Source organism: Oncorhynchus mykiss, chromosome 3 (genome assembly GCF_057628025.1).
Source record: "Oncorhynchus mykiss isolate SJ-2025 chromosome 3, ASM5762802v1, whole genome shotgun sequence".
NCBI classification, from domain to species: Eukaryota; Metazoa; Chordata; class Actinopteri; order Salmoniformes; family Salmonidae; genus Oncorhynchus; species Oncorhynchus mykiss.
Window position 1 is genome coordinate 63943258 of NC_143024.1, and position 144179 is coordinate 64087436.

At 41.2% G+C, this 144179-nt stretch overlaps 2 long non-coding RNA genes across 3 annotated transcripts in view; both read left to right on the forward strand.

Annotated features, from left to right (window-relative positions):
• Window positions 1-8680: 8680 nt before the first annotated feature.
• LOC149984642 (uncharacterized) lies at window positions 8681-99360 on the forward strand. Of its 2 annotated transcripts, XR_016494969.1 has the most exons (4): window positions 8681-9008; window positions 36211-36336; window positions 74575-74688; window positions 98662-99360. It is a non-coding gene; the product is annotated as an uncharacterized LOC149984642 (long non-coding RNA). The 2 variants fall into 2 exon arrangements; XR_016494970.1 differs by lacking the exon at window positions 98662-99360 and having other exon boundaries at window positions 74575-76235.
• A 38987-nt stretch (window positions 99361-138347) lies between these two features.
• The window catches only part of LOC149984643 (uncharacterized), a 14099-nt gene continuing 8267 nt past the window's right edge, over window positions 138348-144179 (forward strand). Inside the window, exons 1-2 of the long non-coding RNA XR_016494762.1 lie at window positions 138348-138777; window positions 139146-139207. This is a non-coding gene — a long non-coding RNA (uncharacterized LOC149984643). The remainder of the gene's footprint in view (window positions 138778-139145; window positions 139208-144179) is intronic.

Consider the following 144179-nt stretch of genomic DNA (forward strand, 5'->3'; position numbering starts at 1 on the left):
TGAAATGGTTGGTGAATTCACCCCTTTCACCAGTGTGCAATACTCCCTAATAAATTCCCCATTTGCATTCTAGTTGTGCTCCTTGTGCGTGTTTGGTTATTGAACTTGGTGACGTGGAAACCCCACACCCTTGAACCTGCTACACCGCATTAAAGAGAAGAGGCAGTGTTTTTCCACTGAGACCCTATCTGGGGAGGCTGGGAGGAAAACCAATTAGACCATAGGCTCTATCCTTAAGGCCCTGTTGGAAAGGCACAATGATCAAAGAAGGAGGCAACACATCAGAAGTCGCATCGACATGTCTGTGAAGTAATGTTTTCGGTTGTAGGGTCACGGGGGCAGAGGCAGAATTGTAGAGTAGATTGTGCAGGGCGTCTGCTCATTGCAGTGCTTCTGCTGAACCAGGGATCATTACTTTTTTTTCACTCTGAGAACTTCTGCTGTGAGCCCTTTGACGTATCTCTCCTCTGCAGTCAATTTCTGCCACTAGCCCTAAAAGACAGACTGTTCACATATGAGAACCCTTTTGGTTCCAGGTAAAACCCTATTTAGTTCCAGGTAGAACCATTTTGGGTTTCATGTAGAACCCTCTGTGGAAAGGGTTCTATATGGGCCCCAAAACCGTTCTACCCTGCAAACAATGAGTCATTAGGACGTCATCTGGATGTCACGAAATGGTCGCTTAAAGTCGTCAGGATGTTGTGTCATGGTCCACTGGAGGTTTTGTCTAGTTCCCGGTTGGTCCCGGGGAAGTCCCCGAGGACGTTTTTAGGATATTCTTGGGACATTGTGTCATGGTCCCCTGAAGGTCCCCTGAACATTCTTGAGACGTTGAGTCATGGTCCCCTGGAGGTTTCGAAATAAATGTGATTCATCACTTAAGTTACAGTAGCTACATTGACTAACCTAAAAATGCTATTCAAGTGGTCGTTCTCTCCAAAGAATGTGAGCATGTTCTCTAATAGTTTCCGTGTTAATGAATGAGTCAGAAGTTCGATTAAATAAACAGAACAGAACAGCAAGACGGACTTAGATTGAGCTGCACAGATCTAGGTAACTCTGGGGAACCAGGAGAGAAAACGCCCATACATCATCATTATCTGACTGAAACAGAGAAGCTCAGCAACAAGGGCATGACAAATAATATCAGTTCACAATTGACAGGACAACCTGACGGTACAAGCAGGCAATAACTTGAAACTTTAAGATGGTATACCTCAGTGTACCTAATCTAGGATCTGGTAAAGTCAGACTACCTCTAAAAGAGTAATGTGCCTGTCCATCTGACTTACATTATCTGGAAACACAATTATCTAGATGGAATGGTTGGCCTGCTCTTAAAATGGCAATGTTTTATCCTTTAATTGTCAAGATATATAAAAACACATGAGTAAAAATATGACTTAATCACTGCTATCGTTGTGTCTTCTAAAAAATATGGATTTTATTTTCTTTAGCTCAGGTCATATATCCCATGTATCACACCAAGGCTAAAATATGAAAGTGAGAAATATTTTATTTTCTAGTTCAACCTTGTTCAGTCAAACAGATCTGATATCATTGTTGCTGTAATTAGATAGTATGGCTGATGAATCCTGTGTCTATACAGATGGTATATTTCATACCTGAAAATTTCACCGCCTGGTGAAACAGGGTAAATATGGACAGGACCATAGAGATATTATAATGTAATTCTATGGACAGCCTATGGACAGGACAGATAAACAACAACTCAGGCTATTGAATGTCTCTAGGCTAACCTGTAAGCCAATGGACACAGCTGAAAAATTGACATTGGAGTAGAGCTAGCTATGTGCCGAGGCGTTGATGTCATTTTGCCGAGCCACTTTCATGTCAGGGATTCTGCTCTGGTTTTTAGTAGAAACCAGGGCCCGGATACTTTAGGTGCTTCTATTATATGCTGTCTGAATTATGCCTGCATGACTACCTTCATCACTTTCTAGTTATAGGTGTAATTCTGCATTGAGAGTATCTCATGCATCTGTTGATGTAAGATGTACTGATATTCTGAACACCAATAAACAAAACAACAAATGCAGTGTTTGAACGATGCTATTCCATAAAAACAAGGCAAAAAAAAGACCAAGGCAAAAAAAAGTAGGAATTATCTAATTTGAACAACTTAGGATCTCATTTAAACAATTTAGTATCTTGTTAAAATAACTTAGTATCTCAATCATTCAAACAAGATACTAAGTCATTTGAACAACTTATATGGTTTGAATTACTTAATTTTTATTTTATGTAATGTATTTAATGTAATTTTGTGTAATGGTAGATTTAGCAATTTATTAACTATACAGGGCATTCTGAAAATGTTCAGTCCTCTTGACTTTTTCCACATTTTGTTACATTACAGCTTTCTTCTAAAATGTATTTAAAAATGTTTTATCATCAATCTACATGTCCATAATGCCGAATCGAAAACAGTTGTATTTTTTTTTCTTTTGCAAATGTATTACAAATAAAAAAACAGAAATACCTTATTTACATAAGTTTTCAGACCCTTTACTATGAGATTCGAAATTGAGCTCAGGTGCATCCTGTTTCCATTGATCATCCTTGAGATGTTTCTACAACTTGATTGGAGTCCACCTGTGGTAAATTCAATTGATTGGACATGATTTGGAAAGGCACACATCGGTCTATATAAGATCCCACAGTTGACAATACATGTAAGAGCAAAAATTGCCTGTTGAGCTCTGAGACATGATTGTGTCGAGGCACAGATGGGAAGTGTCCCAAAAAATGTCTTTAACATTGAAGGTCCCCAAGAACACATTGTCCTTCATCATTCTTAAATGGAAGATGTTTGGAACTACCAAGACCAAATTATAAACTGGCACCATCCCTACGGTGAAGCACGGTGGTGTCAACATCCTGCTGTGGGGATGTTTTTCAGCGGCAGTGACTGAGAGACGAGTCAGGATTGAGGAAAATATGAACGGAGCAATGTACAGATAGATCCTTTGTGAAAACTTACTCTAGAGCGCTTAGGACCTCAGACAGGGGCGAAGGTTCACCTTCCAACTGGACAACGACCCTAAGCACACAGCCAAAACAACGAAGGAGTAGTTTCGGGACAAGTCTCTGAATGTCCTTGAGTAGCCCAGCCTGAGCCCAGACTTGAACCCGATCGAACATCTCTGGAAAGACCTGAAGATAGTTGTACAGCGACGCTCCCCATCCAACCTGACAGAGATTGAGAGGATTTGCAGAGAAGAATGGGATAAACTCCCCAAATACAGGTGTGCCAATCTTGTAGCATCTTACCCAAGAAGACTCGAGGCTATAATCGCTGCCAAATATGCTTCAAGAAAGTACTGATTAAAGGGTCTGAATACTTATGTGATATTTACGTTTTTTTATTTTTTTTTATACATTTGCAAACATTTTTGCTTTGTCATCATGGGGTATTGTGTGTTGACTGATGAGGGAAAAAACTAACAATTTAAACCAATTTAGAATACGGCTGTAATGTAACAAAATGTGGAAGAAAGTCAATGGATCTGAATACTTTCTATATTCACTGTACATTGATATGATTACTCATTGACAGTTCTTTGATAGCCTAAAGCAGGGCTGCTTTTGAATGCTAGAGCACGTAATTGGGCAAGTGTGGAGCGGGGTGCAGAGTGTTATTCGAGCAGGTTTAAACAAATGTTGGCCTTCTCTCCCGCTCCAATTTCACTCTGGTACTGCTCAACCACAGGCTCTGGGCATGCTCTGCCTAGCATTGTTTGTTTCCTACTATTATTTTAATTAGGCGGTTGTAATTATTTAGCATACCCCACCCACAGTAGCCTATGTCTAGTTTATATTATACTATATATAATATTAGGATATGTAGTTTATATTTTGAAGAACTTCAAATGTTTTAGGTTGGCAATACATAGGCTACTGTCAAATGTATTTTACATTTTTCCATGGAATAGAAACATCATAATATAAATCAATCTAATTGAGTTAAAATATCTGAAATAAATTGTAAATAATAAAGACCAGTGTTAGCTTCTTTTCCTGAATTAAAGGGAATTAATCATCTCAAAGAGCATCAGTCAAATGTTTCTGCTCGAAGAAGCAAGCACCAACAAGCTTCACATGTGTATTGAGCGTGGGAAATGTACTCTACCAATGAAATATTATTATTACTTTAACGACTGATATATACACATGTAAAAGCATACATTTGCATAAATTAATATTAGTGGGAATATAGCCGTCTTTATAAACAAGAGTTGGGAGAATACAATATATTTTAGATTTGATTGGAGAAAGAAAATAAGTAGACCCTCAGGTCATGACTCAACACTGCCATCAGGAAGATAATGAGAGTCCATCATACCATAGTATTCTATTTAAATTAAACAGGGACTGGTACAGAGTCCAGTAGGACAGTGTCACAAGGCTATATAGTCATAGGCCTACACTTCACACTGCTGGAGGGAATACACAGCTGTCCTTGATTGTGAGCTAGAATTAAATGTTGAATGAAATGCTCGTACATTCAAAGCAGCCCTGCTTATTGCTATCAAAGAACTCGCAATTAAAAATCACATCAATGGATGGAATCATTGAAAGAATGGCTTCAGCAACCATTATACTGTCTTTCAAATTGCATAACAAATTAGGCCTAATTAGACAAAATAACAATTAAGTTATTCAAATGAGATGTCATTAAAACGACTTAGTATCTTGTTTGAATCAATCAATCAATCAATCAATCAAATGTATTTATAAAGCCCTTCTTACATCAGCTGATGTCACAAAGTGCTGTACAGAAACCCAGCCTAAAACCCCAAACAGCAAGCAATGCAGGTGTAGAAGCATGACTTTTGACTTATGACTAATGACTTAGTATCTTGTTTGAATGACTTGAAGATATATATATATTTTAAAAGTTGTTCAAACGAGATACCAAGTCGTTTAAATTAGATTATTATAAATTATAAATATTTTTTGCCTTGTGCTTCAGGGCTTCCATATAATTCAACTTTTTGGTCCAACCCAAAAAATTACCTGACTGGGCCTCATTCTTGCATTCTCATTTTGTGTATCTGAAAGCATGATTGCAGGTTAATTAATTATTAAACTTCCGAATTCCAACTCTCAATATCTTTGTCAGCCTCTAAAACAGACAGAAAGGCAATGTAAACAAATGTTTTCATGAGGCTTTTGTGCATAATTTAATTTAATAGATCAAGGGAAAGTAAAAATAAAACTGAACGAATCTGCATTGATGTCACTATTCATTTGGAGTTTGCAGCTAATCGCACTTCTCAACCTTTTCAGTTCTAAGTTTCAATTCGCAGTGTTATACTGTACAATGTCTCACACTGTAGTTAAAACATGAGGCAATGTGAGTCTGTTTTTATGACCTGGATCTGTAGTTAGCTTGTCGGGAGAGTGTGGTGCAGGGACCTTGGGTGGGATAATGACAGATGTACATGAATAATGCTAGCACCTGGTCCTCTGAACAATGTCAAAGATGCCACTTCAAATACATGTGCCTTTAATATCCTCTTTAGTAGAGTCAGTGTACACCTCCAGCATTCATTTTCGCCCACAAATTCAGGTCATTCTTTTTAAAATCAGAATCTGCGAGGACTCCACAAGGGATAAAGGAGGGTGAATTGTAGGCTTTTCAACACTCATAAACAACATTGAATATGTCTATTGGTGTTTTGCTTTCAGGTATTCTATGAGAACGGCCCTAATGTATAAATTAGTAAGGAGAGCTCTATTATAATCTATGTAGCTAAACCTATGTAAATCTGTCTTGCTAATGAGAAGATCTCATTAGTATACTATGCATTGCTTGTCCGCCGAGTCAGACTATTTCCATTCCGATCAACTATGCCAGTCATTATTCCGTGAGTATATCAATATGACATTGACGAGGCAGCATGATTGGGAGTTGCTGGACAGTGCATCCACACAATTGTCTTACAAAATGGAAGGGCAAGGTCATTTCCTTCCGACTGTCACTGTTCATTTGTCTGGCCTTGCATCGAGACATCACGAAACCCAGGCCTCCCATATGGATGAATATATAAATAGCTCTATCACATACTATCAACAGTTCAATTACATACTGTGTCCTTTAAGAAAAAAGTATTACATAACATTATTTTTCCAAGCCCTAGATTCAATTGAATGTGCCTCAATTTTTTTTGTGTCATGGTTGTTAGGTTCCAAGAATCCCACACAGATTAAGTAGATAGAGCTCTTAACAGTTCTAGAGTAGCATTCTGTCTGCGACTAACCCCGGTGTTTCGATGCAAATCCATAACCTTCACCACACAGCAAGGGATAGAGCCAGGGAATGTATTCAGAGAGGCCTGCAAGCGGCATCCATCTCCCTGGTCCTTGAATGCCAGATGTTGCCTCAGGACAGGCAGAGGTGTGATTGAGCATTGGTTATGGCTTTACTGGGAGGTGTTGCAGGGTGAGAGACAGGCTGTGACAAGAGTGGCTTTCCAAGTAAACAAAGCATCAACCCCTTTCAAATTGTAAGGTGACGGTAGAATAACTTACTGGAATGAGGTTGGAGCCATATCACGATTATGGCCCTACCATTATTCTGATAAATGATTTGCAAAACATGATTGGACGTAATTGGAATTTGTCTCTGCATGGATATGCACGGCATGTCCCCCAATGAACCACCAAGCAGCAGAATTTAACATCAACATCTAGAAGATGGATGCATGAATAACAATCCAAGGCTCCAACCTTTCAGTCCCTGAGGCCATGTTTTATAATGGGTTATAGCTTACAAATGACACAGGGACAATCCTTTGGAAATTTGTTCAGATTACTATATAACCGTCTTTTCCTTCTTCTTCCTTTTGGGAATAAGGGTTGCCATTGTTGGTCTCCAGCTGATAAGAAAAAAAAAATGTTTTAAAGAAGGGCCTCTATCGCGGGCATCTCCTGGTCGTTTATTTGAAGGTCACATATCAGGTTAAATTGATAAAAGAGAAAAGTGAATGGTTACTTTTTTACTTCCACACCCACACCAACTAATTTGACATGTGCTTCCCTTGAAGTTCAATCACTGTGCTGTTAAAATTCTTAAAAGTCTAAGCCTTAAAAGTCTAAGCCTACCTTCATACTTCCATTCATTATTTTAGTCCCGTGACGACCATCGTGTTCGTGAGAGTCTCATAAGTTTTGTAGGTCAAACCTTATCGACACTACAGACGTTTTCTTGAGAAGACCGATTTTTGTAATGTGTCATGCTCTGACAAATACCACTCTAGCTTTGCCACCTTTCACCGCAGATGCAGAAGTGCGACATCGGCGGATGCGGTGGATGGAGACCCAGATACTGTATCTCTAGCTTAAACTGACGCATTTTGATGGGGATTTTTTTAATGATGTTACTTAGATTGACACACCGGTGGATCAATCAACTCCAGGAGGATTTATTAACTTGCTGTGCTGCTTTATTCTCCCCAGTTGTCAGGCAAAGGGATCCTCCAGCCCAGCTTGCCTCTGTACCCAGGTTGGCAGGACGTGATGAATGTGAACAATAACATCTGACCATCAATTGGGCCACTCCCACGGCAACAGCACAAAGAACATGATTACCAGAGGGGCTAGGTGAAAGATTGTTTATGATGTTTTTATATATTTACAATCCCCCATGCTCCATCCCCCATCATCCATATATATGGGTCATTCCACAGAAGTGGGTCAAATTCGGTTTCGAAAATAAATACACATTTGTATCCTAATGTCCCCCAACTTTCAACACACGTCTTCCATATGTCAGGTAATAGATATACAGTATATACTACTGACACACTTTGTTTGCATTGCATATTTGAAATAGTTAGAATTATTTACCACCCCACAAAATCTGTCACTATCGAAAAATATAGTGAAAAAGTTGCAGTAAAGGGAGAACCATGCACAGTAGTGATCATTTTGATTCACTTTCTGTTAAAGAGTAATATCAGAACAAGTATTTGCATACCAAATTAACAAAATATTAAAAACATGATTTTCAAAACCTTTCAATTCAATTTAGAGAAATATCTCTATTGTTCTCTGTAAAATATTGAATGTTGATTGGATGAATCTGAAACCTGTTGATTGATTAAATGACTTATACATCTAATTAATTACATTGTAAGATGTTTAAATCATCACTTTACCTACAGGCGTTTCAGTGTTAAGTGTCAATCAAATAGATAAATGTAGGACTCTCGATGCATATAACTCATTTTAGTATAGACATTGCCATTGAGGGCTTCTACCATTTTAAAGTAGTCAACTGGGTGAGGATTCCTATGGGTTGGGAGTAATCAGCCAATGATCAGAGATCATTGTCTTTTTCAAACTGGGTTGCCTATGTTTTGTAAACCAAAGACTATGAAAACTGTTAAAGGTCCAGTCCAGCCAAAAAACGTGATTTCCTGTTTTAAAAATATATGTATTTCCACACTATGAGGTCGAAATAACACTCTGAAATTGTGAAAATTATGATAACTCTTTTTGTTTAAAAAAACACCTGGAATTTCAGCCTGTTCAAGTGTGTTGGTGTTTTGGCCCGCCGCATAACATCACCCAGTGGTCTGATTGTAATAGACCAATGATAGTTCACCCTTGATTTGTACATATCCTGCTACACTGCTGCTGGCCCTGCCAAGTCATATTGACATTCCATTGCTCATTGATAGCAGCGTGCTTTTAGGTAATAGCTTGCAAAGTAATATTTCTGAAGTTTGGCCTACTTTCTACTTTAAAGCAAAGAGCAAAAGCAAGAGAAACTGTGCAGTAGCGATCAATAATTTTGTTGGATTTGGATTCCATTTATTTGTAATAATCCAGTACCATAGAACATTTGCATACACAGCACACTTCGCATCGGACTGCATTGCAAATCAGGCTAGGTTCACACATGGATTTCACAGCAGCTCCATCAAGGTTGTGTCTCGTGGATCTTGAAACCGGCAGCAGCAGAAACCATTCATGAAGTAAGTTTCTAGATAGCCCTTTTTCTATTATCAAAAGTAAAGGACATGCTAGATTTCACACTTCGCACAATATTGTTTTGAACGTTCTCTTGAGGACCGATGTCCGAATTAACATTCTAGTACAATGCAACGATTTCGTCTAAAGTGCATTTTGCTTCGTCCACACCTGTCTGTAAACAATGGCTCATTGAGGGACGAAATAAAAGTACATTATGTAACACAATTACATTTCTAAAGGAGGCAAGTCATTAGTAGGAAAGCCTTTTGTCATCATTATGACGTCGCCAGATTGACTTTAGATTCAGTAAAACTTTAGCTAGCTAAGACTGAGGGGACAGGAGGACTGTATTTTGGCATTTGTGGGTTCGATCAAAGGCTCAAAAAGGCCAGAAACAAAAAATTAATTGAAGGCTATTCCATGTGAGAAATTGCCAAGAAACTGAAGATCTCGTACAAAGCTATGTACTGCTCCCTTCACAGAACAGAGGAAACTGTCTAACAGAGGAAACTGTCTAACTAACCAGAACTAACCAGAATAGAAAGAGGAGTGGGAGGCCCCGGTGCACAACTGAGCATGAGGACAAATACATCAGCGTGTCTAGTTTGAGAAACAGAAGCCTCTCAAGTCCTCAAACGGTAGCTTCATTAAATAGTACCCGCAAAACACCAGTCCCAACATCAACAGTAAAGAGGCGACTCCGGGACGCTGGCCTTCTAGTTCCTCTGTCTAGTGTTTGTATTATTTTGTCCATCTTAATCTTTTCCTTTTATTGGCCAGTCTGAGATATGGCTTTTTTTTGCAACTCTGCCTAGATAGCCAGCATCGCGGAGTTGCCTGTTCCTTATTTTGTAAGGATCCGTATAGAAATACCCTTTACTGAGTTGTACCTCTCATATCTTGAGCTGTAAAACAACAACTTGAAAATATCCTTCCATGCCATGATTTGGACTTTCATTATGACCTTGTTTACGTTCTGTTTATATGTTATGTAGATAACTAACCATTTATGAAGAATGGCAACAAGCTTTCATTGCAGTCTGCTTTCTTTATGTACTTTCAACAATGAAAAACAAAGAGGCTCAGGGAAATAAATTATATATATTTTTTATTTTTGCAGTATATGAAAACAATAAACACACACAGTGATTTATTAGATAAAGTGATTTTTTTTTTACATTAAAAAGTACTGAATAGGCTCCCTGGACTGATGAGGAATTCAAAAACTGTATAGTAGAGAGAAATTAATCAAAAGGAGTGACAATTAAGTCTATCTGCACGTCTGATTGGCAGACATATTGTAAATTGATAAATTATATGACTAAAGTGAACAAAAAGAAGAAGAAATTGTAATATGAAACTAAGATAAATTATATAAAGTATGAGGGAATTTTTTGGGGGGGTACTTTAAATGAAGTTAAGGGCAGAAGGACTAATTTAACTCCATCTTTCATTGAATCAGATGGATTATTTATCACAAAACCTGTTTACATTGCCAATTATTTTATTGGCAAAGTGGGCCAACTTAGGCAGGAAATGCGAGCCATCATATTAATGCATAAAATACTTAATAATGACAGAAAATCATTGTAACTTTTAGTTAAGTTAAGTGTGGGAGAAGTGGGAAAAGTATTGTAGTCCATCAATAATTAGAAACCACCTGGTATTGACAACCTAGATGGAAAGCTACTGAGGATGGGAGCAGGCCACTCCTCTGATCATGTAGAAAAATGTTTGTCCATAGACCTGGAGGGAAGCTAAAGTTATTCTGCCTCCCAAAAATTGTAAATCTCCCTTTGCTGGCTCTAGCAGCTGATCAATCAGCTTGCTGCCAGTTTTCAGCAAACTGATTGAAAAAGATTGTTTGACCAGATACAATGCTATCTCTATTAACAACGCACTTTTATAGGGGCGGACACTCAACATTTATTGCAGAAATGACTGTTGGTTGGCTGAAAGAAAATTGTAATAAGAAGATTGTGGAAGCTGTGTTGTAAAATTTCAGTGCAGCCCTGGAAAGAATGTATGTGTTGTGGCTTCACATCATCTGCCATATCATGGATAGAGAGCTATCTATCTAATACAGTGATAACCAAACGGTTGATTGCGATCGGCTGGTCGATCTTCAAGTCATACCTAGTCCATCACCAAAAATGTCTATAGAAAAGCCAACAATAAAGGCTTGCTCTTCTATTTTTGTTATGTTTTTGCCTTGCGCTGTTGGTGATAGGTTTACATGATTCAGAAGCCCTGCACACCGGGTAGGATAAGTGTTCCCATTTTAAACCAGTTAATTTGTCTGAAGGGACAAACTCCACCTACCCGGCGGACCAGGAAGATCTGGCTAAATCAAATGTGCCACATGCGCTTGCCAATCAGAGAGCTCAAATCAGCTTCCACAACCCCACAGCGAAGTTTGATACTAGCCTACATGAGATTTCATAACTTTTAAGACCATGACCAGAGAGAGACTGTCAAATAATTCAGCAAGGAGCTACCGTTTTTACGAGTGAGTTCATGTTTAAGTTTTTATTCAGCATTTTCCCAAATATAAAATGTGCTTCTCCCTACTTCCACTCGTGCTGCAGCTGTGTTAACATTATTATCAGTTCCTCGTGTCTATTTTAATATTAAGGAATATTTCACTTTCCTAGGTCATAGGAACACCGTTAACTTGTGCTTGAGGTGGATTTAGTGCGACTCAAATTTCATATTCAGGTCCCCTCTCTCTTGTCAGTCTCACCAGAGGAAAGGAGAGAGCAGGGACCGTGAGTGGTGGACCCTCTGCTGCTCTCTCCCTCCCTCTGCTGAGACTGACCATCAGATGCAGGTACCATCAGGACAAGCATACTGTATAGCCAATATGCAGTGTTAATGTATTAGGCCTACTACACAAACCTCATTCCTACATAACTATTTTTATTAGGTTAATGTTCTATAGGCTTACATTTTTTAAAACATGTTTAAAAATAAATATGAGTGGTAGATCTTGTCTTGCTTTTTGACTGTGAAGGTGATCTTGACTCAGAAAAGGTTTGTGACCACTGATCTAACAGAACAAATAAAGTGTGGTATTCCACAAGGGAGATGTCTTGGCCCTTTACTGTTCTCTATTTTTACTAATAGTCTAACGCTAACATTAAACACAGCCTGTGTGTCTAGGTACATAGATGATTCAACACTATACATGTCAGCACCCACAGCTAGTGAAATCACTGCAACCACTTACAAAGAGTTGCATTCAGATTTGGAAGGGGTGGCTAGGAATAAACTAGTACTGAACATACACTATCTAAAACCAACAGTAAAGGCCCAAGACATCTCCCTTGTGGAATTCCACAAATTACATGTTCTATATACCCCAACCAGAAGCCACGGATGACAGGCAATGTCCACACTGAGCTAAAGGGTAGAGCTGCCGCTTTCAAGGAGCGGGACTCTAACCAGGATGCTTATAAGAAATCCGCTATGCCCTCCGATGAACCATCAAAGCGTCAGTACATGACGAAGATTGAATCGTATAACACCGGCTCTGACGCTCGTCAGATGTGGTAGAGCTTGCAAACTATTGCGGACTACAAACGGAAGTAAAGCTGCGAGCTGCCCAGTGACACGAGCCTACCAGACGAGCTAAATAACTTCTATACTCGCTTCGAGGCAAGCAACACTGAAGCATGCATGAGAGCATCAACTGTTCCGGACGACTCTGTGAACATGCTCTCCGTAGTCAATGTGAGTAAGACCTTTACCAGGACGTGTACTCTGAGCATGCGCTGACCAACCTGCAAGTATCTTCACTGACATTTTCAACCTGTCCCTGACTGAGTCTGTAATACCAACATGTTTCAAGCAGATCACCATAGTCCCTGTGCCCAAGAACACCAAGGTAACCTGCCTAAAGGACTACACACCCGTAGCACTCATGTCTGTAGCCCTGAAGTGCTTTGAAAGGCTGGTCATGGCTCACATCAACACCATTATCCCAGAAACCCTAGACCCACTCCAATTTGCATACCGCCGCAACAGATTCACAGATGTTGCAATCTCCATTGCACTCCACACTGCCCTTTCCCACATGGACAAAAGGAACACACACATGAGAATGCTATTCATTGACTACAGCTCATCGTTCAACACCATAGTTCCCTCAAAGCTCATCACTAAGATAAGGACCCTGGGACTCAACACCTCCTTCTGCAACTGAATCCTGGACTTCCCAACGGGCCACTCCCATGTGGTACGGGCAGGTAACAACACATCTGCCACGCTGATCCTCAAGCTGGGGGCCCCTCAGGGGTGCATGCTCAGTCCACTCCTGTTCTCCCTGTTCACCCATGACTGCATGTCCAAGCAAGACTCCAACACCATCATTAAGTTTACCGACGACACAACAGTGGTAGGCCTGATCATCGGCTATGATGAGACAGCCTATAGGGAGGAGGTCAGAGACCTGGCCATGTGGTGCCAGGATAACAACCTCTCCCTCAACATGATCAAGACAAAAGAGATGATTGTGGGCTACAGGAAAAGGAGGACTGAATACGCCCCCATTCTCATCGACGTCGCTGTAGTGGAGCAGGTTAAGAGCTTCAAGTTTCTTCGTGTCCACATCACCAACAAACTAACATGGTCCAAACATGCCAAGACAGTCGTGAAGAGAGCAAGACAACACCGACTCCCCATCAGGAAACTGAAAAGATTTTGCATGGGTCCTCACATCCACAAAAGGTCTACAGCTGCACCATCGAGATGGTGCTGGTTGCATCACCATCTGGTATGGGAACTGCTCAGCCTCCGAACGCAAGGCACTACAGAGGGTAGTGCGTACGGCCCAGTACATCACTGGGGCCAAGCTTCCTGCCATCTAGGACCTCTATACCAGGTGGTGTCAGAGGAAGGCCCTGAAAATTCCCAAAGACTCCAGCCACCATTTTCGTAGACTGTTCTCTCTGCTATCACACGGCAAGCGGTACCGGAGAGCGAAGTCTAGGTCCAAATGGCTTCTAAACAGCTTCTACCCCCCGCACATTGACTCTGTATCGGTACCCCCTGTATATAGCCTCGCAACTGTTATTTTATTGTTGCTCCTAAATTATTTGTTATTTTTTTATTCTTCTTTTTTTATTCTTTTTTATTCTTTTTTTTACTTAAGTTTATTTTTGTAAATACTTTAACACTTGTTTTTTCTTAAAGCTAGATTGTTGGTTAAAGGCTTCTAAGTAAGCATTTCACTAATTTCTACACCCGTTGTATTCAGCGCATGTGACAAATACAACTTAATCTGATTAGATTTTTATTTGGTACAAATCACTCCCTAAGTACTGTACCTCAGCTGAATCTGGTAATGAACACTGTAACTGTTGAAGTAGTAGAAGAGACTAAAATTATTGGCGTTGTATTCGATTGTAAACTGTCATGGTCAAAGGATATAGATTATATTGTTGTGGGAGGAGGAATGGGTATGTCTGTGATAAAGAGACACCATAGTCGACCAAACAAGTCCTACAAGCTCTGGTTTTGTCGCATCTTGACTATTGTCCAGTTGTATTTGTCAGGTGTGGCAAAAAAGAACTAGAAAAGCTGCAGCTGGCCTAGAACAGAGCAGCACCTCTGGCCCTCAAATGTACATGGAGGGCCAGTGTCAGTAACATGCATGTCAGTTTCTCCTGATTCATTTGAGGAGACATTAATGCATCACTGCTGGTCTTTGTAAGATATGTTGACATGCTTAAAGTACCAAATTGTCTGTTCAGCCAGTTAACACACAGCTCAAAAACCCATACATACCCCACAAATCAAGCAATCAAGGGGTGTCTTCACAGTCCCAAGTCCATAGCAGAGGCTGTGAGACACATAGTACTGTGCAATGACTACATGGAATTCTGTTCCACCTCAGGTAACTCAGGCAAGCAATACATTTAAATACATATCTGTTTTAAAAACAGATAAAACAACACCGCAAGGAACAACACAGACACTGGACACCCACACGCACACACATGATTGTTCAGTTGTATATTTTGTTGCAACAGCCTAAAAGTGTCTACATGACAAAGCACTTGAATGTTTGAGATTAGTAATAATAATGTATTCATTTTTCTTAAATATTTCTTTCTTAATGTTTTTTTTAAATCACAGAGTTTTGTGTCACTTCTCTGGAAACCTGCCTCAATGGGAATGTTTACTATAAAACCTAAGATACTTTAGTCGTATTGTTCTTTAGTCGTAGTGTTCTTAGTTTAAATGTGTGTTGCTGTTCTTGTCTATTAGTTTTGTGTATTTTGTCATGTTCATTGTTTTGAGTGGGCCCCAGGAAGAATTGCTGCTGCTTTTTCAACAGCTATAATCCGAATAAAATCATAAATCGTACTCACCATGTGGCCATGCTTGAAAGCGCAGCAATCCCATCACCTGGTGATATTTGTAGGAGTGTGGCTTAAGGCGCATTCATTCTACAGTCTTTTAATATGTCTGTTTCAGTAGTGACATCAAAAGGTGGTACAGCATTTTTTGGGGAGAAATATGTAAAAAATATAAACAAAACTAACAATTAGATCTTTCAATGTAATAATAGGACAACTCAAGATTTTATTTTGAAAGAAAATGCTTATTTTCAAACAAAGTTTATGAGTTAGGGTTTGGGACAGTCACCTCAATAGAAATAGGTACTGTATATAAACCATGACCTTGAACAATATGCTTTTTATTGCCTTGGAACTGCATTTGGCACCACTTCTGTAGAATCACCCATATAATTAAAGCTTTTACATGGTCACAAAGTGTTTTTGGGGTTAGTGGGATGATATTTTTTAATGGTATTTATTTATTTCACCTTTATTTCACCTTTATTTAACCAGGTAGGCTAGTTGAGAACAAGTTCTCATTTGCAACTGCGACCTGGCCAAGATAAAGCATAGCAATTCAACACATACAACAGCACAGAGTTACACATGGAATAAACAAAACATAGTCAATAACACAGTAGAACAAAATAAAACAATAAGTCCATAAACAGTGAGTGAAAATGAGGTAAGATAAGGGAGGTAAGGCAATAAATAGGCCATGGTGGCGAAGTAATTACATTATAGCAATTAAACACTGGAATAGTAGATGTGCAGAAGATGAATGTGCAAGTAGAGATACTGGGGTGCAAAGGAGCAAGATAAATAAATAAATGAATAAATACTTTATGGGGATGAGGTAGGTAGATAGATGGGCTGTTTACAGATGGGCTATGTACAGGTGCAGTGATCTGTGAGCTGCTCTGACAGCTGGTGCTTAAAGCTAGTGAGGGAGATATGAGTCTCCAGCTTCAGAGATTTTTACAGTTCGTTCCAGTCATTGGCAGCAGATAACTGGAAGGAAAGACGAACAAAGGAGGAATTGGCTTTGGGGGTGACCAGTGAGATATACCTGCTGGAGCGCATGCTACATGTGGGTGCTGCTATGGTGACCAGTGGGCTGAGATAAGGCGGGGCTTTACCTAGCAGAGACTTGTAGATAACCTGTAGCCAGTGGGTTTGCGATGAGTATGAAGCGAGGGCCAACCAATGAGAGCGTACAGGTCGCAATGGTGGGTAGTGTATGGGGCTTTGGTGACAAAACGGATGGCACTGTGATAGACTGCATCCAATTTGCTGAGTAGAGTGTTAGAGGTTATTTTATAGATGACATCACCGAAGTCGAGGATCGGTAGGATGGTCAGTTTTACGACAGTATGTTTGGCAGCATGAGTGAAGGAAGCTTTGTTGTGAAATAGGAAGCCAATTCTAGATTTAATTTTGGATTGGGGATGCTTAATCTGAATCTGGAGGGAGAGTTTACAGTCTAACCAGACACCTATGTATTTGTAGTTGTCCACGCATTCTAAGTCAGAGCCGTCCAGAGTAGTGATGCTGGACGGGCGAGCAGGTGCGGGCAGTGATCGGTTGAATAGCATGCATTTAGTTTTTCTTGCGTTTAAGAGCAGTTGGAGGCCACGGAAGGAGAGTTGTATGGCATTGAAGCTCGTCTGGAGGTTAGTTAACACAGTATCCAAAGAGGGGTATACAGAAAAAGTATACAGAATGGTGTCGTCTGCATAGAGGTGTACCAGAGAATTACCAGCAGCAAGAGCAACAACATTGATGTATACAGAGAAGAGAGTCGGCCCGAGGATTGAACCCTGTGTCACCCCCATAGAGACTGCCAGAGGTCCAGACAACAGGCCCTCCGATTTGATACACTGAACTCTATCAGAGAAGTAGTTGGTAAACCAGGCGAGGCAATCATTTGAGAAACCAAGGCTATCGAGTCTGCCAATAAGAATATGGTGATTGACAGAGTGTCATACTTAGCGTGTGAGAACGATATTACGTTCCTGGCGTAACCTTATTGTGAACTCTGTAAATTTCCAAGCAATTAAGAGTGATGCTAAACCAGTGCAAAACACTTAGCTGGATCTGTGTTCATGACTACGTCTTGTGGTATATTAATGTGATATTAAAATGTTTCTTACTTTTTAACATTTCTGAAAAAATAACAGGCCCAGTGAGCTTAAAAAAGTGTATCCCTGAGCAATACATGTCCAAAAATGCTACTACTTCTCTCTCTAACCACATTCTTACCTCTCATACTGTACAGATTCACAAGTATTTCTTAACATACATTTCTCAAGTATTGGATTACTCAAGATCAGGCCTTGAGTTATATTCATGGTGGGGTTCAGTTGGAGGTTAATCAGAAAGCATTGCATTGTTAAGAAAATAATCTCTCAGTGTGTTAGTTTGACATAAATATCAATAAAATCCTCCTTTGATTATGATTGTTTTTCCCCATGACCATAATATTGAACTGTAAGGGGTATTTACAAATACAGATTTATAAGTATTTGGCTTTTCAGTTGTCAATAATATACATGCAATGGAACCACTTATTAAGGCTACATGAGAATTGTTCAATTGTGACTGTGTGAATCCTTGAATACATTAAAGTTGTAGTCCTTATAGCGGCATAATAACAGTATGCTCTGAATTGCATTTTTTCAGTAGAGAGATACAGGTCTCCCTGGAACATTTAACCATCAGGAGTCTACCATAATTGATGTGTGGGCACTCTCTCTCCATCTGGTTTAATGAGGAACAATGCACATGACTAGATATTGCACCACCGCATGTATGCACAGCTTGCTCAACAATCTACGGATTGGCACTGTCACGTTTCCTCTCCAGCTGTTTTGGAATCTCTAGTTTCTCTCAGAAGACCCACCTCAGTGAAATAAATTGCAATTCAGCTGGTGCATCATTGTCTATGCATGCTATTGTAGTACATATTGGTTCTAATTAGGGCTGTCAGAGTTACATAAATACATAATCTATACAGCTAAAATCTACAACGCAAAGTAAAAACAAGTTGACATTAAGGTTGAGGAAAGTGTGCTTTCTCAATTTACCTAATTTTGCTAACAGTTACTTTAGACAAAATCAAGACGTCAATAAAACATATTCTGATTGGCTGGACCTGGCTCCCAACCATGGCTAAACCCCTGACCAGTCATGTGAAATCCATAGATTAGGGCCTAATGAATTTATTTAAATTGACTGATTCCTTTGAAATTGTTGCATGTTGCATTTGTATTTTTGTTCAGTATAGATTTTCAAAACATGAAGATAAGTTATCCAATAAATTGCTGAAAACAATAATGTTTTCCCAGAATGTTATTTAAAACAACGAAACCCTCAAAAAGATTTTTACAGTCTTGAAGCTATACCCTTAAAGATTTAATTTTCCCCCCCACTGTATAACAGTCCATTTGAGGCATACTGTACATAGATTAATAATGAGCTCACATTGCTTTGTAGCTTCTTATTAGATTTTACTTCAGGTAATTTTTTTTATCCAAAATTAAGCTTAGATTCCTTTTGGCCTTTATGATTTATGAGCTCATCGGTAGTTCATTTTGAAAAGATCACTGCAGATTGTTGAAGTTTCTACATCCAAAACTTTGAAGAATTGTAAAAAATTAGTATGGATCTTTAGTTTCTTTGTAGGAGGGAGGCCTAAATGCTATTAGTTGAAGACAAACCAGCACCACAGCATTCATTTTTTATTATAAGACAATGATTAAAACCTGGCGACAAGTGCAGATAGCATTAGCAAGCAACCAATATGATAAATAACCTTTCCATACCTTCATTTTCAAAATGTATTCAGTAAAAAGACTGTCTGATGACGTGATCCTAAGGATGCCTCTTTTCCAACAAGGGAATCCACAAAATGATGAAATGGGAGAGATTCAAGTGATTCAATGAAAAGAAGGCTATACATATCAATTTTATGTCAGAGTCTACCATCTGATTTTGAAAAACTTCTCCCCTAATACAGTTGAAGTCGGAAGTTTGCATACAGCTAAGCCACATACATTTAAACTCAGTTTTTCCCAATTCCTGACATTCCCCGTCTTAGGTCAGTTAGGATCATCGCTTTATTTTAAGAATGTGAAATGTCAGAATAATAGTAGAGAGAATGATTTATTTCAGCTTTTATTTATTTCATCACATTCCCAGTGGGTCAGAAGTTTGCATACAATCAATTAGTGTTTGGTAGCATTGCCTTTAATTTGTTCAACTTGGGTCAAACGTTTTGGGCAGCCTTCCACAAGCTTCCCACAATAAGTTGGGTGGATTTTGGCCCATTCGGACAGAGCTGGTGTAACTGAGTCAGGTTTGTAGGCCTCGTTGCTCGCACATGCTTTTTCAATTCTATAGAATTGAGGTCAGAGCTTTGTGATTGCCACTCCAATACCTTTTGATGTCCTTCAGCCATTTTGCCACAACTTTCGAATTATGCTTGGGGTCATTGTCCATTTGGAAGACCCATTTGTGACAAAACTTTTACTTCCTGACTGATGTCTTGAGATGTTGCTTTAATATATCCACATCATTTTCCTCCTAATGATGCCATCTATTTTGTGTAGTGCACCAGTCCCTCCTGCAGAAAAGCTCCCCACAACATGATGCTGCCACCCCGGTGCTTCACGGTTGGGATGCTGTTCTTTGGCTTGCAAACCTCCCTTTTTTCCTCCAAACATAACAATGTCATTATGGCCAAACAGTTCTAATTTTGTTTCATCAGACCAGAGGACCTTTCTCCAAAAATTACGATCATTGTTCCCATGTGCAGTTACAAACCGTAGTCTGGCAATTTTATTGCGGTATTGGAGCAGTGGCTTATTCCTTGCTGAGCGGCCTTTCAGGTTATGTCGATATAGATCTCGTTTTTCTGTGGATATAGATACTTTTGTATCTTTTTCCTCCAGTATCTTCACACGGTCCTTTGTTGTTCTTGATTGATTTGCATTTTTCGCACCAAAGTACGTTCATCTCTAGGAGACAGAACACGTGTCCTTCATGAGCGGTATGGCGGCTGAGTGGTCCCATGGTGTTTATACTTGGGTACTATTGTTTGTACAGATGAATGTGGTACCTTCAGGCATTTGGAAATTGCTCCCAAGGGTGAACCAGACTCGTGGAGGTCTACAACTGTTTTTCTGAAGTCTTGGCTGATTTCTTTTGATATTCCCACGATGTTAAGCAAAGAGGCACTGAGTTTGAAGGTATGCTTTGAAATACATCCACAGGTACACCTCCAATTGACTCAAATTATGGCAATTAGACACAATCAGATGCTTCTAAAGTCATGACATCATTTTCTGGAATTTTCCAAGCTGTTTAAATGCACAGTCAACTTAGTGTATGTAAACTTCTGAACCACTGGAATTGTGATACAGTGAATTTTAAGTGAAATAATCTGTCTGTAAACAATTGTTGGAAAAATTACTTGTGTCATGCACAAAGTAGATATAATAACTGACTTGCCAAAACTATAGTTTGTTAACATGACATTTGTGGAGTGGTTGAAAAACTAGTTTTAATGACTCCAACCGTAGTGTTTGTAAACTTCTGACTTCAACTGTATATCTTTGGGGAGAACATGCAGTGGGAAGAACAAGTATTTGATACACTGCCGATTTTGCAGGTTTTCCTACTTACAAAGCATGTAGAGGTCTGTAATTTCTATCATAGGTACACTTCAACTGTGAGAGACGGAATCCAGAAAATCACATTGTATGTATTGTATGACATAAGTATTTGATACATCAGAAAAGCAGAACTTAATATTTGGTACATAAACCTTTGTTTGCAATTACAGAGATCATACATGTCCTGTAGTTCTTGACCAGGTTTGCACACACTGCAGCAGGGATTTTGGCCCACTCCTCCATACAGACATTTTCCAGATCCTTCAGGTTTCGGGGCTGTCGCTGGGCAATACAGACTTTCAGCTCCCTCCAAAGATTTTCTATTGGGTTCAGGTCTGGAGACTGGCTAGGCCACTCCAGGACCTTGAGATGCTTCTTACGGAGCCACTCCTTAGTTGCCCTGGCTGTGTGTTTCGGGTCGTTGTCATGCAGGAAGACCCAGCCACGACCCATATTCCTTGCTCTTACTGAGGGAAGGAGGTTGTTGGCCAAGATCTCGCGATACATGGCCCCATCCATCCTCCCCTCAATACGGTGCAGTCATCCTGTCCCCTTTGCAGAAAAGCATCCCCAAATAATTATATTTCCACCTCCATGCTTCACGGTTGGGATGGTGTTCTTGGGGTTGTACTCATCCTTCTTCTTCCTCCAAACACGGTGAGTGGAGTTTAGACCAAAAAGCTTTATTTTTGTCTCATCAGACCACACGACCTTCTCCCATTCCTCCTCTGGATCATCCAGATGGTCATTGGCAAACTTCAGACGGGCCTGGACATGTGCTGGCTTGAGCAGGGGGACCTTGCGTGCACTGCAGGATTTTAATCCATGATGGCGTAGTGTGTTACTAATGGTTTTCTTTGAGACTGTGGTCCCAGCTCTCTTCAGGTAATTGACCAGGTCCTGCCGTGTAGTTCTGGGCTGATCCCTCACCTTCCTCATGATCATTGATGCCCCACGAGGGGAGGTCTTGCATGGAGCCCCAGACCGAGGGTGATTGACCGTCATCTTGAACTTCTTCCATTTTCTAATAATTGCGCCAACAGTTGTTGCCTTCTCACCAAGCTGCTTGCCTATTGTCCTGTAGCCCATCCCAGCCTTGTGCAGGTCTACAATTTTATCACTGATGTCCTTACACAGCTCTCTGGTCTTGGCCATTGTGGAGAGGTTGGAGTCTGTTTGATTGAGTGTCTGGACAGGTGTCCTTTATACAGGTAACGAGTTCAAACAGGTGCAGTTAATACAGGTAATGAGTGGAGAACAGGAGGGCTTCTTTAGGAAAACTAACAGGTCTGTGATAGCCTGAATTCTTACTGGTTGATAGGTGATCGAAAAACTTATGTCATGCAGTAAAATGCAAATTAATTACTTAAAAATCATACAATGTGATTTTCTGGATTTTTGTTTTAGATTCTGTCTCTCACAGTTGAAGTGTACCTATGATAAAAAAAAATTACAGACCTCTACATGCTTTGTAAGTAGGAAAACCTGCAAAATCGGGCAGTGTATCAAATACTTGTTCTCCCCACTGTATACAGTATATTTGGGGAGGTGGAATAAAATGGTCCTAAAAAGGCAATTGGTTCTCTTATAACTCAAGGCATTCTGATGTTTGGATATATATGAGCAGCCATTTCACAAATAAATTCATATCAATTGAACTTTGTTTTTTCTCATTCCACTGTGCATTGTTAACATGAACCAGATTTGTATGCATTAATAGGACAAAATTGTATCTATCTTTCACGAATATGGCATCTCTGGGCCAAAAACCACTTAGGAAACCCATGATGATGCAGTGATATAGCCTTTCATTCAGGAACGGTAGTTTAAGCATTTTTTCCCCTCAAAGTCATCTCAAACAGAATATGTCAAGCAGTGTTACAGTCCAGTAAGCAAAGCAGCATTTGATTAAAAACACAACTCTATGGATAATTATTTTTAACATTTGGATACATTAAGGACAGCAAGGGTTGGGCTGTAATTTATTAAATGTAGGCCTAATCAGTAAATGTAGGCCTAATCAGTAAATGTAGGCCTAATCAGTTTTTCTATAGGATTGACTGTTATCTGATTACAAAATAACCTGTAACTGTTATCAGTTACATTACCAGCAAAAATATTGTAATCCAATATACTTTTTAAACACTAGATTTTTACTTACTTGATTTGTTAGGTTCTGAGCAAACAGTGTAAAAACTCTCAGACAACTAGAAAAAGATAAAACCAAGTCTATTCAAGCACTGGGTCACAGCTGCAATGACAAAGACATGTTTACTCTTTGCACATATAGACAGCCAATACATCTCTGTTGCTAAGTCAGGAACTTAACTGGTTCCTCTCACTGGTGTAGTCATGGCCCTGCCTGATGCTAGAACCTTTGTGGAAGTGTATGTGTGTGTAATAGGCCTGTTCCATCTCACTTTATCCGACCTGACCTCGGGCCAAATTCCTCACTCCTCCCTAATCCACGACTGTCCAACCTTATCAGTGACTGAAACCAGACTGTTGAAATTGGCCTCCCTCCATAGGAGCCATGAGATTGAACAATAACATGTTTGACATAATGTATATTTTCTGCACTCCCCCTTGTCTCATTCAGTAACTTTTATACACCTAGTTCTTATCCACCCACCATTGACCCCAACATATACATTCATTGTGAATGTAAAGTAATCAATGTTCTAGTATGGTAACATGAATAAGTATACTTCAATCTCGATCCCAACAGTGCCTCCTTTTTGAATAGTAACTCCATACTGTTCAACATTATATAAACTTTGAAATGACTCATAAATGAACAGAAAGGAAAACATGATTACCATTCTCAGTTGATTTGTATGTTTACACCTCCGAGACTTTATGGCCTCTGAATTATAATCACGCTATGCACACTCTTATTCCCCCTCCTTTGACACAACTGATAATGACATTTCAGCTGGAGTTGATGACTTTCTCTTCCTCCTTCGGGTTTCTAAGAGAGTGATGGCAAAAGACTTGAAAAGCAAAAGAAAACACAAAATACTAGTAATGCGTTAAGCTATGCATAAACATTTATGGCAAAAAACAAAGTTTGATAACAAGACGGTTCCCACTCTCCCTTATCCTGGCTCTATACCGTTGGGGTACTGTTTTGCTTGGGTCCACAAAAATGAAGGCTCTGAACTCCTCATGCTTATACCCAGACTTCCTCCTCAGGCTGCAGATTTACACCACGCCATATCATACTCAGTCCACCACCCGTCTCCTCCTTCTCCCTCCAAGGCCATCCGACATACACGTATGATGGCCTTAACCAACTGTACCTCATCTTGAGGTAAATCAGCACTGCATACACGTTTCAACACCTTCAGAAGGTGATATCCCAGCAATGCTAACAAGGTAACCCCTGCTACCACTAACACTGCACATGATGCATACTTGAAAATACCCCTCATTGGCTCCGTTGTCCAGTTCCATGCTGTTACTATAGCATCCTTCACCACTACTCCCGCTCCCTCAGTTGCTGTCCCTATGACTGCCATGAGAATAGCTATTGCATTGAATCTGTCTCCTACTCCCGATCTCCCATTTCCCTTGTGGTTCATCGATATTTCAGATACTCCAGACCGGTCTTCTAATCAGTTGGGAGAATACATTCTTGCACCTTGCCTCAGTCTGTTGTTAATTATCCGGACTCATACACAAAGAGCTATTTAAGAATAAGCGATCAATTCATACTCAAGTGAATATCATGATGAAAAACATAGAGCAAATATAATGATATAAAACAGTGAAGCTACAAGACAGTGTTATAGGGTAATAGTTCACAATCTATAGTAACAGCTCTAGCATACCAAATCAAATCAAATCAAATCAATTTATATAGCCCTTCGTACATCAGCTGATATCTCAAAGTGCTGTACAGAAACCCAGCCTAAAACCCCAAACCGCAAGCAATGCAGGTGTAGAAGCACGGTGGCTAGGAAAAACTACCTAGAAAGGCCAAAACCTAGGAAGAAACCTAGAGAGGAACCAGGCTATGTGGGGTGGCCAGTCCTCTTCTGGCTGTGCCGGGTGGAGATTATAACAGAACATGGCCAAGATGTTCAAATGTTAAGAAATGACTAGCATGGTCAAATAATAATAATCACAGGAAGAACAGTTGAAACTGGAGCAGCAGCACGGCCAGGTGGACTGGGGACAGCAAGGAGTAATCATGTCAGGTAGTCCTGAGGCATGGTCCTAGGGCTCAGGTCCTCCGAGAGAAAGAAAGAAAGAGAAAGAGAGAATTAGAGAGAGCATACTTAAATTCACACAGGACACCGGATAGGACAGGAGAAGTACTCCAGATATAACAAACTGACCCTATCCCCCCGACACATAAACTACTGCAGCATAAATACAGGAGGCTGAGACAGGAGGGGTGAGGAGATACTGTGGCCCCATCTGAGGACACCCCCGGACAGGGCCAAACAGGAAGGATATAACCCCACCCACTTTGCCAAAGCACTACCCCCACACCACTAGAGGGATATCTTCAACCACCAACTTACCATCCTGAGACAAGGCCGAATATAGCCCATAAAGATCTCTGCCACGGCACAACCCAAGGGTGGGCGCCAAACTAATTGCATAACTACACAATATTTTGTATCATGTCTGCCAGGAGTTTGCCCAAATGTGCCTAATTGGTCAATTGACACATTTTCAAGTAGATAACTATTAAGAACATACAAAAATGCTATGGTAATAAAACATTTAAGTTTACACACTCTCAGTAAAGTCACACATGATGGATAATTAGCTTCCCTACAGAAAACACATTAACCTTCACGCATCTAAATGGCCGGGCCAGAGACAGCAAGGGTTCAAACTAATCCTACATTTGATTATAAATATAGATTTTACTTAAAAAAACGATGCTACATTTTCTCTCTGGACCCTCAGGATGACAAATTATAGCAAGACTACTGAATGTAAAGCACATTATTTACCTTCAGAGGTGAATGTATCAAACCAGTTGCCGTGATAAAAGTGTTTTGTTGTTGTGCACTATCCTCAAACAATAGCATGATATTTTTCACTGTAATAACTACTGTAAATTGGACAACACAGTTAGATTAAGAAAAATTTAAGCTTTCTGCCCATATAAGACATGTCTATGTCCCGGAAAGTTGGCCATTGTTTACAAAGTCATTCTAGTCACATTAGCACACGTTAGCAACAGCCGTCCCGGTTTAGGTACACCGATCCTGTAGAGGTCAACCTCTTTGGGATAGGGAGACAGCATTTTCACTTTTGGATAAATAGCGTGCCAAATTTCTACTTTATGCTACTCATGCCAAGAATATAAGATATGCATATTATTAGTAGATTTGGATAGAAACCACTCTGAAGTTTCTAAAACTGTTTGAATCATGTCTGAGTATAACAGAACTTATGTAGCAGGCAAAACCCAGAGGACTAACGATTCAGTTTTATTTTTGAGGTCACTGTCAATTCAATGAGTTTTCATTTGGGGAACTAGATCTCTAAGGCATTTGCAGTTCCTACCGCTTCCACTGGATGTCACCAGTCTTTGGAAATAGGTTGAGGTTCTTCCTTTGTGAAATGAAGAAGTACGGCCATCTTGGATCAGGGTAACGTTAGAGTTAGTTTGTGTTCCTCCTGTATTGAAAACAGATAGACCCGTCTTCAATTTGATAGATTATTAACGTTTCAAAAGACCTAAAGTTGTATTACAAAAGTAGTTTGAAATGTTTTGGCAAAGTTTACAGGTAATATTTTAGATATTTTGTAGTGACGTTGCGCAAATTGGAAGCTGTTTTTTTCAGGATCAAACGTGCCAAATAAATGGACATTTTGGATATATATCAATGGAATTGATCGAACAAAAGGACCATTTGTGATGTTTATGGGACATATTGGAGTGCCAAAAAAAGAAGCTCGTTTTGCGTTTTGTGTATCTGAAAATATCTTAGAAATATCTTAGAAAGTATCTGTGTATGTGAAAATATCTTATCTCCTGGGGATGAGTAGCAGAGTTGAATTTGGGCATGCTTTTCACCCAAAATTCCAAATGCTGCCCCCTATCCTAGAGAAGATAACTGCTGAGCTGTACTCAATGAATAGCATTCTTACATAGGCATTCCTCTTGTCCAGATGCGTCAGGGTAGTGTGCATTGTGATTGCGTCATCTGTGCACCTATTGGGGCAGTAAGCAAATTGGAGTGGGTCTAGGATATCAGGTAGGGTGGAGGTGATATGATCTTTGAATAGTATCTCAAAGCACTTCATGATGACAGAAGTGAGTGCTACGGGGCGATAGTCATTTAGCTCAGTTTCCTTTGCTTTCTTGGGGACAGGAACAATGGTGGCCCTAGGGCCGTGTCAGTGGCACTGTATTGTCCTCAAAGCAAGCAAAGAAGTTGTTTAATTTGTCTGGGAATAAGAAGTCCCTGCCACATACGTCTCGTGTTTGAGCCGTTGAATTGCGGCTCTACATTGTCTCTATACTGACGCTTAGGGAGTTAGAGGGCTAACCCTTAGGGAGAAATCCCGACCATACATCAGACCAAATCTGGTGAGATTTGTATTGAAGCAAAGACAAAAACTAAGACAAAAAAACAACAACAGCAAAACACTTCGCCTTTCTAGCGAGGTTGATCAAGCCTCACCAGAAAGTCAGAACAGAGGTCATTCAACACCATTAAGCAAATATGTTATTTGCCTTTTCTTTCCCTGTACTTCAGACTACTTATTTACAAATTTCAAAAATTCTGTATAGCAGGCCTTATTTAATTAGTTCCCTTTACGGTCAAATTCGGGTACCTTTATACTTAACTTCTTAAGGTATAGGGGGCAGCGTTTTCACTTTTGGATAAATACCGTGCACAATTTCAACTTCCTGCTACTCATGCCAAGATTAAGATATGCATATTATTAGTAGATTTGGATAGAAAACACTGAAGTTTGTAAAACTGTTTGAATCATGTCTGTGAGTATAACAGAACTTATGTAGCAGGCAAAACCCAGAGGACTAACCGTTCAGATTTTTTTTTTAGGTCTCTGTCTGTTCACTGAGTTCTCATTGGCAAACAATATTTCTTAGGAACTTGTTTTCAGTTCCTAACGCTTCCACTGGATGTCACCAGTCTTTGGAATTTGGTTGAGGTTATTCATTTGTGCAATGAAGAAGTAGGGCCAACTAGGAACTGCGTAACACTGTTGAGAGTTGTGCAAGACTTGAAAAGTAGCTTGGTTTGTTGTCTTCCTGTATTGAACACAGATAGACCCGTCTTCAATTTGATCGATTATTAACGTTAAAAAATACCTAAAGTTGTATTACAAAAGTAGTTTGAAATATTTTGTCAAAGTTTATAGGCAACTTTTGAAATATTTTGTAGTGATGTTGCGCATTTTGGAAATTTATATTTTAGACATATATGGATGGAATTAATCGAACAAAAGGACCAATTGTGATGTTTATGGGACATATTGGAGTGCCAACAAAAGAAGCTCGTCAAAGGTAATGCATGTTTTATATTTTATTTCTGCGTTTTGTTTAGCGCCTGCAGGGTTGAAATATGCTACCCTCTTTGTTTACAGTTGTGTTATCATCAGATAATTTCACCGAAAAGCCGTTTTAAAATCTGACACGTTGGCTGGATTCACAACAAGTGTAGCTTTAATTAAGTACCTTACATGTGTGATTTAATGAAAGTTTGATTTTTAGATCAATTTATTTGAATTTGCCACGCTGCATTTCCCCTGTTTTTTGGCCAAGTTGGACGCAAGCGTCCCCTATACCGTAAAAAGTTAATAGAACTGCAGAATTTGACTAACTGCTCTCCTAAGGCAATGGCCTCGTGAAACATTTCAGAGGGTGAGAGGAACACCCCATTCTCTCCTGTAAGATTACATTTATATTTTTTTCGTTTTTACTATAAAGGTTAAATAAAAGGTTATATAAAAAAATCCAAAATAAATGCTAAATCTTAATCAGTAACAAAAAGGTTTTATTTACAGATAAAACAAAACATGATAACTTCTGTTCACAGGGAGTCCACTGTCCTCCCTCCACTCGTTAATCGTTTGTGTTTAAATCCCTCCCAACGTTTACTGTATATACTATTACCAATCTCCATTGTACATTCCCTATTTGCTTCACACTCATTAATGTCTACAATTTTCATATTTCGAGACAGATATTTTTGGGGGGCCTGTTGTAGTAAAAGCAGTGTTATGCAAAACCATTTCTGTGGCCTGTATTGCCCTCAGACACGGCGGTATTCCTCTCACCACCGAGAATAATGATTTATTCCAGTACATGACTGGTCCGTCTTTTCCCATGATTTTGCATAACTACCACACTACAATGCCCTTCCTACTCATTAACAGCATTTTAAAAGGGTATTTTAGGATTGGTAACCCCAATGCTGGCTCTTGACAGTATTGATTTTTTAGACTCTAGAATTATAATTGTAAAAAAACAATTACTCACAATTTTAACTCCACTCTAATTTCTTGTGAGGACCTCTCCTCCCTTTCATCAATTCTATAAAGCTATTTCAGAATATCATGGAATAAAGTTTCTCACAAGATAAAAAACAACAACAAAGTTTTCTAAGCTTGCAAGTGTGGTTGAGTGTTTGGCAGTGTCAATTTTAACTTGTTACCTTTAAGAATCCATTCCCTTGGCATTTTGCATAGATTATCCAACCCCAAAATTGGTTCCAACCCCGTCGCCATATAAAATGATCCGGGTATTGTTACTGGTCATATGGTCAGAGACATGGGTAGTCGTTTTTTATTGCTTTTGATTCTGCCCGTTACACTGCTAAATGTAATCTTTTTTCCTGTCGCCAATTTCTCATCATAGGAATCAGTAATATTTCAGCACCCGTATCTATTAAGAAGTTGTGTGAGAAGTGGCCTTCTACATCTCCTTCCACATCCTCTCGCCAAATCACAATCGCCCGCACAGAGGCTAGCAACCCCTATGTCGAGCTCCCCTGCACCGCTGCGCTCAAGAGGGTCTGTTGCTGTTTTTTTTTGTTAATGCGGCAAACACCTGCACAGCAGTATTCCCCCAGAAAGTGTTCACACCCCTTGACTTGTGTTACAGCCAAAATTAAAAATTGATTACATTTAGATGTTTTTGTATTTGTATTTGTTGTGGAATTACGTTTTTAGACAATTTTACTGATTAATGAAAAATGAAAAGTCTTAAGTCAAAAAGTATTCAAACCCTTCAAACCCTATGGCAATCCTAAATAAGTTAAGGTGTAAAAATGTGATTAACAAGTCACATAATAAGTTGCATGGACACACTCTGTGTGTAATAATAGTGTTTAAAATTATTTTTGAATGACTACCTCATCTCTGTATCCCACACAATTATCTATAAGGTCCCTCAGTTGAGTTGAGCAGTGAATTTCAAACACAGGTTCAACCACAAAGACAAGGAGGTTTACCAATGCCTCGCAACGATGGGCATCTATTAGTAGATAGGAAAAAAATAACAGACATTGAATATCCCTTTGAGCATGGTGAAGTTATTAGACTTTAGATTGTGGTGTATCAATACACCCTGTCACTACAAAGATACATACATCCTTCCTAACTCCACCAATGCAAAAGGCCACTGGTGACTTTAAAATAGTTACAGACTTTAATGGCTGTGATTGGAGAAAACTGAGTATGTATCAACAGCATTGTAGTTACTCCACAATACTAACCTATTTGACAGAGTGAAAATAAGGAGGCTTGCACAGATTACAAATATTCCAAAACATGCATCCTGTTTGCAACAATGCACTAAGTAAATACTTTAAAAATGTGGCAAAGCAATTAACTTTTTCCTGAATACAAAGTGTTATGTTTTGGGCAAATCCAATACATCACAATACTGAGTACCACTCAACATATTTTCAAGCATAGTGGTGGCTGCATTATGTTATGGGCATGCTAGTAATCGTTAAGGATTGGGGAGTTTTTCAGAATAAAAAAATAAATGGAATGGAGCTAAGCACAGGTAAAATCCTAGAGGAAAATCTGGTACAGTCTGCATTCCACCAGACACTGGGAGATTAATTCACCTTTCAGCAAGACATTAACCTAAAATACAAGGCCAAATCTATACTGGAGTTGCTTACAAAAAGACAGTGAATGTTCTTGAGTGGCCAAGTTACAGTTTTGATTTAAATCTTCTTGAAAGTCTTAAGGCAGGACTTGAAAATGGATGTCTCACAATGATCAACAACCAATATGACAGAGCTTGAAGAATTTTGAAAGTAATAATGGGCAATTGTTGCACAATCCAGGTGTGGAAAGCACTCAGAGACTTACTCAGAAATACCCACAGCTGTAATCGCTACGAAAGTTGATTCTAACATGTCTATTGACTTGTGTGAAGTTTATATTTCTGTACTTAATTTTCAAAACATTTGCAAACATCTCAAAGAATATGTTTTCACTTTGTAATTCCAGATTATTGTGTGTAGATGGGTGAGAGACATTTTATTTATTTAAAACATTTTAAATTCAGGAAATGTGGAGTAAATCAAGGCCTAAGAATACTTTCTGTATTTCTTCTTGTATCCAAATGCTGACATTTCCTTTGCGATATTTGACAAGTGAGAATACATCTCAGAATTGTATGTGTTGATAAAAGCTGCCCAGATCACAAAGAAAACCAGAGATCAATCGTAATTTAAAATCGATTGTCAACATCATGTGAAATACAATACCAGCCCAGCAATACAGCAATTTGAAGAGAACCACAGCAATAGTTTGTCTAAACTGCTGGTTGACAGCATTTCTTGCTCTCTTGTAAGTATTTATGTTCCTTAATTACTGTTGCCTTCATTTAGGTTCCTTGATGCAGTGCCGTCTGCTGTGTTAGTCTTGTTTACGGGCAGGGTAAAGGCCATGTTTCTAATTAACACACAGGAGTCTCCATTAACACAACGAGTAGGGAAGAAGGTCTGAGATGAGTTGGCGACACCCATGACCCCTCTCTAGTTTATGTAATATGCATAGTTCAACTTTGAGAGAAACGTTAATTAGAATACAAAGACCATTCATTTTATGAAGACTATTATGGAAACCTTTTTTAACCATTACGCTTTGCACGAGAGAGAGAGAGAGAGAGAGATGAAGTGTTTCCGGTTATTAGGACTTAGAGTCAGGGTTGGTTCCAATAGCTCTCCTGTCTAATGCTGCGGGGAGTCAGACATCGCCAGACAGCACACTCTCAGCGATGTTAGACACAAGCCATAATGAGAGACTTAGGGAAAGAGAAGCAGAAAATATAGTCCCTACTCAGGAAACCAGCGCTTAGGCCAATACTGTTGGCATGGTGACAAATGGTTAGTTGGCAGAGCAGGCAGTAATATTGGTTAAAATATTATTACGTTTGCCTTACGTCATAAACCCATGAATAAAGTTGATATATTTATTTACATTTATCACAATGTTAGGATTTTTATAAACTGTAGATATTTAATCAATGTCATAGATCTTTTTAAAGAGGTTTGACGATAGTCATTGAGGCAATGCACTTCTAGAGAAGTGAGAATATTCTTTATAAACTGGAGTGGAGAAAGGTAGAATAGAGGAAGTTGGGGCATGTTTAACCATCTCACCACGGACTCAGATAGAATAATGGTGAAAAGGACATCGCAGTAAATTAACTTGTATGATAATGACATTGTAGGTGAAAATGCAAGAGGCTATGGATATTATTAATAGATACAGTATAGAAATGCTTAGATTACTGTTTTCAGTCTCCCATGCATTAAGAATGAATGTATGACTCAATGAAATACAACAACACAATGAACGCAATTTGACTTGGCTGTATTATCTAGTTATGAAAAATGATCCGTTACACAATAAAATCAATTATAGTGTATAGAAATAAAAGTACAACAACCCTGGGTGGGTTGAAGGTACAGAACGGCAGGCAGGGTCAGGATCAGGGCAGGCAGAAAGGTCAAAACCGGGAAAGCTAGAAAACAGAAACTAAAGAAAGATAGGAACACGGCAAAACGCTGGTAGATTTGACAAAACAAAATTAACTGGCAAAAGACAAACAGAGAACACAGGTATGCTGGGGATACTGGGAAGATGGGCAACACCTGGAGGGGGGTAGAGACAAGCAGAAATACAGGTGAAACCGATCATGGTGTGACACTGCCAATGTGATAAGAATGCAACCAGGGCCGACGCAGATAGTGGTTACTCATGTGCAGGACATAAAATCTTCTTTTGAACTGTTTATCCCAGACACCATCCAGAAAATCATTCTGGACTACTCTAATTTGGAGGGAAGGGGCGTTTTTGGAGAGAGATGGACCAAACTCATTTAAATGCATAGTTTGGTGTTCTTATATTTGCTAGTGTTTTCAGATGCAATGGGGAATCCACAGAGTCCCTGTAGGATGCAGAAACTATCAGAAAACCTTTCTCTGCAACAATGTCTCTGGAAAACTTCCACATTAATTCCACGATTATCGCTTCGATAACTGAGAAACCAGACCAGCTCGGCAGCAGAGAGACAACTTAGCTGCAATCAGGTCAGTGTGGGACAGGTGGGTGAACAGCCTAACCCTTGTTAACCAACCCTGGGCCCAATGTTTTGTGGTGAGCAGCTTATGCCATTTAGGGGCCGCTGCCCCTTCAGACAGTAAATATTGTCTAAACACACAAAATATGGAATAAATATCTGGGCTGCTTGTGATGCTGCTTCATCATATGCGTGGAACTTGCAAGTGCATTTGGGGAAGCCAGATGGAGGAGCCAATGAGAAGAACCAAGAGATGAGGGTTATCCTGGACGTGACACAGGGACTCCATGGCCATAACATCACATGCAATAATTGTTTTACTTCACACAAGCTGGGACAGGAGTTCCTCAAGAGGAAGCTGACGATGGTAACAACAGTATGAAAAAACAAGCCAGAACTCCCACCTCAGCTGTTGAATACATGGACAGGCCTATCAATTCCTCTAAGTTTGTGTTCATGGCTGACAAGTCCATAGTGTCCTATGTGCCAAAGAAAGGCAAAAATGTGGTACTCATGAGTACCCTGCATAGTGATGGGAGAATCTGTGGCCAGGAACATCAATAAACAGAAATCATAAAGGATTATAATGCCACAAAAGGAGGGGTGGCCAATTTCGACGAGCTGTTGAATGGCTACAGCTGTAAAAGAAGAACCCTACGCTGGGCACTTGTGATATTCTTCGACATCTTGGGCATCTCGGTGTACAACATGTTTGTCATCTGGATGTCATTGAACCCAGAATGGAACAGAGGGAAACTCCAGAGTAGATGACTCTTTGAGGAGCTGGGCAAGGCATTGGTAAGACCTCAAATACAGAGGAGGCAACATATTGCAAGAACCCCAGCTTATGCAAACATCGTGAGGAGGATTCAGGAGGATGCTGCTTGTGCCCCATCTGCCTAACCCACAGAACCAACAACTCCAATACCGGAAGTAAGTGTGAAGGATGTTGTTGCATGTGTGTGTTTCTGACTCTCCTACCTCGGCCTGATGTAACTATATATGTGAGTGAGTGAGATGTTAGTAAATACCTGAACTAAGTGTTTATCATTCTAGATTGCAGCCGGGAGCAACAAGAAGAAGCGCTGCGATGTGTGTGGACCCAAGAAGGACAGGAAGGCACAGTACACATGCATCAAGTGCACAAAATACATTTGCAACACACACACAGTAAAACTCTCTCCCTCAAGTGGACCGGCCTTCATTTTTGTTCAATGGGGCTCATTTGTCATTTCCCAAAAATACTGTAAAATTTTTCCTTAATAGTGATGAAAACCTTGCTTCATTCATATTTGTTGAAGATTAACATGATTTATTCCACCCATGTCTTGATAATAGATTTAGTTTACAAAACACATTTTATTAAAAAAAAGAATAGCACAAATATAAACCATGTATGCTCTATGCTGCTTGTAATTGATATAAGTCAACATCTAATTATTTTTACCTAAATTGTTACGGCTGTATTGTTTAAAAAAAACAATCATTTTGGCGATCCATCAGACCTGCGAACATTGGGTGAATAACAAAAACATGAAAACCACACAAGGGTTGAACGGGTGTCCTGACTCTCCATGGTCACTAAAGATCCCATGGCGCTTCTCGTAAGAGTAGGGGTGTTAACTCCGGTGTCCTGGCCAATTTCCCAATCTGACCATCATGCCCACCTAATCATCCCCAGTTTCCAATTGGCTAATTCATCCCCCCTCCTATCCCCTGTTGTAATGAACACAAGGGAAGACAGAGAGCTGGTTTCAAGAGCAGGGGACCACAGGAGGAGGCAGGTAGCTCAGTCCAGGGGCAGGCAGAAGGTCATACACAGGGGGTCCAAAAGGGCAACAGTACAGGCAGGGAAAAGGCTAGTAACGTAGTCCGGGATATCAGGCAATAGGTAGACAACAGGAAATCCAATAGGCTAAAGTACAGGCAGGGAATAGGCAAACGCTGTCGTTAGTGAGGCAAGCAAAAACTATCATACACGGGAGGAGTAAATCACAGGAAACCCAGCACTCTGAAAGGCATGTGTCACAAAACAAACAATACCTCAGTGATGGGGTGCAAATAACTGAACTAAATAGTGTGTGGTAATGACGAACGGGTGATTAGAATTCAGGAGATTGGGATCTGGAGAGTGAGCTGCGTTCAGGGGATCGAGCTGTTTGAGTGTGAGCTGGAAAGTAAATGAAAATATGTTCTCAGTCATCTTACCTGGTAAAATAAGAATAAAAAAAATTATATTACAAAAACCTAATGAACTAACACAGGAAATATGTCAACTCTTGTGTTCTGTTTCTTAGAGTAATTCAAAGGGAAACATGAATATACTGAGTGGTACCCAATCCACTGTTGCTTCTTAAGTGTATTTTCTTCTTCTCCTGATCTAAGCTCAGGTTCTCCAGTCATTCCATTCCATGCAATGTCCAAGTACAAAATTAAAGGTTTTTACATTTCTTCAACTTCTATGTCTTGACAGTTTGTGTCAATTAGATCATATCACACTGCAATGTCTTCATCTTCCTAATGGATATCTTCAAGATCTTCAGATTTCTCTGGATTGTCCTCAGGCTCCTCTTCTTCACTTGAAGTAAGCTTTCTGGCTTTGTCAACTACACTTAATATTTATTCTTCTTTCCAGGGTTCTCCGACACTGTTGACTCATCCCCATGTTCTAGGCAGACTTTCTGTCCTAGAGGTAACAGGTGATTCCGATGAAGGATTGTAATGGGTCCATCTCCGTTCTCGGGCTTCAACCGAAACACAGGTATGTTTGGCATTTGACTTCCACAACATAAGGTGTAGAGTCCCAGCAATCTGCCACGTCCGTTGTTGGAAGAATCGGACCAAAATGCAGCGTGGTTTGTGGTCATCATTTTTATTTAACGTGATCCGGCAAAAACAATAAAGAAGAAAAAACAAACGTGAAGCTAACTATACACAAGCAAGATCCCACAACAAACCAGTGGGAAAAAGCTGCCTAAATATCAAATCAAATGTATTTATATAGCCCTTCGTACATCAGCTGATATCTCAAAGTGCTGTACAGAAACCCAGCCTAAAACCCCAAACAGCAAGCAATGCAGGTGTAGAAGCACGGTGGCTAGGACAAACTCCCTAGAAAGGCCAAAACCTAGGAAGAAACCTAGAGAGGTGGCTAGTCCTCTTCTGGCTGTGCCGGGTGGAGATTATAACAGAACATGGCCAAGATGTTCAAATGTTCATAATTGACCAGCATGGTAGTTGTTGAGGGTGCAGCAAGTCAGCACCTCAGGAGTAAATGTCAGTTGGTTTTTCATAGCCGATCAATAAGAGGGTCTCTATCACTCCTGCTGTCTCCAGAGAGTTGAAAACAGCAGGTCTGGGACAGGTAGCACGTCCGGTGAACAGGTCAGGATTCCATAGCCGCTGGCAGAACAGTTGAAACTGGAGCAGCAGCAAGGCCAGGTGGACTGGGGACAGCAAGGAGTCATCATGCCAGGTAGTCCTGAGGCATGGTCCTAGGGCTCAGGTCCTTAGAGAGAGAGAAAGAAAGAGAGAAAGGGAGAATTAGAGAGCATACTTAAATTCACACAGGACACTGGATAAGAGAGAAGAAATACTCCAGATATAACAAACTGACCCTAGCCCCCCGATACAAACAACTGCAGCATAAATACTGGAGGCTGAGATAGGAGGGGTCAGGAGACACTCTGGCCCCATCCGATGATACCCCCGGACAGGGCCAAACAGGAAGGATATAACCCCACCCACTTTGCCAAAGCACAGCTCCCACACCACTAGAGGGATATCTTCAACCACCAACTTACTGAGACAAGGCCGAGGGTCTGCCACGCATGCCCGAGGCAAGAAGACCTCTTGGTACAGTACTCCACCTAACCCTTCACTGCTTGCATTAACATGTAGTACATATGGCTGTTGAGGGTTTGCAAAAGCCAGCACCGGAGCTTTCATCTGACTTTCCTTCAGTTTTTCAAAAGCCATTTCACACTTCTCATCCCATCTAGATCTGAAGGTCTCGTTGGTCTTCAAGTACACATTGTATTTTTATTCCTTGGGCTTTCTTCCTTTCATGGCTGGTTTTTGTTGTTTGTTTTTGGTCAAAAAAGACTGTAAAATCACCAGCAATTTAGCAACAAACTAGTTTATTTTAGGAAATCTGTTCCTAGGTATTCCCATGAATAAAAAGAGACATGATTGTTTCTCAATGTAATTCAAGTATGAAATTATTGTTATTTTCAAATACAATCTCTTTTTGGGCTTAGCTGTGGTCAATTTGCAGTGTACAAATTATTATAATTATGATCCAGCCCCACGACCAATCATTGCAAAAAAAAACAGCCCTTGACTGAATTTAGTTGCCTACCCCTATCCGTATGTGTAGAGCAACCATGTAGTGTGACAGTTCACCTCTCTCAACCTGTTCAGTGCAATTAATCTTAGACAGTTAAATTCCTTCTTCGCAAAGAAAACTCTGTACGGCCATTTGTTCAGACTCGGCAGAGAAGCAGATAGATTCTCCCCCTCATTCTGGAACATGTGTCTGAACCTTCCCATCAGGTCAGTTTTGAATACATTTTCAAGAGCTTTCATGTAATCAGTAGCAGTTGCTGTGGGATTTCCAATCTTCAAAAACCTCTTAAGACCCTTAAGACTTTCAAATACTCACATTTACAGTACATTGCCATTCATCCAGCAATTGAGTGGTCTGCTCAGCCCAAGCATCATACTCCTCTTCTCCCCTGGGAGTAGGCTTCACACTAGAGAACCTTGCATCTCAGTAGGCACACTGACATTTCTTCTCCAAATGAGCTAATGGCGCCAACCCACTCAGTGTTTAGATCAACAGCAGGTGAGGAACTTATCAGGACTTTTAACATCGCCAACATTCTTCAGTTCATTCTTCACAAATGACAGGGAGCTTAGACTGAAAATCATCCTCAGCAAGAGATGCAGGTGATACAACAACGACATACACAGGCCAGAGACCAACTTCTCCAGGTATCCCTACAACATCTGGTACTGTTATCTCAGTTAGGTCATGTGATATCTCAACCAAGACATTTTTTACCAGGTGCATATGAACATCGATTGCGTACCAAACCCTTCCCAAAAGCTTTGACATGGCTCAGGGCTTCATTCAGTTCGTCATCTGTCATTTCAACAGACACATTACTCAGTACAACAGTATTGTGTGTAGCTACTATTTGCTCAGTGCACCAAGCTACAATCTCAAGGCTAGGGATATTACTAATAAAGGCTTAGATTACTGTTTCCAAAATATTCTCCCGTGACTCAATCAAATGCAACCGCACACTGAATGCAATTCCACTTGGATGTATTATTTAGTTGTGAAAAATGTTCAAAGTACAATTAATAACACCGTAAATAAAATAGAAATCCCCTGGGTATTAGTGCAATCTTATAACATTTAAAGCTCAACAAACAAGTGTCGGGTCTCTGTTCTCCTCACGTCTCGAGCAGAATCTTCCTATTCGACTCAAAAGTCCCTTTCCACAGCAAACCTTAACAAGGCTTCTCATTGACTAAACCAAATCAGGCCATTCTAGTTTGCATGAAACTTAGTCAAAATAATTAAGTGGACGGACACATTAAAGAACCCAACCCAATAGTCCTTCTTAAATTATTGACTGGTCGTTTCTTAAAAACTTGCATATGAAAGTAACATTTGTTTGATGCAATGCAATTAAGACATAGGCTCAACAACATAGCTGTAGTAAAGGTAGTGTTTCTAATACATGGTTTTAACAGGGTATTTGTAACATATACGCCTGGAGTTAGGAAGGAGGTGAGTTTAATAATGAAGCGATGGCACTTACAAGACTCTCAACCGGCATGGGAACCACAGGGTACGAGAAAGCATCATGGTCTCCAAGCGTGAGGTGATGTTCAGGGCGAAGGGACACCAGAGTCCACTAGAGCTGTAGAGCCAATACATGAGGAACAGCAATCAGTGAAATTCAAACCAGAAAGGGTTTGGTGGAGAGAGATAATGGAATACTCACACCAACCCTGAGAGACGGGTGATCACAGGGCTGTCCCTCTGTCCTCGTGGACACCTGGTTAAGACGCACCGGACACCGTTGAAGCTGGTGCCCCTCCAATAGGCCCAGTTGTGTCCGGCGGCGTAACTCTACCTCCGTGGATTCAGGCTCTCTCTCAGGACAACCAAAGGAGGATGGCAAGAGGCGATGAAGGTGGCAACATTACCGAAGAAGGTTATCCAGACTTATGGCCATCGCGATGAGTGCATCCAAGGAGAACGTCGTCTCAACACGCCAGCACCCTCTGGACCTCTTCGTGGTGTCACGAACCGGCTCAAAGCCCATAACAAAAGGGAGACAACGTGGAGATAAGGCGTAACAAAATATATATTTATTAACTAAAGCAACTAAGGAAAATATACAATGGTGTGAGTAATCAGTAGTGTAAGTAAGTGTTTTGCATGCATGAAGGTGATAATGCAGGGTGTTGAAAAGATGCTAAAGCAAACAACTCAAAAACCACCAAGAAACACAACAAAATCCATAAAGGTGTCTGCATGGAGAGAGTCTCCTCCATGAATGGGGAAGTGGTGTATTTATCCTGGGAGACACCGGGCCCAGGTGTTTCCCATGTAGCTGACGACCTCTCCCAACTCCGCCCACCGGCATCCTAATAAGGAAACAACAAAGGGAGAATACGGCAGACAGAGTGGGAGGGTCGTCACAGTGGGGTCTTCTTCTGAATAGCGTGGGGAGCTGGAGGCTTCCACGGTCTGGAAGGTGAGTGCGTACACCGCAGCGGTCTGGGCACCCTGCCAAAGTTAGAACAGTTGCTCACCTCCCTCTCTGCCCTCCAGTGGATGGTCAAAGACTGTCCTGAGCAGAGCCATGAACCCCTCATAGGAACCTACAGTTGAAGTCAGAAGTTTACATACACCTTAGCAAACTACTTTTAAACTCAGTTTTTCACAATTCATGACATGTAATCCTAGTAAAAATTCCCTGTCTTAGGTCAGTTAGGATTACGACTTTATTTTAAGAATGTGAAATGTCAGAATAGTAGAGAGAATGATATATTTGAGCTTTTGTTTCTTTCATCACAATCCCAGTGGGTCAGAAGTTTATGTACACTCAATTAGTATTTGATAGCATTGGCTTATAAATTGTTTAACTTGGGTCAAACTGTAACGGCTGTCGTGGGTTGAATAACGTGAAGACGACCAAAGTGCATGTAACGGTCTGAGTGAAGTGGGTGAGGAGTCAGGCGCAAGAAGCAGAGAGTTCAGGGGAGTGCTATTTTAATGCACTGAATAAACGCTGAACATAAGCCAACCCTCACAAAAACACAGGGCGTACTGAACAAACAAATGCCCCAAACAGGGGGACTTAAACTGTCCAGGGAAAAACCCACAAAATGGGAAACCACAAAACCCAATAGACGTGCACACAAGTACACCAAACAGACGATCACAATAATTAATCCCGCACAAGGAACCCTGCGGGCCGGCTGACTAATAAAGCCTACTACCTAACTCAAAACAGGTGCACACAATCAACACATAAGGAGGGGGAGGAAATAATCAGTAGCAGCTAGTAGGCCGGCGACGACGACCGCCGAGCGCCACCCGAACGGGAAGGGGAGTGTCCTTCGGTCGGAGTCGTGACAGTACCCCCCCCTTGACGCGTGGCTCCCGCAGCGCGCCGACACCGGCCTCGAGGTCGACCCGGAGGACGAGGCGCAGGGCGATCCGGATGGAGGCGATGGAAATCCCTCAACATTGACGGATCCAAAATGTCCCTGGTGGGTACCCAGCACCTCTCCTCCGGACCGTACCCCTCCCAGTCCACGAGGTACTGCAGGCCCCTCACCCGGCGTCTCGAGTCCAGAATGGCCCGTATCGTATACGCCGGGGACCCCTCGATGTCCAGAGGGGGAGGAGGGACCTCCAGCACCTCACCGTCCTGTAGGGGACCAGCTACCACCGGCCTGAGGAGAGACACATGAAACGAGGGGTTAATACGATAATAGGAAGGGAGTTGTAATCGATAACACACCTCGTTTATTCTCCTCAGGACTTTGAACGGCCCTACACAATGCGGCCCAAGCTTCCGGCAGGGCACGCGGAGGGGTAGGTTTCGGGTCGAGAGCCAGACCCTGTCCCCTGGTACAAACACGGGGGCCTCACTGCGGTGGCGGTCAGCACTCCTTTTCTGCCGTCCACTAGCCTGTTGAAGGGATTCCTGGACGCCCCTCCAGGTTTCTTTGGAGCGCTGCACCCATTCCTCCACCGCAGGAGCCTCGGTCTGGCTCGGATGCCACGGTGCCAGGACCGGCTATCTAGGGAGTGCACGGGAAAGGGAGAATCTATCGGCATAAGCGGAACACCTAATTTAATAGCTAGTCCGCGATCCATAAAGTTCCCAGCTGCGCCTGAATTGACTAGCGCCCTATGCTGGGAAGAGGGGAAAAATTTAAGGAAAAAAATCAAGACAAACATGTGACCAACAGGGGGTTCTGGGTGAGTTTGGTGCTGACTCACCTGGGGTGATCGAGAAATGTTCCGCCTACCATCTCGACTCCCAGACGGACCCCCCCCAGCACCGATCGGCCGTGTGTCCTCTCCGACCACAGTTGGTGCAGAGGGAGCCTCCTCCTCCGGTACCCCTCGGCAAAGCCCCTCCCAACTCCATCGTAACAGGAGTGGAGGTGCTGGGTGGTGGAACACACAGGACCCTCTCCGAACGCCCGCGGGCAGCCAGCAGATTGTCCAGTCGGATGGACATGTCAATTAGCTCATCCAAGGAAAGAGCGGTGTCCCGACACGCTAGCTCCCTGCGGACGTCCTCCCGGAGACTACACCTGTAGTGGTCGATAAGGGCCCTGTCGTTCCACCCGGATCCTGCTGCCAAGGTACGGAACTCCAACGCGTAATCCTGGGCGCTCCTTTTCTCCTGCCGGAGATGGAATAGTCGTTCTCCCGCCGCTCGGCCATCTGGAGGATGGTCAAACACGGCGCGGAAACGGCGAGAAAACTCGGGGTAGTGCTCCTTCGCTGAGTCTGGGCCGTTCCAAACTGCATTTGCCCACTCCAGAGCACGACCCGTGAGGCAGGAGATGAGGACATTCACCCTCTCCGCTCCCGAGGGAGTAGGTCTGACGGTGGCCAGGTACAGTTCTAGCTGGAGTAAGAACCCCTGGCACCCTGCTGCCGCTCCATCATAGACCCTTGGAAGCGTAAGACGGAGGGTGCTGGTGTCGGGAGATGGGGAGTCCTGAGGAGGGGGGGCCGAAGGTGGAGAGAGGGGGGCCGAAGGTGGAGAGAGGAGACCGCTTCTCTCCCATCGGTCCATTCTCTCCATCACCAGATCCATCGCCGTTCCGATCCGATGGAGAACGGTGGTGTGATGTAGAACCCTCTCTTCCATCGATGGGAGGGGAGTGGCTGTTGCTCCTGCTGACTCCATTCCAGGCGGTGCGGGATTCTGTAACGGTCTGAGTGAAGTGGGTGAGGAGTCAGGCGCAGGAAGCAGAGAGTTCAGGGGAGTGCTATTTTAATGCACTGAATAAACGCTGAACATAAGCCAACCCTCACAAAAACACAGGGCGTACTGAACAAACAAATGCCCCAAACAGGGGGACTTAAACTGTCCAGGGAAAAACCCACAAAATGGGAAACCACAAAACCCAATAGACGTGCACACAAGTACACCAAACAGACGATCACAATAATTAATCCCGCACAAGGAACCCTGCGGGCCGGCTGACTAATAAAGCCTACTACCTAACTCAAAACAGGTGCACACAATCAACACATAAGGAGGGGGAGGAAATAATCAGTAGCAGCTAGTAGGCCGGCGACGACGACCGCCGAGCGCCACCCGAACGGGAAGGGGAGTGTCCTTCGGTCGGAGTCGTGACAGTGCAGCGTGGTACGTAATTATGATGTATATTTATTTGAACTCAGAACACTACGACCAAAATAACAAAAATAGCCCAAACGAAACAGTTCTGTCTGGTGCAGAGACAGAAAACAACTACCCACAACCCATAGTGGGAAAACAGGTTGCCTAAGTATGGTTCGCAATCAGAGACAATGATTGTCAGCTGCCTCTGATTGGGAATCATACCAGGCCAAACACATAGAAATAGAAAACATAGAACACAAAACATAGAATGCACACCCCAACTCACGCCCTGACCAAACTAAAATAGAGACATAAAAAAGGAACTAAGGTCTGGACGTGACACAAACGTCACGGGTAGGGTTGAGGTCAGAGCTTTGTGATGGCCACTCCAATACCTAGACTTTGTTGTCCTTAAGTCATTTCGCCGCAACTTTGGAAGTATGCTTGGGGTCATTGTCCATTTGGAAGACCCATTTGCGACCAAGCTTTATCTTCCTGACTGATGTCTTGAGATGTTGCTTCAACATATACACATCATTTTCCTTCATCAGGATGCCCTCTATTTTGTAAAGTGAACCAGTCCCTCCTGCAGCAAAGCACCCCCACAACATGATACTCCCACCGCTGTGCTCACGGTTGGGATGGTGTTTTTCGGCTTGCAAGCCGCCCCCTTTTTCCTCCAAACATAAAGATGGTCATTATGGCCAAACAGTTCTATTTTTGTTTCATCAGACTAGAGGACATTTCTCCAAAAAGTACAATCTTTGTCCCCATGTGCAGTTGTGAACCGTAGTCTGGGTTTTTTATGGCGGTTTTGGAGCAGTGGCTTCTTCCTTGCTGAGCGGCCTTTCAGGTTATGTCGATATAGGACTTGTTTTACTATAGATACTTTTGTTCCTGTTTTCTCCAGTATCTTCACAAGGTCCATTGCTGTTCTTCTGGGATTGATTTGCACTTTTTGCACCAAAGTACGTTCATATCTAGGATCACATTCAAGTAAATGCTGCAAATAAGAAACCGCGGACCAGATTGAATCTTAAATGAAAACTCCAGATATTTGAAGGATAACAAAATAAATGGTCCAATTTCTATGACTTATTCCTCTCTAAGTGCAGCTGACAAGCTGTCAATCAGATACCTGCATGTGGTGCAGTTTCATCAGATGCTGTAAATCTGTGGCGAGGAAAAGCCTGTCAGTCATGCTACACTAGATATATTGTAGGAGGCTTCCATTGTGTTTGGACACAAGAAGGGCTATATTAACCAGTAGATTAAGGTGAACCGGACTGCTGAATGAATGAAACATGCCTGCTAATCAACCAGAGATGCAATCTCTCCCTCCCTTAATTAAAAAAGGGGCTGATGGTGGCAAAGTGGAGGCTGAAAATGGAAGCAATTCAATTTAAAATAGTTGTAATGAATTGCTACAAGGGCTTTGCCAAGATGGATGTCAGAATACGTTAGCATGTACTATAGAAATGTGCTACAAATTAGAGCATTAACATTTAGCATCAAACAAAGTACTGCATTATGTAGCCCATAGCCCAACCTTTGTTAAGTTGCTCATGAATACCACAATCCCAAGACCTGAGTGCCTTTACAGGTGAAAGCTTCCACCCTGGTAACTATAGGCGACTGTATCAAGTAGTAGTACTATTTTTTATTCTGAACATAAAACTTCCAAGACTCTCATTTATACTTAGGAATCAGAGGGATTAATGGTGATTGATAAAAGTAAATATTGTTATAATAACTAATTGTGGTCGGGAAGATTGTTTCACTGATTGATTGATGGATTCAGTATTCTGTATCTTAGATTTGAGATTCATTCAATGTCACAGTGCCCTGCACAACTATCAATGTTTTCTTTCTTCAGAATTTGAAATGACATGATTCACTGTCATTATGTGAGTTATTTAAAAACATCCAGAGGCACATTCATTGTACAGTGTATTCAGAAAGTATTCAGATCCCTTGACTTTTTCCACATTTTGTTATGTTACAGTCTTATCCCTCAGCAATCTACACACAATCCCCCATAATGACAAAGCAAAAATAGTTTTTTATACATCTAATGCTATGAGACTTGAAATGGAGCTCAGGTGCATCCTGTTCCCATTGATAAACCTTTAGATGTTTCTAAAACATGATTGGAGTCCACCTGTGGTAAATTAAATGGATTGCCCATGGTTTGGAAAGGCACACACCCAGTCTTTATAAGGTCCCACAGTTAACAGTGTATGTCAGAGCATAAACCAAGCCATGAGGTCGAAGGAATTGTCTGTAGAGCTCAGAGACAGGATTGTGATGAGGCACAGATCTGGGGAAGGGTACCAAACCATTTCTGCAGCACTGAAGATCCCCAAGAACACAGTGACCTCCCTCATTCTTAAACGGAAGAAGTTTGGAATCACCAAGGCTCTTCCTAGAGCTGGCCGCCTGGCCAAACTGAGCAATCAGGGGAGAAGGGCCTTGGACAGGGAGGTGACCAAGAACCAAATGGTCACTGTGACAGAGCTCCAGAGTTCCTCTGTGGAAAAGGGAGAATCTTCCAGAAGGATAACCATCTCTGCAGTTCTCCACCAATCAGGCCTTCATGGTAGAGTGGCCAGATAGAAGCCACTCTTAAGTAAAAAGGCACATTTGCAAAAAGGCACAAAGACTCTCAGACCATGAGAAACAAAATGATCTGGTCTGATGAAACCAAGATTTAACTCTTTGGTCTGAATACCAATCGTCACCTCTCGAGGAAACCTGGCACCATCCCTACGGGGAAATATGTTGGTAGCAACATCATGCTGTGGTGATGTTTTTCAGTGACAGGGACTGGGAGATGAGTCAGGATTGAGGCAAAAATGAACGAAGCAAATTACAGAGAGATCCTTGATGAAAACCTTCTAAAGAGTGCTCACGACCTCAGACGGGGCGAATATTCGCCTTCCAACAGGACGACGACCCTAACCACACATCCAAGACAACGCAGGACTGGCTTCGGGACAAGTCTCTGAATGTCCTTGAGTGGCACAGCCAGATTTCTGGAGAAACTTGAAAAAAGCTGTGCAACAACGCTCCCCATCCAACCTGACAGAGCTTGAGAGGATCTGCAGAGAAGAATGGGAGAAATGTAATATATCAATATTTTCAACAGTTTTTAAAAAATACATCTGCAAACCTTTCTAAAAACCTGTGTTTGCTTTGTCATTATGGGATATTGTGTGTAGATTGATGAGGGAAAAAACGATTTAATCAATTTTTGAATAAGGCTGTAATGTAACTAAATGTGGCAAATGTCAAGGGGTCTGAATACTTTCCAAATGCATTGTAGGTACCTGCATAGTAACTCAGACATCTAACTGGCAAAGCACAACAACCAGGCATGGATAAGAAGTTCCACGAGGGTCTGCACACTATTGGCTTTTTCTCTATTTCGATATTGCAGCCTAATATAGTTGTTTGCAACCTATTCATGCCACAATATATAACATTACTTTGTTATGAATACAGTTTCAAACTTTTCATAACATAATATAGCTCAGCAATGTGTTATTAACGTGTAACTCTTTGGTCTACTTTACCAGTTCTCAAAGTCACGTCAGAGGATACTAAAAGTGAAATTGTCTGAGGTTTGCGAGGTGCACATGGATACCTCTCTTCTCCCTTTCATCAGCTGTGAGAACAGCTGTAGTCCCCTAGATGTTGTGAGTGGTCCAGATGTTCTCGCGGCACATCCAGATGATGGCCCACTGACTCCTGTGACTGTCAGACACACTCTCTCTGCTACCCCTCAGGCTCTTCTCACATAACTTCTCAGAGATGTTCATATCTATCTGCTTGAGATTAGTCAATTGTTAGTGTTGGGTGGTCTTTAAATATTAAGCCTTTACCTGAGGGCTAAGCATTTTGACTTATGATGCAGAGAACCATCATTCATTTTCGTACTTATTCATCTTGAGGGAGTCATTGCCGTAGTGCTGCAGAGAGCTAACTACTTTTCCAATGGCATGGTTAAGTAATATCCCTATTAATTCTCTCACAGGCCCCAATGGCATAACATTATCTATCATCTCATGACCCAGACAGTGGGAATAGCTGTAACAACAGTCTGTACTGATGTATCTGGGGATTAATTCAACTGCTTACAATTCATCCTAAGGTATTGAGAAATTGTTGTGTTATTGCATTTGCTCAGCCTCTTTTTCACACTTTATATATTTTCAATGAAGGCATCACTGTAATACACTATTTATTTGTCATGGTCTACTGTATCAGCTTTACTTTGCACCATTTGCAAAATATGTGTAATTTGCAGCAGGAGGGAGGCAATGCCCTGGTAAGCCCGGACATCCCTCCGACCAACAGTCTTGTGTGCCTACTGTACACTCAGAGATGCTCACCTCAGCACTCATCAGGAACAAATTTAACATTAGGCTAATGAAAGCAAGCAGACAAAGCACATGTTCAGCTACCACCCTCCGAACAACACACAGGGAGCCAATTACTGAAGAATAACCTCCACCATGCAAAGTCAACTCTTCACTTACAGGCACTAAAGATGAGAGATGTCTTAACTGGCTGTTAGTTTGGATTTAGGCAGTGTGAAGTAAATGAAAACCTAACATTATCCTCATGGTTTGTGAGAGGTTCTTCACATTTTACAGTATACACTGTAGGTATTCATAGTACAAGTGCACATAACACAGGTACAGTCCATTTCAACAGTAACTGACCTTGCATTCTGCTTTTGCTTTGAAACCATGAGCCAATGCCACTCTCTCATTTGTATAATCACAGTAATTATATTCTGCTGATTATATTCAGTTGGTATTTCCTCAATCAAGGCCTGTCAGCTCTCTCTGTTACCCATGGGGTTACCCAGGAGGTGAGGGGGCAGCACATGGTTCCTGCTGCTCCAGAGACACAGTATTAGCCATAGGGAGCTGACAGACTGACCCTGCTGGCAGATATGAAACTGTAGATACACAGGGACTAGAGACATTACAGACTCAGTGGCCGAAGCCATCATTTCAGAGGCTGGAGTGCAGGCCAGTGAATAGCAATATCATTGCTATCTCAGTCTCTCCACTCTCTGTCAACATGCCAGTACTGCTCCATCTCCAAACAACTTGGTTTTCTAGGACTTTGCTGGAGTTGAAAGTGACTGACCTCGTAAGGCCTCAATGGAGCAGCTTGCTATACTAAGAACCACACAGCTTCCTATAAACCACAGTGGTCTTGCCACCTTTGTGAGCCTTGGAGAAGGGACCAATAGATCTTCTCATCATCTCTTGACTTTATGCATTTTAATAATAATAAACTGCATAAGAAGCATTTAGAAGGGTGCCCTTCCTTTTTATTTTGAGCTTAAAATTCATAAACTTGAGCAGCAGATCTGGAAAGAAAGGATGCTCCTCTTGTGAGACATAAGTCCCACATCTTACTTCTTGGAAGGAGTCCAGAAGAAAATGAGACGTATACAGTACAATGTAGATCCAAGCACAATAAGTTGTGCAAAGCGCATTGGTGAAATCAATTGTACAAACAACCTGACATGTGTATAACACTGGCAAATAAACAAAATGTATTGAGCGGAATTATAAAAATGAATCGTGGTCTGAGGGAAATTTGGATTTTTCTGTAAGTAAATCTGTGACATGCCTTTTAGTATGTTATTTTACGTTAGGTTACATTATGAATTAAATAATGGTCGCACAATGTGATACGAATTAGAGGATGTACGGTGTCATACGTCTTACCTGGTCGTACAATAGCATTTTAATTGGATGATGTAACTTATTATATGTCTTGGCTGACGTAGAGTATCGCATGTCTTTACCTGAGACCAGGTTGCTTGTTGCGCTGTAACAACGAAGGACAATTACAGGAACAATTTAAGTTGTCGGTTAGGAGAACAAACAACAAAGGTTCGGTGAATAAACATAGCAAGTTAGGTAAATTGGGTTAAGTTTAGAATAAGGGTTATGGGAAGGGTTAGCTAAAATGCTCCAGTTGTCCTTGAGGCTACTCTAACATGCAACATTTGATTGCTAGACTATTGCAGATTACGCCCACCCATCCTCCCGACCTCCCTACTTTAGTTTCTGTCTCAAGTAACTAGACTATTAGTATGTATCATACGTCTTGGAGGTGCTCAGAAATAGATCAAGTACATTTCATATGGCTCTGAGGCCAGGCTGCAAAATGTGAACGGAGTTTTACATTCATCAATAGGAAGTAAATGCAGAGGATTATCTGTTTGCACCACATGTCAATAAAGTCAATAGATCCTGATTCTAAAACACCAGTGAAAGAGAAATCGATTAGCTGTAATATACACTAAACTGAGCACATAACAACACCTAACGAAGCTGATGTTACTCTGACAAGTCGTGTTGTTATGGATGGGCAAATTCTTTTATGGACCGTAGAAAGAGCAGATTAGTTCATTGATTTGCAGTATTAAATTATACTCTGTTTGTCTAGATAGAAGAAATGCTTTGCTGAAGAGGGAGATATTTTAATGGATGTTCATAATGAACAGACCATTCCTGCATATCTGGAGACTTATACTGTGCTGGAAAGTGTCATCTACTGAGCGTTAGTAATTCAATGTACAGCAAGATTGTCTAAGGTTTGTAAATATTTCACAAATGGTCCAAAAAAGTATTGAAATGGCCTTGATTTAATTTGTGGAAAGCTGCTGGCCACTTTTCAGCCAATACCGGTAAGATGACGAACTGTATGGTGACGCTGAAAATCTACAGCAATAGCCTATACCTGTAGTTTTCATAAAATGCTAGAAATAGTCTTGGATGAGATATACTGCATGTGCTCAGCTTAGTGTGCTGGCAAGCAAGATGTCATGCATAATTAATTGTGTGTAATATAGTCTGTTCATTAATGGAGATGACATTTGCATTTAGTTGTTCTCTGTCATAGAGGGCCATAAAGATTGACATTTTAGCTGTCTCAATGCACGGCAGTGATGGAATGCTGCCATTCCCCTCTAGCTGTGTGTACAGTGTACAGCATGTACGGCCTCTCTATGCTCATTCCCTGTCACACCTCATATATCTGTTTCATAAACATGTCTTCTACATGTACCTAGGTGTCTGGTTAGACTGTAAACTCTCCTTCCAGACTCACATTAAGCATCTCCAATCCAAAATTAAACTTAGAATTGGCTTCCTATATCGCAACAAAGCTTCCTTCACTCATGTTGCCAAACATACCCTCGTAAAACTGACCATCCTACCGATCCTCGACTTTGGTGATGTCATCTATAAAATAGCCTCCAACACTCTACTCAACAAACTGGATGCAGTCTATCACAGTGCCCTCCGTTTTGTCACCAAAGCCCCATACACTACCCACCATTGCGACCTGTATGCTCTCGTTGGTTGGCCCTCGCTTCATACGCGTCGCCAAACCCACTGGCTACAGGTTATCTACAAGTCTCTGCTGGGTAAAGCCCCGCCTTATCTCAGCTCACTGGTCACCATAGCAGCACCCACTCATAGTACGCGCTCCAGCAGGTATATCTCACTGGGGACCCCAAAAGCATATTCCTCCTCTGGTCGTCTTTCCTTCCAGTTCCCTGCTGCCAATGACTGGAACGAACTGCAAAAATCGTTGAAGCTGGAGACTCATATCTCCCTCACTAGCTTTAAGCATCAGCTGTCAGAGCAGCTCACAGATCACTGCACCTGTACATAGCCCAAATATTTTCTTACCTCATCCCCATACAGTATTTCTTTATTTATCTTGCTCCTTTGCACCCTAGTATCTCTACTTGCACCCCAGTATCTCTACACATTCATCTTCTGCACATCTACCATTCCAGTGTTTAATTGCTATATTGTAATTCCTTTGCCACCATTACCTATTTATTGCCTTATCTTACCTCATTTGCACTCACTGTATATAGACTTTGTTTTCTTTTGTTCTACTGTATCATTGACTATGTTTTGTTTATTCCATGTGTAACTCTGTGCTGTTGTATGTGTCGAATTGCTATGCTTTATCTTGGCCAGGTCGCAGTTGCAAATGAGAACTTGTTCTCAACTGGCCTACCTGATTAAAATAAAGGTGAAAAAAATAAATAATAATGTGTACGGTGTCACATGACGTCGTCATCTATTACTCATCAGACAGCTTCATAGCACAACTGCTGTGGATTTTATGGAACTTATTCAACTATTTTGGCTACTTAAAGAATGCGTTCCAATATGTGAGGCCAGATATGCATACCAGGGTGTGCACATTGTAGATTGTTCTGATTTTCCAAAACTCTTTCATGTGGAGTTGGGTTCTCAAGTCTAGGAATTCATACCCATTTAAACTGTGCCCTCATCAAAGGCATGACTTTTCACACCCGCCTCCACAAAATTGTTTAGAAAAGTTTAGTTCTAACCTCCCGGGCATCAGATGAAGGTCTTTCTGTTAAAGTAATCTATTCCCTTCTACTTATTCTGTCTTCAAAAAGGGGGATCTCAATAAGCCGAGCCCAAAACCCTTGGTAGGCAGGAAACTGTGTGCCAAAACTGTCTGCCCTGCATCAATGACTCTTCTGCCCGAATGTCAGTGAACCAAAGAGACAGATCTTGTTTACTCGAAAGCTTCATGACACGGCAGAAATCTGAAGCCTCTCTCCATCTTTGCATCAGTGCACTGACATAGATCGAGGCGTTCACGGTCAAGTTTATGGGCCTGCCATGAATATCCTATGGTGACACCAGGGAAGCAGTGTGATATATAGTCTAATCACCACTATATCAGGCTCATTACAAACCCACCCTGCCGTATTTATACAGTAGATTTTCCCTCTAGTTGAATAAAACCATTGTATCAACAAAATAGTTAGAAATTGATGTCAGTGTCTTTGAATCCAGACATGTTGAATCCAATGGGATTGTTCCAGCAATTAGGTGAAACCATTGAATAACTAACTAGTGGTGCCTTTAAAACACTTTAGTTTGGAGATATTGATTTGTATCACTCCATTTTGCAATACTGTGTCATTTAAGCTTTGAGACAGAGAAAGACACGTTTTTTTCAATGGGAGACAGAAAAAATAGGATTTGTCACTGGCAGGAATGTATATATCGCAGGAGGCTGCTGAGGGGAGGACGGCTCATAATAATAGCTCGAATGGAGCAAATGGAATGGCATCAAACACATGGAAATCATCTGTTTGAGGTATTTGATAACATTCCACCTATTCCGCTCTAGCCATTACCATGAGCCCGTCATCCCCAATTAAGGTGCGACCAACCTCCTGTGGGACATATACAGTACATAGCAAACTTGTGTTATGAAACATTTAAAATCTCCTTTGCAATAATGGTGTGCTGCACAAAACATCAGAGTGTACTAAGTGGAGCACTTTAAGTCACAGTGCTGCTCAAGATGCATTATTTGTTTTTCCATTTCTCCTTATTAAGTGTCTGAACATGTGATTTGTCAAACAACTTAACAATTCTCATAGGAGTACTGTAACAAGATAGCATCTATGCTTGGGAAATTAGTTATAAACCTCTTGGTCCGTGTTTTCTATAGGTATTTTTTGTGTGTCCCTGATGTATGTACATATACTATGACTTCTACTACTAGGTGTGGGCATTATATTGCACATGTAAGTGCTTTCATCCATAAGGTTGCTGGTTCCAGATTTTGCCTGTCAACCCTCATTTGCTAGCTGCGCTTTAGACGTAATATCTCATTTAGAAATGCAATTACTGAGATACTAATTCACTCCCTGATCATCTAAAAACAGATCATGCGTGGATATTATGCCCATATTGCACATATACAGTAACCTGTATTATAAACGCATATTAGATACTATATTCCCCATGATCGGAATCATCTAAATGTCAAACTCATTCCAGAGGGAGGTCCATGTATTTATAATTCAAATATTCCATTTACTCAATGTTAATAATTTAGGTATGTTTCTTTGGCCCTGCTGTGCAAATGCAGGTATACTGTAATATAATTATAAATGATTCATAATTAAAACACTGTAATTTCTCTGTATCTGCATCAGCCACTGTTATTTTCACTCCCATTGTCTCAGAGATCCCTCTAGGTGGAGAGGCCTATGTATTACAGTTTTTTTCTGATTGCTTAGGCACTATCTTTGAAACTATAGGCTATTTTTGCAAAACTCTACACACTAACCACAAAACCTTTACACCAAACCAGCAAAACATGATACATCTCTTGCAAAAGCAAACAATCGTGCAAAACTATCATTTGAATAAGCACACGAAGCACCAACTACGCAGTGATAGTATAAATGACACTTTTTCTGTGTGCAGGGCATAGCAGTTTGCAATAAAGATGTCATACATGTAGCAAACACACATACACACGGGTATCCAAATGTGTGAAGTATGGATGTCTATTCCGAATATAACACACTATAAATACACGTTTATTTTTTTGTCATTTTTTGAATGTTCTAACACTCCTCAAACAACAAAAGAAAACAAGAAAACAAAAACATTTGTGCTAGAAAAAAAAGAACAGATCAAAATGTGGCTACATCTCGCCGCCTTTGTGGGTCTGGCCATAAAGCTTCATCCACATCACATTGGCTTGACACGTTGGCTTGAGCTAGTCAGCGTGGAAAGTATCCCCTGATCGATGTCTCCTCAAGCCTCCTCCATTGCCTGTAGAAGGGATATGCGTTGTTGGGGCTGGCAATCATACACCTTCCAACGCCATGCAGAGAAGAATGTTTCAAAAGGATTCATGAACGGAGAGTATGGGGGAGATTGAGTGTGATGAAAAGTGGGTGATCTGTGAAACAACTGCGGACCACAGCAGCCCAGTGGAAACTAACATTGTCCCAGATGATAACGTATCTGGGCAGTTCTGGCCCCTGGACATCAGGGATTAGACTGTTGTGGAGGTTGTCCAGAAATGTGATCATGTGTGCAGTATTGAATGGGCCTAGGATTGCATGATGGTGAAGGACGCCGTTTTGACTAATAGCCACACACATCGTCCCAATTCTATTGCGTTTCAGTAGACGAGACAGTGCAGAGAGACTCACTCTGTTGACGTTTTGGAATATTGTGGTATCTGCCATTTTTTGGTCCTGCAGTTCTCTGAGTCTGATGCAGTTATTTGCAATGACCATATTTACAATGTGGGTCTCCTGCTCTGGGATGAACAGTCGACATCTTCCACCAGATACTAGTTGTAAAAACATTTGAATGGTTTTAGTGATAGATCCTTCTCATTAGGAAAGTACAATATATATTACTGTACCAGTACGATTACAGCACTTGCAGTTACTTACCGGTTCTCATTTTGAAACATCCGGATGATACCTGCAACGGTACAGCGGCTCAGATTTGGTTGAACCCGTTGCCCTCCCTCATGCTCATCCCTTGGTTGACAACATGGTCAACCACAGTCACTCTGATTTCATCAGTTATTGTGTTCCTGACTCCCCTTCCTCTCCCTCCTCCCCGTCCTCTCATTCTCCCCCATCCTACTTCACCTCTTCCTTCTCCTCCTCCTCCTCTTACTTCTTCACCTTCTCGTCCTCCTCTTCATCCTCCTCTAGTTCTGACCCCTCTTACTCGCTGTCCAACATTGGCCTCCATTGTTGTCCAAACTAAATGTTTACCTGTGGCCTATTTATAGGGCTCAAGCTCTGATTTGTAAGTGAACTCATTATCTAAAAGTGTTTTCACATGTGTCAATGCGGAAAGGAAATTGTCGAAATAATGTAGTAATGTAGAGACCAATGTTTACAGTTTTGCTAGAAGTGTGTTATTAAATTGCAACATGTGTGTAAAGCAGTGAGTTGTGTTTACAGTTTTGCAAAAAGTGTGTTATAAAATTACAAACTGAGTCTAAAGCAAAGAATGTGCATTCAGTTTGGCACACTTGGTAAATGCATTGGCTTCAAGAGTTAATGGTTCCAGAGATAGTGCTTCAAGAATCACTGTTTGTGTTTAAGCATTCAGATAAAACTGTAAGACCTATGTAGATCAGCATGGGAATTTTGACACAAAACCTCTTGGCCTATGAAAATGTACAGCATCTGCAATGTCTGCCTGAATCCAAACGTACACGTTTCTGTGAATAATATAATTGACTTAAGTTTTATTTATCCTTGGCCTAACAAAACCAGAGCAGAACCCGCCGGATCATGGCATTTGTATGATAAGAAGTCATTTTGAACAGAGTAAATTGCTTTCCTTGCTTCTTAGTTTTTTCAATTAGTCACCCTACTCAGATCACTGATGAGTATCTTAAAATATGCTTTAATGTGTTGTATTGAGCAAACACAATAGGGAAACTGAAACTAATAATGTAGTATTTACTGGGGTCTAGGGCTAGATTCGAAAGCCAGGGCCATCATGTTCTATTAGCTCACTAGACAGAAGTGGAAGTCTAGCCAGGGTTTACCTTACCCATCCTTGCTTATTGATGTTCTCTTTGCTGTGAATAAGCCAACCTTATTTAGCTGAATTTAAGGTTAGTGAGCCAACATAGCTTACCTTGCAGGCAGTTCTGGTGCCAACCCCCTCCCCTTTGAAACACCCACGCACAGATATGCCTGCACACTCTATTCACATATACATAATCTCCGCCCCTGACACATACTGGTTGAAATGTTGATTTAGTGTGAAGGCCTTCACACAGTGAGAGGCGGACTTTATAAAGACATTTAGCTGTGAACGGCTCAAGTGGCAGAATGAAACATCCATAGAACATAAACATATTATGGCATGCCTTACTCTTGAATGACAGGCACATGCTAAGGCCACCTTCCTCCGCATGTGAGATGTCACACCAGGAGGGAGAGAGCATCCTCATTAATGTGTAATTACCAGAGGAAGCCATGTTTGAACTATTTTATTACTGTAATTTCCTTTGTGAATTGCATTTTACAAACCAGCCACATACTGTAATGTCCAAAACACTCAAGATATATGTCTAAAACTGCTTCTGCATTAGAAAAAGTGCATAAACAAATTACGGCTCTCAGTGGGCTGCACTAAGTGTTAAGTCCACTTAAAACAGTATGAATTATTAACACCACAACCAGCATCAAGAGCAAACAAACATACCGCTTATTCACACAAATAGGCTATGCATTCTTAGCAATTGCGGACATTATATAGCATTCTGACCCTCCTTTAATTGTTTACTCCTTGTTCTGCTGTAATTCCTGAGAGCCTCTCCCAGGCCTTCGTGAAAAGCATCCTATTTCTAAATCAATTGACAAACAATGCACTGAGCCTGAACTTCAACTTGATGAATACGGTAACCACATGATTTTTCCCCGGCCTCCGCTAAGGTTTTGGGATGTTCCACGAAATTAGTACCTTTTGCATCACTTTGATCTTTTAAGTGGAAATTATCCACCAATATTTAACGAAGTGCCCTTTAATATAGACCACGTGTACAATTCTATAAATCATATTTGTAATATTATTAAAGACTTTCTAAAGTGTACAAATTCTGCATCTTGACATGTCTCTCTGTGCACTCATCACATTCACCATCATTGTAAAGCCTTGGGTATGTTGTTGCTATGACAAAGTCATTTCTGAAGATTATTATTTATTTAATGATATTAGTCATTCATTTTAAGGTAAACCCTGTTACGTGAACTGAACTCTCATTTTAATATGGTGAAACTTAATTTAAAACATTTTTTTCAAGAGAAACATTGAACATCTAATAGTCAATTCATACTGTAAAAAAAATGAGTGTGTTGAGCACAACATGTCAAACCTGTTACTCGTAGATAAACAAATGTTTTAGCAATTTACATTTGTTTGCGAAGTTCGCATTTTCACTGAGCCACAAACATTTGTGTTTTGTTTTAACCTTTCATTTATGCAATTTCTTGCACTATGATTTTTGTGGCATTATGATGTTTAATTTGCATTCAAGCCCAAGTTCTGGATTTATTCATTTGCTTTCTTCATTCCTTGTCTTATCTCTTCCAGTAACTTAGTTAGCTAACATAGAAAAGTAGTTACAGTGGCTTGCGAAAGTATTCACCCCCGTTGCCATTTTTCCTATTTTGTGGCCTCACAACCTGGAATTAATATTTATTTCTGGGGGGTTTGTATCATTTGATCTACCCAACATGTCTACTACTTTGAAGATGCAACATGTTTTTTATTGTGAAACAAACAAGAATTAAGACAAAAAAATCTGAAAATGTGAGCGTGCATAACTATCCACCACCCAAAGTCAATACTTTGTAGAGACACCTTTTGCAGCAATTATAGCTGCACATCTCTTGGGGTATGTCTCTATAAGCTTGGCACATCTAGCTACTAGGATTTTTGACAATTCTTCAAGGCAAAACAGCTCCAGCACCTTCAAGTTGGATGTTTCCACTGCTGTACAGCAATCTTGATGTTATACCATAGGTTCTCAATTGGATTGAGGTCTGAGCTTTGACTAGGCCATTCCAAAACATGTAAATGTTTCCCCTTAAACCACTCAAGTGTTGCTTTAGCAGTCTACTTAGGGTCATTGTCCTGCTGGAAGGTGAACCTCCGTCCCAGTCTCAAATCTCTGGAAGACTGAAATAGGTTTCCCTCAAGAATTTCACTGTACTTAGCGCCATCCATCAGTCCTTCAATTCTGACCAGTTTCCCAGTCCCTGCCGATGAAAATCATCCCCACAGTGTGATGCTGCCACCAACATTGTGGGGATGGTGTTCTCGAGGTGATGAGAGGTGTTGGGTTTGCACACCACTTTTCCATTTTTAATTTTTGAAAGATGTAATGTTTTTCATTTCACTTCATTTTGACTATTTTGTGTGTGTCCGTTACATGAAATCCAAATAAAAATCCATTTAAATTACAGGTTGTAAAAAAACAAAATAGGAAAAACACCAAGAGGGATGAATACTTTTGCAAAACACTGTATTTTAACTGGCTAGCTAGTTAGCATTAGCAATGTTTGGTGGTCAATAAGGCTGAGAGCTAGCTAGCTAAATAGCTGAGTTAGCAAACAATGTAACAAAATTATAATTTCAGATTTAAAAAAATATTTAACAGGCTCTGCATTTTTGGAATCACAGTAGCAAGAACCCTGGCGCACTGTTAAATTATTTAGCCATTGAAAACTCACAATTCTAGTAATGCCCTCAATGGCTTTCATGTGTTTAAAAAATCGGCTTGTCCGAGGTGTTGGACTCGATAACAATTCCTATCCATTGGAGCGCTAGGAATGGTTTCCCCAAATTATGTGGCAGGCCTTAACAAAGGGCCAATGACACTCCTTGTTGCACACACACTTCCATTCCCCCTGTCACAAGGGGATTGGCTGATTTAAGATGAAATCTGGGATTTATGGCTGATTTAAGATTAAATCGTCAACCCTATTGCTTTATTGGGAAATTCCTGTAGTGATTATTATATTTGACCTCTTGAAAGGGATTTTCGTTTTTTTATAAGTTGAACATATTTGTTCAAATTTGTTGAAATACTACCGAAAAGGGACTCAATTCATGGAACGACCCTTTTACTCTGCCTAGAAAATGAAAATGGCCCAGGTGTGAAAACAATTAAGTCCAGAGTAGCTCCTTAAATGAAGAGCATACATTATTGAACGTTACCCTCAATTATAGAGACTTGGCAGTATGTATCAAACTGACCGATCTATGCAACTGTAAGCTATTAGTTTGTGATGTATCCAAGAGGAGTGGGTAAGTACAAAAGCATTATGTTTAACTGAGGTCTGTTTGTGATGAATAGAGTTGAGTTAAGTGTTTGTTTTTATTAACGCTTCTCACGACTTATGAGTGTTGCCTTGCTTCGTTGTCTCCACCCTATGGCTGCGTATCTATTGACTGACTGGGACGAGACTTATGGTGGGCGATCCATAAACACAGCGCCTTTTTAATTGCCACAATTTTCCTTTCGAGAAATGGAACAACTCCAGATTTGACAAGCCCGCAGATGGTATGCAGACTGTGGAACAGGGACATAGTCCAATTTTTTTCAGAAACAGATGTTGGGAAATTGTCACAATTACAATAATTTCTCAGAAAAACACATGGTCTCTTTGTCCATTATGGGCATATTAGAAATGGAGGCAGGTATGACAAATGTACTCTGTAATACTGTATATATATTTATGACTTCAAGATGTCCTAAAAAGGCTATTTGTGAATTAAAGTAGTTGGTACACTGTCATAGAGAAAAACGTGTGCTGCATACACATTCCCCCATGATTCACTAGTAACTTATTTTTTCAGGGAATAAAATATTGAAGAACATTTGGAATACTTGATGGTCTTTATCTGTGTTGAACGTATTAGTATTTATTCAAAACTGGAGCTCTAAAGGGGCATCCTTTTGAAATATTTGTTTCTACAATTTTGCCAGATTTTGTACACATTGATAGGTTGGTTTGTTTTTGTGAAACACAGAATTCCCACCTTTCTGTTAGATGGGATGTGTAGATGGGTTGTTAATTGTAATTACTGAACACAGTGTTACATCTGATTGGCTATCTCAGAGGACTTCACACACGAGCACACACATCTGAACGTACGCATACACACACACAGTCTGAAGCTAATGACAACTGGAGATCTATGGGTGCTTTGTTTGGCTCTATGGGTGGGCAGGTATGTGTGTTTACATGTTTGCATGTATATGTAGGTACTGTACCTGTGCCAATGTATTCAATTCAATGTCTCTGTACGCCAGTGCTAGAGCGTCTGAGCAGCTGCCATTCTGATACTAACATACCTTGTGGGTCTAGCCAATTGCATTTCATGGATGAAAGACACTCAACCGAGATTCATTGAAACACAAACACATTGCAATGAAACCTACAACAGTCAAGAGGTCCATGCTCAAGGGGAAATCAGTTACTGTGTTTACTTTCTCTCACTGAGCTAAAATGTACGTTGCCCTTGTGGAGAGGGTAGACACTCCGTGGACCCAGGTCCCCACTAAACTACACGGAATGATATAATTTAAATGGAAATTACTCTTTTCTGTTCCTCAGTCAACAGAGATTTGACTGAGTTCAGAGGAGCTATGAGGAGCGGATTTAACTACTGAAATGTGAAGGACAAAAATTGCCTCAGCACGATCTTCACATGTACTATAGCCAATGTAATTATCCATTTGGAACAAATACTTGTTTTTTTAGAGACATTTCCGAGCGGTAGATTATACTCTGCTTTAGATTGTTTTACACACCAGAGTGATCACAACAGCCATTAATATTATAGCTGCTCTCATTGAAGAGGGGGAAAGAGAGCATTTGACTGACGGAGGGAGGACAGAGGTGGCGGCTGCCGGCGAGAGTGAAACCTTTCATTAGTGATGCATGCCATCCAGGGAGCTGTTTAACTTGCAGGTGACACATTGACCTCAGCGCTCAATTACTGGCTCACAAATCTCCTGGTGCAGCCCAAACTCAGCTTTTATCTCACAGGACTGTCACTCGGAAAAGCAGTGTTTTGGCAACAGTTGCAAACCCTCTCAGGTCCCTGTGCATGCATATGGGTAAGGGTACATTTTGTGACTACAGTTGCAACCGGCTCTCATCAAAATAACTCTATCGTAATTTGTAAAGTCACTCCTTCGCAGTACAATTACCACAAAAAGTGCAATAATCTCTCACTTCAAATATGCTTCTAAATGTAGTTGCCCATTCCAATAGCCCATGGACTAATAAGGGAACGGTGAGGGTATTTGGGCTCATTAATAGTAATACCCACACTTGAGAGAGGCTTATTAGAATAATGAAAACAATGGAGGTGTATTTTACACCAGGCTATAGCCCGGCAGCCTTGCCTCTCATGGTAAGTAACGCTTAAACAAACAAGCTCTGGGCATGTCTATTGTGGCGGCACAGATTCCTACTGCACCCTCTAAGATGAAAGAGAATATATTCCCAATTGGCCAACTTTTTCTTTGATTAATGAGGGAATGAAATGGTGTTCCTTTATCTTCTGTAATCTGCTAAATAACTTGTTCTGAGCATTAATAAAACATTTGAATTAGACAGATCAAAAGGAAAGTAACACTGGAAATGTTGAAATACATTCAGAAAATCGAATCCAATTGTATTTACCGTGAAATGCTTACTTACAAGCCCTTAACCAACAATGTCATTTTTAAGAAAATGTTGAGTTAAGAAAATATTTACCTAATATACCAAAGTAAAACTAAATGTACACAATAAAATAACAATAACGAGGCTATATACAGGGGGTACCTGTACCGAGTCAATGGGCAAGCAGCAGCGTAAAAAAGGAGGCTGTCAATACAAATAGTCCGGGTAGCCATTTTATTAACTGTTCAGCAGTCTTATGGCTTGGGGGTAGAAGCTGTTAAGGAACCATTTGGACCTAGACTTGGCGCTCTGGTATCACTTGCCATGTGGTAGCAGAGAGAACAGTCTATGACTAGGGTGACTGGAGTCTTTGACAATTTTTAGGGCTTTCTTCTGACACCGCCTGGTATAGAGGTCCTGGATGGCAGGAAGCTTGGATGTACTGGGTGATGTACTGGGCCGTACGCACTACCCTCTGTAGCACCTTGCGGTCGGATGCCAAACACTTTCCATAACAAGCAGTGATGCAACCAGGATGCTCTCGATAGTGCAGCTGTGGAACATTTTGAGGATCTGAAGGACCCATGCCAAATCTTTTCAGTCTCCTGAGGGGGAATAGGCGTTGTCGTGCCCTCTTCACGACTGTCTTGGTGTGTTTGGACCATGATAGTTTATTGTGATGTCGACCTTCTCCACTACAGCCTCGTCGATGTGAATGGGGGTGTGCTGGGCCATCCTTTTCCTGTAGTTCAGGATCATCTCCTTTGTCTTGCTCACATTGAGGTGAGAGGTTGTTGTCCTGGCACCACACTGTCATGTCTCTGACCTCCTACCTATAGGCTGTCTCATCATTGTCGGTGATCAGGACTAACACCGTTGTGTCATAGGCAAACCTAATGATGGTGTTGGAGTCGTGCTTGGCCACACAGTCGTGGGTGAACAGGGAGTACAGGAGAGGACTAACCACGCACCCCTGAGGGGCCCTTGTGTTGAGGATCAGCGTGGTAGATGTGTTGTTATCAACCCTTACAACCTGGGGGCGGAAAGTCAGGAAGTCTAGGATCCAGTTGCAGAGGGAAGTGTTTAGTCCCAGGGTCCTTAGCTTAGTGATGAGCTTTGAGGGCTATGGTCTTGAACGCTGAGCTGTAGTCAATGAGCAACATTCTCACATAGGTGTTCCTTTTGTCCAGGTGGGAAAGGGGAGTGTAGAGTGCAGTAGAGATTGCGTAATCTGTGGATCTGCTGGGGCGGTATGGAAATTGGAGTGGGTCTAGGGTTTCTGGGATGATGGTGTCGATGCCATGACCACCCTTTCAAAGCACTTCATGGATACAGATGTGAGTGTTATGGGTCGGTAGTCATTTAGGCAGGTTACCTTGATGTTCTTGGGCACAGGGAATATGTTGGTTTGCTTGAAACATGTAGGTATTACAGACTCGGTCAGAGACAGATAAAAAAAAATGTCAGTGAAGACACCAGTCACCACCAACACTGACGCCAGTTGGTCAGCGCATGCTCTGAGTACACGTCCTGGTAATCCATCTGGCCCTGCGGCCTTGTGAATATTGACCTGTTTAAAGATCTTACTCACATTGGCTACAGAGACCGTGATCACACAGTCATCCGGAACAGCTGATTACATTTTATTGTCTATTATCCCTTGAGCAGATCTCAAAAGAAAATAAGGTAACATATGGACATTGATCCTATCTATTGCATACGGCAGGGACACCGTATCCGAGATGCAACATAGATTGAATATTTACTTTGAAGTAATACACATTGTTTTGTCATGGATGAAGTTGGTAATTTACCACCTACAGGATATGTCTAGTTGAAGTTTGAAATGGACTTTTAATTTTTTTTTTTATATGTGGGCAGATATGAGTCTAATTTGGTGCCTTTTGAGAAGTGTATCTTGCTCCTAACAAATTTGTTCAATAAATCAGTCTGAAGTACCTACCAGGATTAATGTAGAAAGTGTGATACTGTACGTGTTACACAAAAGGATGAGTAAAATAAGTCTTGCTCCTCTGGAAGAGGACACAATGCCAATCCATGTCTGTGTGGGGCACGAAGTCAGGCAGTTCCTCATTGTCTCCTGCTTGGCCTAATTAAAACCTTAACAGGTCATGGTGTTCTTGGCAACAATGCCCCAGATTCTCACAATTACTACCTCTCCCTTACTTATCAGCTGAGAACAGGTGGCTATTTGTTACGTTGTCAACTACTACTTGGTCCCCAATTTTGGATTCTACTGGCGAAGACCCTGTCACTCTTGTATTTTTGTGACAAACGGGGACATCCTCCAAAACACCATCTGTGCTGTATTAGGGGGCAGTAGAGGTTGTCATGGTTGATAAAGCTTGTAACGGTGACACCCATTTCAAACTCCTGACTGGCTCTGGGTCTTGAAAGATTAAAAGAGTGATAGACTGTCACTCAGGCTCTTCACCATATGTTCTCACTGGGGGCCAGATTTAGAGGAAAGGAGAGGGAACAAATAGACTCTGGCTCAGAGGAGGGTGACAATATGCCACATTCTTGGTAATGACTCCACACCTGAGACAGAGAAACTGCCTGATATCTATAATGAATGTCTTCTGCTAGGGTAGATCCTCTGGGCAAGCTGATAATTCCTGCTCCAGGTGCCTTGATAAGTAATTTGCTTCCTTCTATAAGCTTGTAAGAAGCTGGTTTGCTAGAAGGTATGTACACTTTTGAGTTTAAAACTTGTCAATTGGAAAGAGGTTAAGAAAATACTGGAATTACTCTGTTCAGAAATGGTGGTGAGTACACCAAGGTTTCTTATGAGAGGCTACTTTAATAATTCTCAAGAGGCAGTGAGTACAACCATTTCGGTAGTTGGCTATCATGCTTTTTTCTTCCTCCCTACACAGTGTTAAATCTCGTTGGAGTGGTTGTGACCAGACTCTTATAGAACAGTGTTCTGTCCACGACAGGAGGTCCTCCTATGTTCCATGTGCATTTGTTTTCTGTTCATTCAGTTGATACTTGCCTATGGTCTCCAAATCAGTGAAGTTACCAACCACATCCTAAGACTTTGATGTTGATGGTCTTTTTCTGAGTACCAAGGTCAAATAGGTCCTCTGTCCTGGAAACTTTCTGTAGAAAGTTACAGACACTGTTATCCAATATAAACCAGCTCTTTTATCTGCAGATTAGTGTTAAGCTGGATGAATCCTATGCTTACTTTTTTATTCAGGGTCAAAATCTTTTTTTACCACTGTCGAAGGAGACAAACTTTAGATACACAAAGAGATGCATACTTGAAGTTGTCTGGGAAAGAGAATGGATCAAAAGGCTGCATTCTGAGTGTCTGGTGAACACTTGTCACTGAAATGACACACTCGAGGGCATAGCTTGCTTCTACACCGTGTACAGTTATATTGTATACATATGGTATGTGTTTACACTTCGATTGCATATCCATTTTGCTTAGTTTTATTATCATCAAAAGACATAATTGATTTTCTCCTGGGAAGCAAAATAAGTTCTTTCCTCATAACATGTTCAACCACAGTTTACGATCAGTTCCATTCCTTGTGGTAATATCTCAATTTTAATAGCACCCTTGAGAGAAACATATTCTCCCATCTCAACATTTATGTTAACAAACAATGTTGTACTTCCTCCCTAAAGTGAATGTTGTGTTCAATAGTAAAGGTCACAACTAGTTGGTCTAACTGGGACTGAGCCTGAGGGTACCGGAGCTACCAGCTGGCATGTCTAGGATAGGACCATAGCCGCAGGAAGTAGGGGTTTTAATAGAAATGACAAAAAATCTAAAATAATTACAACAACAACAAAAAAGTATATATAATAATAATAATCTGACAAATCGGGTGAACTAGGCCTTTATTACTCCTGTATTAGAGGAGAGAAATACTCCTCAGCGCCCCCTGTTTTGATCTCAATGCCCTGAGACGTGACTATCACTCCAAAGCCAGACAACATATTGGCTTGCCAGCAAACAGTCACAGACAGGTATACTGTGAATTGGAAAACAAACAGGAAATTATATAGTGTGGGAAAACACATTGTTAGTATGACAACTAAGTGATGCAATGTTATTCCCTCCAGTGTTACACTCCACTGTGCTGCCCCAGCAAATAATACATTTGTTTTTATATAATTAGCTTGTTTCCATGCAAATAACAATAGCCCTGTGCAAAAGATGTTCCTGTTTGAAATCAATAACCCCTCTAACACAGTGAGCTGGCTCTGGGTATACAGAGTGACAGCACTTGCCAAGATACCACTTCTGAAGAGATAAAGGACACATTCTCTGTAACATACTCTAGAAGAGCCAGTTTAGAGAGGAAGACAACATTTACCATGAATAAGCAGATAAGTCATTTTCTGTTTACAACATTCAGCAGTAAACAGTTCTAAATGACGTGTATATCCATGGTCTAAAGAGTGGGTTGTTATTGAGGTACAATTCTGTATTCATCCTGATATGAATAATTGCAAACATTATACTTACATCCCAGTGGCTCACAGGGATACATCCTCACACCATGTTGGAACTAATACCTGAGATACCCTCTGTATGACATTTATATGAGGAACCCCGTGTATCCTGCGAGGTGTTAGGGCCCCGTGAGGAGAGTGATGTACAACCCTCCACACACATGCGCACACACACCTTCACCTTAACATGCTCCTGCCTACTTCCCACTGTACCGGTAACTGTAGAACCCCAAGGTGTCCTGTTTATTGGAAGACTGCAGCCCTGGAACGATTAATCATTGTTGGGAGACATTGGTTCACCAGTTAAAACAACAGCAGTCTCCCACCTCCTTCACCCCAACCAAGGTTAATTAGCATCTGTGTTTCTACCTCAAATAATTAAATTACTGCTTTCTGAAGAGGAGATGAGATACATTATAATGATCAGTGACCAAGGTAAGACCTTTTTATGAAGCCATTGATGGGGACAGAGTAAAAACATTCATATACAGAATATGTCATTTTTTACTCTATTAATTCTCATAGCCAATTTACTTAGAAAGTGCTGTTCGCAAAAGTAGAGGAGATTTAATTAGACTGCATGATTCTTTCAGCTTCTTTCAGTTGAATATCATTTAGTTCAAATATCATTAAGGCCTGAAATCTCTATCTTTCCTCATGAACGACACCAGCTTGAATCTGAATAATTACCTAAGAAAATGCACTTTGCACTCTGTAGCCAAGAGGATGGTTAGATCGCGAAATATCCCTGAAATATATATGCAATCTGAGACGTCTTCTAACCACACAGGATTTCAGCCATCAAACTGACAGCTTCATTCTCATAAGAGAAGAGGGGAGAGAGCAGAATCATGTCACCTAGTAGAGAAATCTTAGTTAAATGTGTCTCTTGGCAGCTGCCTGGTCTAAAAATAAGCTCTGCTTGTTCCCGGACTGTGAATATAAGATTGCCATATCGCTACCTCCTTCCATAACAATTAATCAAGCCGAGCTATGCTCAAACGAAGTTTCCCTATCCCCAGGTATCAAAATGGCTGAACCAATTGTTCGAAAATTGCCTGTTGAGAGATGGGCATATCTCACCACAGCAATTAAATGTGCTTTGAGAGCATGGTGTAAATAATTTTGGGATCTGAAACGAAACTGTGGCTGTAAACTCGGGATAGCACCTGATGCCTTTTACCAGGGGAAGCCGGGCCTCCACCCATTTAGGGTAGGCAGTGTTATTTACTGCTGAGAGATACCCATGTGTGCCACCAGCTGTGGTCCCTTGGAAGTTATCCTCCAAATGAGTAGTTTCAGTTCTCATGCTACTTATTAGCCCAACATGACAAAATAAAGAAAGAGATTAATGTGTTTGCAAATTAATGGCTTGGTCTGCAAGCTTTTTCATTTGTAATTATGTGCTTGAGAAAAATATCAGAAAATTAGGCCTATTGTAGCAATTACTGGCAAAGCAAATGCTAAGACTGTACAGTACCTTGTTCATTCCGTGTTGCACAGTATAATGTATGACTGACCTGTGTATGACTGCCCTGTGTATGACTGCCCTGTGTACGACTGCCCAGCGCACGACTACCCTGTGTACGACTGACACGCATGACAGGATGTGTGTTCCATCACCATACCATTTATGATCCTGACATTAGCAAATACCCTTTCCCTCCAGCGATAATGTATGGATTGCATCATCAATATCTCTTTCAAGGGCTATCAATTAACATTTTTATGGATGGGTACTTCAGCTTGCTGAGGCAGTTACATTTTAGTGGCCTGTTTGTCACCCACAGAGCCTGGGACAACCGAGAGATTTCTCCTCTTCCCTAGGTCTGTGCTCTATAGCACCTGTTTGAAATACAATCTATCAGCATTTTTTACACACACCATCCTGTTCACATATGTACAGTGGCTTACGAAAGTATTTACCCCCTTGGTATTTTTCATGTTGTAACATTTGATTTACAAAACATGCCTACCACTTTGAAGATGCAACATATGTTTTATCGTGAAACAAACAAGAATTAAGACAAAAAAAACAGAAAACTTCAGCGTGAATAATTATTGACCCCCCAAAAGTCAATACCTTGTAGAGCCACCTTTTGCAGCAATTATAGCTGCAAGTCTCTTGGGGTATGTCTCTATAAGCACAGATTCTCAATTGGATTGAGGGCTGAGCTTTGACTAGGCCATTCCAAGACATTTAAATGTTTCCCCTTAAACCACTCGAGTGTTGCTTTAGCAGTCTGCTTAGGGTCATCGTCCTGCTGGAAGGTGAACCTCCGTCCCAGTCTCAAATCTCTGAAAGACTGAAACAGGTTTCCCTCAAGAATTTCCCTGTATTTAGCGCCATCCATCATTCCTTCAATTCTGACCAGTTTCCCAGTCCCTGCTGATGAAAAACATCCACACAGCATGATGCTACAACCACCATGCTTCACTGTGGGGATGGTGTTCTCAGGGTGATGAGGGGTGTTGGGTTTGTGCCAGACGTAGAATTTTCCTTGATGGCTAAAAAGCTACATTTAGTCTCATCTGACCAGAGTACCCTCTTCCATACGTTTGAGGAGTCTCCCACATGCCTTTTGGCGAGCACCAAACATGTTTGCTTATTTTTGTCTGGCCACTATTCCATAAAGCCCAGCTCTATGGAGTGTATGGCTTAAAGTGGTCTTTTTGTTTTTGTTGTATATTTTGGTTTTCAGAGTTTTTGAGCACTTATTAAACTGCTCTGTTTATACCAAGTTCGATCTCCTGCACCTGACTTCCCTGCCACCAGCACACACACTTACATTGGTTACACCAGACCTTATTTAGGGGCTTAATAGCAAAGTGAACACATATGCACACACCACTTTTCCATTTTTTTATGTAATTTTCTTCATTTCACTTCACCAATTTGGACTATTTTGTGTATGACTATTACAGGAAATAAAACTAAAATTGAATTTAAATTACAGGTAGTAATGCAACAAAATAGGAAAAACGCAAAGAGGGGTGAATACTTTTGCAAGGCACTGTATGATAGTCAATGGAAGCCACTAATTTCAAACTCAATAGGGAATGTATTTGTGTTAGTAATCCACACAAAAGCCACAGTTTAATAATTCAAAACCTGTGTGTTACTTATAAATTGTGAGTCAGTAGCGGGTGTTGTTGTTGTTGTTTATATTACAGTGGGCAGATATCCACAGGCCTTCAGCATTATAGATGGAGAGAGTCCCCATTTCAAACCGGGCATATCCATTAAAGCACCTACAGAGAGGTTTTATTCCTACTCAAAGCACTCGGCAGGAGAGTGTTCTAGTCTTTTTAATGCTTTGACATTTGTTTTGATGCATTTTAGAGAGAAAACATCACAGTTGTCTTATAGAAAATCTTAATGCTTTGACTTTCCACCAGTTGAATAATACATTTCCCAAGAAAAAAAGAAATGAATCATTTAGAGCAGAGCCATTTTTAAATTTGAATCTGTTTGAAAAAAAAAAGAGTAGATTCGGCATCAATGATTTTGAAGACCTTGGATTTCATCAAAAACACATACAATATAAATGTGGAAATGGAAAACAAGAAAAGTCACAAATACTACCTTTAAAATGTAATATGTCAACCTTTTTACCATTCTAAGCACTGCGGCACATAACACAAAATAGGCCTCAAATGTGAACTATGTTTTCCAAATGGAAAGACCCAAACACGACATTAGTGCTTTATTTCTCTAGAATATAGACAAATGTGTTCCTCCTTTCCTATACATTTGTCCTATACAATCGCCTTATTGCCACTCTCATTTCTCTTGCAGAGGAACAATATCTCCCTCCTATGCAACTGGCTGAACTTTCTCGTTCATTTCACTCAATATCAGTATATTGAGATCACCTCAGGTCACCCACCAAAGCAAGTAGGGGCATGTTCAAAGTATATGCTCAAACAAATGTATACAAAGTATATTTCATTACAAATGTTTGCACTGTATTTTCCATTTCAACAGGTGTAAAAACAGATACTTTGCAGGCTTTAAAAAGCCCCCAAAACTCTTCTTGCTAACATTTCCAGAACTTTAACTTACCAAAATACCTTGTGGAACTGAACACCTATTTTCAAAGGTTAATGAATGTATTGAAGCCAGTGGCGTTCTATTCAGGGGGATGCATGGATTTCTGCAGGTGTCTGAACCTGCCCCACTCACAGCTTTAATTCAGCCTGACAGCTAGGCTAATGGGCTGCTGTAGATCACCTGTGCTCCACAGTGGTCTGCCTTAACAGAAGCAAAAGAACAGAGGGCATGTGTCTTCGCCCACCTCACTCACTGACAGCTTATCACAGTCCAACATTTAACAGAAATTTGGCATTTAAAACAACTCCAACTGTGACACCTCAAAAAAAAGAGGAATCATTTTGTTGGAAAGTCAGTTCTCAGACTACCATCTCTCAAAACCTAATGGACCTTACAAATATGTTCTTATCAAAAGCTTCATATGCCATGAGTGATGGCAACACCTGATGATTTACAGTGGCTTGCGAAAGTATTCATCCCTTTTGTATTTTTCCAATTTTGTTGCCTTACAACCTGGAAATAAAATAGATTTTGGAGGGTTTGTATCATTTGATTTACACAACATGCCTACCACTTTGAAGATGCAAAATATGTTTTTATTGTGAAACAAACAAGAAATAAGACCAAAAAAACCCAGAAAAATTCAGCGTGCATAACTATTCACCCCCTTTGTACAGCCACCTTTCGCAGCAATTATAGCTGCAAATCTCTTGGGGTATGTCTCTATAAGCTTGGCACATCTAGCCACTAGGATTTTTTTCCCATTCATCAATGCAAAACTGCTCCAGCTCCTTCAAGTTTGATGGGTTTTGCTTGAGTACAGAAAGTCATACCACAGATTCTCAATTGGATTGAGGTCAGGGCTTTGACTAGGCCATTCCAAGACATTTAAATGTTTCCCCTTAAACCACTCGAGTGTTGCTTTAGCAGTCTGCTTAGGGTGATTGTCCTGCTGGAAGGTGAACCTCCATCACAGTCTCAAGACTGAAACAGGTTTCTCTCAAGAATTTCCCTGTATTTAGCGCCATCCATCATTCCTTCAATTCTGACCAGTTTCCAAGTCCCTGCCGATGAAAACATTGGGATGGTGTTCTCAGAGAGATGAGAGGTGTTGACTTTGCGCCAGACATAGCATTTTCCTTGATGAACAAAAATATACATTTTAGTCTCATCTGACCAGCGTACCTTCTTTCATATGTTTGGGGAGTCTCCCACATGCCTTTCGGCGAACACCAAACGTGTTTGCTTATTTTTTTCCTTAAGCAATGCCTTTTTTCTGGTCACTCTTTTGAAAATCCCAGCTCTGTATAGTGTACGGCTTAAAGTGGTCCTATGGAGAGATATTCCAATCTCCCCTGTGGAGCTTTGGTCTCTTTGTTGCCTCTCTGATTAATGCCCTCCTTGCATGGTCCGTGAGTTTTGGTGGGCAGCCCTCTCTTGGCAGGTTTGTTGTGATGCCATATTCTTTCCATTTTTTAATAATGGATTTAATGGTCTCCGTGGATGTTCAAAGTTTCTGATTTTTTTCATAACACAACCCTGATCTCTACTTCTCCACATCTTTGTCCCTGACCTGTTTGGGGAGCTCCTTGGTCTTCATAGTGTAGCTTGCTTGGTGGTGCCCCTTGCTTAGTGGTGTTGCAGACTCTGTGGCCTTTCAGAACAGATGTGTATATATACTGAGATCATGTGACAGAGCATGTGACACTTAGATTGCACACAGGTGGACTTTATTTAATTAATTATGTGACTTCTGAAGTTAATTGGTTGCACCAGATCTTATTTAGGGGCTTCATAGCAAAGGAGGTGAATACATATGCATGCACCACTTTTCCATTTTTTATAATTTTTTATACTTTTTTGAAACAAGTCATGTTTTTCATTTCACTTCACCAATTTGGACAATCTCCATTACATAAAAATACATTTAAATTACAGGTTGTAATGAAACAAAATAGGAAAAACGCCAAGGGGGTTAATACTTTTGCAAGGCATTGTACATTAGAAAGTAACATATACTTTTGTGATCATCAGCTTGCTATTGTGTATGTACTACAAACTGTATTTACTTGTAATATTACAGAGGGTAGCTGAGAGCCGGGACAAAAGTAACAAAGCACGTTACTAACATGGAGGACGAGTTCCCTGCAACAACAAAAAACAGCCAGTCTGATCGTGTTTCGCAGAGTTATCAACAAAAAGTGGTTTGGAGTAAAAAACTGTCCCAGAAGGTTTTTCCGGTTATAGAGTTTTGTTTAGTTGTTTAAAGATACACAATGCAGAAATCGCTATACCGTTTCCTGGTTGTAAAAATTCTAATAGTTGGCTTAATTTAAATGTATGTATTAAAACATGCTAGTGTAGTGTAAAAAATCATTGCACCATGTATATTGTAATTTCATCTGGTTGAAGATGGTGTAAAAACTGAAAGTAAAAGACAAAAAATGTCATTCTTCCAGGTAAACTGTAATATCAATACCATTGTAAAGCACAATTTATCTCCTTTCCGGCAAAATCAATGACAAGGCATCCATGTTGCCTGTCTCCGCATGATTGAAGAAGGCAATGAGCTCTGTCTTGTCTTTTTAAAAATAGAGCGTGGGGAAGCGAAACCTACTGCGTGATAGGGAAAGGGGGAGATAAGCAGTATGGGGAAACAACTTTTTTCGCCTGATCTGTCAAACATCACCTCTAAAATGTAAATGAAACACTATAAAGAGTTTATATAATGTGTCATTACGTACCTATTTGAAGGTGCGCTGAAGTTATCTTCAGAAGTTAACAGCGTCTGTCGCAGCTTTTGAGAGTCATGATGGCTTGCAGTGATGACGCAAAAAATAAATTAAATTAAGTTTTCAAGTTTTTAGTTTTCATTGCGGCCGCGTTTGAATGCAGCGGTTGCGCACATTTTTACGGATTGGGTTAGTCAACAGTAGCTAGCTAGCTAGCTAGGTAAACAATAAACCATAATCCCAACTCATGACGTTACTACCCTGCATGAATCTGCAGGTAGCTAACCAACCAGGTGCAATGTTAGCTAGCTAACATTAGGCTATAGCTAGCTAAGCAAATGGCTCTGAGATATGAATAATAAGGTCATACACGAAATAGTTAATGTTAATGTTAGCTAGCTAGGTAAACAATGAACCATAATCCCAACTCATGACGTTACTACCCTGCATGAAACTGCAGGTAGCTAACCAACCAGGTGCAATGTTAGCTAGCTAACATTAGGCTATAGCTAGCTAAGCAAATGGCTCTGAGATATGAATAATAAGGTCATACACAAAATAGTTAATGTTAATGTTAGCTAGCTAGGTAAACAATGAACCATAATCCCAACTCATGACATTGCTACCCTGCATGAATCTGCAGGTAGCTAGCCAAGCACATGGCTATTTCTGTCAAACATGTAATATCTGAAAATGTAGCTAGCTAGACTATCTTACCTGTATACATTATTCATGAATGGACACGTCTCCTGTCGGATGCCATGGTTTCCCTTAGATTGAAAATGTAATCCAGAGACAGGTGTTTTCTCCATCTCCTTAGCTTTCATACTCGAATTCCACTTATTTCAAAACTCGGTCCTCCAGAAAGTGGAAAGCAACACTTTTGTAGTTTTAATGCACAATATATAAATAAAAAAAAGCTGCATTAGACAGGATTACCTAGACATACTAACCAGCTCAAATAGACAGAAGCGTGCTATGTGACAGATAAATCCAAACTCATCTCTCGGCATGTCCAGCCCACTCATTATCTTAGACAATCATGGCTAATGGGAAGGTTGGTGCCTTTTTTATGTGGCTAAACCAACTAGGCTCATAATTGAAATGTTTTATTCATATTTACAGATAGCATATATACAGTGGGGCAAAAAAGTTTTTAGTCAGCCACCAATTGTGCAAGTTCTCCCACTTAAAAAGATGAGAGAGGCCTGTAATTTTCATCATATGTACACTTCAACTATGACAGACAAAATGAGAAAAACAAATCCAGAAAATCACATTGTATGATTTTTAATGAATTTATTTACAAATTATGGTGGAAAATAAGTATTTGGTCACCTACAAACAAGCAAGATTTCTGGCTCTCACAGACCTGTAACTTCTTCTTTAAGAGGCTCCTCTGTCCTCCACTCGTTACCTGTATTAATGGCACCTGTTTGAACTTGTTATCAGTATAAAATATACCTGTCCACAACAAAATGATCACAACCAAATTGGTAACAGAATACCCCAAAAAATCTATTACTGCAACTGAATTGATTACAATGGGAAATCATAATACTGACAAACCACCTGTTATTGTCCTCCCTTCCACTGGCATAGTATAATGTTCAGCTCACAACTGTTTTATTTCTTTCTGTCGTATGGTGGTCAAACCAAGAGTATAAAACAGTCTGAGTCTGGACACCCCCTCCCTCTAACCCATTGTCTCTCCCTGCCTTTCTCTCTCACTCCACAGTTGCCACTTCTCCCAGCTCTTATTGACACCTTCCCATGAGCCCCCGATAACCAGCATCATAACCCACTGAGCACCGACTGACACCGGCTGTCCATGGATGTTGAAAAGTAGTTGGTCAGTCCACCCTTGCTTTGATGTTAACGTCCATGTTTCACAGTAAAGTACAATACAATGCAGTGAGTAGAGCACAGTAGAGTACAGTAGAGTACAGTACAGTACAGTGCAGTACTGAGTACAGTAGAGTACAGCACAGGACTAAAGTACAGTAGAGTAGAGTATAATAAAATAAAATACAGTACAATAAAGTACTGTAAAAAAAAAGTAGAACGTTGTACAGTACAGTAAACTAGAGTACAGTATATTGTACTGTACTCTATTGTACAGAACTATACTCTACTTTACTGTACTGGACTGTACTGAACTCTACTGTACTGTACTCTAACTTACTCTACTCTGATCTGCTCTGCTGTGCTGTAAACTTGTGGAACATTAGGAGAATGACATTCATATACATAATTATGCATTTCTGTGTAGTACAGATCAGGTACCCGTGATGTAATTCCATTACTGTAATTCCGTTATCAGGTGTAAATCCACTTTACTTACTGTAGTGAAGTGGATTTTCAAACTCAAGGTGCCATGTCATAGCTGGCACCCCATTCTTTCTGCAGGCATCTTTTGAATCTTAATTGAGAGCAGATGTTTAACAGAGTTTTGGAAAAATGTGGTTGCATAACATCCTGAGGGACATTTTACCGTAATTCCGTTAGTGTGGATTTGTCCAGTACCTAGCTAAACTGGTGTGGGCGGCATCATTGTCAAACTCAAACCTTTACCCCCTCTTCACAAGTCCAGGGCTGCTTCACGTTTGTTATTTTCTCAGAGTTTTGGTGTTTTCTTATTATATCTGAGGAGATCACCCTTCAGACAAGTATTGTAGTTAATTGTAATAATTCATAGCTACATTGTAATAATAACATGTAACTGGTGGTAATTGCAGTCTGTAATTACAGAGGTGTAACAACAAATGCTTGTTACAAATGGGCTAGTTTCCACAAAATTCCCAAATTTACTGTTTAGTTTCTTCTCAGCTGCATCCAATTCAGTAATGTCATGACGTTGGCCTCTTTGAGTATAGCAACCCCATCCCCCTCTCCCTGCCTCCCCCCTTGCCTCCTTCAACTAGGCTGCTGTGGTCAGAGGTCGTAAATTCCTGAGAAGACCTCATGGACAGACAGTTATAGAGAGTAGTTTTTCATGGAGACAAAGGAAATCCTTCCACCTCACAGAACGTGAGGTACGAACAAATTTCATGTTCCGGAGAAAGTGTAAAAGATTGGTGAAGAATCCAGCTACGAACTGGTCCGTTTGTCACAACTTGGGAAGCTCATGGGAGATGGTGTGGCCACATTACATTAACGCTGTTAATATAATAGCCCCAGATATAAGGTTTACATCTAATTGTTGTATAAGATGAATGAGTGAGTATGATACTGTTTACACAATTGTACAATGTGATTTTGGACTGTTTAATGAAAGAAAACTCAAAAAGGGAATTGGATTTGAACTAAATCAGAGGACCGCCCCTGAGCCCAGTTAGGGACAGCTGTCCTGGGACAGCCCTTTTCTGCCATTCTGAATAAAACCCAACTTTGGTGTTACACAGGATTTAGCTAGTTCAAGTTCATTATATCTTGAGGTGTACTTACTTGTAATTAATGTGTACTTACTGTGTATACATTACCCAACCTGACATCCTGGCCATCATTTTAAAGCTTCTGGAAACACCATCGAAGTGAGAAAATAATGACACTAGTACACCACAGAGCACATGTAATATCTGCATAAGTACAATGTAATTAATAGGTTTAACAAAGGATTTAGCTAGGTAAAATTAAGTGTATATTGAGGGGTACTTGTAATTATTGTGCACTTACAAAGTGTGTTACCCATCCTGACAATCTAATCGTCAGCTTCTGAAAGCACCATCTAAGTGTGAAAGTAAAAACACTAATACACCACGGAGTACATATCTAGGTTATCGCTAGTTGATTTGGCTATTTGAAGTGAAGTGTAACTTTACAGTTATCTATGAGCACTTTCTATATAATCGCTTATTACTCATTACCATGTGAAAATACCTATAAACCGAAGATGAGCTCTACTTTAGTCAACTTTATAACTTAGAAAATCAAATGTTCTTTGTCACATGCACAGAATACAGGTGTTGACTTATGAGCCTTTTCCCAACAGTGCAGAGTTACAATATAAGAAATAAAAAAGGAAATAGTAACACAAGAAACGAGCAATAACGAGACTATATACAAGGAGTATTGTTAACGAGTCAATGTGCAGGGGTATGAGATAGTTGAGGTAACATGTACATGTAGGTAGGGGTAAAAGTGACTTGGCAATCAGGATAGATAAATAAATAAATAAACACAGTAGCAGCAGTGTACAGTGCTTTGGAAAGTATTCAGACACCTTTACTTTTTCCACATTTTGTTAGGTTACCGCCTTATTCTAAAATTGATTAAATCGTTTTTTCATCAATCTACACACAATACCTTATAATGACAAAGCAAAAACAGGTTTTTAGAATGTGTTGCTAATTTATTTTAAAAAAATAACAAACGGAAATATCACATCTACATAAGTATTCAGACCCTTTACTAAGTACTTTTTTGAAGCACCATTGGCAGAGATTAAAGCCTTGAGTCTTCTTATATGATGCAAAAAGCTTGGGACAACTGTATTTGGGGAGTTTATCCCATTCTTCTCTTCAGATCCTCTCAAACTCTGTCAGGTTGGATGGGTAGTGTTGCTGCACAGCTATTTTCAGGTCTCTTCAGAGATGTTAGAAGAGGTTAAAGTCCGGGCTCGGGCTTATCCACTAAAGGACATTCAGAGACTTGTCACAAAGCCACTCCTGCGTTGTCGTGGCTGTGTGCTTAGGGTCATTGTCCAGTTGGAAGGTGAACCTTCGCCCCAGTTTGAGGTCCTTATCACTCTGTAGCAGGTTTTGATCAAGGATCTCTCTGTACCTTGCTCCGTTCACCTTTGCCTCGATCCTGACTAGTCTCTCATTCCTTGCCGCTGAAAAACATCCCAACAGCATGATGCTGACACCACCATGCTTCACGTAGGGATGGTGCCAGGTTTCCTCCAGACGTGAGGCTTGGCATTCATGCCAAAGAGTTCAATATCAGTTTCATCAGGCCAGAGAATATTGTTTCTCATGGTCTGAGGGTCTTAGGTGCCTTTTGGCTAACTCCAAGCAGGCTGTCATGTGTGTTTTACTGAGGAGGGTCTTCAGTCTGGCCACTCTACCATAAAGGCCTGATTGGTGGAGTGCTGCACAGATGGTTGTCCTTCTGGAATGTTCGCCCATCTCCAAAGGGGAACTCTAGAGCTCTGTCAGAGTGACCATCGCGTTCTTGGTCACCTCCCTGACCAAGACCCTTCTCCCCCGATTGCTCAGTTTGGCCGGGTGGCAAGCTCTAGGAAGAGTCTTGGTGGTTCCAAACTTCTTCCATTTAAGAATGATGGAGGCCACTGTGTTCGTGGGGACCTTCAATGCTGTAGAAATGTTTTGCTGGTACCCTTCCCCAGATCTGTGACTCAACATAATCCTGTCTTGGAGCTCTAAAGACAATTCCTTTGACTTCATGTCTTGGTTTTTGCTTTGAAATGCTTTATCAACTGTGGAACCTTATATAGAAAGGTGTGAGCTTTTCCAAATCATGTCCAATCCATTGAACATACCACAGATGTACTCCAATCAAGTTGTCGAAACATCTCAAGGATAATCAATGGAAACAGGATGCACCTGAGCTCAATTTTGAGTCTCATAGCAAAGGGTCGGAATACTTATGTAAAGAAGGTATTTCAGTTTGACTTTTTTAATACATTTGCAAAAATTTCAATAAACCTGTTTTCGCTTTGTCATTATGGGGTATTGTTTGCAGATTGCGGAGGATTTTTTAAAAATTTCATACATTTTAGAACAAGGCTGTAATATAACAAAATGTGGAAAAAGTCAAGGGGTCTGAATACTTTCCGAAAGCACTGTATGTGAAGAGTGTGAAAGTGTGTCCATGTGTGAGTGTGTGTGCATGTGTGTGGTGTCAATATGCGTGTTGATGCCAGGCATATGCCATAACAAAGCGATGATGCTGCCAGACAAGATGCTCTCAAATGGGGCAACTGTAGAACTTTTTGAGGATCTGAGGGCCCAATGCCAAATCTTTTCAGCCTTCTGAGGGGGAAGAGGCATTGTGCCCTCTTTACGACTGTGTTGGTGATAGGTGATGATAGGTGATGTAGACACCGTGGAACTTGAAGCTCTCGACGCGCTCTGCTACAGGCCCATTGATGTGAATGGGGGTGGGCTCGGCACTACGTTTCCTGTAGTACACGATCAGCTCCTATCACCGCCGTGTTGTCTGCACATTTAACGCTGGTGTACTCAGTCACAAAGTCGTGGGTGAACAGGGAGTACAGGAGGGGACTAAGCATGCACCCTGAGGGGCCCCTGTGTTGAGGGTCAAAATGCCCGATTTTTTTGTTGCCTTCCCTTACCACCAGTCCAGGATCCAGTTGCAGTGGGAGGTGTTCAGTTCCAGGGTCCTTAGCTTAGTAATAAACTTGGAGGGCACTATGGCATTGAACGCACAGGAGGCTTCTGAGAGGAGAGCGGCTCATAATAATGGCTGGAATGGAGTGAATAGAATATGTTTCTTAAAACTTCTACATTCATACTGTGGAGGCTACCATGATTACGGATAGTCCTGAATGAATCGTGAATAATGAATGAGAAAGGACGCACAAATGTGACAGATTTTATATCAACATTTGAAAATGTGTTTTTTTACATTGGATAAAAGTACAGAGCTAGACAATTGTATATCATACACTACAGTTGAGGAACATGTTTTCAGTACACATACTGGAGAGCTCTTTGTCTACATGCATTCTGCATCGTTCACACCCTCAAGCCTTAGCCCCAAGCATCTTTTAAAGGATTCACATGTGAGGCCATGTGATACGGAACAGTGAGTACGGCAGTGTACAACCAAAGATTTCAAGACTAAAGGCTGGTTTACACTACGTCTATCGTCATGTCTGTTTACAGTTGGCGCAGTGACATCATGAACATTCTATAGCTTGTCGTTGTCTTTATGAAAAAGTATAAACACAAAAATGACAGGCTGCATGACATCAGCTGCCTGGTGGTCCAAAATAACCTAACTGGTGTATTTTAATAGCAATCAACCCATACTTTTAAAAATGAATTTAGTATATGTCAATCTAGCAAACCAGGCAACTAAAAGCAACTTTCGAAACAATGTTGTTATTTCATTTCTAGCTTTTTTGATTTATTACGATCCCCATTAGCCGACGCCTGTCACGATCGTCGTAGTGAGGAGACCAAAGCGCAGCATGGTGTGAATGCATGATTTAATGAAAGACAGAAAAAACACGAAATACACTAAAACTAACTAACTAACTAACTAACTAACTAACTAACTAACTAACTAACTAACTAACTAACTAACTAACTAACTAACTAACTAACTAACTAACTAACTAACTAACTAACTAACTAACTAAGACCGCTATAGAAACCGAGTACTAACATGTAACATGACATAGACAATAACCCACGAACCCAAACTGGAAAATGGCAACCTAAATAGGTTCCCCAATCAGAGACAATGATAAACAGCTGCCTCTGATTGGGAACCAATACAGGCCACCATAGACCTTCAATATGCCTAGACTAGACTAGACACCTAGACATACAAAACCCTAGATGAGACAAAAACACACATACCACCCTCGTCACACCCTGACCTAACCAAAATATGTAAAGAAAACAAAGAATACTCAGGTCAGGGCTTGACAACGCCAATGGCGACAACTAGTCTTACTGGAATCGGACGTTTCACGAGAAAGACAATACAGACAAAATACTTTACAATTTACATGCATTTAACAACATTAACATGTGTGCATCTATCAGTTAAACATACATGTCAATACATACACACAACAAGTGGGTCACATGGGGGAGAGGCGTTGTGTCGTGATGTGTTGCTTTATTTGTTTTTTTTTGAAACCAGTTTTGCTGTTAGCTTGTTAGCAAGCTAGCTAACATTAAATTAGCTGGCTAGACAGTTCAAATAATGACCATATCATATAGCTCACAACGTCTTAACTTTAGCTAATTTGTATTCATTATTACAGAAAAATGTACGCACAACAAGATAACTGTTTACAACTTAATAGCAAGCTAATTCTACAAAATAGCTTATGGTTGTGAGTATGACAAAATAAAAGCAGGGCATTCTACCAGAGAATTTTTGAACATCTCGTTGGCCCAATGTTACATCCTAATTTGACTTTGGTGCAGGACATGTTGTTCTTCACATTACCATCTCTGGTAAGCACACATTTGTCACATTTCTTTTTTTAAATGTTGCACAGGATACAGAAGGTGTAAACGGTACAGTGAAATGGTTGCTGTAGAGTGGAGTCTCTTGTTTAGACATGTAGCTGGCTAGCTAAACAATGAACCATAATCCCAACTCATAACGTTACTACCCTGCATGAATCCTCAGGTAGCTAAAGATAACCAACTAGCTAGATTCAATGTTAGCTAGATAGCAATGCAAATAGCTCTGACATATAAATAATATTGCTACTCAGATCACACATGTAACGTTAGCTAGCGAGCCAGTCAGCTAACGTTAGCTAGCTAGCTAACAGTACACTTTAACTTGCAATGAAAACAACTTTCTGACCAAATTAAAAACAATTAAAATATCTGAAAATGTAGCTAACTAGACTCTCTTACTGTATACTTCTCACTGCACTCTATACTCCTCTGTAAACTGGTCATCTCTATATACTCGTCTCAAGACACACTGGTTGATGCTTATTTATAAAACCTTCTTAGGCCTCACTCCCCCCTATCTGAGATATCTACTGCAGCCCTTATCCTCCACATACAACATCTGTTCTTCCAGTCACATTCTGTTAAAGGTCCCCAAAGCACACACATCCCTAGGTCGATCCTCTTTTCAGTTCACTGCAGCTAGCGACTGGAACGAGCTGCAACAAACACTCAAACTGGACACTTATATCATAATCTCTTCATTCAAAGACTCAATCATGGACACTCTTACTGACTGTTGTGGCTGCTTTGTGTGATGTATTGTTGTCTCTACCTTCTTGACCTTTGTGCTGTTGACTGTGCCCAATAATGTTTGTACCATGTTGTGTTTCTACCATGTTGTTTTTATTTTGTGTTGCTACCATGCTGTGTTGTCATGTGTTGCTGCCTTGCTATGTTGTTGTCTTAGGTCTCTCTTTATGTAGTGTTCTGTTGACTCTCTTGTTGTGATGTGTGTTTTGTCCTATTTATATTGCCGTTATTTATTTTGATCCCAGGCCCCCATCCCCTCAAGAGGCCTTTTGCATTTTGGTATGCCGTCATTGTAAATAACATTTGTTCTTAACTGACTTGCCATGTTAAAAAATGGTTAAATAAAAAATAAAATACACATGGATGAGCGCTTATCCCTCCCTCTCTGTCTTGGATGCTACTGATGCCCTTAGTTTGAAGATGTAATCCGGAGACAGGTGTTTTATACAACAGGATTCTGTGTTCTCTTCTCGACTCCCTCCACATTTTCAATCAAACGACTGCATTTTTTCTGCTCTGCTTCCACCAGGCATTCTACTGATTTCAAAACTCAATCCTCCAGAAAGTGGAGAGCTTTTGCCCCACTTGTGCAGTATTTCATGATATCTTTCAAAAAAGCCACTTAACCCTCCTGTTGTGTTCGTTTCATGTCAATTAATTCTGTGTTTCTTGTCCAAAATGACCGCCCCATTATAGCTGATTATAAATCCATAATAACACATATATTATCACCTAATGTTGTGTTAGCTCTTTTTAGCAACTTCTGTTCTTGTGAACATTACAAGTTTTGAACTTCTATTTGCTATTTATGGCCTGTAGGCCTCAGTGACCTAAGCTCATACAACTTGTTTTTGAGTAAAAAAAGCATAATGTATGGTTTATTTTGATTATAATAAAAACATATTGTGCTATTTATCACAGACTACTTCACTGTCAGTTTCCTGGCCTCTCTCCTCCTCACCAACGTCATGATCAAAGATATGATCAAGAGCCTCACATACAGTATATCGTTTGGTCATTGTGCTGCCACAGAAGGAATTGTGAGGCCTCAAAAAAGCTATATACACCAGAGCTGCGAGAAAAGTTCTATACATTATTGAAACAATGTTACGATTGTTTGAGAGAATGCCAACAGGTGTGGTTCCCGTGGGGGAAAGATTGTATTGGGGAAAGGTTCCTGTGGGGGTTGCCATGGAAGCCAAGAAGGGGAGAGAGGTGTGTGTGTGTGTGTGTGTGTGTGTGTGTGTGTGTGTGTGTGTGTGTGTGTGTGTGTGTGTGTGTGTGTGTGTGTGTGTGTGCTCAAACCCACATGCATGTGTGGTCTGGGAGAGGAAGTGTGTCCATCTGATGAATGGGCATGTGCCTGAACTCAATTTTATACACTAATTGTAGTCTCACCAATTAATTTCTAATGACTGGTCATTTCTGACCGGGAACACCACAGGTGTGCAAATGTTCAATAAAACACCCCAAATTTTATGAAAATCATCCAAATGTATTTTGTGTGTTCAGATGCACTCTGTGGACAAAGTCATGGAACCTTATGACAATCAGATTAAGGATCCGCCCCTTTTTCCCCCAATTTTCACCAAAAATGACATACCCAAATCTAACTACCTGTAGCTCAGGCCCTGAAGCAAGGATATGCATATTATTGGTACCATTTGAAAGGAAACACTTTGAAGTTTGTTGAGATATGAAATTAATGTAGGAGAGTATAACACAACAGATCTGGTGAAAGATAATACAAAGAAAAAAACAACCGTTCTATTTTCTTTTTTGTACCATCATCTTTGTTTTGCAAGAGAAAGGAAGGACATCATGTATTATTCCAGCCCAGGTGCAATTTTGTCCACTAGATGGCAGCAGTGTATGTGCAAGGGTTTAGAATGATCCAATGAACCATTGTATTTCTGTTCAACTTTTGTATCAAGACTGCCCAAATGTGCCTAATTTGTTTATTAATAACTTTTCATGTTCAAAATTGTGCACTCTCCTCAAACAATAGCATGGTAATAGCTACTGTAAATTGGACAGTGCAGTCAGATTATCAAGAATTTAAGCTTTCAGCCAATATCAGATATGTCTATGTCCTGGGAAATGTTCTTGTTACTTACAACCTCATTCTAATCGCATTAGCCTACATTAGCTCAACCGTCCCGTGGAAGGGACACCGATCTCAAAGAAGTGGGTTGAAATGAACTACATTTTTCAGAGAGAGAACTCGTAAATCGGTACAATTCGACTGGAAAACAACAGGAGGGTTAAGAAATTATTACCAACACATACTAAGCATCTAATGTTATAGACAGAAGCGTGCTACATGGAAGACTCATCTCTCGGCATGTCCAGCCCATCCATTATCTTAGCCAATCATAGTTAGCAGGAAGGTTCCTGACTTTTCCATGGCTAAACCAACTGGGATCGTAATTATTAAATTTTTTCTTATTTACAGATGGCATACAAGTTTGTTATTAAGGCACATGAAGGTTTATATGTTCCAGAAGGCATTTTGATATTTAAAAGCAGTTTTTACAGTGGCACAGTGGCCTAAGGCACTGCATCGCAGTGCTAACTGTGCCACTAGAGATCTTGGTTAGAGTCCAGACTCTGTCGCAGCCGGCCACGCCTGGGAGACCAATGGGGCGGCGTACATTTGGCCCAGCATCGTCTGGGTTAGGGAGGGTTTGGCTAGCAGGGATGTTTTTGTCCTATCGCGCTCTAGAGACTCCTGATGGCGGGCCGGACGCAATGCACGCTGACATGGTTGCCAGGTGTATGGTGTTTCCGCCAACACATTGGTGCAGCTGGCTTCCGGGTTAAGCGGGCATTGTGTCAAGAAGCAGTGTAGCTTGGCTGGGTTGTATTTCAGAGGACGCACAGCTCTCAACCTTCGCCTCTCCCTAGTCCGTATGGGAGTTGCAGTGATGAGACAAGACTGTAACTACCAATTGGTTACCATGAAATTGGGGAGAAAAAGGGGTAAGAAATAAATACAATTCAAATGCCTTACCTGTGAAGTAGTTACGTGCAACATACGCCTAGTTTCCTGAGTCACAAATAACATACCCGCATGATATGCTAACCTCTCATCAGCATTTTCTGGTGGGGTATGATATTTATGACATTTGACAAGCTTCAGAGTGTAGTAGGATTTTAACTTGGTCCTGTATTGACACTTTTCTTCTTTGATGGTTTGTTGGAGGGCGTAGAGGGATTTCTTATAAGCATCAGAATATTGTCCCGCTCCTTGAAAGCGGCAACTCTAGCCTTTAGCTCAGTGCAGATATTGCCTGTTATCTATGGCTTCTGGGTGGGATATGTACAGCGCCAGTCAAAAGTTTGGACACACCTACACATTCCAGGGTTTTTCTTTATTTGTACAATTTTCTACATTGTAGAATAATACTGAAGACATCAAAACTATGAAACAATGCATATGGAATCATGTAGTAACCAAAAAAGTGTTGAACATATCAACATTTATTTTAGATTTGAGATTCTCCAAAGTAGCCACCCTTAGCCTTGATGACAGCTTTGCACACTCTTGGCATTCTCTCAACCAGCTTCATGAGGTAGTCTCCTGGAATGCATTTAATTTAACTGATGTGCCTTGTTGGAAGTTAAATAGTGGAATTTATTTACTTCTGAATGTGTTCGAGCCAATCAGTTGTTTTGTGACAAGGTAGGGGTGGTATACAGAAGATAGCCCTATTTGGTAAAAGACCACGTCTATATTATGGCGTGTGAGGGATTCAAATAGGAATAAACATGAGAGTTTGAAATCAACATATCCAGGCAGCTCATTCAACTAAACAGTGACATTGAGGGAAACTGAGATGCATCAGGATTGCCCAGGAAACGGTTTGGTGGATATTGGATATGGGGGCTGTTTCACAAAGTGGAGGCATTGTGAAATCTACATTTAATCTTGATTTGGCTTGAAAATGCATGGAAATGTCTTGACAATCTACAATACATTATTTGTGCTAAATTAGTTAGCTCTCTGCTCCCTTCTCAGAACCAATGGCTTCTTTGGCATTTAGAACATCCATTTTATGTGATTGAAGCTATCCAGCTGAAACTACTACGGGCAGTCTTTTGACTCTGAAGTGCCAATGCTATCTCAGATATGATTTGCTCAAATATATTTATTAAAGCGAGAAGCAATCTGCATATGAACAGTAAGAATTACATCCTGCATTTTGCCAAGAGAGCACTGGATACTTGACAGATATCCATGTCATTGTTACCTTCCATGAGGTTTTACAACATTTCGATTTTCTTGTCTGGCAAGTCGTCTCACAGTTGGACTGAGACAATGTCAAGCTGATCTCATAGAAAACTGTGGGACAGTGAGAAAGGAACAAAATAACAGTTATTTTGAGAAACACCTTGTGCCATATTAGTTACTGGGTAACATTGGACAGAATGAATGGCAGATATTCTTATATTGTGAGTCCATAATGTACGTGTATTTCTATTATGTTGCGCTACATTACAATTAGAGTACATGTTAAAACTATGCACAGCCTGAAACAAAAACATGACAATGTCCATTTCACCTAACTTGGGCACGTATTGAAAGAATCTCTAACATACAACAACATTGCCTCTATCAAAGCTGTATGTTGTCCACCAGAAATCACTGTTTTAGTATTTGACACTGTCATTACCATCAGTGAAGAAGTGATTACACTCCCTGTCATTCAGGAGAGGACATTCTAATTGAACCTCATCCCCCCCTGATGCATTACATTATTTGATAGATGACTGCACGTTTTATAGTACAGACTGCATGATCTATGTTCCAAAGCCTGGATTGATTATAATACAATCTCCCAATCCTAAAGACACAAAGCACAGTACTCGGATATATGAATGTTAATTGATAATCCTTCAATGGACACCAGACGTGCTCAAGTAGTTTTCTCTTTTTAGGTAGTGAGTAACAGGCAATGAATACCAATGTTCTCTATGACTCTAGTGACTTTGTTCATCACTAGCTAAACACACAGAGAACTGCAACTACTGTACATTCCATTGTAATATATGTTTATGTGTCTCTAGCAAGACACAGCCAAGTATTTTGAAATATCTCTAATGACATCTGGGAGCATTTCATGTACTACAGAAACACACATGATATATGAAGCTGGAGATAATGAGACATGCTATTTCTAGGGATGAGCCTGCCCTTGAGAGCTGCCATGGTAACATGCTGTTAATCGCAAAATGCAAAGTGTGAATATGCTACTGACCCTCAGGAGCCCCTGCCCAAGAGGAGAGGGTACTGTCAGGTGCACACAACTGAGAGGCTGAGACCTGGGAGGCTTGAATATATTACAGTCCCAGGTTCAAATGGGTCTATGCAGGGATTGCAGGGATTACTGTCAGGTGAAATCCAACCATATCTTACGCGCACCTGCTATTTTCCTCTGGAATTAAACAGGTATGAGATACATGGAGGATCGCTTTTGGGTAAAAAGGAAATTGAAGGTGTTCCAGTCGTGATTATACTTCAGCTTATCTTAAGTAAAATGTTTCTTTTAACACTGTAGCATTTTGTGCCATTTCATGTAGACCATAGATGACTTATGTACCGACAGTATTATATGCACAGTCTCTAACAAATGGATAATTTACACCATCTGGGAAATCGATAGCTCCCCCATGGTTTATGCGGATACACATATCATAGACTGTCTCAAAAAGATTATGGCAGTTGGTGAGGTACCGAGACAGCTATGTCACCTCCGAGACACCTCTGTCACTTCTTGCTTGACACAAAGGTCACAGTGAACCTTTACACTGTGACTTAGAGGTCCCCTCAAAGCTCTATGATCTAGTGTCATTTCAAATCTCTATACGCTCACTATCACGTTCGTTGGACTTTGTGCAGTAAATAAAAAGTACATGATTTTTTAAGCAGTGACCATTCAAGATAACAGGAAATACAGAGGCACTGGTGAGGATTCTCCAGTTATTGCTCTGAAATGCTATGCTCCTATTGTATGTCATCAACACAAGCCAGAGATATTGAGCAGGCTTTACCCACTGTCAACTATTTTTTTTCCAGTTGCCAACAGTTGTAGTAATTGTTTTTTGCAATTGACTTAACTGGGGCATCCAAATGAGATATGAAGTATTCATGCATTCACACCAACAGCGGAAAGAACAAACAGATTTATTTCCCCCCCGGCAATTCAATTATGCACACATGGTAACGAGGCCCAGAGTGCAGCTTGACACAGCAGTCTCTCTTTATCTGGGGGGAGACACCTCACGCAGCCCTATGCACCAGGCATCACCACATAACTGGCACCTTGTCCAAAGCTATAGCCATAATGCTGAGAATAATGCATAATGCATCAAGCCGGTGTTATGGCCTGTAGGACTGTTTGAACATGACTGTTGAGAGGAAGGGGAGTCAGTGAAAGGCCAAAGGGAGTCCCAGAAAACATCCTCTACTCTCTTACGATGCTTAGTGAGATCAGTCATAGCAAAATCCTCTCTGCCAAGGATGGAACTTGACAGCTTTGAGCACTTAATAACTGTCTACCAAAGGGCTCACCTTGGATTTATCTGAAAGTGCAAGTGGAAACAAAACAACAACATGGCTGCCCTCTGGTTGCTGGAAAGCCTCGCTGCCATCTACCTACTAACCTCATTAGAGAGTAGACAAAACTGGATGGAGCCTGACTGGAGTCTGTGAAAGGTTAACTTATGGAGTATAAGAGTGAACTCCTATTTAAATTGATAATATGATGATACAAGGGGAGGTTGATATACTTTTTAAATGCAAGAAGACGCAGGTTCAATGCCCAGCCAACATAAATATCCCTTGCCTCGAAGTTTGTTTCCTATGATATCATAGAAAAACAACATACACAAAAGCAGATTATTTTTTCAATAGATATCAAGTACATTTGGAGAAACATGGAAAATACTGAGAAGGGAAAGATTTCTTCTTTTTCTTTATTTCCTGCTGTGTCTGGGAACATTTCAAACAACGAAACTTCCGTAACAAAGTTCAGGATAAAGCTGTGAACACAGCTCTCAGCAGCCTACTAGTTCAAGCAGTTCAGTTTCTCTTCAGTCTGTTGTAAACATTCTTCTATGGTCTGTCACAGACTCCTGGATGATATGGTAAATTCATGACTATACTTGGTCTGTCTCTCGGTCTGCCTTACAATTCTGATCAACAGAGATCAAACAACAACAACAACAACTGAAAAATTCAACATGTTTAGGAAGTTATCTTGATATTCAATACTTTGCTACAATGGGGAATGAATTATCATAAACACTTCTCGGAGGGCTTGTGCAGCATAAAATCGGGTTGCGAAGCACACTCAATCAGACAACTCTGCATTGCTTGTGTGGACGTATTTATTGACTGGTTTCAGTAGGGTTTGTGACTGTCTCGAAACATTTGGCTCCTAAGCCATGAAATTCCGCAGCATTTTGATACATTTGGATCACCTCTATCTATGCCATTTATGACCACATATTAGCCTGGTGTTGTCCACTAGTGTTTTCTCAAGTAAAGGTAAATATGGAATGTATAGTTTGTGTGGATACTTATACATTATGTGCTTATTATTCTGTCACACATTCAAAAGCAAAGTGTCCAAACCAAAATGTCATGTTGATCAAAAACCTATAATAAACACATGGAGGTTTCACATCATGAGCTATTGGTGATTGACGGTCCGGAGGCAACACGTGTGTAGACATCACCCAGTTTCCAGACAACTGAACCAGAGGCAAGCTTAGTTTTAGGCTTCTTTCAACTTGAATCAGATGTATTGTAGCATTGATCTGGGAGTCCACATCACAGCGTGATACCATCGATTGGGGAGCCCGTATTGCCACATGCTCTACCAGTGTGACATAAAATGACGATATCAGTCTCATCAGCTGACGTGGGATGGCGCGACGAGATAAGGGTGCCGATTTCAAATAAATTCAATACCTTATCAAAATCCCAACCTCAAATCAACAGGATATTCACAAGCCTGTGGTTTTAAATGCTGTCTGTACTAAATACCCTGCAGGCTTGTGAATATGACAATTCCAATGTCTTCATGTATGAATTCTGTGGTTTAGAGGCTCTCTGAATTCAATGCCAACACTGGCTTTCACTTTAAAAATGATCAGCTTTAACCCTTTATACTCATGGGAATTGGCCTACAGTATATGGATAGGGCTAAATGTAAATGTTCCTTACGGAAGAAATATGAAAAGCTTATGCATAACCATGGTGGCAATTGAAAGGGAATCGTTTTGAGATTATGGGAAAATTATTACACCAAAGGTGAGGACACAACAGTTCACCTGACACAAGACTGAAAACAAACACTATACTGTTGATTTCATGTGCATTTTACATTTTTTTTGCCACATTTGTTGTAACACCGAGGTCCTTCACAGTTTTATTTGAGACGACTGTACAACCATTAAGATTAATTGTCAGTTTCAACAGAAGATCTCTTTGTTTCTTGGGACCTAGAACAAGCATCTCTGTTTTGTCCGAGTTTAAAAGTAGAACGTTTGCAGCCATCCACTTCCTTATGTCGGAAACAATTTTGGGGCTTCACCATGTTTCATTGAAATGTACAGCTGTGTGTCATCCGCATAGCAGTGAAAGTTAACATTATGTTTTCGAATGACATCCCCAAGAGGTAAAATATATAGTGAAAACAATAGTGGTCCTCAAACGGAACCTTGAGGAACACCGAAATTTACAGTTGATTTGTCAGAGGACAAACCATTCACAGAGACAAACTGATATCTTTCCGACAGATAAGATATAAACCAGCCCAGAACTTGTCCGTGTAGACCAATTTGGGTTTCTCCAAAAGGTTATTTTACCTTTATTTAACTAGGCAAGTCAGTTAAGAACAAATTCTTATTTTCAATGACGGCCTAGGAACAGTGGTAGAACGACAGATTTGTACCTTGTCAGCTCAGGGATTTGAACTTGCAACCTTCCAGTTACTAGTCCAACACTCTAACCACTAGGCTACCCTGCCACAATTAAAATGTGGTGATCTATGGTATCAAAAGCAGCACTAAGGTCTAGGAGCACGAGGACAGATGCAAAGCCTTGGTCTGATGCCATTAAAAGGTCATTTACCACCTTCACCAGTGCAGTCACAGTGCTATGATGGGGTCTAAAACCAGACTGAAGCATTTCGTATACATTTTTTGTCTTCAGGAAGGCAGTGAGTTGCTGCGCAACAGCCTTTTCTAAAATTTTTGAGAGGAATGGAAGATTCGATATAGGCCGATATTTTTGTATATTTTCTTGGTCAAGGTTTGGCTTTTTCAAGAGAGGCTTTATTACTGCCACTTTTAGTGAGTTTGGTACACATCTGGTGTATAGAGAGCTGTTTATTATGTTCAACATAGGAGGGCGAAGCAAAGGAAGCAGCTCTTTCAGTAGTTTATTTGGAATAGGGTCCAGTATGCAGGTTGAAGGTTTAGAGGCCATGATTATTTTCATAATTGTGTCAAGTGATATAGTACTAAAACACTTGAGTGTCTCTCTTGATCCTAGGTCCTGGCAGAGATGTGCAGACTCAGGACAACTGAGCTTTGAAGGAAAACGCAGATTTAAAGAGGAGTCCGTAATTTGCTTTCTAATAATCATGATCTTTTCCTCAAAGAATTTCATGAATGTATTACTGCTGAAGTGAAAGCCATCCTCTCTTGGGGAATGCTGCTTTTTAGTTAGCTTTGTGACAGAATCAAAAAGGAATTTCGGATTGTTCTTATTTTCCTCAATTAAGTTGGAAAAATAGGATGATCGAGCAGCTGTAAGGGCTCTTCGATACTGCACGGTACTGTCTTTCCAAGCTAGTCGGAAGACTTCCAGTTTGGTGTGGCGCCATTTCCGTTCCAATTTTCTGGAAGCTTGCTTCAGAGCTCGGGTATTTTCTGTACACCAGGGAGCTAGTTTCTTATGAGAAATGTTTTTAGGGGTGCAACTGCATCTAGGGTATTGCGCAATGTTAAATTAAGTTCCTCAGTTAGGTGGTTAACTGATTTTTGTCCTCTGACATCCTTGGGTAGACAGAAGGAGTCTGGAAGGACATCAAGGAATCTTTGTGTTGTCTGTGAATTTATAGCACGACTTTGGATGTTCCTTGGTTGGGGTCTAAGCAGATTATTTGTTGCAATTGCAAACGTAATAAAATGGTGGTCCGATAGTCCAGGATTATGAAGAAAAACATTAAGATCCACAACATGTATTCCATGGGAAAAAACTAGGTCCAGAGTATGACTGTGACAGTGAGTAGGTCCAGAGACATGTTGGACAAAACCCACTGAGTCGATGATGGCTCTGAAAGCCTTTTGGAGTGGATCTGTGGACTTTTCCATGTGAATTTTAAAGTCATCAAAAAATAGAATATTATCTGCTATGACTACAAGGTCCGATAGGAATTCAGGGAACTCAATGAGGAACGCTGTATATGGCCCAGGAGGCCTGTAAACAGTAGCTATAAAAAGTGATTGAGTAGGCTGCATAGATTTCATGACTAGAAGCTCAAAAGACGAAAACATTTTTTTTTTTTTTTGTAAATTGAAATTTGCTATCATAAATGTTAGCAACACCTGCGCCTATGCGGAGGGGATATGGTCACTAGTGTAGCCAGGAGGTGAGGTCTCATTTAACACAGTAAATTCATCAGGCTTAAGTCATGTTTCAGTCAGGCCAATCACATCAAGATTATGATCAGTGATTAGTTCATTGACTATAATTGCCTTTGAAGTAAGGGATCTAACATTAAGCCCTATTTTGAGATGTGAGGTATCACGATCTCTTTCAATAATGACAGGAATGGAGGAGGCATGATAATAGCATGATAAGAATATTCCTGTAAAATGTGTTGTAGGTGCAACATAAGATTTTACAAGAGTTTGAGTGAGAGGACCAACTGGTGTCTCCAAGTGGCTCCACACCGCTCCAAAGTGAGCACATTTGAAGAAGAGTCTTCAACTGTAAGGTCCTTTTTTGAACTCTCCTAGATGTGCCGTTGAGGAACTAGTACAAGCACACGTGTAGTTGTTGGGTCAGGTGGGCATCATTTGAAAGCTTGTTCTATTGCCGACATGACTAGCTAAGTTATAAAATATGATATTACAGTGTTAGGCTTTCACAATACAATTCAGAGAAACAGATTATAATTTTGGTGCACATAGAAAGGAGTCATGAGTGCATTCAGGTGCGTGTGTGGCAGTGGATTCTCTTCACAGTAGACAAATATAGGCTCATTCAGTTCAGGACAACCCAGGGTATGACGCCATGTCATGTAACTGTACATCAAATATAAACGTTGACATTGTAAATGACATGAGTTTAACTATATGGAAATGTGAAGTGCACATTCGGACTCACGGGTGTTTGGCTTGCATGTATGACATCAAATCAGTATTTTTTAGAACAGGGATAACTACAGTTGTAATAATGCTTTGTGGAGAGTTGCTATTTTTCAAGGAGAACAGATAGTTACTTTGGAGGTGACTACAAGTAGTTGAATATATATCCCAAAAAATACAGATTTCAGAAAGTAACCTATTTTTGTAAACTGTTTTAATACAGATTTGAGAAAGCAACTTCCATTTACGTATATTTTATTACAGATCTCAGGAAGTGACTACTTTTCTGAAATTATTGGTCTGGTTGTCTCCAACTAATGGCAGGTTCATAACTGGAACTGAATGTTGAAGATAGAATGAATATAGCACACACAATCTTCTGTGATATTTGAATCTGACAGTCATTCACTATATATACAAAAGTATGTGGACCCCTTCAAATGAGTGGATTTGGCTATTTCAGCCACACCCGTTGCTGACAGGTGTATAGAATTGAGCACACTGCCATGCAATCTCCATAGACAAACATTGACAGTAGAATGGCCTTACTGAAGAGCTCAGTGACTTTCAACGTAGCACCGTCATAGGATGCCACCTTTCCAACAAACCAGTTCATCAAATTTCTGCCTTGCTAGAGCTACCCCGGTCAGCCGTCATCTGGCTCAGACGTGAAGTGGAAGACCACACAAGCTCATAGAACAGGACCGTCAGTTGCAACACTCACTATCGAGTTCCAAGTTGCCTCTGAAAGCAACGTCAGCACAAGACATTCGCCGGGAGCTTCATGAAATGGGTTTCCATGGCTGAGCAGCTACACACACGCATGAGATCCCCATGTACAATGCCACATTTTGTCTGGAGTGGGGTAAAGCTCGAATCACGCTTCAACATCTGGCAGTCCGACTGATGAAGCTGGGTTTGGTGGATGCCAGGATAACGCTACCTGCCCAAATGCATAATGCGAACTGTAAAGTTTGGTGGAGAAGGAATAATGCTCTGGGGCTGTTTTTCATGGTTCGGGCTAGGCCACGTTGTTCCAGCAAAGGGAAATCTTAACGCTATAGCATACAATGACAAAGCAGCAAAGGGAGGCCCAACTCCATATTAATGCCCATGATTTTGGAATGAGATGTTCGACGAGCAATGTCCACATACTTTTGGTCATGTTGTGTATTTTATCTACACAGCACTTTGCTATCTGAACATTTTGCAAATGTCCATTCTCCTTAATGTCCATAGCCCCAGTTGTACTTAATCAAGTCAAACGAATTAACCAAATATATTTTGAACAGATACGTATAAATAAGTTTTGACGCAAAACTACTGTATGACTCTTTCAACATACCACTGAAAAGGTTGAAAGCTTAATTCATTTTATGATACCTGAAAATACTTTCAAGTAATTCAAAGCCAGTTGCAAACATTTCAAACAGCAAGTTGGATGCTTAGCAAAAACAACTTTGAACCTCTTTGTTCATCTGAGGGCTTCTTGTTTCAGACAAGCACTATACCATCGTTGTAGGTTTAGAAACTGACATGATTTTCAACCTACCTCGCCTGTAGTTCATTCAAGTAGGCAGTTTTAGGTAATTTAGTTTACTTTCGACACTTAATAGCCATATTTTGTTACTGTTAGCATTCGTTAAACTGTTCTTGTGCCTGTGCTATAAAATTGTAATTACTTTTGGAGCAACATTTTATAAGCATGTTATTACGTAAAACTTTGGTAATTACATTTGAATTGCATAGCAATGAGCTGACTTTTTTTTACTACTGTACAGAAGAGGAACATTGACTGTTTCTTATTCCGCTTATGTAATGACTCTATAATTTTGCAATTACAAAGCAATTTCCAAAGTCCTATGTAACAACATTGTTGCTATTGTAATAATCACAACGTTTCTATACATGTATAAGAACTTGATGTGAAGTGTTACTGTATTACCTTATGTGAATTATATATGTGTTAGTCATTTTGTAACGACGTTCGTCTGTAGAAGGAGAAGCGGACCAAAAAGCAGCGTGGTGGTTACTCATGTTTCTTTAATGGAAAATGAACGATACATAAAATAACTTAACTCTACAAAACAACAAACGGAACGTGAAAAACCTATACAGCCTATCCTGTGACAACAAACACAGTGACAGGAACAATCACCCACAAACACACAGTGAAACCCAGGCTACCTAAGTATGATTCTCAATCAGAGACAACTAATGACACCTGCCTCTGATTGAGAACCATACTAGGCCGAAAACATAGAAATGCCCCAAAACATAGAAAAACAAACATAGACTGCCCACCCAACTCACGCCCTGACCATACTAAATAAATACAAAACAACGGAAAATCAAGGTCAGAACGTGACACATTTTGAAGCTGCAAAAGGGGTTTACTCTAATATTGAGCTGATTCCATGTATTTAATTCTAGGCTACAGGCTTTAAGAGTCATACCTAAGAGCCCTGCAAACTATGTGCACATGATGATATATTTACACTAATTCAACTAACTCAATTCAACTTGTTTTTTGGTTCTTCATCAAATATTTGGCAGCCATCTGTCACGCCCTGCCCTTAAAGAATCTTTTATTTCTCTATTTTGGTTAGGTCAGGGTGTGACTAAGGTGGGTAGTCTAGTTTTTTATTTTTTATGTTGGCCTGGTATGGTTCCCAATCCGGGGCAGCTGTCTATCGTTGTCTCGGATTGGAGATCATATTTAGGCAGCCTTTTCCCACTTGTTGTTTGTGGGATCTTGATTTTGTGTTGATGCTTTTTAGCCCTACAAAGCTGGACGTGTCATGTGTTAGTCTTTCTTGTTTTCTGCCAGTTATCACAAATAAAAATAATTAACCTACCCCACGCTGCATCTTGGTCCGACCATCCTTCCAACAACGTTCGTTACACCATGTCATGCCCTGACCTTAGAGATCCTTTAAATTCTCTATTTGGTAAGTCAGGGTGTGACTAGGGTGGGAAATCTATGTTGGCAGAGTATGGTTCCCAATCAGAGGCAGCTGTCTATCGTTGTCTCTGATTGGGGATCATAATTAGGCAGCCCTTTTTCCCACCTTCTGTTGTGGGATCTTGTCTTTTTATGTTGCATATGTTTGCACTCCTACCTTTACGTTTGTTGAGTTGTTTATTGTTTTTGCTGGAACATTTATAATTTAAAAAATGTACGCCTACCACGCTGCACCTTGGTCTTCAATTAACAACAGACGAAACAGAAGATCCCACCACCAACGGACCAAGCAGCGTGGTCAGGAGGAATGGACTTGGGAGGAAATCCTGGAGGGAGCAGGACCCTGGACAAGGGCCGGGGAGTATCGTCGTCCAAAGGAGGAGATAGAGGCAGCGAAAGCGGAATGGCGACGATACAAGGAGATAGCTCAACGAAGCAAGCACGAGAGGCAGCCCAATTTTTTGGGGAGGGGGCACACAGGGAGATTGGCGGAGTCAGGGTTCAGACCTGAGCCAACTCCCAGTGCTTACCGTGGGGCGCGAGTGACCGGTTAAGCATGGTGTTATCCAGTTCTGCGCACCATGCCTTCAGTGCGCATCCACAGCCTGGTGCGCTCTGTGCAAGCTCCCCGCAGTTGCCGTGCTAGAGTGGGCATTCAGCCAGGACGGATTGTGCCACCTCTATGCTCCAGACCTCCAGTGTGCCTCCACGGCCCAGCATATCCTGCGCCGTCTCTACGCACTATGCCTCCAGTGCGCCTTCATAGCCCAGTGCTTCCCGTGCCAGCTCTCCACACTCACCATGCTAAAGTGGGTATACAGCCAGGACGTGTTGTGGCAGCTCCCCGCACCAGGTTTCCAGTACGTCTCCTCAGTCCGGTGAGATCTGTTCCGGGTCCACGTACGAAGCGTCCATGGTCCGAAGCTTCCAGTGATGATCCATGGCACGAAGCCTCCAGTGATGATCCATGGCCCGGAGCCTGTAGTGATGATCCATGGCACGAAGCCTCCAGGGATAATCCATGGCCCGGAGCCTCTAGTGATAATCCATGGCACGAAGCCTCCAGTGATAATCCATGGCACGAAGCCTCCAGTGATGCCCTGACCTTAGAGATCCTTTAAATTCTCTATTTGGTAGGTCAGGGTGTGACTAGGGTGGGAAATCTATGTTTATATTTCTTTGTTGGCCGAGTATGGTTCCCAATCAGAGGCAGCTGTCTATCGTTGTCTCTGATTCGGGATCATACTTAGGCAGCCATTTTTCCCACCTTCTGTTGTGGGATCTTGTCTTTTTGTGTTGCATGTGTTTGCACTCCTAGCTTTACATTCGTGGAGTTGTTTGTTTTTGGTGGAACATTTATAATTAAAGAAGATGTGCGCCTACCACGCTGCACCTTGGTCATTTAACGATGGATGTAACACACCATCTAATAATACTATTTTGTTTTCTATTAACTTGCATATGCCTTCAAATATTATTTATATGATTATCTTTTTCTGAGACCTGTATTTGAATATCAAATAAAAAAGTTGCCTTTTATTTGAAACTCTATATAAACTACAGTATATTCGATTATTTCAAGTATTTTCACATGAACTCCAAATACAACAATTTTCTGCCCAGGTGTGGTATTTATTTTAATCCATAACGTCTCATCTTTGAAAATACATAGAGTCCTCCTAATGTACAGCATTTCCCTTACTTAGGGAGCAAAACATGTGCAATTAGCAGGAAGGATGGGGGGAAATTCTTGTCGCTCACGGTGCTCAAGTTCAGAGTGGCTGTCAGTCAAAACCCATACAGCGCTGTGAAGCGCAGAGCTCAGAGTCTTACATCATGTATAGCATGTTACTGTACAGCCACTGCAGTCCAATTTAGGTGTTTATCAGTGCCCAAGTCTGCCATTTTCAACCCGTATACAGGTACAAGTGTAAAGGGCCACGTGTAACCAATTTGTTCAAAATGATCCTATTGAGTGTTTGGCATATGGAGTAAAATGAATTCTGATGTCTCAATTTCGAAAAAGAAAACAAATATTAGAGACAGATATAATCAGATATACTTAGTATATTTACTATAAAATGTTGGCCATACATAGAGAATATTCCCAGGCCAATTCTAAACCACAAATTTTGGTTACACTTTATTTGGATAGTCCCAAGTACATGGTTGAAGATTGTTCGTAGATGTTCAGTAGATGTTCAATAACTGTCAACAACATTTCAACAAACCCTAACCCTAGTCTTAACCCTTACCCTAACCATAACCTTGTTTTGTCTATAGTTTTGTCTTTTATGTTTATTACATTTTCTTATATTAAGCATTTTAACATAGTAGCATTAAATCCGTTAAACCCTTGGTGTGATTTTTTATTATTTACTATATTATTTACTTATTAAATTATTTACCTATTCATTTATTGATCCAGCTTGCATTCTTCATTCTAATTGTTTACCCTCAGCACTTAATTAATCAACCCTTGTCTTCCTCTTATTGTTGTCCTCCTCTCATTGAACCATCGCAGGTGACCCCTCTGAGCTCTTGGCCTCCATTGATCCCCCCCAGGCAAAAAACGCTGAACATTCAGTCACCCTCTCCAGGCCATATTAACTTGCAATATGAAGACAGAGCAGGAAGTTGCAATAGGCCCGTGCAAGCCATTGTTTGATACCAGCACAAACAGAAACCATCTTAAACCTAACCCGTATTTTAAACCTAAACCTAAACTTAACTGTAACCCAAGTAAGCATTTGCTTATCAACAAATAGTTTGTTGATAGTATGACCATCTGTAGATTATTTACACTTAGTATTAATATTGGAGATAGATTGTAGCTTCCGTCAATGTAATTGTCTGCATCCTTTCCAATCCCTCATCTATTTTTGTGTAAATATACTGTATATACATATCTTTTCAAAATGTATTTTACAGTAATTAGCTTGTTGTTTTTGTACACCTGCTCTTTCCATGACATAGACTGACCAGGTGAATCCAGGTAGAAGCTATGATCCCTTACTGATTTCACTTGTTAAATCCAATTCAATCAGTGTAGATGAATGGTAGGAGACAGGTTAAAGAATATATTTTTTAAGCCTTGAGACAATTGAGAAAGCCTTTAGGCTTTAGGAAGGTGTTTCTAATGTTTGGTATTATCAGTGTACAGTATCAGTCAAAAGTTTGGACACACTAAGTTTTTCTTTATTTTTAACCAGTGCCCCCTGTATATAGCCTCGTTATTGTTATTTTATTGTGTTACTTTTTTTAAATTATTTTTTACTTTTGTTTATTTTGTAAATATTTTGTCATTGTAATTAAGAATTTGTTCTTAACTGACTTCAAATAAAGGTTAAATGAAAAACTATTTCTTGAACTGCACTGTTGGTTAAGACCTGTTGTATTCGGCGCATGTGACAAATAAAGTTTGTTTTGATTTGACATGGGACGATTCAAATAAAGTATGACCGTAATTTTATGATAGATGTGAGACTGTTGAGTAACAGCACGACTGTGAAAACCACGTGCTGTTGCCAAAGGGTACTTGAATTATTCTATTAAAGATGACCATGTTGACTCTAGCCATTGGGTTTTGAATGTTAGGTCACTAACCGCAGCTGTGACTCAACACTGCCTGTCAGTGGGTTTGTAATTATAGTGAAGCAAGTACTAAGGGTAATGTTTCTGCTGGATTTAGAGCCGACAAATGCAGAGAAGGTACTTTAAAGGCCCAGTGCAGACATTAACACTGTTGTTCCTGCATTTTGTATCATATTGTACAAGAGCTGAGGAAACTAACACTGTAAAAGTTTGGAAAAATATATCAGTGTTATTTCCTAATAGTTGCTGGTTAAAAATACAGTCTACACAGGACCTAATCAGCAGGTTTTGCATGGGTGGAGTTTTGGCTTGGCTGGTGACATCACCATGACATATATTTTTTTAACGAAAAATAACAAATAGAGTTCCAAAACCTCTTTGACAATTACAGATAGTTTTCAGTTTCCCGCTCCCCACTCCCCACTAAAAAGCTATTTTTGTTTATTTTTTACCATTTTAATTCTCCAGATATGATTTGATATTGAGATAAAAACAGCTGCATTGGGCCTTTAAAACCCATGTGAGAATAAATAGTGTTCCAAAAGAAAGACACTCCTTCCCAAAATGGACCTCCAAACTGTGAACAACAGTGGAAGAGTATTTGTATCATCCGTCACACATAGTTTAATTTTAGAGCTTGGAATGGAATGTGGAGAACTCCTGGTGTGGAGTTCTACCTCATTTATCACTTGATGAATTGATCAGCCATTCAGTGGCTCAATGCCACAGTTTGAATTCCTAAACAGAGAACATTTGCATTAATCTGCATGGCAATTTTAGAGATCTCCTGCTGTAAACTGAACTTTGCAGTCTATAATGACACATTTTCTCACCGTACAACTCCATGAAAGCTCCGTTGCAGTCAGATAGTTCAGTGTCTTGAAAATATTGATGACTTGCCCAATTTCAAAATATCACTGGGATTCTGGCACTATTCTTTTCCTCTTTCTTCATTTTCTCTTTTTACAGATTGTTTCAACACATTGAACATTCAATTACATATCTCCCTGACCAAGTTTTTGCTAATTTTCATATTTAAGTTTAAGATTAATTTATTAATTACATATTTGTTTTACAGCCCAAGGTCATGCTGTTGGCTGGCACAATCTGGGCACATTACATTGTCATTGGTGAAGTGTGTTAAAAACTTACTTCAGAGGTTAAATCTCTTGCTGCTCCAATTTTGAGGCAACCTTCTAAACCATACACTCCCTCTCACTAGGACATTCCCCTTTCACACTGACCCTCTTTTCACTCTCACAGGAACACTTTAAACCAATGACTTTATGGTACTGACGTTTGGTCAAATGATGGCAACCATCCAAAGAGGTAGAATATAGACCAATCACAGCAGAAAATATTACTGGTATGACAATATCAAACCAAGCTGCCATTGAGGTTTAAGCACTGCACTGATGAGAGGAAAGTGTCCATAGGCTGTCGGTAATAGCTAAGGTCCCTGCTGTCAGGCCTGTGATGAAGGACTGGGAAATGTTTGCAATACGTGGGTGTGAAACATGTTATCTAGCACTCTAATGGTGCCCACACCATCACTCTGAGGCCACCTTACTCTCGTGTCTCCCTGTTGTTTAAAGCAGAGCTCATAAGTCATGTTGAGGCTTTCTCAACAGTGCCAAAAGCTACACCACAGCCGATCGAGTTGCTTTCATGGGGTAGAGGGAGCTAAAGGGGCAGCCCTCGTTATCTCTCTCTGGGAAAGGAGTGCATGAGGACTTGGTCCTCTGAGAGGATGTGGTTGTCAATATCTCTTTCACCTGACACAGGGGAAACCCCAATAATGGATCACTGGTGTCTCGGTTTGTTTCTCAAAGGTAAATATGAGAACGGCCATTTGCTTTTCCTCTAGGATAATCTAGCCGTTTCATCTCAGAGCAGCAAAATACTAGGAAGGCATATAGGAGAAAAAAACAAGAAACCTATGGATGATGCTGCTGCTACTGTGACATGAAGCAGCATCATCAGTGTACAGCACGTATGTATCTTCGAGCACAACAAATATCAACGTGAATGTGGAATTTTCCTACAAATGTATATAATCTTCTCATTGCCTTGAAGTTCAATCATGAATGCATGCAGCATGTTATTGCTTTGACTAAGGCTACAGTAAAGCGAAAATAAAGCTCTTATGCACAAGCATGTTTTATGCACGAGCAAAAGAAATGTGTGATGCATGAACACAAAAATAATACAAGAAATCAACATTGGTCCCTGGATCAGGTGAGTCTCAGAGCTCTACCTTCTCTAGCTTGGAGCTGTAGGAGCTGGAGTTGAGGAGTTTTCAGTGCCGCATGGCTGAGCTCTGTCTCTGAGATGATGGCTCATTAACCAGCAGTACATGGTTTGCTTTGCGGCTGACTGAGCCCCCACCTTCAGGAGGAGAGCAGCGAAGATGAGAGCAAGGAGGAGAGGAGAGGAGAAAGGAGAGATGGGAGGAGGAGTGATGGGAGGAGTAGAGGAGGGACAAAGAGAGCAGGGTACCTGACACCGGGAGACCCATCACTGCCTAGTGATAAGAGATGGACACCTCCCTGCCCCTTTCACTTTCACTCTTTCACTCAACATGGTAACCATAGGAGCAGATTGTCCTTCAGCTGACCATAGCCATTTAGTGTTTTAATTTAAACCATTTTATTTATATTTTGGAAGATTGCCAGTTGTGCTCCATTGTTAAACCCATGAACCCATGCAAATGCTTTAGCGATGTTTTTCAGCTCACTAGTTCATATTAGCTGGAATTCTCATATGGTCCACAATAAAGTAAGCACTCTGGGTGAAGGCAATGAAGACAGGTGGGAAAGCAGCTGTTCCCACTGGGTACATGGAGCCCCATTTGAACTAGCCAGATGGAGCTTCTTATTACCATGAAAAGGTCTCAATGCTTCCTATGCCAGCTTGGAATCATATGCAAGCCTGCAAACAAGTAGCTGAATTACTTGGTGGAACAATAGGGATGATAAAACAAGAAGATAAATAATAAATACAATTGCAAAAATGTTGGTATTAATATTGTTAGGTCATGATGTTAATTTAATGATTTGACTGTAAAATATCTGTTTGCTGTAAACATCCTCGGGGCAGTTGTTTCCCCTCCTCAAAACTATAGATGAGAACAATACACCAACAAACAAAAAAAACATCTGAATATCAAGTGAGATGATATCGAGATGAATCAGCAGCTGTCAGATCCTTCAAAACTTCTCATTTGGTCTTCACTTATGTAAAAGAATGGATGTTGATCGGTGAAGTACATTTTCCTCGGGGACAATGACGTTTTGCATGTAGTGTGTGTTATGGGGCGTGAATGAGGACCCAAAAGCGAATTAACAAACAGAGTACTTTAATGACGAACATACGTGGGCTCAGATGGACAGGTAGATTCCGACAGGACAGGACAAGGTTGCAGCACACACGATGATAGTCTGGTTCAGGCATGAGACACACAAACAAACAAACAAGAATCCGACAAGGACAGGAGCAGAAACAGAGAGAGATATAGGGACCTAATCAGAGGGAAAAAGGGAACAGGTGGGGAACGGGGTGAATGGGTAATTAGGAGGAGACAAGGCACAGCTGGGGAAAAGAGGGGGAGAAAAGGTAACATAACAACGACCAGCAGAGGGAGACAGGGTGAAGGGAAAGGACAGAGACAAGACAACATGACAGTACCCCCCCACTCACCGAGCGCCTCCTGGCGCACTCGAGGAGGAAGCCTGGCGGCACCGGAGGAAATCATCGATCAGCGCACGGTCCAGCACGTCCCGAGAGGGAACCCAACTCCTCTCCTCAGGACCGTACCCCTCCCAATCTACTAGGTACTGATGACCACGGCCCCGAGGACGCATGTCCAAAATCCTACGGACCCTGTAGATGGGTGCGCCCTCGACAAGGATGGGGGGGGGGGGGGGAAGACGAGCGGGGGCGCGAAGAACGGGCTTGACACAGGAGACATGGAAGACCGGGTGGACGCGACGAAGATATCGCGGCAGAAGAAGTCGCACTGCGACAGGGTTAATGATTTGAGAAATACGGAACGGACCAATGAACCGCGGGGTCAACTTGCGAGAAGCGGTCTTAAGGGGAAGGTTCTGAGTGGAGAGCCAAACTCTCTGACCGCGACAATATCTAGGACTCTTAGTTCTACGCTTATTAGCCGCTCTCACAGTCTGCGCCCTATAACGGCAAAGTGCAGACCTGACCCTCTTCCAGGTGCGCTCGCAACGTTGGACAAAAGCCTGAGCGGAGGGGACGCTGGACTCGGCGAACTGAGATGAGAACAGCGGAGGCTGGTACCCGAGGCTACTCTGAAAAGGAGATAGCCCTGTCGCAGACGAAGGAAGCGAGTTGTGGGCGTATTCTGCCCAGGGGAGCTGTTCTGACCAAGACGCAGGGTTGCGAAAAGAAAGACTGCGTAAGATGCGACCAATAGTCTGATTGGCCCGTTCTGCTTGACCGTTAGACTGGGGGTGAAAGCCGGAAGAGAGACTGACGGAAGCCCCAATCAAACGGCAAAACTCCCTCCAAAATTGAGACGTGAATTGCGGACCTCTGTCCGAAACGACGTCTGACGGAAGGCCATGAATTCTGAAAACATTCTCGATGATGATTTGTGCCGTCTCTTTAGCAGAAGGAAGCTTAGCAAGGGGAATGAAATGAGCCGCCTTAGAGAACCTATCGACAACCGTAAGAATAACAGTCTTCCCCGCTGACGAAGGCAGTCCGGTGACAAAATCTAAGGCGATGTGAGACCACGGTCGAGAGGGAATAGGAAGCGGCCTGAGACGGCCGGCAGGAGGAGAGTTACCGGACTTAGTCTGCGCGCAGACCGAACAAGCAGCCACGAAACGACGCGTGTCATGCTCCCTGGTGGGCCACCAGAAACGCTGGCGAATGGAAGCAAGCGTACCCCGAACGCCAGGGTGGCCGGCTAACTTGGCAGAGTGAGCCCACTGAAGAACGGCCAGACGAGTAGGAACGGGAACGAAAAGAAGGTTCCTAGGACAAGCGCGCGGCGACGGAGTTTGAGTGAGTGCTTGCTTTACCTGCCTCTCAATTCCCCAGACAGTCAACCCGACAACACGCCCCTCAGGGAGAATCCCCTCGGGGTCAGTGGAGGCTACTGAAGAACTGAAGAGACGAGACAAAGCATCAGGCTTGGTGTTCTTAGAGCCCGGACGATAAGAAATCACGAACTCGAAACGAGCGAAAAACAGCGCCCAACGCGCCTGACGCGCATTAAGTCGTTTGGCAGAACGGATGTACTCAAGGTTCCTATGGTCAGTCCAAACGACAAAAGGAACGGTCGCCCCCTCCAACCACTGTCGCCATTCGCCTAGGGCTAACCGGATGGCGAGCAGTTCGCGGTTACCCACATCATAGTTACGTTCCGACGGCGACAGGCGATGAGAAAAATACGCGCATGGGTGGACCTTGTCGTCAGAGAGGGAGCGCTGAGAAAGGATGGCTCCCACTCCCACCTCTGACGCGTCAACCTCGACAACGAACTGTCTAGAGACGTCAGGTGTAACAAGGATAGGAGCGGATGTAAAACGATTCTTGAGGAGATCAAAAGCTCCCTGGGCGGAAACGGACCACTTAAAGCACGTCTTGACAGAAGTAAGGGCTGTGAGAGGAGCTGCCACCTGACCGAAATTACGGATGAAACGACGATAGAAGTTCGCGAAGCCGAGAAAGCGCTGCAGCTCGACGCGTGACTTAGGGACGGGCCAATCAATGACAGCTTGGACCTTAGCGGGATCCATCTTAATGCCTTCAGCGGAAATAACAGAACCGAGAAATGTGACGGAGGAGGCATGAAAAGTGCACTTCTCAGCCTTCACGAAAAGACAATTCTCTAAAAGGCGCTGGAGGACACGTCGAACGTGCTGAACATGAATCTGGAGTGACGGTGAAAAAATCAGGATATCGTCAAGGTAAACGAAAACAAAGATGTTCAGCATGTCTCTCAGGACATCATTGACTAATGCCTGAAAGACAGCTGGAGCGTTAGCGAGGCCGAAAGGAAGAACCCGGTATTCAAAGTGCCCTAACGGAGTGTTAAACGCCGTCTTCCACACGTCCCCCTCCCTGATGCGCACGAGATGGTAAGCGTTACGAAGGTCCAACTTAGTGAAAAACCTGGCTCCCTGCAGGATCTCGAAGGCTGAAGACATAAGAGGAAGCGGATAACGATTCTTCACTGTTATGTCATTCAGCCCTCGATAATCTATGCAGGGGCGCAGAGACCCGTCCTTCTTCTTGACAAAAAAAAACCCCGCTCCGGCGGGAGAGGAGGAGGGGACTATGGTACCGGCGTCAAGAGCTACAGACAAATAATCTTCGAGAGCCTTACGTTCGGGAGCCGACAGAGAGTATAGTCTACCCCGGGGGGGGGTGGTTCCCGGAAGGAGATCAATACTACAATCATACGACCGGTGTGGAGGAAGAGAGGTGGCCCTGGACCGACTGAACACCGTGCGCAGATCGTGATATTCCTCCGGCACCCCTGTCAAATCACCAGGCTCCTCCTGTGAAGAAGAGACAGAGGAAACAGGAGGGATAGCAGACATTAAACATTTCACATGACAAGAGACGTTCCAGGAGAGGATAGAATTACTAGACCAATTAATGGAAGGATTATGACAAACTAGCCAGGGATGGCCCAAAACAACAGGTGTAAAAGGTGAACGAAAAATTAAAAAAGAAATGGTTTCACTATGATTACCAGAAACAGTGAGGGTTAAAGGTAGCGTCTCACGCTGAATCCTGGGGAGAGGACTACCATCCAGGGCGAACAAGGCCGTGGGCTCCTTTAACTGTCTGAGAGGAATGTCATGTTCCCGAGCCCAGGTCTCGTCCATAAAACAGCCCTCCGCCCCAGAGTCTATTAAGGCACTGCAGGAAGCTGACGAACCGGTCCAGCGTAGATGGACCGACAAGGTAGTGCAGGATCTTGAAGGAGAGACAGGAGTAGTAGCGCTCACCAGTAGCCCTCCGCTTACTGACGAGCTCTGGCCTTTTACTGGACATGAAGTGGCAAAATGACCAGCGGAACCGCAATAGAGACAGAGGCGGTTGGTGATTCTCCGTTCCCTCTCCTTAGTCGAGATGCGGATACCTCCCAGCTGCATGGGCTCAGCACCCGAGCCGGCAGAGGAAGATGGTAGTGATGCGGAGAGGGAGGCGACGGAGAGCGCGAGCTCCTTTCCACGAGCTCGGTGACGAAGATCAACCCGTCGCTCAATGCGAATAGCGAGTTCAATCAAGGAATCCACGCTGGAAGGAACCTCCCGGGAGAGAATCTCATCCTTTACCTCTGCGCGGAAACCCTCCAGAAGACGAGCGAGCAAGGCCGGCTCGTTCCAGCCACTGGAGACAGCAAGAGTGCGAAACTCAATAGAGTAGTCTGTTATGGATCGATTGCCTTGACATAGGGAAGACAGGGCCCTGGAAGCCTCCTCCCCAAAAACAGATCGATCAAAAACCCGTATCATCTCCTCCTTAAAGTCTTGATACTGGTTAATACACTCAGCCCTTGCCTCCCAGATTGCCGTGCCCCACTCACGAGCCCGTCCAATAAGGAGAGATATGACGTAGGCGACACGAGCAGTGCTCCTGGAGTAAGTGTTGGGCTGGAGAGAAAACACAATATCACACTGGGTGAGGAACGAGCGGCATTCAGTGGGCTCCCCAGAGTAACACGGCGGGTTATTGATTCTGGGCTCCGGAGATTCGAAAGCCCTGGAAGTGGCCGGTGGATCGAGGCGGAGATGGTGAACCTGTTCTGTGAGGTTGGAGACTTGGGTGGCCAGGGTCTCAACGGCATGTCGAGCAGCAGACAATTCCTGCTTGTGTCTGCCTAGCATCGCTCCCTGGATCTCGACGGCTGAGTGGAGAGGATCCGAAGTCGCTGGGTCCATTCTTGGTCGGATTCTTCTGTTATGGGGCGTGAATGAGGACCCAAAAGCGAATTAACAAACAGAGTACTTTAATGACGAACATACGTGGGCTCAGATGGACAGGTAGATTCCGACAGGACAGGACAAGGTTGCAGCACACACGATGATAGTCTGGTTCAGGCATGAGACACACAAACAAACAAACAAGAATCCGACAAGGACAGGAGCAGAAACAGAGAGAGATATAGGGACCTAATCAGAGGGAAAAAGGGAACAGGTGGGGAACGGGGTGAATGGGTAATTAGGAGGAGACAAGGCACAGCTGGGGAAAAGAGGGGGAGAAAAGGTAACATAACAACGACCAGCAGAGGGAGACAGGGTGAAGGGAAAGGACAGAGACAAGACAACATGACAGTGTGTAAAACAACACATACACACTTTATGTGATGACAAGAACAGGAGATTTCAGATCCTTCAAAGCTACACGTTTGGTCTTCACTACTGATTTGCAAGAATTAAAGTTCTTCGGTGACGTACATTTTCCTCTGGGACAATTGAGTTTTATGTGTGGAGTGTAACACCACACACATACACACTGTTGCTGTGATGACAGCACCAGAAGGTGACTAGTGATGAGGCTTGTCTGGCACTGTGTTTTTCACCGGGAATCGTATGAGGGGGATAACTTGAAGAACAGCCATTTTCTGAGTGAAACGGCTAATGAAATCTGACAGGCTTTCTACAGTTGGGAAAGTGTTTACTGAGATTGCACATTGGTATCAGATTAACTGACATTACGGAAGATAGAGGTTGCCTTGTTGGATTAATGCTAACAGAAAATCCTTTATCATCCCCTATCGAACAATAACCCATGGTGTGTCAAAGCAGAGAGTCCACGGGTTTAGATGCAGAAAATAAATGTTCAGATACCATATAAATACAGTGTAGATGGAAAGAGGGGGGTAAGAGAGAGGGGGGGGGGGTGGAGGGAGAGTAATGGGAGATGAGAGGGTAATGGAGAGGTTAGGAAAGGGGGAGAGAAAGAGTGGGTGAGAGCAGGAGTGGGGAGAAGGATGAGGAATACACCGTGAGGTTTACACTCCTGAGAAGGAGCACCTGGAAACAACAGGGAACACTAAAATGTGTTATTTGCAAGATTATGTACTGCAATGATACAGTTCTCCTGTTCCTCTGGCTTTCGAAAGTAAACCCATCCAAATTGTTAATGTTATGTCAACCTCGAGTGGGAATCACTCCTGTGGAGATGCAATGTGAAACTCAGCTGGATTCATCATGGGCGGGGAGGGGGGGGGGGGGGGGGGGGGGGGGCATTGCATGTTATAAAAATATACAATCCTGCAGAGGTTACCTCCTCAGATGTATTCATGGTTTAAATATGTTTTCCTCGTTATTGTATAGACTCTAATGGCAAACAAACAATCTCACTGTTCAAATTTGTAAATATTTTAAATGTTTGGGAAGAAGATATATAACGTCTATAGTTTGAGGTGTATATTTAGTAGGACATAGTGTTATTGTGCAAAGGCACCATCAGCCCACTTAGACCAAATGGACGACCAAAACCACTTCACACACTAACTACTCAGCATATTCAGCACAATGGACAGCAACCTCAAAGCCATCAGACATTGGCCATGTCCAAAATCTGGTTTCCATAATACTTAAACTTGCATGCTGTGTACTAATCATACTACGCAATATTTAGCATGGAGTATGCCATGGCCAAAACATACTACTTTTGCTGTGTTCAAAGCAACTGGGAATTTAGGAAAACAAAACGAGCTCAGGCTGGGAAAGACATCAGTAAACTTCAGGTCAGAGAAGTCGATGCTCTAGGATGATGCCCGAGTTTCTGACTTGCTATTCTGAGTTGGATGACCGTTCAAAACTATTTTTCCCAGTCGCAGTAAAAAATAAAATGTAGTTCCCTGCAGTCTTGAACACACCATCAGTTACATTTTACATTTGAGTCATTTAGCTCTTATCTAGTGCACTCTAGTGAGGGCATAATATGTATTTTTTTTTGGTACTGGTCCCCCAGTGGGAATTGAACCCACAACCCTGATTTTGCAAGTGCCACACTCTACCAACTGAGCAACACAGGACATATGAACCAGAAAGGATCATCTGTAGTTCCACCCAGTGACCTTTCATGTTGTTGTTTTGGATTTGGAACAACATATTTGGAGTAATCTTGAGTGTACAGTAGGCCTACGCATGTATCATTTGAAGAGTCACATGAAGCTCGAAAGGAATGGGAGATGCAATGGAGTAATGCAGTGCTGAGGCAGAGGGCTCGTAGTGAGGATGACTGGCTACAATTCTGAACTGTGTGTGGTAAGCTTTGATGCTGAAGCATCACCCAAGTGGGTGCCATACATTGTGAAGGAGTGGCTACACGACTCAGGCTGGTTCACAGAGTAGCCCTCTACAAGATCATCACCAGACTCCATCTTCATCAATCATCTCCCTGACCACCTTCCTCTGATCAAGCCATGAACTGTCACTCTCCATCATGCACTCAGACTTTGCCTCTATTGGTTGACCTATAGCTAGGCTACTCATGATGTACTGTTTGTTTGTGTTTTGCCTAGGTGCACTTTGAGATTATGAAAAGCACTATTGAAATGTAATCAATTATTATTATGCCAAAGATGATTTAGTTTAGTAGAGAAAAAAGCTCTGACGAAGACCAAGAGGCCTACACACAAGCTTCAATAAAAAATATATACTAGCAAGAACAGTGTGCAGGTTCCTTTTTTCTTTCAATTTATGCAGTTGTATTATGCACCTGCAACAAGACAGCTCAGATTTTTTTTTATGTTGAAATGTTAAATGTAAAACACACCAACAGTACCGGTATTAAATAAAAATGTTTATTGAGAAAAATAAACACTTTTTAATGAGAAAACAGAAATTCATTTTGGGTTTAAAAAAAGAATGCACTAAAAACAGAAAATGAATAGCTATAAATAAAATACATACAAAATACATAAAAATACTTTTTAATCATGGCTTCTAAAATGGCTATACGGTGTGCATCCCTGGCAGTCTTCTCCTGCCTCCACTTATGGACCCTTCTGCAAGTGAGAGGAGGAGACGATGACCAGTGGGGTGATGGAGTGACATCTCCTGCAGCACCTGATCTGATCTATAACCCCATACCACCATACCACTTGCTGTATGGGTAGCTTTCAGCATCAAACATGATACACGTAAAGACCTGTAAAAGCTATTATGTCAATTGCAGTACATTTCTCTGGAATACTTGGAGTTTTAGGAATCTTTAAAAAAAAATATTAACACTTAATGTACATGAATGTGCCAGTGAAGCATAGGAAACAGATAGATGGGTCAGTGTTGTTGCGCTCAGAGAAAAGGGAGATTTTATTAGCCAAGTACAGCACAGCAATAAAATGCCAAGATAACATACAGTATACAGTGTACAGTGTATTTTTGCTTATGGTTCTCCTACTTATTTGTCACCCCATGCAGGTGATAGCTGCCCCTTCAGCTCACACTCGTTCACGTAGATCCTGAAAAGACATAAGATGAACTACAACATTAACCAAAACATCAGCAAAGTTATCAATGTGTGTACTTTCTGTAGAAGGCTCGACTGCCACACACTTTATCAAATCAGAGTGGCAAGGTGAAACAATAACAAGTGCAGCTTACCATTACTTTCACCATCACAGGTTATGTGCGATGAAACTAGCTCGACCCATTCGGGTTTTAACCGTTCAAGGTAGAAACTAATACTGCATAGAATGAACATTCCAATCACCTCAACACAAATAAATCGACGTGACAAATCAAAAGAACTAGAAGAAACGAGAAGTGTTGGAAGGAGCACTGCTTTGTAAAATAGGAATGTTGCTCGGGTACCGCGTTCCTAACGTTAGCTATAGCTAGTGGCAGTGCATAGTGCAGTGGCAAGAAAGCCAACTATGGACACATTTTTGGCGCCATTTCACCTTCCGTGTTTGCCACTGAATTAACGTAAACTCATCCCATTCCGTACAAATGAGTGCAACCGCAACATTCAAACGAGGCTGCAAAGAAAACTAATGGGACTGTTGCGACAGTGTTGACTTCAAAATTGGGGGTGTGAACTAGGTTTCTATTCGAGCGTTGATCGACATGGTAATGGCTCTATAGTAAAAAGTTTAAAAAAACAGACCCTCCGTGTCATGTCGTAACGTACAGCACGCAACTATTTCCGTCTTACAATCTCTCTCCACCAGGTGTAGCACTTGTGTCATCGTTTAAAAACAAGAAATGGACAGTGACGGGGGTAAGGGGGGGATACCTAGTCATTTTTTGCGTCATCACTGCAAGCGAGCATCACTCTCAAAGCCGCTGTTTACTTCTGAAGATCACTTTAGCACCGCCCTAAAAACTTGAAATTGACACAAACCTTCAAATAGGTTTGTAATGACACATTATATAAACTCTTTATAGTGTTTAATTTACATTTTTGAGGCGATAAGGTGATAAGTTGGACAGATCGAGTGAAAAAAGCCATTTTCCCACATGACATCTGTCCTTTTCACTATCACGCATTAGTTTCGCTTCCCCACCCGCCATTTAAAAAAAGACCCGACGGGGCTCATTGCCTGCTTGAATCATGCAGAAACGGGCAGTGTTTAGTTATGTAATTGATTTTGTTGGAAAGGGGAGAAATTGTGCTTTACAATGGTATTGACATTACAGTTCATCTGCAAGTATTACGTTTTTGGGGCGCTAAAATAAGGGCAATTGTACGGACCAAGGCGATGTGCGAGTTTACGTGAGTTTACGTTAAATGCCTAGTATTGTCATCAGACCCTATAACAGTCTGAACACAAGCCCTGGTATTTAAAACAAGCAGCTAGCTAGCTAGATAACTACGCTAACGTTAAATATGAAGTCGACGCTCAGCAGCAAGCAAGTGACCCTGTAGCTAACCTTACTATTCGAACAGTTAGAACTTCTTGTCATACTAAAGCGCGTAGCTAGCTAAAGGCATGCCGGGCAGTAAGCTGCCGATCTGTTCTCAAAGATCTAATGTTACATTAAAATAGGAGGAGAAGGAGAACAAAAACAACTTACTTTTGAACACCACCGTAGAATCTTCACTATTTGCCATCTTCAAAGTTGTTTTGTTTTTTACTTGACAGATCTAGCTATCAAAACTCACCGCCCCCCTCTTCCAATGCATTGTGGCTGTAAAATTCCCGAAAAGTGTGCAGCAAATTCTACTAGTTGAAAGGCCGAAATGAGTATAACATCCTGGCCTTTAAAGTATTTTAATTTTTTGAAAATTCACGTACTACTGTATAAAACTTTCTATTATTGCATAATGAGAATGCGTCATACGTGATTGCTTTCTTTCCCGCTATTTGTTGATTTCGGTAGCGCGTCCCTGTATCTAATTGATCAGCTGTAGTCAAAGCCGAAATGAGAATGACATCGGAGCATTTAAAGTATACTGAATTTTAGAAAGGTCACATACAATGAAATTAATTTGTTCGCATATTCAAACGGCCTACTATTTAGGACGCAAGTATGGCTATTCGGACATGGCCACTACCAGTCAGTCAGCCAGCCACTACTACTACTCAGCCAATATAGCACATTGGACAGCAACCAATGATTAACTCTGGGTCAATTTCCCTAACCATCTGACACACACCTCTTATAGACCCTAGTTGACTTCAAAGTACAGTACCTTTCCATCCAGCCTGCCCTGTTGATAGGTTAAGTCTATAGAGTGGGCCGGCTGCTTTGAAGTATTACACTTAGTAGAAAATAAAAAGTAGTTTTATCCCTCAGTCGTGCTGGTTCACATCCCGGCCCAGAGATGAGGAAGTTCGGAAGCTTTTGAAATTCAAATCTGCTGAAAAAATGGGATACGATGTTGCATCGCAAAGAATAATACATTTCCCAGCATGAGATTGTGTGTGAAAGGGAGAGTAGTGTGTATGTGTGTGTGTGTGTGTGTATGTGTGTGTATGTGTGTGTGTGTGTGTGTGTGTGTGTGTGTGTGTGTGTGTGTGTGTGTGTGTGTGTGTGTGTGTGTGTGTGTGTGTGTGTGTGTGTGTGTGTGTGTGTGTGAATTAGAGAGAGAGGGATAGAGAGAGAGAGAGAGAGAGAGAGGCAGAGATCAAGAAAAGGAGAGACAGAGATGGAGATGAAGATGAAGAAAACATAATAGATATTATTAGACTCGGACCTTACGGAAACTGATTGGACAAGCACTTTATGTGAGACTACTCTTCAACTTGCAGACAGTAGATCGCCAGTAATTTTCACAGGGAGAATGTCGATATGGTAAGCTACCATAGAGGTGGGAGCTCATACTGTATTTCTGCATATTTCCTGGGAGTACCTCCTCAGAAGCTCAGCAGCTGCAACTGTCAGTGTAATTGTTACGGTAGTTCTAGCTACCCTGTGGTTTCTCCTAATTGGGTAAAAAATATATGTTGTCAGCTCTGCCATCCTTCTGACAGCTGGTTTAGCATTTTCTTTTTTATGAAAGCCTTTTTGGTTCCACTTTTTTTGTCAAGTGATATTAAAACCATGTCCACATAGTTATAGAAGTCGGTACAGTGTCATTTCAGTCAAGTCACACATTGTATTTACATCTGTGAATGCCCCCTTGACGATTTACAAAATAATGTCCACTGTGCAGTTACCTGCAAACAGTATAGTGGAGCAAGCCCCAAACAGTTACACTTAGTAGGACACACTGTCAATGTATTTACAGTATCACTTAACTTGGCTAATTACTGTATTTTCCTATGAAATGGCGATCTGTAATGGCTGGTTGAGCAACACTCCAGATTCCTTGTCGAGGTTCAGCCCAGTGCTACTGTGTCACACTAGACAATGAGACGTGTTTGATCTTTATATTAGACATCTCTTGGGAAACTTCCATGAACCCCCATCTAGTTCCAGTCTATATATTACTATATACCAATCTCTCTTTACCGTTATAAGGTTGTTGCTATCCTGCCCTCGTTTTATTCCCTACATGATATTCTAGTTTGTGCCATTGGCAGTAAATGGACAATTCAAGTGAAAATTATTACATTAGCTAGTTGGTTAGTTGAGAGCAGGGGCAGATGGGCAGTAAATTATTCCTGAACATTTTAGACTGAGTATCCTGGCAATTCCTCTCAGGAAGAGTGCAATTTTAATGACTGGGTGCCTCCTCAGCAGCTCAGCATAGTACCAACATTAGTACCACCATTAGTACCTCAGTCTGTGGGGTATCTTATTATGTGGGAAGCAACAACATTCACCTAATTGGTAACATAACACAGTTATATTTGGCATCATTATGTGACGATGATCTTGTATAGGAGAACACATTAGGGACCAGGTTTCATACGAGGTGTAGCAACATTTTTGGGCTATGCTAGCGGGTAAAATGTTGCTTAACTGTCAGTCCTGGAGGTGTTGTCTCATAATAGGCTTCCTGGAACCTCTGTTTCCTGCCTCTAATGATCCCTCTCTAGACTCACATTGAGGAAGCCCTTACCAACCCCAATGTCAATTACCACATACAGACTTTTGGGTTGTCTCAGCATTACTCACAGTGGCAAGTTATATATATATACATGGAGGATTTGAATGCAGACAATTTCATTGATGGAAGCATCAATCTATTTGCAATATTAAAGCTGATCTACCCCCTAAAAAGAAAGTTACAAAATAAATACCAGATGATTGTGCAAATACAAGATGAACGGTAGTTAATCCCTTATAATCAGATCGCCGTGTGACGTCATGCATTGGCCAAAAACTCCATCTCACCCAAACAGCTCTTACAGAAAAGGGTCATTATCATCATTTGCACAATTTCTGTGTTATTTCGACGTCATTGTGTGGATTAAAATTAAACAGGAAAATCAAATTTTTTACTACCCTGGGCCTTTAACTACTATCGATATTAACACAAAAATTGTCAAGATGTTCCAACCACCCACTTCTCACATCACATATCCTTCTATTCCATTATCTCGTTCACAAACGTCTGTGTCATGGAGGTAAACCCATACCTGTTGAGCAGAGCTTTCAGGGACTATTGTGTGGTGTGGATGGATGGGTTTTTATGTTGTACCACCAGAATCTTCCATTCATTTTCAAGACATATTGGTGGAGTGATCCTGCCTCTACACAGCACAACACAGCGCTATCTCTGGTGTAATTTGATTGGCAGGCTCTCTCTCCCCCATATAGTTATCTGATCTCACTCCAACGAATGCTGTGGTTTGATGGACAGCCAGCAGAGGTATAGGAAAAATCGAACCACTCTTGACTTTTCCATCTTAATCACATTGTGCCCAAAGAGTTTTTATGATTCTAATATCATGCACTCCAGTATGATTAACAAGATACAGTACCTTGATATGATTGAGTTCAGAAGATAAAATAATGCGTCAGTTGTCTGACAAACTGCGAAAGGAGAGATCATTTGTAGACGTCAAACACTGATGTAGAATTTTGATAATTAGGTGCTTCCATGCAGATAAGGATGATATTTAGTTAATGCATTGGCCAGACTGATAGACAGGGATCTTTGAGTACAAAGAACCTGCAGCAACCAGCATAATTAAGCATGTAAGGTCATGAAAAATTATGGTGCAGCAATCTGTTGAGACTGTGAATGCTGCCAATTACCAAGCCTCACAAAATGAAGCGCGTAAAACAGTCCCTTACGTAGGGAGCATGATTATATTCTGTGCTGTAAAATTGCATGCATTAGTGATATTAATTGTTTATAAGCTTGCAATGGTTGGTGAATGGTTCATTAATATTTGCGAATAATTGGTCAATTCTGTAAAGAATAGTAATTATTATTCACAAAGCAATGAGCTACATTTTATGGACACACAGGAACACTTACTATATAATTGTTTGGGAATTAATGCTTCATGTAGTGTTGTGTGTGTTTTGCCCAACTTTTTGTTTTGTTTTATCCCAGCCCCCATCCCAGCAGTAGGCCTTTTGCCTCTTGGTAGGCTGTCATCGTAAATAAATAAAAATGTTCCTTGACTTACCTAGTAAAATATAGGTTAAATCATTTTTTTTTTTTTATCATCAGAAGTATACCATCATTCTCTCAGCAAGTATTGTTATGATAATGTCACAGTCATTGTTTTGAGGTGCATGCGATAATCTACCATAAGAAGTAGTCTACTATCTAAAAACAATGTAGCATATGGATTTTCTGGAGTAAATTCATACATTTCGAGTCTTAACGTTGACTTCTGTGGCTACAGAATACAGGTCAGGTATTTCTCTACAACTTTACAACTGGCCTCCATCATTTTCTCCATACATTTTTCATTATGCTAATAATTTTGTATGCAATGAAACTATTGAGGCAAAGCTAAAATTTCATTAGCCTCTCAAAGTGGCCTTAATGAATGCCTGTCTTGATTTTGAATGATTTATAACCAAAGTGAGATTGCAGTGCCAAATCCTTTATGAGTTTCTGTAAGCTTCAAAGGCTTATAACTCAAAAGGCTTATAACTCAAGGGTTTCAAGATGTCAAAACTTCACAATGTCTTTTTCCAACATACTGTAGTTCAATCTTGAAAACTCTCAGAGATAGTTCACCATCAAAGTAAAGACTTCAAAATCAATAAACAGCTTTAGGCAGAACATAAAAATAAGACATGTCATGACCAACACTTTAAGCCCAGAACTTCCCATAAAAAGCATTAATTCACAGTGTATTTAAAAGTCTATATTTGTTTCACATCGAGGCATCACTTGCATATAGTGCTACAGTGTCTGCTTTATTGATGACAAGAACCTCTCTTCATTGATTTATTATAAGATTCACCTTTAATTGATTATATATGTCAATACGTTTGTGTCAATGGTAGTAGAACTCCATAAATTGGAATGATTACTGTAGATGGACAATGGCATGGTACTTATGTGTGAGTTAAAAACATCAATACATACAGTTGAAGTTGGAAGTTTACATACACCTAAGCCAAATACATTTAAACTCAGTTTTTCACAATTCCTGACATTTAATCCGAGTAAAACATCCATGTCTTAGGCCAGTTAGGATCACCACACTTTTTTAAGAATGTGAATTGCCACAACTTTGGAAGCATGCTTGGGGTCATTGTCCATTTGAAAGACCCATTTGCGACAAAGCTTTCTGACTGATGTCTTGAGATGTTGCTTCAATATATCCATCCACATCCACATTTTCCTTCCTCTTGATGAAATCTATTTTGTGAAGTGCACCAGTCCCTCCTGCAGCAAAGCACCCCCACAACATGATGCTGCCACCCCCTTGCTTCACAGTTGGGATGGTGTTCTTCGGCTTGCAAGCCTCCTCCTTTTTCCTCCAAACATGATGGTGGTCATTATGGCCAAGAAGAAAAAGAAACGCATACCTATTAATACGAGGTGTTGGCCAGCGGAGTAGAAAACTTGAAAATAAAAGAGAGCCGCACACTATAGGAGCTCAGATGCAAAAATGTAATTACCAACGTTTCGACAGCTAAGCTGTCTTCATCAGGGTATATTATTATGGCCAAACAGTTCTATTTTTGTTTCATCAGACCAGAGGAAATTTCTCCAAAAAGGACAATCTTTGTTCCCATGTGCAGTTACAAACCGTAGTCTGGCTTTTTTATGGCGGTTTTGGAGCAGTGGCTTCTTCCTTGCTGAGCGACCTTTCAGGTTATTTTGATATAGGACTTGTTTTACTGTGGATATACTGTAGATACTTTTGTACCTGTTTCCTCCAGCATCTTCACAAGGTCCTTTGCTGTTGTTCTGGGATTGATTTGCACTTTTCTCACCAAAATACGTTCATCTCTAGGAGACAGAACGCGTCTCCTTCCTGAGCGGTATCACGGCTGCGTAGTCCCATGGTGTTTATACTTGCGCACTATTGTTTGTACAGATGAACGTGGTAACTTCAGGAATTTGGAAATTGCTCCCAAGGATGAACCAGACTTGTGGAGGTCTACGTCTTTTTTCTGAGGTCTTGGCTGATTTCTTTTAATTTTCCCATGATGTCAAGCAAAGAGGCACTGAGTTTGAAGGTAGGCCTTGAAATACATCCACTGGTACACCACCAATTGACTCAAATGATGTCAATTAGCCTATCAGAAGCTTCTAAAGCCATTACATAATTTTCTGGAATATTCCAAGCTGTTTAAAGGCACAGTCAACTTAGTGTATGTAAACTTCTGACCCATTGGAATTGTGATACAGTGAATTATAAGGGAAAAAATCTGTCTGTAAACAATTGTTGGAAAAATGACTTGTGTTATGCACAATGTAGATGTCCTAACCGACTTGCCAAAATTATAGCTTGTGAACAAGACATTTGTGGAGTGGTTGAAAAACAAGTTTTAATGACTACAACCTAAGTGTATTTAAACGTCCGACTTCAACTGTAGATATCGATACTGCCAGGATGAAAGTTATAGTCCCTTTTCTAATTTACTATCCCAAAGAACTAAATCCAACATACTGTATCAACCCAGTTATTATTATTATTATTTTCTTATTATTATCATCATTCATTTGAGTAGGGACAGATGCAATAACATTGACACATTGCAATTTAGATCAGTAATCCGCATTGCACCATAACGTGTTAACTTGCAGTGCCTGTCCCTAGACAAAACCAATTTATACACCAATACTGCAACACCCCACCTCTTCTAAATCCTTTAATTTCTATTGCAAAGCGTACATTCAATTTCGATAAAATGAAAGGCATTGCACGGCCATATGAATCATTCTGTGGTTTGGGGAACAATGTAATCCCACATCTTTGTAGTTCACCAAATGGAGGCAATCTCTGTACGAGCACTCTCAGTCACTCATCAGGGGGTTTGATAACTTTAGTGAAGGTTGATTGTAATCAATATGTTTGGACTACAGAGGCAAGTTCAAAAGCTCTGTTATTGCACGTTCAATTGTAGTTCAAGGCACAACGTTTTGGTTCCTGTACTTTTATGGACTTATATTCAAAATTGTAGACATGGTACTGAATGCCATGAGTGAAGGTTGATTAACAGTTCTGTATAAGATTGACTGACACAATTGAACAGAAGGTCATGGAAAAATGACAGGTTTAAGGTGTCCTTCAGATATCCTACTCTATCCTCAATGGAAAAAGACAAGGAGCCTTCATTTGCATTGTGATTGCAATGACATGGGATGCTTTTCTCACACAATGCAAGATGAGTCCTCTGGCAATTAGCACAGCTGCTGCTGCAAATCAATACTACTAAATTATAGATTACCTTGTTAATTGATTTAGCTGCAGAGTGTAAGGAGTGTGTCTGGTTACGTTGGATATGCAGGTGTCTAGGACTGCATTAGAGTCTCAGAAATGGCTGATGTCCTTGGGATATCTCCTCCATGCTAATCACATGGTGCTGCATGTTTTTGCTAATCATGTGGTGTCTGGGTCCAGCATGATCCATGGGCATTAGAAGAGGAAACAGAAGATAAGTTGTCAATCATGAATCTGTCTTGAGCAACATACAATGTCTCTCTCTATCCCTCTCTTTCTTTGACTACCAGGTTGACCTTAATAGTTTTTTCAAAAGTGAATCCCACCCCTTTGCTTTTGAACGGATGTTGTGTGTCAAATGTTTTGACATGTCAGCTGCTCTCCGCTGCCTCTCTCCCGAGTCATCCGGTTGATTCTCCCCAGGGGCAGATCTGTTCAGCCAGCCATCCCCACAAATCACCTGATGCTTCCTACTCCTCTCACTGCAGAGACCAGCTCTCTGGGCCAAGCCCCAACAGGAAGCATCTCAAGTTTCTCTATCTTTCTAGCCTCGATGAACCAGCCCACGACACAACCTGACCTTTCAGTCAAAAGAGACGTTTGGGGCTTGTACAGCTCACTCTGGTAGATCCTGTCCTGGCACAACCAGTCGGCTCTCACTCAATCCCCTCAACAGTATCATACCACTCATAGCCATGAGGGCAATCCGGAGGCCATACATAGATTTGTCAAGCATCCATCCATATATACTCAGCTAAATGGACAACCATCATGCTCTGTGTGGTTTCAACTACCATTCAACTACCATGCATGTTCCTCCTTCAAGTTGCCAAGACGCTAAGTCTGTCTGGCAAGAGGGGGCTTATCCTGTTATTTGTTAACATCCTTTGCTGTAACTACAGACAGGGGGGATTTGGGGGTGGTCTTGGCACCTCTCCTCAACAAGCTAATGGGAGATGTTTCATATCACCCCTCATGTGGCGTCAGAGGAGGCTAAAAGCTGTCATTTACTATTGGGTCATTCCACTGTGCTGCTGGGAGTGCATAAAATCATCCAGGAAATAGAGCAGGAGTGAGGACAGAGGGTGAAAGAGTACCCGACTGCCTACTCCAACTGTGATGAGCCCCCTGTTTGTAATAGTGGCCCAGGGACCGATTATCCCATTTTCTACCTTCCCAAAGGGCCTTCCTCCACCCCAAATCAGCATGTCCATGTCCTCAGTAAAGGGGAACTAAATTGACAAGGGCTCTGCAGAAGAGTAAAATGCTAACAAAACATACAATTTCCCTGCCCTGAGGGCAGGTTTGAGGAGTTAGCAAGGTAACTGCGGTCAATTCTGAGTTCCACTCAGAATAACCGGTCATAAGAAAGTGACTCACCTTTTAGCCAGGTACATTTTTTTGGTAACTAATCCTTCAGAACTAACCTGCTCCGGGGCAGACTAACTTAGGGTTAACTCCCCCAGTGGAGGCTGGTGGGAGGAGCTATAGGAGGATGGGCTCATTGTAATGGCTTTAATGGAATAAATTAAATGGAGTCAAACATGTGGTTTCCATATGTTTGATGTGTTCGATTCCATTCCATGTATTCCATCCCAGCCATTACAATGAGCCTGTCCTCCTATAGCTCCTCCCACCAGTCGCCACCAAAGATTGTGTCATCGTCCCCTTCATTTGAGGAAGACGACTGATTAAATATTTAATTTAATAATGACAGAATGTATTTTACATGACATGTAACATGTTTGTATGACTTATTTAAAACAAAATATCGATAGGAGTGTGAAAAAAGGTGCTTGTGCATTGATAAGCACATCAAAGCACAGCACAGACGGCATTAACGATAAAAAATGAATACTGCACTTCTAAAAGCCTATTTCACACCATAGCCTGCTGAATTTGCAAGATAACTTTTCTTTCATTTTTATTTTGTCACAAATGAAAATGTGTCACTGACTCGCCCATGGATTGATGTTCCAGCATTGTCTCAACGAAGAGTTTGGCGTTCCACTAGCCATGTGCGACATGTACGCACTGTTACAAGCCTGCTAGAGTTAGCGGCAGGCAGGCTAACAATATCCACTGTCTAGTATGGATGTGAATTGTAAAGTTAGCTTAAGCTGGATAGCTTTAGAAAACTGTGTAGATCTAGTTCTAGGATAGACCTCTGGAGAGCTGCTATGAATGCTACTATAAGTAGTCTGGCTACTATTTGCATTTCCCTCCCAACTGTATTTTTTAAAAACGGCGTTGATGGTTAGGGGTTCGTATGTAAGCATTTCACTGTAAGGTCTACATCTGTTGTATTTGGCGCATGTGACTAATACAATTTGATTTGATTTGATCATAGCGAATGGATAAAGTCATAGCGAATGGATAAAGTCATAGCGAATGGATAAAGTCATAGCAAATGGATAAAGTCATAGCAAATGGATAAAGTCATAGCGAATGGATAAAGTCATAGCGAATGGATAAAGACATAGCGAATGGATAAAGTCATAGCGAATGGATAAAGTCATAGCGAATGGATAAAGTCATAGCGAATGGATAAAGACATAGCGACTGGATAACAACAGTTTTTCTCCAGTTAAATGTATTATGGCTATTGAATTAATGTTATAACACTGTCATTCCTCACTGAAATAGCTAGTGGTCTTTGTGAGTTTAATCAAATCCAAACATTCTGTTAGATATAATTGCACTTGTATACTTCTTGCATAATTGGGTGGTATTAACATAGCTAGCACATTTCCAAAAACAAACCAATTGATCTAAAACTTTCATCAAAGCTAAGTTTCTAAAGCTGTGAAACTGGCACAACTAATGCCCTAGTTTCACAGTTGGCAACATATTTCAGTCAGTTGCACAATTACTCCTTACATTAGTTTCCCCTTTTCCCCATCTTAACAAGTTGTATTTGACATTTTTCTTCTTCAGAACTAGCATACTGTCAAGTTATTCTCTCTGAAATATTGATCATTTCAAGGGGACACTATGAAAATGAAAACGGGAAGCCCAAATTAAGAGAGTGAGCATTACATACTTGAAAATGTAGCACTCTGTTTGTATCTACATATATTTTGGTTTGAGAAACATCAGGGAGCCCTAACTCAAACCGGTTCAAAATCATTGGGATTCAACACAGCACAACAATTTACCTTGCAACCTGGCCTCGGCCACCTTCCTCTCTGTGAAGTGTATGTGACAGAGATCAGATCAACATTGTTGTTAATGTTCTAATTTACTTCTATTCCAATTATCCCCATCGGGACTTCATGTTAATGAACATGGCCCAGTCAATACAGAGATTCTCGCCAGCTCCACGGTTAATTAAAGGAACTCTTTGTACTTAATGAGAAACATGTCCTTCCCCCAGTCAGTAAACAAGACAAACACCCAGGATTCTACACAACACACAGAGTCACATGGTTGACTATTCTGAGCATCCTACACAACAGTAGTGTCACGTGTTTGACCATTCCGAGGGTTCTACATAACATTATCACATGGTTGACCTTTCCGGGGATTCACCACAACACCATCACATGGTTGACCTTTCCGGGGATTCTACACAACACCATGACATGGTTGACCTTTCCGGGGATTTTCCACAACACCATCACATGGTTGACCATTTCGAGGGTTCTACACAATGCTGCCATATTATGGTTGACCATTCTGTGGATTCTAAACCATGCTGTTACGCAGTTGACCATTTAAATGGAACTGTAACAAACTTGAATAAAACACACAAACTTGTCAGAAATAACTTGGTCAGTGTATTAGTGTATTGAGAGTAAAATCATAACAAATCATTACAAAATCATAACAAACACAGCAACAAAATAATGATGTAATTAACAACAAATGAATAGTCCATTCAGAGACAACAGTCCAAAGGACAAAACCACAATGTAAATAAATAAAAATGTCCTTTTAGAACTCCTGGTCTGAGTTTTTGAGTCTTTGAAAGGAAGTCCAAATCCAAGGACTTGCTGTGTTCATACGGTACATCTTGTAAATTCGTAAATACCAGCATACGACTGGGAGAAATTCACTTTAACGCCCCTCCAACTGGTAATTACTCATGGGAAACTTGTCTGTCATCTCTCAGATCCGACTTCTCCCACTTCACAAACTAACAACAATAAAACATAATTTAGGAAAAATAATCTATTAAGTCTTCACTGTAATATGTTTAAAAAGCATGAAAGCTATAATTTTAGTTTATGGTTGATGCAGCTTGTTTGCCATTAGCCAATTAGCATTCCCAACGAGTTCAAAGCACGGGAACTCACACAACTCGTTGCTCCCAGTTTACAAGTAGTATTTTCAGAGTTTCCTACTTATGAAGGCAGCATTGATCCAATGGAAAAAAAAAAAAAAATACATATAAAGCAATTCCAAAGCATTTCCAGGTATAAAGGATTGCCGAGCTGAGTTGCTTCCCAATAGGCAGCTGTATCACGGTGTCACCTGCGGAAGCTAACTTCGCTGCCAGTGTACTGCCGTTGTGTCAAGGTTCTTGCCGACCTGAGGTGCTTCCCACTCTGTAGCTATATCACCGGCAGTAGCTAACATGGCCAATTTTTTTCCCTTCCGTGATTTTACTTCAAGTAGTATACACAATAAATAACTAATATGATAACCATCTAGATGTCACCTTGACACAGTCTACTTAATGGTTAGAGCATGAATGGCAGCGGGAACAACACTGGAACACAGCCGCAACAACACTGGAACAGTGTCATTCCCTCCCGGTTGCCAAGCACTGCTGTCCCACAACAACGTGGGAGCTCGCCTAGTGTAGTCAATATCAGGGTGACAGTCACAGTAAGCACACATACTGTATACAACGCATACAAGCAACAATACACCCATCAGTGCTTTTAATAAAAATAAACAACCTTCAATTTTATTAACTGAACATTTGCAATTATTTGTGAAAACTAACACTCAAATACGACTCAGACTCATCCTCTGGCTTCAAAACTCCAAACTCTCGCGGTAGTTCCATGGTAAGAAATTGGAAACAACACCGCTCAATCAAAACCGTCAAACAAATCACAGAGCGCTGATGTTACACCCATCGCTGATTATCCACCCACTTATTTCACCATCACCACTTCAGACACATTCCAAGTATGCAGTAACAGATCAACAGATGACACAATCTTAATTGTACTTCACACTGCCCTCACCCACCTGGACAAAAGGAATACATATGTATGCTGTTCATTGACTACAGCTCAGCGTTCAACACCATAGTCCCCTCCAAGCTCAGGACCCTGGGACAGAACAACTCCCTCTGCAACTGCTTCCTGGACTTCCTGACATGCCACCCCCAGGCGGTGAGAGTAGGCAACAACACATCCTCCATACTGACCATAAGCTCAGGGACCTCTCAGGAGTGTGTGCTTAGTCCCCTCCTCTACTCCCTGTTCATCCACAATTGCGTGGCCGTGCACAGCTCTAACACCATAATCACGTTTGCTGACGACACAGCGGTGGTAGCAGTGATCACTGAATGCGATGAGACAGCCTGTAGGGAGGAGGCCAGAGACCTGGCAGTGTGGTGCCAGTACAACAACCTCTCCCTCAACGTCAGAAAGACAAAAGAGCTGATCATGGACGACAGGAAATGGAGGGGTAAGCACACCCCCATCAACAACATGAAAATATTTGGCGTGGGCCCTCAGATCCTCAAAAAGTTCTAAATCAAATCAAATCAAATTTATTTATAGCCCTTCGTACATCAGCTGATATCTCAAAGTGCTGTACAGAAACCCAGCCTAAAACCCCAAACAGCAAGCAATGTAGGTGTAGAAGCACGGTGGCTATGAAAAACTCCCTAGAAAGGCCAAAACCTAGGAAGAAAGAGCGGAACCAGGCTATGTGGGGTGGCCAGTCCTCTTCTGGCTGTGCCGGGTGGAGATTATAACAGAATATGGCCAAGATGTTCAAATGTTCATAAATGACCAGCATGGTCAAATAATAATAATCACAGGCAGAACAGTTGAAACTGGAGCAGCAGCATGGCCAGGTGGACTGGGGACAGCAAGGAGTCATCGTGCCCGGTAGTCCTGAGACATAGGCTCAGGTCCTCTCAGAGAGAGAAAGAAAGAGAGAAAGAGAGAATTAGAAAGAGCATACTTAAATTCACACAGGACACCGGATAGGACAGGAGAAGTACTCCAGATATAACAAACTGACCCTAGCACCCCGACACATAAACTACTGCAGCATAAATACTGGAGGCTGAGACAGGAGGGGTCAGGAGACACTGTGGCCCCATCCGATGACACCCCCGGACAGTGCCAAACAGGAAGATATAACCTCACCCACTTTGCCAAAGCACAGCCCCCACACCACTAGAGGGATACCTTCAACCACCAACTTACCATCACGAGACAAGGCCGAGTATAGCCCACAAAGATCTCCGCCACTGCACAACCCAAGGGGGGGGCGCCAACCCAGACAGGAAGATCACATCAGTGACTCAACCCACTCAAGTGACGTACCCCTCCTAGGGACGGTATGAGAGGCCTAGTAAGCCAGTGACTCAGCCCCTGTAATAGGGTTAGAGGCAGAGAATCCCAGAGGAAAGAGGGGAACCGGCCAGGCAGAGACAGCAAGGGCGGTTCGTTGCTCCAGAGCCTTTCCGTTCACCTTCACACACCTGGGCCAGACTACACTCAATCATATGACCCACTGAAGAGATGAGTCTTCAGTAAAGACTTAAAGGTTGAGACTGAGTTTGCGTCTCTCACATTGTTAGGCAGACCATTCCATAAAAATGGAGCTCTATAGGAGAAAGCCCTGCCTCCAGCTGTTTGCTTAGAAATTCTAGGGACAATTAGGAGGCCTGCGTCTTGTGACCGTAGCGTACGTGTAGGTATGTACGGCAGGACCAAGTCAGAGAGATAGGTAGGAGCAAGCCCATGAAATGCTTTGTAGGTTAGCAGAAAAACCTTGAAATCAGCCCTTGCCTTGACAGGAAGCCAGTGTAGGGAGGCTAGCACTGGAGTAATATGATCAATTTCTTTGGTTCTAGTCAGGATTCTAGCAGCCGTATTTAGCTCTAACTGAAGTTTATTTAGTGCTTTATCCGAGTAGCCGGAAAGTAGAGAATTGCAGTAGTCTAACCTAGAAGTGACAAAAGCATGGATTCATTTTTCTGCATCATTTTTGGACAGAAAGTTTCTGATTTTTGCAATGTTACGTAGATGGAAAAAAGCTGTCCTTGAAACAGTCTTGATATGTTCTTCAAAAGAGAGATCAGTGTCCAGAGTAACGCCGAGGTCCTTCTACAGCTGCACCAATGAGGTCATCTTGACTGACTGCATCACCGCTTGATACTGCAACTGCAATGCTCCCAACCAATGTTCCCTCTCATATTTTTCAGCACTGAGCAAATTTCAGGTCTGCTGAGTGCAAACTTGAACATTGTGAAAATTCTGTGCAACTTCTGGCATGCGTTTACTGTGAACGCTGAGGCTGTAACCTCTAAGTTACAGTTACAACAGTGGACAAGTAGGCTACTGTGGTTATTTGATCATAATGTAGGCCTACCAGACTGGCCTACCATCTAAAACAATGGAGAGAAAGCATCCCACAACATCTTAACCATACTATAGCTGTTCTATCATTCAGCCTACAGTAGCAGCCAATGTGTGGTGTTCAATATAGGCCTACATTCCATGAGACTTTTGCAAAAAAACATGCCGGACTTGACATTAATCTGTTTATCCACTTGTCCATCAGACAAGGAAGTGACTAAAATTGTGTTGTTTGACGCTAAATAAAATGCATTATTATTCCCATACCATTATTACAGAGAATCAGACAAATTATGCTAACTTCTGCCTATTGGCTACTTAGCTTATTCAAGCCTGTGTCAAAATACAACTTGTCCCCTTTAAGACAAAAAAACTATTTTGCTCTGACTTGCACACTGGACTCTACCCACACACTCACACATACTTACACTGACAAACCCGACACACACATTTTTGCGCTATCTCTCCTTCACTGACTCTGTGCAGACACACTGGACTCTATCCCACAGATTCACACATACTACAGACGCCCACACATACATAACACGTGCACATATGCATTCCGATGCCACACACAAACACACACACACACACACACCACATATGCTGCAGCGACGGTCTATTATCTATCCTGTTGCCGAGTCACTTTACCCCCCCCCCCTACATGCTGTATACAGTGCCTTCGGAAAGTATTCATACTTTGTCCGCGTGTTGTTACATTACAGCCTTATTCTAAAATGGACTTTTCTTAAATCCTCAGCAATCTAAAAACAATACCCTATAATGACAAAGCAAAAACAGGTTTTTAGACATTTTTGCAAATGTATTAGAAAAAGAAAAAAAAAACAGAAATACATTATTTACAAAAAAATGACCATTCAAAAGTGTGGACACATGTACCCACTCCAGGGTTTTCTTTATTTGTACAATTTCATACATTGTAGAGTAATAGTGAAGACATTCTTCACAGAGTTTAAGTAGCAGACACATCTCAACATCAATTGTCGGGGAAACTACGTGAATCAGGTCTTCATGGTCAAATGACTGTAAGGAAACCACTACTAAAGGTCACCAATAAGAAGAAGAGACTTGCATTAAATGATTTAGCTTGTATGTATTTTCCAAAAGAAATGTGAATTAGCCCATAAATCACGAGATTGACTTTAATACCATAATTTACAATTATAGTGTAGATTCAACAGCTGTCTCAGTACACTATCGTAATAGGTTATAAATAATAATCTGTTATTTTAGTCGTGAAACAAGGAAACTGCAGTCGAAGAAAAGTATGTATTGGCTGTCCATTCTGATATTCTGGTTAGCTAGGGATTAACTGGCATTGGAAAGTTGAACATGTACTGCTGCTTTTGTGTGTGGCATCTGCAAGCATGAGGTTATTTAATAAGGTGCTTTGTAGGTTAAATGTTTAATTATAGTATTGTGTTCACTGAGGGATTACCTCTGACTCTTTTCATGAGTCAGCATCTCATCCCCAACTAAAATGCAGATTGAGTTAATTTTTGTTAAATTACATGCTAGCCTATTTCTTTTTTGTTATGTTTTATATCCACATGTAAACTACAGACTTAAGTGTCCTCAGCTGAGCATCAAGAGTGGCCACACATTTAATTTCCATCAATGCACTGACACATTCCTAAATCAAATAAAACGTGAGCAATCTTGCAGGGCCCTGGGACTTGATCTTAAAGTAGCTAGTGTTCTGTGCAGTGTGGCTGTTGGGCCTGACTCTAGAGATTGGTTTCACTGTTGAGCAGTCCAGAGCAGAGCTGCATCCTGGGGTTATTTTCCTATTTGACTGACACCCCCATCCATCATCTGGTTTATCGCAGTCCAATCCTAAGTGACAGAACTGTGAGAGTCCTACAGCTGTCCATTAAGTACAGAATTAGCCTTCAGAACAGTGATAGTGGAATATTATAGAGGACTGCCACGGAAACACAAACTGATGACCTTTGAAAAAAGCCAATCTTCAGAGTGAGAATCTGTTTTTAGTAGTGCATAGGTTACAAAGTCTGATATCTTTTAGGGATGAGCAACAATATCCATGGCTATCCATCCCTCTTCTGGTGAAAAAAAGATTTGGTCACACTTACGTTGCATAGTCCGGATTTTCCATCTGTAGGGTCATACTATCTGTTGATAAGCAACTGCTTGCTAAGGTTATGGTTAGTTTGGGAAAGGTGTGGCAGAAGACAGAAAGAACCGTTTTATTTTATTTATTTCACCTGGCGTCACCCGGTAATAATGTTTTTGTCCTGTTGCAGTAGCAAGCCTGATTGATGATCCAGTGTGATTGTTTTCATCCATCATGTCTTAAGAGGCCAGGTCAGTAGCCAGGCAAGAGGGAACTAAGAAATCACAGGCTAACCCATGATTGAACATTGTGGGGGGAGAAATTGTCAAGCCTCACCTCTCTGTCTGCAGCCTGATTTCATATGGTTGGGGTGATATCTGAGTTTAACAAAAAACCTATACAGAGGGATGAGAAGTGGCTTTCTAATCTTTCCCTATTGTTTGTCTTTGTTTTTCACTCACTGCTTATACATTTGTATATTTTCTAAATCGTCCCCAAGTTCAATTCCAACTGGAGTGGCACCTCAATCATTTGATGGGAACACTGTAAAAAGTGATCATTCTCAGATGTCAGTGAATCTCATTCTCCTTAGAGTCCATATCTATGCTGTTGAGTTGGGGAAATATTTTCACAATGATTAACTCACTTAGCAATTTTGTATTTTATATTTACTCAATGTCCTAATTACATCCTAATCCTACTTAAATCAATCAGTTGTGAGTTAACTGCACTTTAACCTCCAGGTCAGTGCTGAATCAATATTGAATATAATTCACAGCTAATCACTGTCAACATATCATTGATCAAAATGAACGATGCAAGAAGTCTATGCAATACTGTATCAGTTTGGACATGCTAAGAATATTCTATTCCAATTTCATGTTAGAAATATGAGTGTGATGGGAAAATTAAACATTTTAACATTGCTGGAAACCCCAATAGAAGATTTACAACCAGCACAAGATGCTCTGTGTTCCCAGTTATGGAAAAGGACATGGATAATGCAGCATTGTAGGCCCTGCACCCAAATGAGCTTTGTCACCTGGGACCAAATGGCCCAAAACCCAAATGTTTGGTATTTATTTGAAACTTCTTCCCTGAGGAGAACACTGATGCCATCTATATAGATGTATGATCTACTGTATGTGGTAACTTATCTGTATAGGGTGAACGCTAAACTACTGTATGCAAGGATTGCTTTGTCTTCTCGGGAATGCTGAATTATCTGTGTTGCTCTCTCCATCTCCACAAGCTTGACACCTCTGCAAACCAGAGGTACTGTTGGTCCTGTAGGTATGTGATTGGAGGTTAACTCAACAGTAATGCTATTGGTCACCAACTCAGACTTTGAATCCAAGCAGTCAAACAGTTACAAAAGGGTCTTAGATTAATTTGCTCTGTTTCTTTTGTTCCTGTCCTTCTCTGGTGATGTAAGTACACACTCTCTCTCTCTCTCTCTCTCTCTGATCATGGCTAGGTTAATATTGCTAGTAATGCTAGTAATGCTGTGTATATCTTATGAGTGAATCCATTAATTTTACAATGTAATTAAACATATTTGCTTTTAGCATTATATTATCAGTAGTTTCTTGATAGACTATTCCTGTAAATCAACAATAGTCCTGCTTGCACATTGATGAATAATCTTTATTGAGTCAGGTAAACATTTTTATTAGACTGTTCATGTTAATTGCATAGTCTTATTACAGGTTGCATGGCTCACTACAGTGGTACACCTGTTGTAGTGTGCAGTGGGCCTAAAGCTTCAATCCACATTTCTGCTTGCTCTACAAAAGCAACAGTTCTATTTTTGGAAGGGCCTTAAAACCCTAGAGTCGATTGACGTACCTCTGCTTCAATCTAAGTTTCATAACAAAAACGTCCCTATCAAAATTCATCAGTGACCTGATAGGGATCCCTTAACGCTCGAATCCCGTTAACGGGAAATTGCAGAGTGACAAACTAAAAATACAACATCGTAACATTAAACATTCTTGAAAATACAAGTGTCTTACATCCTTCAAAAGACTAGAATCTTGGTAATCGAACGGTGTTGTCCGATTTAAAATAGTTATTACAGAGAAAAAAATGCCATGCTTTGGTTTGAGAAGAGCGATCAACAAAAACACACTTCCGCCATGACAGGTTTGACACATTCACATCTGAAGGTAAAATAATGACTTACATTCTGAAAACGGCACTGCATTTGATCCCTCCGGATGACATATTATCCAGTTGGTTTCATTGGTTTCATTGCAATCCTCTGGTTGTTTGTAACACAGCCATACTTTTAATTTATATATATTTTTTATTTTACACCCTTTTTCATGGTATCCAATTATTAGTAGTTACTACTCATCCGGATGACACACACACTAAACATACATTTATCCAGTTGGTTTCATTGGTTTCATTGCAATCCTCTGGTTGTTTGTAACACAGCCATACTTTTAATTTATATATATTTTTTATTTTACACCCTTTTTCTCCCCAATTTCATGGTATCCAATTATTAGTAGTTACTATCTTGTCTCATCGCTACAACTCCTGTACGGGCTCGGGAGAGACGAAGGTCGAAAGTCATGCGTCCTCCGAAACACAACCCAACCAAGCCGCACTGCTTCTTAACACAGCGCGCATCCAACCCGGAAGCCAGCCGCACCAATGTGTCGGAGGAAACACTGTGCACCTGGCGACCTTGGTTAGCGTGCACTGCGCCCGGCCCGCCACAGGAGTCGCTGGTGCGCGATAAGACAAGGATATCCCTACCGGCCAAACCCTCCCTAACCCGGACGACGCTAGGCCAATTGTGCGTCGCCCCACGGCCCTCCCAGTCGCGGCCAGCTGTGACAGAGCCTGGGCGCGAACCCAGAGTCTCTGGTGGCACAGCTAGCGCTGCGATGCAGTGCCCTAGACCACTGCGCCACCTGGGAGGCCCGACACAGCCATACTTGATGATTATTTTTTGTCGGGGCGTATTGACTCAAAGGAACTGATTTGAAAACACAGAGCAATGACCTCATTGCGTACCAATTATATTTCGTTGATTGACTGAATTTGGCCCAATGACTGTCTTGAAATCTAGCTTGGTAGTTAGCCAATGAGCTGAGATAAAAGCCAGTATGTGATGGTTATGGGTTGAAAGACCAGTATTTTGTAAAGAGTATTTCAACAATTTTATAGAAAACATTATGGCAACCAAATCGGGAAAATCAAAGTCAAAGTATAGGTATACAGATTTGCACCAAATTTTAGAAGAAATTGATAGGGAAATTGAGACAGAATTGTTACAAGAGTCTATGAGTGAGCATAGTTTTGACTCACAGACCGAAGAGATGTTTCTGCACGGACATAACTTTGGACTGGTAAGTTCTAATGCTAATGCCGTTGTTTGAAATTAATAATATGAAATATTATGTTTGTGTGTGTGCGTGTGTGTGTGTGTGTATGACCCCTAACCTGTGTGTTTGTGTGTGTGTGCGTGTGCGTGTGCGTGTGTGTGTGTGTGTGTGTATGTGTATATGTATATGTATATATTTTTTTTCTTCATTTTTTATAAAGATGGAATGGAGTAGAATTGAACAGCAAACACACACACGGCCACTGTGCCAAGATGCGTGAGCCCGCTGCTCCACTCCACACCATTTCCATATCAAATAGCCATTGGATGCTGTTGGGGGGAGGGCAGGCCCACAACAATGGCCAGAGTAGAATGGAACAGCACTTCACCATAGTGACTGTGTTCCCTCTGCTCTATTAAATACATATCTGTTTATTTTACAGATGATACAAGGCTCATAAATAACACATATTATTTTCTGAAATGTTTTCTTTCACAGTAATACCGACTCGGACTGGGAGCCCTCGGTGCCAAGGTGCCCATCTCCCACTGAAGCTGGTTTGTTCAGCCAGTCCCCTGCTGTCTCCTGCTCCACACCAACCCCCGCCCGGCCATCTAGAGGTGTGAAGACTCTAACAAAGAAGCGGAGGAGGGGAAGTGTGGAACCTGCTGACAGAGAGGCAGACGGGCATTGGCACACAGTGTTAGAAGATGATGTGGATCCAATTCCACCAATATTTGGACCGAAAAGGCAGCCAGGACCTCAACTAGACATGACTGCAAAGTACAGCCCCCTTCAACTTTTTCAACTGTTTTTCACCCCGTCAGTTGTTGATTCCCTGGTGTCTAACACCAACAAGTATGGGGCTAAGAAGAAAGCAGGCAAGAAAGAGACATGGAAGCCCATTTTCATGCAATACCTTTTCTGCTACCTTTCAATGGTCATTTACATGGGGCTGGTGAAGTTAAAAACCCTCAAGGTTTACTGGAAAACATCCTCACTCTATCATCTGCCTTTCCCCACCACTGTCATGTCTTGTGAAAGGTTTCTGACTATCTCACGGGCACTTCACATCAGTGACTCAAAAGTTGATGAGGACAATGACAAGAGGAGAGGCATCGCAAGGTTTGGTAGGCTCGGCAAAATCAAACCTCTCTACCCCAGCATGGTTGAGGCCTGCAAGACCTATTTTCAGCTCGCCCAGAACTTGTCCATAGATGAGAGGATGGTAGCCTCAAAGGCCAGGATTGGCCTCAAACAATACATGCGTAACAAATCAACAAAATGGGGTTACAAACTGTTTGTTTTGACTGATTCTGTGTGCATATACTTGCAAATTCTTTGTTTATGAGGGGAAAAACCGTTTTGCAACCGGTAAGGGACTCAGTTATGATTCCGTTATGGAGTTATTGAATTTTCAAATGCTGGGGAAGGGCTACAAACTGTTTGTGGAACACTTCTACACAAGCCCTACCCTGTTTACAGACCTGAGGAAGCTGAATATGTGGGCTTGTGGCACCATTCGTACCAACAGAGTGGGCTTTCCAAAGACAAAGGTGAATGACATGCTGATCGGGCTGATCGGGGTACCATGCGATGGATTCGTGAAGATGGCCTGCTCTTTGTGAAGTGGATGGATACCAGAGAGGTGGTTATGTGCAGTACTATCCACAAGTCCTTCAGTAGCGATCACGTCATCAGGCCTGTGAAGGACGCTACTGTGGCATGGACCACCAAAAATGTCCCCATTCCTGCAGCTTTAAAGGACTACAACAAGGGCATGGGAGGTGTGGACCTGTCAGACGCACTGATAGGTTACTATAATGTTCTCCACAAGACAATGAAATGGTACAAGACATTTGTTTATCATTTCTGTGGTGAATGCCTTCATCCTCCAGAAGGAAATGGCTAAGAGCTGTGGACAGGCCCCCCCCATCTCACAGCTAGCCTTCAGGGAGCTGCTCATCCGGGAGCTAGCAGGCTACAGCACAAAGTCCACTGCATCACCTTCTACCCCCTCTACCTCTGTCCCCTCTACCTCTGTCCCCTCTACTCATGCCACCAGTGGTGTTCACATGCCAAAATTCATAACTGCAGGCATGAATGTGCCTCTGGGCCAAAAGGGCACAGCATGGAGGCGTTGTTGTGTTCTTTGTCGCATGAAGTCCCCCATCACCTGCACCACTTCGGTTTGCCTCTACTTCACAGCAGAAAGAGACTGCTATGGGACATGGCATCAGCAGCACAATATTGTGTAGAGGACTGAGGGTCTTCCTACCCTTGTTATTTTATTTACTTAATTTAAAAAAAAATGTAATTACTTTGCACAACTACAGTTGCCCTCCATCTAAATTATCCCCAGCATCCTATCTGACTGTTTGGCTTTTTTTGTACATGTGAAAAATGATGAAACAACAATAAAAAACAGAAACCATATGCTCCTTCTTTCTCTTTTCTTATACCAGATCTATTGTGTTATATTTTCCTACATTCAATTCAGATTTCCACAAACTTCAGAATGTTTCCTTTCAAATGATACCAAGAATATGCATATCCTTGCTTCTGGGCCTGAGCTACAGGCAGTTAGATTAGGGTATGTCTTCAGGCGGAAATTGAGAAGAAGGGGGGCTAGCCTTAAGAAGTTTTAAGCTAGAGATATCTGTTTTTTCGCATTGGATGCATCTTAATCCACCACATCCGCCAGTGTCACACTTCTGCATCTGCAGTGAATGGTGGCAGAGCTAGATAGGTATTTGTCAGACCATGAGACATCCCGAAAATCTGTTTTATCACGAAAACGTTGGTTGCATCCAAATGGTTTGACCTGCAAATTGACAACTCTATGGAAAGGGGAGACTCTCACGAACACAATGGTGTCCTCTGTTCTCCTCTACAAGCATTGCAAGTGTCATGGGCCTCGTCTAAATGTAACCAGTACCGGTTTTAAAATACTGAAGGCAAGTATAAAGGTAGTTTGGTGCCTACCCCCCAAAAAGGGGTTAAATGTGCGTAAAAAATAAATATATATATATTTTCTGGCTTAAGGACAGACACTTTTTGGGGTCCTTTTGGCCATTTATGAATTTATGCTTTTCTATGGGTTTTAGTAGTAAAGGCCAAAATCAATATTTTATAAATGTTTTTTTACATATTTTTCTATAACTAAAGGGGTTCTAAAATTCTAAATCAAATAGCTAAATAATACATAATATGACCATCTTAAAACAATTCCATATGCCAGTTTAGCACCCTGCTCTCCCCCCACCGTCTTAAGATAATAAAATTGAATTAGCACACAAAAACAAATGCATAACAGCATTTTATAATGCATATTTAAACAGGCGTTCAGAACATTACACAGTTATTGCAAACAGGAGGATGGGTAGATAATTACACCATTATTAATCAATTGCAATCCATTATTTTCTGGATGCAGTGTTATAATGAAGCCCTAGCCAAATAGGGATCTGTCAAATTGTTTGTGAACACAAACGATACGATTAATTGCCCTATTTTCTGCAACAACGGCATTTGTAACTCATTTTGAGTTATGCTTAGATATTGACGATGTAGTGTTGCTTTAGCCCTGCTCAAACAATGTAACTTAAAATTGAGTGCTAACCTCTTAAAACCTCTCAGGGATAGGCGTCCCGCTAGCTGCACTGTATGATTTACAGTAACCATTACAGCGAAAGCATGCCATGCGATTGTTTGAGGACGGCGCCCCATATCAAAATATTTTTCTAGCGGCACAGGTTTCATAAACTCATAAATAGCGATTAAATATTCATACAAAGTCATACAAAGGGTCCTAGCTATAACATGTCGTGTCGTTTTGTTAGATAAAATCCTTCTTTATATCCAAAAAAGTCAGTTTTGTTGGCGCCATTGATTTGAGTAATCCACTCGTTCAACATTTAGAGAAAGGAATCTGAAAATCTACTCCTAAACTTTGCTTCAACAAGTCAAAATACATTTCTATTTATTCCTCAGATACCCTAAAATGTAACAAACTATAATATTTCTTATGGAAAGAAGTACGTTCAACAGGAAACCGATTTTAGCAGGTGCGTCTTGTATCCATGGTGTGCAAAAACACGAATTTCCAAGACTGTGTCCCTGTACTAAAACTGTTATTTCTTATTTGTTTTTCAAGTTAAAATCCTGAAACCTTGAATATAGACTGCTGACACCCAGTGGACGCCATAGGAATTGAGTATGCCCTTATACTTGCCATTATGAGCATGGTCTCATTCCCCACGTTATTAAAACATTTCTACAAACTTCAAAGTGTTATCTTTCCATTGAAACCAATTATATGCATATTCTGGCTTCAGGGCCTGAGTAACATGCAGTTTACTTTGGGCATGTCATTCAGGCGGAAATTGAAAAAAAGGGGCCTAGCCCTAAGAAGCTAGCCCTTTTTTCAAATCTTCCACTAAAATTACTTATCCAAATCTAACTGCCTGTAGCTCAGGACCTGAAGCAAGGATAAGCATATTCTTGATACCATTTGAAAGCAAAAACCTTGAAGTTTGTGGAAATGTGAAATTAACCTTTCTAGGGCAGGCGTTCTGCTAGCGAACCCCTCGACAACATTCCACTGAAAAGGCAGCGTGCGAAATTCAAAAATATTTTTTGGAAATATGTAACTTTCACACATTAACAAGTCCAATACAGCAAATTAAAGATAAACTTCTTGTTAATCTACCCATCGTGTCCAATTTAAAAAATGCTTTACAGCGAAAGCACAACATTTGATTATGTTAGATCACCCGCCAAGTAAAAAAAACAGCCATTTTTCCAGCCAAAGATAGGAGTCCCAAAAAGCAGAAATATAGATAAAATTAATCACTAACCTTTGATGATCTTCATCAGATGACACTCATAGGACATAATGTTACACAATACATGTATGTTTTGTTCGATAATGTGCATATTTATATCCAAAAATCTCAGTTTACATTGGTGCGTTACTTGCAATAATGTTTTGATTCCAAAACATCTGGTGATTTTGCAGAAATACTCATAATAAACATTGATAAAAGATACAATTGTTATTCACACAATTAAAGATGGACTTCTCCTTAAAACCTGTTAGAGCTCTAGGGGCGCTATTTCATTTTTGGATAAAAAACGTTCCCGTTTTAAGCGCGATATTTTGTCCCGAAAAGATGCTCGACTATGCATATATAAACTTGACAGTTTTGGAAAGAAAACACTCTGAAGTTTCAGAATCTGCAAAGATTTTGTCTGTAAGTGCCCCAGAACTCATTCTACAGGCGAAACCAAGATGATGCATCACCCAGGAATTAGCAGAATTTCTGAAGCTCTGTTTTCCATTCTCTCCTTATATGGCTGTGATTGCGCAACGAATGAGCCTACACTTTCTGTCGTTCGCCCAAGGTCTTAGCAGCATTGTGACGTATTTGTAGGCATATCATTGGAAGATTGACCATAAGAGACTACATTTTCCAAGTGTCCGCCTGGTGTCCTGCGTCGAATTCGGTGCGCAATTGCCAGCTGCTTCTACTTTACCATTTGATTCAGGGGAGAAAGCATGTGTCCAAGAACGATGTATCAATGAAGAGATATGTGAAAAACACCTTGATGATTGATTCTAAACAACGTTTGCCATGTTTTCAGTCGATATTATGGAGTTAATTTGGAAAAAAGTTTGTGTTTTGAGGACTGAATTTTCGGATTTTTTTTGGTAGCCAAATGTGATGTATAAAACGGAGCTATTTCTAATACACAAGGAATCTTTTTGGAAAAACTGAGCATCTGCTATCTAACTGAGAGTATCCTCATTGAAAACATCAGAAGTTCTTCAAAGGTAAATGATTTTATTTGAAGGCTTTTATGTTTTTGTTAATGTTGCGTGCTGGATGCTAATGCTAATGCTAACGCTAAATGCTAACGCGAAATGCTAACGCTAGCTAGCTACTTTTACACAAATTATTGTTTTCCTATGGTTGAGAAGCATATTTTGAAAATCTGAGATGACAGTGTTGTTTACAAAAGGCTAAGCTTGAGAGATGGCATATTTATTTCATTTCATTTGCGATTTTCATAAATAGTTAACGTTGTGTTATGCTAATGAGCTTGCTGATAGATTTACACAATCCTGGATACAGGGGTTTTTTCATAGCTAAACGTGACGCAGAAAACGGAGCGATTTGTCCTAAACAAATAATCTTTCAGGAAAAACTGAACATTTGCTATCTGAGAGTCTCCTCATTGAAAACATCTGAAGTTCTTCAAAGGTAAATGATTTTATTTGAATGCTTTTCTGTTTTTTTGTGTAAATGTTGCCAGCTGAATGCTAATGCTAAATGCTATGTTAGCCATCAATACTGTTACACAAATGCTTGTTTTGCAATGGTTGTGAAGCATATTTTGAAAATCTGAGATGACAGTGTTGTTAACAAAAGGCTAAGCTTGAGAGCTAGCATATTTATTTCATTTCATTTGCGATTTTCATGAATAGTTAACGTTGCGTTATGGTAATGAGCTTGAGTCTGTATTCACGATCCCGGATCCGGGATGGGGAGATCAGAAAGGTTAATGCAACCACTGTGTCAGATTTCAAAAAAACTTTACGAAAAAAGCATAATCTGAAAACGGCGCTCAGAGCCCAATCCAGCCAAAGAAATATCCGCCATTTTGGAGTCAACAGAAGTTAGAAATAACACTATAAATATTCACTTACCTTTGATGATCTTCATCAAAAGGCACTCCCAGGAATCCCAGTTCGACAATAAATTACTGATTTGTTCCATAAAGTCGAATAGCCACTTGTTGTTAGCGTGTTCAGACCAGTAATCCATCTTCATGAGGCGCGAGTACTTCGTCCAGACAAAAACTTGAAAGGTTCCATTACAGGTCGTAGAAACAAGTCAAACGATGTATGGAATCAATCTTTAGGATGTTTTTAACATAAAACATCAATAATGTTCCAACCAGAGAATTTCTATGTCTGAAGAAAAGCCATGGAACGAGAGCTAACTCTGTCGGGAGCGTGCGTCACGAGCCTGAGACACTCTGCCAGACCACTGACTCAAACAGGTCTCATGAGCTTCTCCTTTATAGCAGAAGCCTGAAACAAGTTTCTAAAGACGGTTGACATCTAGTGGAAGCCATAGGAATTGCAACTTGACTCCATAGACAATGTGTATTCGGTAGGCCAAGCTTTGAAAAACTACAAAACTCAGATTTCTCACTTCCTGGTTGGATTTTTCTCAGGCCTTCGCCTGCCATATGAGTTCTGTTATACTCACAGACATCATTCAAACAGTTTTAGAAACTTCACAGTGTTATCTATCCAATACTAATAATGATATGCATATATTAGCATCTGGGACAGAGTAGGATGCAGTTCACTCTGGGCACGCTATTCATCCAAAAGTGAAAATGCTGCCCCCTATCCCAAAATAGTTAATGTAGAAGAATATAACACATTAGATCTGGTAAAAGATAATACCATAATCTTTGAAATGCAAGAGAAAGGCGATAATGTATTATTCCAGCCCAGGGGCAATTAAATTTTGGCCATTAGATGGCAGTAGTGAATGTGCAAAGTTTTAGACAGATCCAATGAACCATTGCATTTTTTATGAAAATTTTGTATCAAGACTTTACAAATATGCCTAATTTGTTTATTAATAACTTTCAAGTTCATAACTGTGCACTCTCCACAAACAATAGCATTGCATTCTTTCACTTTAATAGCTACTGTAAATTGGACAGTGCAGTTTAAGCTTTCTGCCAATATCAGATATGTCTATGTCTTGGGAAATGTTCTTCATACTTACGACGTCACGCTAATCATATTAGCACATATTAGCTCAACCGTCCCGAGGGTGGGACAGCGATCTGTAGAGATCATTTTTGCGACTAGCAATCCCGGATCTGGGAGCGTAATCATAGCCTCAAACTAATTAGCATAACGCAGCAGACATAAATACCCCTAGAAACTTTTCCTATTCATGAAAATCGCAAATGAAATATATTGAAACACAAGCTTAGCCTTTTGTTAATCACACTGTTATCTCAGATTTTCAAAATATGCGTTACAGCCAACGCTAGACAAGCATTTGTGTAAGTTTATCATGGCATAATGCTATGCTAGGCTCTGCTGGCAGCAGGCAACATTTTCACGAAAATAAGAAAAGCAATCAAATTAAATAATTTACCTTTGAAGAACTTCAGATGTTTTCACTCAGGAGACTCCCAGTTAGATAGCAAATGTTCCTCTTTCCCCAAAATATTATTTTTGTAGGCGAAATAGCTCCCGTTTGTTCATCATGCTTGGCTGAGAAATCGACCGGGAAATGCTATCACTACAACGCCAAACTTTTTTCCAAATTAGCTCCATAATATCGACAGAAACACGGCAAACGTTGTTTAGGATCAATCCTCAAGGTGTTTTTAACAAATATATTCGATAATATATCCGTCGAGACAATTGGTTTCTCATAAGAAGCGATTGGAAAAATGGCTACCTCAGTATTTTACACAAGATATTCTGCAGGAGACACCATGTGACCACTTGCTAAATATGGTCCCTTATGGCTATTCTTCAACAGAAATGCGTAAAAAGACGTCACAATGCTGTAGACACCTTGGGGAATACGTAGAAAACGTAAGCTCATTCGTAGCTCATTCACAGCCATATAAGGAGTCATTGGCATGAGTTTAAAAAAATGCGTCACTTCCTGATTGGATTATTATCTGGGTTTCGCCTGTAACATCAGTTCTGTTGCACTCACAGACAATATCTTTGCCGTTTTGGAAACGTCAGAGTGTTTTCTATCCAAAGCTGTCAATTATATGCATAGTCGAGCATCTTTTCGTGACAAAATATCTTGTTTAAAACGGGAACGTTTTTCATCCAAAAAATTAAAATATCGCCCCCTAGTCGCAATAAGTTTTTAAGAGGTTCTAAAACAAAATGACAATAAATACCAGAAATTAATATATGACTGAAGGACATCCATCTGTTTCGACGCCAATTTGTCTTCAATGGGAGTGCTTATTTTCTCCATCTGTGGCAGGCTTTATCATCTACAAGTAATATATACTGTATTTATCCCCATGCTACAGTGTGAGCACATCTGATACATAATAATATCTGGGTCATTCCACAAAATGAGTGCATTTTGCATCATTTTGATGTTTTAAGTAGAAATTGTGCACCAATATTCATTTTAAAAAGCCTGTTATATTCAATGAAGTACCCCTTAATATTGACCACATGGAGACTACAATACATGTTTTTACATTAATAAAGATGTCCTTCAGTGCACCCTCTGTGACTTCCAGAAAGATTTTAACCAACGTAACCCCAAAATTTCTCCAAGTTTAAAATGAGAGTTCAAGGTTGACCTTAACATGAAGGACAGTTTATTTTTAATTGAATCCCAATTGAGTTATTATATGTTTAATGTTTCTTTTGAATATATATATATATATATATATATATATAAAGGAATAGTTTCACCTCCATCATTGTGAAGCCCTAGTTATTTTGTTGTTTTGACAAAGTAATTTCTGCAGATTTGTTTTTTAATGTGATAAGTGTAAAAGCAGGTGTGTTACGGTGCGTGAATGAGGACCCAAAAGCGAATTAACGTAAACAGAGCTTCTTTAATGACAAAACATAGGTAGGCTCAGATGGACCGGCAGATTCCGACAGGACAGGACAAGGTTGCAGCAAACATGACGATAGTCTGGTTCAGGCATGAATAACACAAACAAGAATCCGACAAAGACAGAAACAAAAACAGAGAGAGATATAGAGGACTAATCAGAGGGAAAAAGGGAACAGGTGGGAAAAGGGGTGACGAGGTAGTTAGGAGGAGACAAGGAACAGCTGGGGGAAAGAGGGGGAGAAAATGTAACCTAAAACGACCAGCAGAGGGAGACAGGGTGAAGAGAAAGGACAGAAACAAGACACAACATGACAATACATGACAGTACCCCCCCACTCACCCGAGCGCCTCCTGGCGCACTCGAGGAGGAACCCTGGCGGCAACGGAGGAAATCATCGATCAGCGCACGGTCCGGCACGTCCCGAGAGGGAACCCAACTCCTCTCCTCAGGACCGTACCCCTCCCAATCTACTAGGTACTGATGACCACGGCCCCGAGGACGCATGTCCAAAATCCTACGGACCCTGTAGATGGGTGCGCCCTCGACAAGGATGGGGGGGGGGGGGAAGACGAGCGGGGGCGCGAAGAACGGGCTTGACACAGGAGACATGGAAGACCGGGTGGACGCGACGAAGATATCGCGGAAGAAGAAGTCGAACTGCGACAGGATTAATGATCTGAGCAATACGGAACGGACCAATGAACCGCGGGGTCAACTTGCGAGAAGCGGTCTTAAGGGGAAGGTTCTGAGTGGAGAGCCAAACTCTCTGACCGCGACAATATCTAGGACTCTTAGTTCTGCGCTTATTAGCAGCCCTCACAGTCTGCGCCCTATAACGGCAAAGTGCAGACCTGACCCTCTTCCAGGTGCGCTCGCAACGTTGGACAAAAGCCTGAGCGGAGGGGACGCTGGACTCGGCGAACTGAGATGAGAACAGCGGAGGCTGGTACCCGAGGCTACTCTGAAAAGGAGATAGCCCGGTCGCAGACGAAGGAAGCGAGTTGTGGGTGTATTCTGCCCAGGGGAGCTGTTCTGACCAAGACGCAGGGTTGCGAAAAGAAAGACTGCGTAAGATGCGACCAATAGTCTGATTGGCCCGTTCTGCTTGACCGTTAGACTGGGGGTGAAAGCCGGAAGAGAGACTGACGGAAGCCCCAATCAAACGGCAAAACTCCCTCCAAAATTGAGACGTGAATTGCGGACCTCTGTCCGAAACGACGTCTGACGGAAGGCCATGAATTCTGAAAACATTCTCGATGATGATTTGTGCCGTCTCTTTAGCAGAAGGAAGCTTAGCAAGGGGAATAAAATGAGCCGCCTTAGAGAACCTGTCGACAACCGTAAGAATAACAGTCTTCCCCGCTGACGAAGGCAGTCCGGTGACAAAATCTAAGGCGATGTGAGACCACGGTCGAGAGGGAATGGGAAGCGGCCTGAGACGGCCGGCAGGAGGGGAGTTACCGGACTTAGTCTGCGCGCAGACCGAACAAGCAGCCACGAAGCGACGCGTGTCATGCTCCCGGGTGGGCCACCAAAAACGCTGGCGAATGGAAGCAAGCGTACCCCGAACGCCAGGATGGCCGG